A 144,179-nucleotide genomic window follows, 5' to 3' on the forward strand; every position below is an offset into this window, starting at 1 on the left:
ATTTTCAAATTAATCTGCAGTTAGGGAATTTAACTGTCAAGCACATTACCTTCTGTTTTAACCACAGTTTTGGTTTTCCATTAATTTCTTCACCTCTTAAATGCTACTCATCTAAAGGCCTTTTGTGTCATTTTAATGATTCAGAATTTTGGTTGATCTACATTTACTGCATTTCCAAAATGATTGTATGAATTGATTTTAGGTATTTCAGTATGTAAAATGCCACATTTATGCTAGTGTTGTTACTGTGTGGCTGCTACTGGAACAGTGCTGGCATAGATTGTGGAATAAGTGTTGAAGGGAGATTCTACAAAGAGCAAATCAAATTGATTGCTAAAACAAAAGACTGCAGGGCATGCAGGTGCTATTCTGTCCCACTTATGCACTTGATCTGTTGTGATTGCCGGTGGCAAATAGTTAAGAAAATATTTAGTCGTAATGAAATGAAGCTAGAAACCCTGTTTTTTTTCAGCCCAGCTTTTGTTAGTAAAACCAGTATTTTAGCTCTGTATAAATCTAAATCCTGCTCATAACATATTCTGTTGTGCTCCAGTCACTGTAAATGTACAACATGTATTTTTTTAATCTAGGAATGTGTAACCAGAAGATCAGAAGGTAACAAAGACAATTAAAAATAGCTTTAGAATCCAGTAAAATCTTACTGATGAAACCATGTCTGCCTTCAAGGAGAGATTCAAACCAGGATCAAGAACTATTGGAAATGTTTAAAGATCAAACTGGAGTAGAGTAAAAGGTAGCACTTATATACTGCTTTCATATCGGGATATGTCAACATGCTTGTTTATTAATGATTACACTTGAGAAGTTTTTTTAATGTAGTATAGGCAATGTAGCATTCCATTTGAACAAAAAATTCCCCAAGTAATAAGATAAATCATCAGCTAATCAATTTGATTTTGGTTGAGGAATTAATGTTTCCCAGAACACTAACGTGAACTCCCGTGCTTCAGAATGATTCTATGAGATCTCGGTATCCAAGTGAAAGGACAAATGGGGCCTCGTGAAAATGTCTCAGTCATAAAGTGACACCTCTGAGGAGGCAACATTTCCTCAGTACTGCTGTGAAATGGATTGCAAGAATCTTAGAAATGGCAACATGGTGCACTGCATTTGATGAGTGATCTGCACTAAATATTTTATATAGACAAAATTGGTAAATCTGTAAATAATGAACAGCAAACATAACTCCGCCAGTTGTGTGGCATGTATAAGACCATAAGACATTGGAGCAGAAATTAAGCCATTCAGTCCATAGAGTCTGCTATGCCATTCAATCATGGCTGATTCATTTCTCAATCCCATTCTCCTACTTTTTCCCCATAACCCTTGATTCCCTTCACAATTAAGAACCTATCTATCTCGGTCTTAAATAAATGCAATGACCAGGTCTCCACAGCATTTTGTGGCAGTGAATTCCATAGATTCACCTCTCTCTGGCTGAAGAAGTTTCTCCCTATCTCCATTCTAAAAGGTCTTCCCTTTACTCTTAAGGCTGTGCCCTCTGGTCCTCGTCTCTCCTAGTAATTGAAATATCTTCCCAACATCCACTCTGCCCAGGCCATTCAGTATTCTGTAAGTTTCAGTTAGATACCCCTCATCCTTCTAAACTCCATTGAATATAAACCCAGAGTCCTCAAACGTTCCCCATATATTAAGCTTCTCACTCCTGGGATCGTCCTCATGAATATCCTCTGGACCCACTCCAGGGTCAGTAAGTCTTTCCTGAGATCCTGGGGTACTTTGACATGCAGGAGCACTAAAACAGTACTTTTAAGCAATAAAGGAATTAAGGATTATGGTGAGTGGGTGGGTAAGTGGAGCTGTGTCCACAAAAATATCATCCATGATCTTTTTTCATGGTAGAGTAGTCTCCAGGTACCAGATGGCCTACTCCTGCTCCTATTGCTTTATGTTCTTATGTAAAACCTTCTTACTAAGAACCAGAAGAAATTGTGAAGTGCAAGCTAGGTTCTATCATAAGGAAGCTTACCAAGAAGAACAAGGAAGAGACAGAAAAATGCTTGCTAATATATTCATTTACTTTAAAGAATCTTTCATTTACATTTGAGGGCTCATTCTGGGTAGTGATGTACTTTCACGACTTCATGCTTTTATTTTGATTGACGGTATTAACAAGACTGCAGTGCGATGCAACACAAACTCCATTTTTCTTCACTGTTGTTTTGGAAATAGTTATGTATCCACTATGGGGAGGATCTGTGGTGTCAGGCTGGCTGGTTATAGACCTGTGTTACACTATTAATACAAGGAGAAGGGTTGAAAGCCATCAGTGAAAATATTGCATCCTAGAATAGTTCGAAAAGTAAATACAACCTTGAAGCATAATTTGGAAATGTAGACTTAACACTAACAATAGGATGAATTGCAAGCTGAAGTGAGCTGCACATAAAAACTTCTTTGCTAAAAATGTAATCATGTGTAAAATGGGACTAACTATAAATAAGTAACAGACAAAATCTATCATGCTTCTGCACAGTCACATGGATAAATCTGAAACTTTATTGTCACCCGTGGATCCAGACTAGTCTTCAGCATAAATGCAAATTATTTAAGACTGAAAAATGTATCAGTGAGCTAAGAACAAGGGGTGTGAGCTTTCGGAAATATTTTGTAGCACTTTAAAGGAATAAGCAAATACAGAAGCTCTGAAGGAAACAAAGCAGTTCCACAGTGAGTGATTCATGAATTTATCAGTTCAATGCTGGACCTTAGTGGTTTGCATAATGTTCCTAGTCACATTTCATAGTACTCCAGTGTGGACGTAGTTCATATGCTGTGATCTGCCAAAGAAAAATATACAGTTAGCTCTACTCCATATGAATCAACTTGGCACCCATTTTTGTTGTAGCATAAGAAGTCTGGACTCCTGGCCGCAGCCATTCATTGAATTATTTCAAATTCAATCTAAAAATGTTGCTGCTAGGAAGTTAAAATAGTATCAGAGATAATGGGAACTGCAGATGCTGGAGAATTCCAAGATAATAAAATGTGAGGCTGGATGAACACAGCAGGCCAAGCAGCATCTCAGGAGCACAAAAGCTGACATTTCGGGCCTAGACCCTTCTTCAGAGAGGAAGTTGCTTTTTTTTAAAAAGTGGATGTCTACTTTCTGAAGGTCCATGGTTTGTTAAACTAACCTAGAATAAGGGGTTGTTGGCAATACTTGTTCTGTCTTTGTAAAAGCAACATTTTATATCTTTAATTAATGAGTAATACTGAACAAGAAGACCAAAGGGTTAATATTTGTGTTCAGTTAGCTAAACTTAGTTTGAGCACATAATTTTCCTTAATATCCTTGAGCTAGTGGGAATGGGAGGGAAATAATCCAGATTTCAGCTACCGAACTGGTAGCATGTCCGTGTGGTCAAAGCTCAGATTTTCGTCAGTCTTAACTGTGAGTCTCAAATTGATGTGATAGACTAATTGTGTTAGTGTACTGGATATTACAGCATGGTTAGTCTGCTTGTAACCTGTTGCTCAACCAACAGTACAAGTATTGCAAAAAAGAACACTGAGTGAGTACCTAAATCTCTCCCTGCCGTTATAGAGGCTGCACCTTCCCTTAACTCTGACACCCTCACTCTGGAGTTTGTTGACAATCTCACGTACCTTGCATCAACAATCACCAGCATCCTGTTGCTTGGTGTCAAAATCTGCACTAAAATTGCCAAAGTTGATGTTGTGTAGACCAATAGCAGAGTAATTTGAAGTATAAAGTTCCATGTGGACTAGGCTTGTGCCCTCAGAACACATCTTGAAAACAGCAAAATATGAACAACTATAGCAACCAAAGTGACTGAAAAGCTTCCACTTTTCTTGTTTCAGAAGAATATATGGCATCTCCTGGCAAGATGAGGTGCTGAACATTGAAATATTCCATTGTGCTGGGACTCCAGTAGATTTGCCCTTTTGAGTCAGTGACAACTGTCAATTGGGTCCGATGTTACAAATGGATTATGGCCACATCTGTAAAGGTTTGCTCTATTGTGAGCTCAATATTAGCACAAGAACAGCAGCTTGCCTACATTTGCCATGCATGAATGTAATAGAGACCTAATGTTGACTGGGTCTGGAGTCAAGGTATGGGAGCGCCTGGAGACAAACAGCCAGGAAGTCATGGGAAAAACAGAGAGGACAAAAAATCAACTGGATAGGGAATTAAAAAGCACATCAATAAATCTTAGGTCAATGCTGTTCATCTGTCCCAGCTTGAAAGGGATTATCCACTCATGAATTAGTGTCTCTAGACGCAACAGACTGTGCTCAATCCAGAAGTGGCATACGTGACAGGCCAAATCAATCATAGGAGTCAATTTAGCTCAGTAGGCTGGACAGTTAGTTTGTGAAGCAGTGTAATACCAATAGTGTGGGTTCAATCCCCATGCTAGTTGAGGTGACCATGAAGGATTCTCTTTCTCAACTTCTCCATTCACCTAGGTATGATGGCCCTGAGAGCGAGAGACTGGGAATGATTCAACATAATAAGAGAGCAGCCCTGTGATCTGGTAAGACTACAGCAACTTGACTATTGCTCGCTGTGGGCTACAGTAATACCTGAGAATTGATTTTCTTCTTGAGGAAGAAATAATCAAACCATTGCATTGTTGGATACTATCTTTTAGTGAGTGTCAGTATTATTGATGGGAAGGACATGATCCACATTTACTAATTCTACCTGCTGCAGGAAGGCCAATTAAACATCAGTATCTGCACTGCCTTGGGACTTTTCCAGAGATGTAGTTGTTTTCCTCAACCCCACTGCATGATCCTGCAATTTAACTCTGTCCTTCACCTTTTACCCGAAAGGCTATATGCCTAGTCATTATGGCCTAGATATCAGCAGTGTGGAACAGACTTAAATGAGGTGGCATGGTGGCTCAGTGTTTAGCACAGCTGCCTTACAGTGCCAGAGACCCAAATTCAATTCCATCCTTGAGTGACTGTCTGTGTGGAGTTTGCACATTCTCCCTGTGTCCACGGGGGTTTTCTCCGTGCGCTCCAGTTTCCTCCCATGGTCCAAAGATGTGCAGGTTAGGTAGACTGGCCATGCTGAATTGCCCATAGTGTTCAGGGATGTGTAGATTAGGTGGGCTGTAAGGGAATGGGTCTGGGCAGAATGCTCTGAGTGGCAGTGTGGACTTGTTGGCTCAAAGGGCCTGTTTCCACATTGTCAGGATTCTACGATTTTTTAAGGAGTTGGCTGACCTTTCCCATGTTAAAATCACGACGGGTCTACAGTACAGTGGTAGAAATTTCCACATTGTGAAACAAACTTAAATTTTATAATAATGTCTTTTCAGGAAATGATGTTGGCACCATTATCTAATCAAGTCTACCTGTGACTCCAATCCACACTACTTGGCTAACTTCATGTACTCAGTGAAAATATGGTCATGCAGTAGGTACTATCTTGACAGGGTTGTTTACATCAGAAATAAACATCAATCATGATCCCAATCCAGTTTGCTGTTTCTTTAGTGACACATTGGTAACGTGTATGTGGGGGTCAGGTGAGGAATAGATCAGGCTGAGCTCCCGTGGTCAAATAACTCACTCAGACTCTCCATCTAGCAAAAGGCATCTTCAGTAGCAGTAGTACCGTAAAATAGTGAGAATTAACCGTTGCAGAAGCAGAGCAGTGAAAGAAGAGACTTAAGATCATAATCAGTGAACATGAGTTCTCAGGTAAGAAAGAACAACACACCAGTGTACACTACATGAATAGATTTTATTTCTTCGTTGGTAGCTATTTCTAAGACTAAGAGAGGAATATGTACACTGACAGGAGAGGTTATACATTTAACATCCGCTTCTAGAGAGCTGCCTGTGAATCCTGCACTGTGAAGCATGATAGTAAATGTAACTCACGCTGCCTTTAAGCCACCATGGCAAGTTTATAAACTAGAAACAGCAGATAAGACACTTTCTGCAAATATATAATCTCAGTTGAGTCATATATATACACACTGTGCAATAAATAATTATAAAAACATAGGCTTTAAGAATATAAAATCAAAGGGTCAAACATCTAATTTGTACAAAACTTTGGATATAGCAACTTGCAATACAGGTTCAACTTGGAGCTAGTAATTCTGGGCTACAAGGTAGAAAAATACTACGATAAATACTGCAGGCTTTTGATTAATTTTTAGAGCACAGGATGTCAACGCCCTTTGCTTGAACTAACTACTCACTCATTCTGGGAAAGGTGTCCATGGGGCTTAACAATGAATTCCCACCTTGCTTCTTTAACTTATCCCATCTCTTTTTTTTTCTTTCACAGAAAGAAGGCACATTGTATGTAAGTAAAATTACTCTTAAGTGGTGGATCAAGGTCCCAGTAAAGAGGAAGTCATATCCATAACAGCTGCATATTAGCCACCAGATCCACTCAAACCTCAATATTCAATCATTTTGATAAAGTGTGATTGGGAGATGAGAATTGCAGGTAGCATTAATACTAACATCAGGTGTGACGTGTGATATAGTCATCATTCTTAAAAACACAGGAAGTTTTGTTATGAAGATGTGAGGATGGAATAAACATCAGGCTGGAAGACTTAAGCTGTTCTTAATGTTAATATCACAGCTTGTATCTGCAGCCAACTGAAGGCACGAGGGCCATTGTGGTATGAAAAGGATTCTGGGGGTTGTAGTGTTTACTCACATGTTTGAAGGGGTATAATTTCAGAAATGGACAAATTACTTTAGGATTCAATGTAGCAAATCAAACTAATTTGGGACTGACTTAAAGATGCATTATCCTCAGGATTACAAGTTTTGAAACTTATTTCTCAAATACTTGCCATCCTAAAGTAGTTTGTTGTTATTTTAAACAAATATATGAATACATATATCTTTGACAATTAAAAAGGTAAAAGTTCTTTGATTAAATTTGGGAGACTTTTTTAAAAACATTTCTTCAAATGTCATTACTGTAGAAATGTCTAACAATCAGCATCCTTTATGGACCCCACTCTCTAGAGCTTCCAGAAAGTCCTATTGACACTTCTGATGTTAACTCTGTGAAAATTTACATAATGTATATGTCATTTATGAATACTATAGTGGTAGCATCCTTTCTTTCACCTCTGCCCCAGTGGTAAGTCTGAAACCATGGGAAGATCATATTCCAATGGTATTTGTATTTGTTTGTCAGTTCTGGGATGGGATGCCTAAGGCAACCCAGTTGCAACTGGGGATCCAGCAAAATATTGACAGTGCTGGGGAATTCTTCCATTCCATCACTATCTGTTGAGCAGGTTGCCATTTTAATCGACCCCAATAACACTGGCAACAGTAGAAAACAATAAACAAATTGTTGTACCAATGGAAAACTTGGAGGCAACTTTAGGAAATTTTTTGCTTTTTTTTCATCAATTATAAATGAAAATCTGTAATTTTAAATTGAGTGTAAGTCATCCCAACATAGCATTTTTTAGATCAAGTAACGAACTTTGCATGCCTCTTTTACTTTGTGCTTTTTGGTTCGGACTATGATTTTTTATGAAGCTCCAAAGAAACTGAATAGATTGCTGAAAAGACTACATTTCCCAGAATTCATTTCTGCAATGTACATGCACAGTAAAGTGCGCCATTTTTGTTTTGCCCCAGCAATACCTGGAAGATTCCAGATTGTGTGATCTTACTTGTGTTTGTGTATCCTGTTATTTGCACGTATGTACATCGTACACTCGAATGCATTCCTGGCAACTGACGTAGCAGCACCAGTGGAATATGCAATGACATTTTTCCTTGCGTTTCTCCGTCCTGGTGTTATGTCCACGGCCACAGCAGAGCAAATCACAGCCATCAATCCCATGGGAGGTGACATTGCAGATCCTGTCCCTGGTCCCAAAGGATCCTGTCTCTATATTCGGCTCGCAAAAGTTTGGTGAGTTTTCATAGTACACAAGGTCTCGCTCAGTTGGGGGCTTAAAGAGTTCATATTTTGCACGAAGGGTTTCTACCCAACCCCGGGACTCTCTGTGCTTCTCCACCACCATCTCGGAGGCGCTGTCATATTTGTCCTTCAAATAGTCCCCAATGACCCGGAAATCTGGCTGCGCCCACCAACAGGTCTTCACTTCACAGCTCCCAGACAAACCATGACATTTACATTTCAGGTGCATGTGATCCAGTATTGACTGCAACAAGAATTTAAAAAAAGCATACATTGTGAACGCTTGTTAGAACAGTGCTGTATGTTATAACACGGTGTACACAAAAACTTCAATATCAACTTATCTGATATTATCTCTATTAACATTTCCTCCATAGAAGATTTTAGTTTTATCGCAAAATTCTGACCATACTTTTGAATCAACATCTTCAATTATAAATGCATTTATCCACATTTATAATGGCATTACTCCCTATAAAGGTTTTACATTGTAATTGCAACCTCCAACAATGCTTGCACTGTTGTGACTCAGAGCAGGACTCCCAGCAGAGAGACTGCTATCTCCTGATATCACACGCAGTCAAATGGTGCATTGATGGCAAAAGCAGTCACTCTAACGTTGCACCTGGAATCCAACTCTTTTGTCCATGTTTGGACCATATTCTGGAGCTTAGAACCCAAACTGTGCACCAGTGAGCAGGTTATTACTGGGCCCTGTTCGATAGAACTATCGATGATGGGAAGTATCACTTAGCTAATAAGTAGGCTGATGAGATGCTAACTGGTCAGACTAGATCTGTCCTGCTTTGCATGGACAGAATATGCACGGACAATTCTCCACATACTTTAGTCAATACCAGTGTTGTACCTGTACTGGAACAACTCGACGGTGGATGTGGCTAGTTCTAAAGTTAGTGTCTTCAGGTCGACAATCAGAATGTTGTATATTTTATGCTATTTCCAGCATACAATGAATTTATATGGAGTGAATCAAATTGGCTGAAGTCGGGCATCTTGCTTGGCACCTCAGGAGGATACCACAAGATCATAAGACATAGGAGCAGAATTAGCCCATTTGGCCCAAAGTTGGATAAGAACATAGGAGCAGTAGTCACCCATACCACCCTGCCAAGACTGCTCCACAATTCAATATGGTATGGATGGTTGTGGGCTTGACTCCACTTTCCTGCCCGTTCCCCATATCCTTTATTTATGAAAGATCAATGATCTTTGAGCCTTAAATCTATTCAGTGATGGTACATTGACAACTCTCTTTGGTACAGAATTGAAAGATTCACAAACATCTACCTTGCTAAGCCCCTTTTAAAATCTTGTATGTTTCCACATGATCATGTTTTATTTTGAAGTCCAGCGAATATATAATCAATTTACTCTGCTTCTGAGAGATCACTTGAACTGCTCTCTACATTTTACATACATGTTAAAGCTCTGATAATCTATTTTGCACTTCTGGCTAGTTTACTCCCATATTCTAACTTTCCATTTATCCTCTTTATTGGTGGCTCTTTGCTGGTTTCTAGAACATTCCCACCCACCAGGCTTCCTACTATTCTTCATAACGGCCTGCATCTTCCTGGAATCTAATACGATTTTCAATCTTCCCTGAATAAGCTGTGGATGGATCTGAAACACTGACTTCTTGTTTTCTCTGAAATGTATTTTTGTTGAACATTCTGAATTGTTTCTTTAAATGTTTCCCAATGTTTACTTACCATACCCTTTATTACCCTTCTATTTAGCATATAACCTTAGCTATGTAATTATTTGGTTACCTTGTAACCATGCCTCTGTAAGGGCAACTATAAAACATCTGTTTCTATTTATACCACTTGTTTACTTCTATTGATGGTATTGAATGCAATCAGATAAAGTGCCCTCAATTTCACTTTTTAACCACTAGATCCTGCAAAGATCTTACACTGGGATGTACTATTGCTGTTAAACTCTCTGACCCTTCCTTGTCCCTCTTAGCTTATGCTTGCCCCCATTGATAAGACTTTTTAAAACTTTGGATTTTTAGATTTCTGTTCACCTGAATCTCATTCCTCATTTCTCAGTTGATTGCCAATTTTTCCCCACTCTGGCCACACTTGCTATTTCATTCTTATGTTTGTACACTCTGTCCCCCCGCTGTAAGTCTGGTTACTAATGCCCAGATTACTTTCTTGCATTATTACCTAGTACCTCCTCTGGAACTTTCCAAATTTTCCCTCATTACAGATGTCTCCTTGGTCACTCACTGCCAGTGCCTCTTGAATTGCAACTCATTTCACCCAAGCTATTCTCTGAGGAACATACTTAACTCTTTGATCTCATTTACCCATGCCAATTAGTTCATAGTTCTGTTTTGTAATTTGGTCATTAGCTGTTCTCAACAGAACCTCTTACTTACTTTATCTACATTGTTCATACCTACGTGTGCTACATCCCTCTCACAGAGGGGCTGTGAGATCAAGGTGCAGGCTTTGGAGAGAGTCAGGCTTTGGGCAGGGTGAGGAGCATTAAAGTACAGCAAGCTAAGGTCTTTTAATCCAGTGGTTACTAGAGGGGTGATAAAGACAGTTAGTGGAATGGTATGTTCTTCCTGTTCTTCCTCAGTGTTCATTAAGCTGGGCCTGCCTGTTCTTCCTAGTAAATTTACTTAGCCTCTACATTCTCCTCAATCAGTCCACATACTGACCTACTGCTCGAGTTCCCATCCGTCTGCCACACTATTTTTAAACTGTCTTGAGTGGCACTAGCAAACCTTCCTGCCAGAATATTGGTGCCCCTCCAGCTTAGGGGCAACCTAAGTGAGAAGTCCAATCTCCCTGACATATATGTCTGCAGGAAATGTGTCTGGCTGCATGGATCAACTGGAGTGGCAGCTGGCCTCGCTCAGGGTATACAGGAGGCAGAAAGTTTTATCAATAGGAGTTTCAGGGATGTGGTGACACCAAAGCAAGATAGATCGATGACTGTCAGGAGGGGCAGGTAGATAGACAGTGCAGGAATCCCCTGTGGCTATTCCCCTGTCAAACATGTATACTATTTTGGATACTGTTTAGGAATGGCAGAGGAAAGCAACTGCAGCAGCCAGATCAGTGGTTCCACAACTGGCTCTGTTTTGCAGCGGGGAGGGTTGAAATGTAGGTGAGCAGCTGTGATAGGGGACTTTATGGTCAGGAGCACAGATAGGTGTCATTGTGAAGGTGAGTGAGGCTTCAGTACTGCCTCCCTGGTGCCAGGATCAAGGACATTCCTGAGGGGGCACAGGATATTCTGAAGTGGGAGGGTGAGCAACCAGGGGTTACGATCCATACTGATACCAATGACATAGGGAGTAAGAGAGAGATGAGGTCCTACAAAGGGAGTTCAGGAAGTTAAGTCGGAAATTTAAAAGCAGGACCACTAGAGTTGTAGTCTTGGGGTTACTCTCTATGCCATGTGCTAGTGTAACTAGAAACAGGAAGTAAAGCAGTTAAATACATGGCGAAAGAGATAGCGTAGGAGGTAAGGCTTTGGGTATGTGGATCATTGGGATCCGTTCCAAGGTAAGAAGGACCTGTACAAGAAGGATGGGTTGCCCCTAAGCTGGAGGGGCACCAATATTCTGGCAGGAAGGTTTGCTAGTGCCACTCAGACAGTTTGAAAATAGTGTGGCAGAGGGATGGGAACTCGAGCAGTAGGTCAGTATGTGGACTGATTGAAGAGAACGTAGAGGCTAAGTAAATTTACTAGGAAGAACAGGCAGGCCCAGCTTAATGAACACTGAGGGATTAACAGTCTGAATTGTTTTTGATGCAAGGAGTATAACAGGTAAGATCAGAACGCACAACTATGATGTTGTAACCAATACAGAAACTTGGTTCTGAGAAGGGCAGGGCTGGCAGCTCGATATGCCAGGTTTTAAACATTTCAGGTGTGATGGAGATGGATATGAAAGGGATGGGGGGGCAGAATTGCTGATTAAGGAGAAAGCTGAGCTGCACTAAGAAAGGACATCTTGGAGAGTTCATCTAGTGAGGCCATATGGATACAACTCAGGAATAAGAAAGGTGCAATCAATATAATGGGGTTATACTATAGGTTCCCAGTAGCCAGCAGGAGATAGAGGAACAGGTGTGTAAGCAAGTCCGAAATTCCCTGATTGTAGGCAACACAAGTGGATAAGGTGATAAAGGAGGCGTATGACATTCCTACCTTAGTTAGTCAGGGTATGAAGAATATAAGTTGGCAAATCATGTTGCAAATATATGCGACTTTAGTTAGGCCACATTTTGAATGCTGAGTGCAGTTCTGGTCGTGAAAGTATAGGAAGGACTTGGAAACTTTGGAGAGGGTAGTGAAGAGGTTTACCAGGATGTTGCCTGGATTTGAGTGCATTAGCTTGAAGAAGAGGTAGGATATCGCCACAGTTTCAGAGGCCGAGGGGTGACCTGATTGAAGTATATAATACTGAGACAGCATGGATTGAGCGGATAGTCAGAGCCCCTTTCCAGAGTGGAAATGTCAAATACTAGGGGGATACAGGTTTAAGATGAGAGGGGAAAGTTAAAGGAGATGTCTGAGGCAATGTTTTTCCCCGCATAGGGTGACAGGTGCCTGGAATGCACTTTCAGGGGAGGTGATACAAGCAGATATTTGAGGCATTTAGCTACATGAACAGGCAGGGAATAGAAGGAAATGGATCATATGTATGGTCAACACAGTCATGGCAGGCCAAAGGGCCTGTTCCTTTGCTGTATACTCTATGATGTATGTTCTATGACTGCTGCCTGGAACAAAGTGTTCACGTGACCAGGTAATGTTCTGGTTACCATCTCAGTTTAAAAGCTTTGACTCTAGCTCCCTAGCTCTGAGCCAAGTAGTGTGAGCTGCAGGCATTCACTACACCTCTCATCACTATGTATCAGACTAATGTCCATCATCACCCACATACTACAGCTCTAACACATCATCTGCTCCACCATCATTATTTTGTTTCATGTCACAAATTTGGTTTCAAGTTAAGAAATATTACTCAACAATTGTCTGTTATTACATTGATTAGTTTAATGTGTTAAGTCATAAATTTTAAGCAATTTAGAATTTACATTTCTCCCCTTCCAGTTTAAATGACTGCTCATATTCAGAGGGATAAATTCTTAAAATCTCACCAGTTAATGACCTATCTGCTCACCTAATTAATGACTTTCAAAAGTCATCAGCTTCTGGAGGCTGAAAAATATGTATAAAATGTACTATTTCCTTCCACCTCTACATCTGCACCAAATTCTGAAGTTAGCACTTACTCCTTGTCACTTTTGAGCTTCTTGATCTGCAGTCAATACTACTAGTTGACAATTATTGCAAACACATCAATCTTGTCTTTTACTCTCAACTGCTAGTCTCTGCTATTACTGAGGGATGCCTCCTGTTCCTCCAATTTAACTGTTCACCAGCATTCCCAACTGGGTGTCCCACAGCTTTATTCTTTAAATATATCCTTTTGGTAGCATGTCAAAAATGTTCATTGTCAAAAATACATGTCATGCTTAAACGCCTTTTAGCTTTATAAGTACTCCCTTAATGTAGGCATGTACTAATGAATGGGACACTGTATAGTTAAGCATTAGACTAACAACATTGACTGACTAATCTAATCCAAAGTTCACAATCTGAACAGTATTCCTTTATCTCCATTTGATGAATTATCATAGGCAGTCAACAAACAGATTCAGTATTATCCTCTGATCTCGACAGTGCAAGCATTGAATCCCTAGTGTGGAAGCAGGCCATTCGGCCCATTGAGTTAACACTGATACCCTGAATTTCCCTGCATTTCTCATGGCTAACCCACCTAGCCTGCACATCCCTGAACACAATGGGCAATTTAGCACGGCCAATCCACGAAACCTGCACGTCTTTGGACTGTGGAAGGAAACTGGTGCACCTGGAGGAAACCCATAGAGATGTGGGGAGAATGTGCAAACTCCACAGTTGCCTGAGGGCAAAATTGAACTGGGGTCTCTAGCACCGTTTGGCAGCAGTGCTAACCACTGAACCACCATTGTTAAAACCTCTAGTTAAAATATATATTTTATAAGAAAAAGCTTAAAATATACATGACAAATCTTACAAAAATAGCTCCTTAAGCCAAATGTCCTCCCTTGTGGATTCAACATTCGGGCAATCAGACTGTTATCTGAGAGTTAATCACAAATGCTCAATAAATAATTGAAGGATTCCAGGACTATCCATGAGCCCTCAATAGGTTTGAAGACTCAAAGCTCCTGTAGTGTTGGAAAAAAAGCAAGAGGAAGAACATCACGTTCAAGTTCAAATCCAGCCCAGCTGATACTGTAGAACAATGATTCATGGCAGTTAAGATTTGCAGCCATTTTGTTTGATTGTGATAAAATGTATCAGGACACAGACATTTTAACCAACTGACATCCCGAAGTGACATCCCGAAACAGAAATTCCTTTTCGACAAAGGCAATCAAGGGCTTACTGCACTGAAGTAGGCTGTCGGGAGGCAAGAAACAAAGGAGCCTTCACACTCACTCCCAAGACGTGTCCTACTGACCAACTTCCCCATGGAAGCACCAACTAACTATTCAGCCACAGAGACTATTGCAGCAATTCAACCTAAGTTTCAATGCCTTCAGTTCAGAAAGACAACCTTCAAGATCACTGAGGCTACAGTGACATTAGAAACTGATCTTCATATATAACTTGTATCTGAACGTGCTTTAAGTAATTGCATATTTTTTTTTAGGTATTAACTTTAAGATTTATAGCATTTAGTGACTGCATAATAAGCTAACCTATTTATCTTGCAATGGTGTGGTGCTGGCTATTTTTTTAAATGTGAGACACTCAACCTAAAAGGGAGCCTTAAACAAACCTTTACAAATGCTTGGTTCATGGGCCATTCTGAAAACCACCTGATATGTGGTTGCGCCAATAGCTAGACAGCAGGGGGCACAGTACCAAGGAAAGGCAATGTCAGTGATCCCTCCCTAAAGGGGCATTTCGTCATTGTAAAGGCAGTCGAATCAGCAGTCTAACTTTACTCTGCCAATCTTCATTCAATGACACACAATCAATTCAAGAGATCTTACCGCATGCCCTCCTGCTTTAGACTAAAGGCCTTACTCCATGAGACCAACATGCACAAACATTTTCAACTGAACAATTCCTTATATGAACTTTAGAAAAGGGCAACAACGTTTCAGAATGCACCATTATCCAGAAAACCCCACAGAAATGACACCAGAGAAACAAGCCTCTCAGTCCGACAAATCTCTGTTGGAGTTTCTCCTCTAATCTGTGATCCTAGACCAGATTACTGCAAAGAGAAATTACTGATACAGCAAAAATCTCTTTGGCAAATTAAGATTTAATTGGAACTAATTATGTAGATTATAATGTGAAAGCTATAGAAATGTGCCTCTGCATTTCAACAATTCTTCTGTGCAACATGGAAAAGGCACCATTTCCCTCTGTTTCCATATCCGAGATGGGCCAGTGTTATACTTGGGGAAGTGCATGTCCTCCAACATTGACATCAGCCAGGCATTCATCAAAGCAATGTTTTGCGTAGCTGAACTGGAAAGGAAACAATATTTAGAAGTACCAAGACCAAGTATGTTAAATGCTATACGCTTAGGAAACAGACTTTCAAGTGAACTATTTGAGGAGAATGTGGGGGGAGTATCATTAACTAGATAGCCCTCTCAAAGTACCTGCCAGAACCACAGACTCTACCAGCTAGAACGGCAAAATCAGCAGGTAGATAGGAACACCACTACCTGTAAATTCCTCTCAAAGCTACACACCATCCGGCCTTGGAGATATATTATTACTATTTCACTCTGACTAGGTCAAAATTCTGGAAACTCCCTTCCTGAAAAGCATTGTGGATATACGTACTGATCATGGACCAGAGTAACACAAGAAGGCAGCTAGGGATGGGCAAGAAATATTGGCCAAGCCAGCAGTGCCCAAATCTCATGAACCATTTAGAAAAGTGTCAACACAATTCTTTATAGACACCACATCAACCATCATGTCTGTCAGTCACATTGCTCCGAGTAAGCATACTGACTTGAGTCTAACAGAGACTTCTCATAACATTTATTTCATGGGAATATGTAAGTCTGCATGGGAAGGAATGAGTTTGATGAATAAACTGCCTTTCCTCAATTATTTCTTCTTACACACTTATTGCCGTAAGCCACGTGTTTCTGTTCCTAAAGTAATTGACAATATGTCAACATGAAATGTTCCTGGTCATCAGTAGACTATCAATAATGAACAATTGCTGATTGTTGGAAAAACCCATCTGGTTCACTAATGTCCTTTAGGGAAGGCATCTGCCATCCTTCCCCGGTCTGGCCTACATGTGACTCCAGACCCATAGCAATGTAGTTGACTCTTAACTGCCCTCTGGGCAATTACGGATAGGCAATAAATGCTACCTGGCCAGCGATGCCCACATTCTGTGAATGAATAAAGAAAAAAAACAAGATGACTGCAAAAAAAATGAAAAATAGCAAAATTTTAACAGAAACGCATATAGATTGGAAATATTTGATCTTCAGAAAGCTGTAGAAATGAAATTCCTTCCAGACGTAATCATTGAAAATACAATTTTGTAAACATAGTTTGGTGCAAGAATCCTGACTCTTGGTAAATAGAAAATATTGCTTAGAACAAAATTCCCTCATAATGGATGAAGGTTGATATTTGTGATTAGGTATTAGCTGTGCCTCTGTGGTAAATCCCTCATCTCTAAATTATTGAGTTCTAAGTTTAAATCCCAGTCCAGAAGCATATGCCAGAATCTCTCCAGTGGGATTCCCGCTGCGGGAATGTTGCATTTTTGTGGGCCCAGCATTTTGCTGAGATGTTAAACAGAGACCCATCTGCCTTCTCAAGTTCACCAAAGTGATGGCTGACATTTGTACCTCAGAAACATCAGTAAAGTGTAGGCAGTTGCAATCATGTTGCAGTTTATGCAAGTCTGTGTGGGGGTTGTCCATTGTGTTTCCTACATCACCACAGTCAGAAGTACAACACTTTGGAACATCCTGAAGTTGTAAAAAGTGCTATAGTTCTTGTTGCAAAGCATCAGAGGACTTGTAAACAATGTTATTTATTAGATTTTTGACAGTAATGTGTACAAGGCAAGACAATTGTTGTTTAGAGTCATAAGTACGGAAACAGGCCCTTTGGCCCAACCCGTCCATGCTGACCAGGAGTTCTAAACTGGACTAACCCCACTTGCCTGCATTTGGCCCATATCCCTCCAACCTTTCCTATCCATATACCTATCCAAATGTTGTAATTCTACTCAGCTCTACTACTTCCTCTGGCAGCTCCTCCCATATACACATCAACATCTGTGTGAAAAAGTTGCCCCTTAGGTCCCTTTTAAATCTTTGCCTTCTCACCTTAAATATACGCTGTCTAGTTTTCAACTTGCCTACTCTGGGGAAAGACCTTGGCTATTCACTTTACAGGTGTAAGAGTCTGAAAAGATTATTGTTGAGGAGTATCTTAAACACCACCCAACAGCAGAATTGGGCCGAAAGGTGACAAATGGAGTTTAATACGGATAAATGTGAGGTGATTCACTTTGGGAAGAATAATAGGAAGGCAGAATACCGCGTAAATGGAAAGATTCTTGGTAGTGTGGATGTCCAGAGGGATCTTGGTGTCCATGTACATAGATCCATGAAAGTTGCCACCCAGGTTGATAATGCTGTTAAGAAGGCTTACGCTGTTTTAGGTTTTATTGGTAGACGGATTGAGTTCCGGAGCCGTGATTCCATGTTGCAACTGTACAAAACGCTAGTGCAGCCTCATTTGGAATATTGCGTGCAGTTCTGGTTGTCCCATTACAGGAAGGATGTGGAAGCATTGGAAAAGGTGCAGACGAGATTTACCAGGATGTTGCCTGGTTTGGAGCGCAGGCCCTATGAAGAAAGTCTGAGGGACTTGGATCTGTTCTCTTGGAGAGAAGGAGGCCAGGAGGGGATTTAATAGAGACATACAAGATGATCAGAGGATTAGATAGGGTGGACAGTGAGAGTCTTTTCCCAAGGATGATGATGTCAGCTTGTACAAGGGGGCATAGCTACAAATTGAGGGGCGATGGATATAAGACAGATGTCAGAGGCAGGTTCTTTACTCAGAGAATGGTAAGGGCATGGAACACCCTGCCTGCCAATGTAGTTAAATTAGGGGCATTTAAACAGTCCTTGGATAAGCATATGGATAATGATGGGATAGTGTAGGGGGAGGTGCTTAGATTAGTTGACAAGCCGGCGCCACATCGAGGGCCGAAGGGCCTGTTCTGCGCTGTATTGTTCTATGTTCTATGTTCTATCTCAAAAAGTGAGACCCACCATTTGGGTGTTCCTCACAGACTCTGTAACACTGTGTCTTACATTAGTGTAACTTGTAGCCAATTGCTATCATAGCATAAATTATACAGCAAAATGGTTCAGTGGTTAGCACTGCTGCCTCACAGTGCCAGAGATCTGGGTTTGATCCCAGCCTCAGGCAACTGTCTGTGTGGAACTTGCTTATTCCCTCTGTGTTCCATGTGGGTTTCCTCCAGATGCCCTGGTTTCCTCCCACAATCCAAAGATGTGCAGGTGAGGTGCATTGGCCATAGTAAATTGCCCATAGTGTCCAGAGATGCCCAGGGTCTGGGTGCGATGCTCTTCGGCAGGTTGGTGTGGACTGGAAAGGCCGAATGGCCTGCCTCCACACTGTAGGGATTCTATGACAGAGATAATGGGAACTGCAGATGCTGGAGAATTCCAAGATAATAAAATGTGAGGCTGGATGAACACAGCAGGCCAAGCAGCATCTCAGGAGCACAAAAGCTGACGTTTCGGGCCTAGACCCTTCATCAGAGAGGGGGATGGGGAGAGGGAACTCGAATAAATAGGGAGAGAGGGGGAGGCGGACCGAAGATGGAGAGTAAAGAAGATAGGTGGAGAGAGTATAGGTGGGGAGGTAGGGAGGGGATAGGTCAGTCCAGGGAAGACGGACAGGTCAAGGAGGTGGGATGAGGTTAGTAGGTAGATGGGGGTGCGGCTTGGGGTGGGAGGAAGGGATGGGTGAGAGGAAGAACCGGTTAGGGAGGCATTCCGCCTGGGAACCCTGCAGCCATATGGTATCAATGTGGACTTCACCAGTTTCAAAATCTCCCCTTCCCCTACTGCATCCCTAAACCAGCCCAGTTCGTCCCCTCCCCCCACTGCACCACACAACCAGCCCAGCTCTTCCCCCCCCCACCCACTGCATCCCAAAACCAGTCCAACCTGTCTCTGCCTCCCTAACCGGTTCTTCCTCTCACCCATCCCTTCCTCCCACCCCAAGCCGCACCCCCATCTACCTACTAACCTCATCCCACCTCCTTGACCTGTCCGTCTTCCCTGGACTGACCTATCCCCTCCCTACCTCCCCACCTATACTCTCTCCACCTATCTTCTTTACTCTCCATCTTCGATCCGTCTCCCCCTCTCTCCCTATTTATTCCAGTTCCCTCTCCCCATCCCCCTCTCTGATGAAGGGTCTAGGCCCGAAACGTCAGCTTTTGTGCTCCTGAGATGCTGCTTGGCCTGCTGTGTTCATCCAGCCTCACATTTTATTATCTAGGGATTCTATGACATTTTGTTTAAGGCATTAGCATTTTCTCATTAGATCAATGAATTTGGACTACCACGTTACACCGAGCTAGCCTTGAAAATGCCTACCCTGAAAGAGGACTTTGGCAGCAAACCTCCCTCATGGTGAGTAGTAAATTGTACAGAGCTCATAAAACATGGTGAACAGTGTATGGAATGCGAATACAACATGCAGTGCCAATGGCATGGATTTCATTTAGCTATTATGGAGGTCTGAAACTTTCTTCAGACACAGTACTATGAATCTTACTCATTCAGACAGTGGTAGAAAAAGATGAATATTCACAAACCAGTCAGAGGAGAAACTCATAGATAAGAGATAATGGGAACTGCAGATGCTGGAGATTCCAAGATAATAAAATGTGAGGCTGGATGAACACAGCAGGCCAAGCAGCATCTCAGGAGCACAAAAGCTGACGTTTCGGGCCTAGACCCTTCATCAGAGAGGGGGATGGGGGGAGGGAACTCGAATAAATAGGGAGAGAGGGGGAGGCGGACCGAAGATGGAGAGTAAAGAAGATAGGTGGAGAGGGTGTAGGTGGGGAGGTAGGGAGGGGATAGGTCAGTCCAGGGAAGACGGACAGGTCAAGGAGGTGGGATGAGGTTAGTAGGTAGCGGGGGGTGCGGCTTGGGGTGGGAGAAAGGGATGGGTGAGAGGAAGAACCGGTTAGGGAGGCAGAGACAGGTTGGACTGGTTTTGGGATGCAGTGGGTGGGGGGGGAAGAGCTGGGCTGGTTGTGTGGTGCAGTGGGGGGAGGGGACGAACTGGGCTGGTTGAGGGATGCAGTAGGGGAAGGGGATATTTTGAAACTGGTGAAGTCCACATTGATACCATATGGCTGCAGGGTTCCCAGGCGGAATATGAGTTGCTGTTCCTGCATCCTTCGGGTGGTATCATTGTGGCACTGCAGGAGGCCCATGATGGACATGTCATCTAAAGAATGGGAGGGGGAGTGGAAATGGTTTGCGACTGGGAGGTGCAGTTGTTTTTTGCGAACTGAGCGGAGGTGTTCTGCAAAGCGGTCCCTAAGCCTCCGCTTGGTTTCCCCAATGTAGAGGAAGCCGCACCGGGTACAGTGGATGCAGTATACCACATTGGCAGATGTGCAGGTGAACCCATGACAAGTTTCAACAAGGCAGAATCTACAGTCAATGGTAAAAGCATTTCAGATCTGGTAAGGGATGCATTGCAGCAGAGAAGTGTTCAGACCCCTGGAACTGGAGTATTCGTCATTTCAAGGCAATCTCAGATTGCACGGAATACAGGTGATCAGAAGGAGTGGTCCAGAGTCAGCAAGACAATAAACAGACAGCAGGGACATCGCGAATGAATTTAAAGTCCCTGGTGGGCAAGGGAAATTTGTTTTTAAAAACGGTGCAGATTTACTAGCTGGGAAAGAGAAATGTGGGAGAAATTCACGCAATTCAACTTGAGCATCACCACTAGAAGGAGCGGACACCATAAGGCAAGGTTACAGTAAGGGAAATCAATAACTATAGAAACTATTTAAAACAAGATCACAGACCTGACAAAATCACAGAGCCAGACTTAAAGCAATAAGCAAGCCTCTTAGATTCTAACCAAAGTCTAACAGAAAAGGAAGGGAGCAGACTATACAGGCAGCAGAAAAGATGAAGATTGATTAACTAAATTGCAAAGAACACAGGAAATATTTATTCAAACCACAGTCAGTGGAAATCATCTAGAAAAACCCGGTGAAGGAATGGGATCCGTGTTGTAAAGTTTTGAATAGAAGTTGTTTCCTTAAACTGAGCTAAAAGAACAAGGATCATTTATTAAAGGTGCAGGTATACATTCAGTCAAGCCATTTGATGGGCGAGTTTATTCCTGAAGCTGCAAACTCTCCACTTCACTCCCAAAAAGTGGGGATCCTCCATTTTGACTGGAGAGACATGGGAAAACCCTCCAGTATAGCAGGACAAAGCAGCAACATTAAATGTCTTTCAAGCAAAGAAAATAAATGATCACATTAGGAATACACGACATCGGAAATGATATTGCCAGGAAGATTTAATTTCAGTAAATGGCCAAATAGAACATAGCACCAGACACCCTGAAAAATACAGTTGTCAAAATACAGAACTGCTTCTAAATTAGACACTAAGTCAGAAGCTGAACAAATCAATTTGCTTCTATGTATAACTGGGAGCACAGCTGATGTCATTATAGTTCAGTAAGGCATAGAAGAAGTAATGGATACATCTGAAAATGTATTGAAAGCCTGATGATTACTTTTAAGCACAAGACCAATAAACAAGGAGCAAAATTTAAATGCAAAATTCCCAGGGGAATCTATTGATAATGTCATTCATGATTGCTACAGACTAGTGGAAAAATGTGTCTCTGGAGAGATCATTAGACACAGTTGTTGGAATTCCTGATGAGTATCTTTCCAATTTTTTATAGTCAAAAGCAGATTTGACTCCAGAGAAAGCTATTCAGGTGGTGAGTGAAGCAGAAGTCCAGAAGCAAGACAAATCAATCCTCAGGGCAGAAGATGTTCTTATCACAGTGGAATAGTTGAATCCATTCCGTTCTTACGGTACAAAGCCCATAATAACACACGAGATAGTACTGTGTGGAGTACTGCGAGGGGAAGAGACACCAGATACAATCACTGCCAGCACGGTTCAGCAGGGAAACCTCACAGGCACAATCACTACCCAACTATTCAAAAAGAAATTATTCTTCTGTAAAAAAAATTGATCTTCAGAAAATATGCTGAAGTATGTCACAATCACAGAGTACCAAGAAGTCAAGTGGTTACATGCAAAGAAGTTGCTGAGGTAGAATAGGCTACAATAGAAGAAAATGGGAAATAGGTGATCCAGATCTAGCTTTTTGACAAGAGCTTATCTATGCCTATGGGGAACTCACTAATTTTAAGTTTGATACAGGAGCAAGTGTTATTAATTACCATGCTTGAAGAAAGACATTTTACAACTAACAATAATGCAACTACTTAGCAACTAAGATCAATGGCATGCTACAAACAATTCTTCAATATACAGAGCATCAGATATCAAATAACTTATATACACTTTACAATCAAGAATTCTTACTCGTGTCTGAAGGTGTGTCTTGGCCTCAATCTTCTTAAATTTGAACAAGCAATCAAATTTGTTAAACGCAACAAACAACTGTTCCAGGTACAGCCAGTCATAGCACAACAGGGAAAAGGGAAACTAATAGAATATTTCATAAGTCCCCCTTAACTCATGGCAGAACTGGAATAGAAGACAAAATCTGTTGAGGTTATTTATTTTGGCATAAGAAATTTGTTTCATGCTGTAAACCAAGATAGAGACCTGGGACAATAATAGATTAGCAGAATTTCTTTCCATGGCTATCAACAATGGAGTGACTACAGGAATCAGAAAGATTTATGAAGAAACACAAGCAATCACTTAGCCAATGAGCAGCACACAACACTTGAGCTCACTAATGCATTGTTAACTAAGTAAATCTGTGCAATACAGCTTGGTGAACAAATAGTACTGACTGACTTAAATCTCATGTCAGCTGCTGAGTTGATTCAAAAGATGCAATTTCAAATAGAGAACTTGACATTCCCTTATCTTTCCAGAAAGAATCCTCAGTACCAATGGCAGACATCATGCCAAGCAGAAAGCAATCTTCAAATAGTGCACACAAGGAATTCACATATTATTTTCACAATGCTACAATCACCAAGAGTAAATAAAATTGCCGAAGCTAAGCAACAAGTTGACACAACAGCCTACACAGTTCAGTATAGATTTACCCACAGTAAAGATAAAGTCTGCTGACAGGTGCAAACACCTGCATGGAAGCCACCACTAAGAAGCAACCATCCAATGTCCAATGATTCTGAATAAGGTCAAGAGAAATTGCCTGTTCAGAGAATGTGGATACCACAAAGAAAAATTTGCCTGTTTCAACTGGAAAAACATCCTCTGTAAAAGAAATCTGTGATGATAAATGGTCCTTCTGTATAAAGAGTCTTTCAGATCTCACACTGTCAGGAACAGAATCAAATTCAACAGTCTACAAGCCCAAAGAGATTATGTACTGGCAGAATAGTTAAACCTCTAGACCCCTTGAATTGGTGGTATCAGAGCAGGGAGATGAAGTAGGTGGACAAAGTAATTACACATGTACAAATATTCTAATGGAGAAGAAAAAGACTTGTGGAAAAATATTGTATCAAGACGTAAGAGTCTGAAACAGTTATTCAGAATAGAATTAATAATTACAGAAAAATTGTGGGTAATTTAGAAAATCATGTTGAACTCACTTGCTGGAGTTTTTTTGAAGAACTAACAGGGAGAATTGATGACAGCAAAGCTGTCGATGTGATGTTCTTAGACTTCCAAAGGTGTTCAACACTGTACCATATGAAAGTCTTATGAGGAAAGTTATGAGTCATGGAAGAAAAGGGACATTGTCAACATGGATTCTAAATTGACTGATGGATGGGAAACAAAGAGTAATGGTTAATGGGTATATTTTAGGCTGGAATAATGTTTGTAAATGAGTTTCCCAGTGGTTAGTTTTGGAACCCTTGCATTTCCTGATGTATGGAAATGATTTAGATCTTGGTATATAGTGGAAAAATTCAAAGTTGCTGTCAGCACAGAACTAAGATACAAATGCAGAGAGGTTATGATTAACCCAAACGGGCCAGTGGTTAGACCTCAGCTGGAGTATTGTGTACAGTTCTGGGAAACTCACTGGGCAAGGAGAGGTAAAGGTATTGGAGAGAGTGCACAGAAGGTTCAGGAGAGTGGTTCCAGGAATGAGACACTTCAGATATAAGGAAAGACTGAAGAAGTTGGAACATTTTCCTTGGAGACAAGAAGGCTAAGAGGACTTTATCGGAAGTTTTCAACATCATAAGGGATCAGGACAGAATGGATAGGGAAAGACTGTTCTTGTCTGTAAAAGGATCAGCAACAAGAGGACACAGTTTTAAAGAGCATTTCGAAAGAAGCAAATATGAGGTGAGTGAAAAAATCTTTTACACACAATGAGTAGTTAGGATCTGGAATACATTACCCTGGAAATGTGATACAGGCTGTTAAATTGAGGCATTCATGAAGGCATTGGATGATTATTTAAATAAAACCAATATGAAGGGTTACAGGAAAAGGCAAGAGTTTGGTATTCGGTCAAAATGCCCAGATAGCCAGGCCAGGTACAATGGGCTGAATGGCATCCTTATGCATCATAACAGTTCTGGGATTCTAAAAGCCTTAAGCACCACCCATTATGATAATGTCATATGGGTTTAGTGGCAGAACAGCCCAGGATCTCAAAGGGCTGTGACCTAGCATCAGGGTTTTCCTCATAGACCCTGCAACAACATCCATCACATCAGTGTAACATGCACACGTTAGCTGTCATGTAATAAATGACTTGGCTAAAACAACAGCTTTTTCTCATTCAACTATCAAGTGGTTTTCCACCAGACCAAGGGAATGGTACAGTGTTGAACACCTTTGGAAGTCTAAGATACCAGTAATAGATACCAATAAATCCATTCTTGGAAACCTATTGAGGCTACATTAGCAGAAGCCCCAAAATATAATGAAAAACACCCTACAAGCTGTTTAATATTGTTGTATGAACAATCCGTACCACTGTTCAACATGTTGTATCTGCTTTCTGTACTATTTCTTAACCCTGATTGGATCTATTATTGGTATTTATTGGTATCCCTTATCCTGTAGATTTTCAATGACAGACCAGATAATGAAAGTAAAAAGTACAGAGTGCTGTATATTTGCATTTCTCATTTGGAAATTAAAGATGTGGATAGATTTATGGTGTGAACGCTTGAAACTTTCTTTATTGAAAATGAGGGAAACAATTCTATAATCTGTTGGAATGTGAAAGTGAGAACTGAAATGTAGTATTATGTTTACAATAATTGGAGGTTTTATATATCCTTGCAGCCCCACCTCCAATGCATAAACATTGACTTGGGTTGTTGACAGAGGTGCCCCTTCTGTTTCATTGCTCTGCGCAAACATGCTTTGTGAGATCGGAATCAGGAGGGAATTGAAGGGTATAAGTTGGACATAGGCCAAAAGTGAAATTTGGCTGCCTGAACAGGACTTTAAGATGTTCAACGAAAAAAAGTTGTGTGTTTATATGGGATTGAGCTCAAGAAAATCCCTCACAGACAAAGAATAGTATTTTTCAATCGTTACCCACTTTTAAAATGGAGGAAAAGCCCACAAACAGGCAAAACAGAGAGCTGCTTATGGGAGTACACCAGCACACAGGGATGGTATGGTCTCGAATCAGCTGCAACTCTGTTTAGTGGGTCATGTCAAATAGATAATGGCCACATCCCGAGACACGTAGTGAACTCACTATCAGCATGAGATAAAATAGGTCAGGCATTCTGTGACACAAAGATGTTTAAGTGAGGCGAAGTCCTCCATTGCGAGAGGGATTAAGTTTGAAAACAAGGAGGTTATGCTGCAACCTTACAGGGAGCTGGTGAGGCCACACTTAGAGTACTGTGTACAGTTTTGGTCTCCTGACTTGAGAAAGGACATACTGGCATTGGAGGGGGTGCAGAGGAAGTTCACTAAATTGACTACGGAATTGGGAGGGTTGGCTTATGAGGAGATTGAGTAGACTGGGATTATACTCATTGGAATTTAGAATAATGAGGGGTATCTTATAGAAACATTTAAAATTATGAAGTAAAAGGATAATATAGAAGCAGGGAGGTTGGTTCCATAGGTGGGTGAAACTAGAACTAGGGGGCATAGCCTCAAAATAAGGAGGAGCAGATTTGGGATAAATTGAGGACGAACTTCTTCATCCAAAGGATTGTGAATCTGTGGAATTCCCTGCCCAGTGAAGCAGTTGAGGCTAACTCGTTGAATGTCTTTAAGGCAAAGGTAGATGGGTTTTTGAACAGTAAAGGAAATAAGGGTTATTGTGAGTGAGTTGATAAGTGGAGCTGAGTCCACAAGAAGATCAGCCATGATCTTGTTGAGTGGCGCAGCAGGCTTGGTGGGCCAGGTGGCCTACTCCTGCCCTTGTTTCTTATGTTACGTTCACAGAGTCAGACAGCATGGAAACAGACCCTTCGGTCCAACTACTCTACACCAACCATGTTCCCAAACTAAGTTAGTCCCACTTGCCTGCATTTGCCCCATTTACCTCCAAACCTTTCCTATGCATTTAGTTATCCAAATGTCTTTTAAATGTGTAACTGTATCTGCACCCATGTCTTCCTCTGGCAGTTCATTCCACACACAAACTACTCTCTGTGCAAAAAGGTTTCCCTTAGTTTTAAAAAAGAAACACTCTCCTCTCACTTTAAAAATATTCCCCCTAGTTTTGGACACCCCCACCCTAGGGAAAAGACCCTTGCTAGTCACCTGATCTACGCCCAGATGATTTTATAAATCTCTGTAAGGTCACCCCTCAACCTCCCATGTTCCAGTGAAAGAAGTGTTAGCCTGTCCAGGTGATTTTCACAATTCAAACCTTCCATTCCTAGCAACATCTTCTCAGAACTCTCTCTCAATTTAAGAATATCCTTCCAGGAGCAGGGCAACCATTTCCTTAGTTTCATTGATAACAGCTATCATCTGTATTCAAGGCACTCATATTGCTTTTCATAGATTAGCAAAAAAAGGCTAATTTTAAACGTATTTTGTATTGAGTTTGACATCCCTTGCAATCCCTTTCCATACTCGTTTTTTCTTTTGCAGCTGTCATTATCTGCTATGTTACCTTTTGCAGCTCATTATATCAATTTCATTTGCTTGGATCTGTTGCTTTTCTTATGCGTTTTGGTGTATGTTTTTTTTAGTTTTATATTCCCTTCCACTGCTTACTAAGTTAAGCTCTTTCCATTTAGGAGTTTAAACTGGTTCTGTATTACCTTATGTTCTTTTCTAAACACTTCCCAACTGGTTTTCTCTTGTTTTATTCTTGAAGAGATTTGCCCAGTTTCCTATGGACAGTCTCTATCTGATCCACTGATGTCAGCCTTCCCTAAATTGAGAATATTTTTTCATGTTTCTTTCTTTCAAACTCTATGTTGAATGCAATTATATTCTTCTAAATTTGATTCACTTCTCATCAAAGAATCTAATATTCTCTCTTGTTGGCTCATGACATTTGTTGCAAAAAACCATATCTGGTATACTCAAGAAAGTTCATCCCATATGAAAGGTAAAATCCACAAACAAAATAAAAATTGCCTTTCGTACATGCTTGTCTAATCTCTGGTTATATAATCTATCATTTTATGCTACCAAGAGGCATGTACATGACTCCTACTAGAGTCTTAAATTGTTGTTTAGTAGTAGAAAACTTAAGTATTGCTCACAAAGGTCAGAGTATTGGTGATAAAGACACATCTTGCCAAAGCTTTTCATCTTGTACCTATCAGGACAATTCCCAAGAATACCAATTGAAGGGGTCTACCATCATTCTGCTGCATAAAAGGATAGTGCTGATTGGTTGGTATGTGGGCTCTTACTGGTAGTGGCAATGCCATGGAATCATGATAGCCATTTTGTTCTTAAATTGATATTCTTGCAAAATGTCCGAATGAGTACTAGATGAAAAGCTTTGACAAAATGTGTCTTTATTTAGCAATACTGCAGTTTTAAATATTTTCTGTTTCTTGATTATAGCCACAAAGTCTGTACTGCTTCCTAATCTCGTGTTACATTCTTTTAAATCACTTCTTGAAGTGATTTTATCCTTGACTGCCTGATCTGTCTTTTTCCCTCCATTGTTTCTCTACCTTCCTGTAGACCTTATAACCCTCGGATATTTAGTTCCCAGTCAAGACCGTCCTGTAGCCATGTAATAGAGTCATATGGCATGGAAGCAGACCCTTCAGTCCAAATCATCCATGCTGACTGAGTTTCCCACTTGCCTGCATTTGGCCCTTTCCTATTCATCTACCTGTCTGAGTGTCTTTAAATGCTGTAGCTGCACCTGCATCTACCACTTCCTCTAGCAGTTCATTTCACATAAGAACCAATCTCTGTGTGAAAAAGTTGCCCCTCAGGTTGCTTTTAAATCTTTCCCCTCTTAAAAATATGCCTCCCAAGTTTTAAACGCCACCAGCCTAGGGAAAAACCTTTGCTATTCACCTCATTTATGTCCCTCATGATTTGTTACAAAGTAATGTCAATAATGACTACCATATCATACTCTCCAAGTTGAACTTGTACCTGAAATTCATTCAATTTGTTCTTTATAATCTGCACTTGTATAAAGAATCCAGTCTAGTCTAAATATTACTCCATGCCCACAGGAATTTGGTTGACCCTTAAGCATCCTCTGAATTATTCCAATAAATCAGGAAGAACAATGATTCAGTCTCCACTGCTCTCTGTGGTCAAGAATTCCCCACATAAATGACCCTCTGAGAGAGGAAACTACTCCTCATCTCCACCTTAGGTGCACGATCTCTTATTTTGAAATTGTGCCCTTGTTCTAGATTTCTCTGTATGGGAAAACATCGTGTTGGTATTGAGCCTGTCAAGTCTCCTTGAGATCTTGTCTTTGCAGTAATCCATCTTCTAAAAGTCAATAAGTATTGGCGGCAATCTCATCATCCCAGGAATGACACCAGGGAGTATTCTCCAAACTGTTTCCAGCGCAGATATCTTCCTAAAGCAAGGTAACCAAAACTCAAGATGGGTTTTCAACAGTGAGCTGGACAATTGCAGCAAGACTTGTATTCCACTGCAATAAAGGCCAACATTTCATTGGTCTCCCTAATCACTTGCTACAGCTGTATGCTGATATGTTGTAAATCTTGTAGAAGATCACAGTGATTCATCTACTGCAACCTCTCTTCTTTTAAATGGTATTATCTTATATAGCTTTACTGCTAAAATGGATAACCTCACATTTCCTATGTTATACTCCATCTGTTGATTTTATATCCATTCAGTCGACCTACCTACATTCCTTTGCAGATGCGTTATACAATCCTCACAAATTGTCTTCCTACCTATCTTTGTATTGTAAAACATATTGGTGAAAATATATTTCGACCTTTCGTCCAAGTCTTTGATATGGATGGGAAGCAGGCGATGCTCCAGCACTGTTCCTTCAAGACTCCACTAGTTATTATTCAGCACTTTAAAATGACCCAATTATCCCGATTTTCTGTTAGTTAGCTGATCTCCTGTCTCTGCTAATATATCAGCCCCAGCACCAAGAGCTCTTAACTTGTGTGCTAACATTTTATGTGGCACCTTACTGAATGTTTTTTGGAAATCTAAATACATTGTACAGATTAGTTTAATCAAACCACCATGGAAAAGTTAAGTAAGAATAAGAGATTGTAAGAACTGCAGATGCTGGAGTCAGACCTAATACAGTGTTGATCTGAAGGAACACAGCAAGCCACACAGCATCAGAGGAGCTGGAAAGCTGATGTTTCAGGTAGGGACCCTTCTTCAGATCCTCTGATGCTGCCTGGCCTGCTGTACTAAATAAGAATAAAACTGAATGTAGCAGGGTATCACAGAGGATAAAACACCTCCTTTCACCAACTAATGAATCAGTACACCTCCCTGTTGAATGTAACTTGGAAGCAGCACTGACGAAGGCATAATAAAATGTGAGATAATGGGAACTGCAGATGCTGGAGAATTCCAAGATAATAAAATGTGAGGCTGGATGAACACAGCAGGCCCAGCAGCATCTCAGGAGCACAAAAGCTGACGTTTCGGACCTAGACCCCAAGATGAAGGGTCTAGGCCCGAAACGTCAGCTTTTGTGCTCCTGAGATGCTGCTGGGCCTGCTGTGTTCATCCAGCCTCACATTTTATTATCTTGGAATTCTCCAGCATCTGCAGTTCCCATTATCACTGAGGAAGGCATACTCTGGATGGGGGTCATCAATGTCCATCACCAGGAGTAACACAACTCTCCAAATTGGCCAAAGCCTGAGGGACTCTGCATCAAGTGTTGATGGCACCAGAAAGAGAGAAAAACCTGGCCCTTACAAAGGTAGCTGTTGCAGATGCATCTAAGTTAGTACTGGTGTAAGTGACCACTTCAAGATCCTGTGGAGACAACACTCCATCTTCATACTGCAAACACTATCGTGCTGAATAGCACTACCAGCCTGCTAAGTGGAATATGTTCTGAACAAATCTAGCAGCTCAAAACCGGGCATCCATGAGGTGCTGTCAGCCATTAGCTATGTTCAACCACAGTCTGTCACCTCATGATCCAGTATATTCCCTTCTAAACCACTTCCATCAAACCAGGACTGAAGCATAGAAAAGCTGACCAGGAACAGCACCCAGAAAGGAGGATTCATCCTAGTGATGCCACAAGACAGGACTATGTGCATGCTAAACAGCTACAGGAGCCTGCTATCGATGTAGGTAAGCAATCCCACAGTCAATGGATCTAATTAAACTGAAAAGCAGAAATTGTGGATACTATAAATCCGAAATAAATATTGGACATGATGGAAAGATACTTAGCAGGTTCGTCTATGTAGAGAGAGAAATAAAGTTAACTTTTCAGTCTGTGATCTTTCTTCAGACTGGGAAAAATTAGAGATACAATATGTTTTCACTAAGAACGGATGGGACAAAGGAAAGGAAGGTTGTGACACAATGGATTAGCCATGCTAAATCGCCAATAGTGTTCAGGGACGTTTAGGCAAGGTGGGTGGCTGGGGGGAGTGTTGGGTCTGGGTGAAATGCTCTGAGGGTCAGTGAGGACTTATTGGGCTGAACGGCCTATTTCCACACTGCAGGGATTCTATGATTCTCTGGTGAAACACAAGGGAGACTGAATGACAGATATATTAGTCTTCTGACACCAAAAGAAAGGTGATGGGGAAAGACAAGAAATAATGAAATGAAAGTTCTCTGCAGCAGCTGCTGCTGTCTGAAAGAAAAAAAATCTGAAAAAGGCATAAAAAACATTGAGACGATAGGGTGGCACGGTGGCTTAGTGATCAGCACTACTGCCTCACAGCACCAGGGACCCAGGTTCAAATAAGGTCAAAGAGGGGAAAAATGGCAAAAAGGCAAAATTAATTGCTCTTTATTTAAATATTTTAGTATTCTGAACACAGTGAATGAATTAATGACACAAACTGAGGCTAATGAGTTGGATCTTATAGCCACTGTGGAGTCATGATTATAAGGAGAACAAGACTGGAAATTACATATTTAGAGATATGTGTATTCTTAAAAGGACAGGCAGGAAGGAAAGGGTAGAGGAAAAGCTTTGCTAAGATGAGATGGAGTAAGTATGATTGCAAGAAATGATCTTGAATTGGAAGATGTACAATTCATCTGGGTGGAAGCACAAAATAACAAGAGGAAGAAGACACTGCTGGGCAGTCTACGGTCTATTACAGTAACTGTAGCATAGGTCTGAGAATAAATCAAGAGATAATGAGGGCTTTTTTAAAGCAGCAGTACATTAATAATGAGAGATGTAATCATCGTGTGGCTTGGGAAAATCAAGTTGGCAGAGGAAGCAATGACCAAGAATGCATAAAGTCTATTTGGGACTGTTTCCTAGAAGAATATGCGAACAGGAATCAGGCTATTTTGCATTTAGTAACATGTAATGAGACAGGTTTACTAAATGATCTCAGAGTAAAAGATCCTCTAGGAAACAGTGACCACAACTTGGTAGAATTTAGCATTCAGTTGGAAAGTGAGAAACTTGACTCAGAAACAATCATGTTAAACATAAATAATGGCAATTACAAAGCTAGCAATGCAGTTCACCAGATAATATGAAAGACAAATGGAATGTTAGCCTTTTTTCAAGGGAGTTGAATACAAAAATAGGAAAATCTTGTTTTGCTATACAAGGCACTGTAACCATAGTGAGAATAATGGCAATAGCTTTTGTCCCATTATGTAATGAAAAATGTACTGGCATTGGAGGCATTCCAGAGATGATTCATTAAATTTACTCATCCTCAAGGAATGGAGAGATTTTCCTATGAGGGGAGGTTGAGTAAGTTCAGCCCATATTTATTGGGCTTTAGAAGAATAAGAGATTCTTAGGAGGCTTGATAGGGTGGATGATGAGAGATTGTTTCCGTTTTGAGAGACTCTAGAACCATATGACATAGTCTCAGAGTAAGAGATCACTCATTTAAGACAGAGGTGAGCAGGAATATCTTTCCTTGGTCATGAATATCAGGAATTCTTCAGCAAAGAAAATTGCAGAAGCCGTGTATATTATGGGATAAGAGTTTTAATCAGTAAAGGAATCAAGAGTTATGGGGAAAAGATAGGAAAGTGGATTTGAGGTTTATCAGAGCAAACATGATCTCATTGAATAGTGCAGCAGACAAGATTCAACAGATGGCTTACTTCTGCTTCTACATCGTATGGTTAAAGGGAACTCCTATGTAGTGCTGGGACAGAACGGAAGGAAATAAGTGAGAATGGAATAACAGGAAAAGTGGCTGACACAATTGAGCCCTGTCAACCATGATAGGGTGGAATCTTGGTTGAGAAAATAAAAAAAACTCACATACAATGCGGTAAAAGTCTGTATCATCAGCATAGATGCTGGAGGAGCTGTGAGAATTAAGAGAGTTCATATAGGGAGGGGAATGTGAGTAAGTGTAGGTGAGATAACTATGGGATTGAGTGGCCTTGAGGTGGATGTTAGTTCATAGCCTATCACTAGAAATAGTGACAGAATAATCAAGGATTGGAAGAGTCAGAGATGAACAATGTGAAACTGAGAGAAAGGTTGAATTTCAAAGCAAAATTGGTGATGTGTTTCAATTCAGGATAACCAGAGGACATAGATCAATGTAGTAGAGAAAGAGCTGACAGACTTTGGGTAAACTGGGACAAAGAAACATTCAACACATTCCACAAAAAGACAGTCATGGCTAGAACTCATGTGTATAGCCATAACAATACCTTTTTTTAAGGAAATGAGTAGAGTTGAAGGATGATTTGTTCAGAGTTTAGAACAAGTTCCATCAGGTAGTGGATGGGGACAGGTTGGGCTGCTATTTCAGGTAGAAATGGAGATCTTTCAGAACTTCCTGATGGGAGTAGAGATGTAGGGGGTTTGAATGTCTGTGATGAAGAGGAGATGGTTAGGGACAGGAAACTGGAAACTTTTAAAATGATGGAAAGCATCAGCTGAATTATGGCTGTAAACAGGAAGACTTTGCAAGAGGTGAAAAAAAAGTGTCAAGGTGGGAAGAAATCAATTCAGTGGGGCAGGAACAGGTTGAGATCACATGTCTACCATAGGAGTCCTGGTGTTGGATCTGAGAAGGAGGCAGAATCAAATTGTGAGAGTTTGGGGAACTATAAGGTGGAAAGCCATGGTGGGAAGATCATTGAAGAAGGTCAATGGCTGTTCTGAAAATAATGGCTTGGCATTATCTTATTGGGTCATAGTCCAAGGGGAGATTAGAGGAAGAGTTGGAGAGCTGGCACAGGCCATCTGCAAGACAGACGTCAGTTTGTCAGACAACAATTGCAACTCCTTTGTCAACAGGTTCAATCAAAATGTTGGGACCAAACTTCGAACAAAATGCAGCCAAGTTCGGAATGAGACAAATCGGAATGAATGTAATGAGAGTGAAACTAAGACACCTGATGTCACCCTGGCAAATTTCCTTAAAAAGATCAAGAGTGAGTAACATTACAGAGGGTGGGGTCCAGGTGGAGGGAAAATGCTGGAGATGGATTAAAGGGTCTATTGAATAGCTCCACAAATATCCTCATTCTCAATGATGGGGGAGCATAGCACTTCAGAAGAAAATACATTGGTAAAGCATTTATAAAAACCTTCAGTCAAAAATGCTTGATCTATCTCAGCTTCTTCCTGAGATCATGAATATGCCAGATACCGGTCTTCAGCCAATTCGATTCACAACATGTAATTTCAAGAAGGCACTGGATACTCTAAAGGCTATGGGCCCTGATAAAACGCTAACTGTTGTAGTAATAAGGACTTGCACTCTAGCCCAAGCCCTGGACTTAGCCTAGCTCTTCTGGTACAGCTACATCAGCAGCATTCACCCAACAATGTGTAAAATTGCCCAGATATGATCTGTACACAAAAAGCAGGTTAAATCTACTGTGCTCAATTAACACCCATCAATCTAACTTAAATAACCAGCAAAGTGGTGTAAAGGATCAGGGATAGCACTATCGAACACCACCATCTAAGCAATATCCTGCTCACTGACATTCAATTTGGAGTCTACATTGATTCCTGAACTCATCAGAATTTTGACACAAACATGGGCAAAAGAGCTAAGTTCCAGATGAAGCGAGTCATAAATGAGTGCAAGCTTGCAGAAATTAGGTAAATTGGAGAATTAGGTGCAATGTAGGAGGAGGTGCTGGTCTTTTACAAAAATTAGTAATCTGAGAGAGGGAGCCAGAGACCACCAGCAGTATATAACAGCAGAAGCATGGACGTGTTAATTCAGTGAACAGAGATGCGAGTTCCTAGCTTTCTTCTCTTTATAAACAGTTGGAGTAGATTAAATGGTAATGAGAGGTAATATGCGTAGTAATCTCTGGGAATGAAGGTGACACTTGCTCATGTCAAGAACCTGTGCATACAGTCTTTTAACATTGGCTGTTACAACTATCACACATTTCTGGCTAACAAGCAGAGTCTCCTTTCTAGGCATATCAGAAGGATATGACAGATCGATAACCAACCTGCTTGACTGGGCTATGACACATCTTCCATGGGTATCAAGGGCCAAAGTGGGCCTTGAACTGTGAGTTTAAATAGTATCAGAGATAATGGGAACTGCAGATGCTGGAGAATCCAAGATAATGAAATGTGAGGCTGGATGAACACAGCAGGCCAAGCAGCATCTGAGGAGCACAAAAGCTGACATTTCGGGCCTAGACCCTTCATCAGAGAGGGGGATGGGGTGAGGGTTCTGGAATAAATAGGGAGAGAGGTGGAGGCGGACCGAAGATGGAGAGAAAAGAAGATAGGTGGAGACAGTATAGGTGGGGAGGTAGGGAGGGGATAGGTCAGTCCAGGGAAGACGGACAGGTCAAGGAGGTGGGATGAGGTTAGTAGGTAGATGAGGGTGCGGCTTGGGGTGGGAGGAAGGGATGGGTGAGAGGAAGAACAGGTTAGGGAGGCAGAGACAGGTTGGACTGGTTTTGGGATGCAGTGGGTGGAGGGGAAGAGCTGGGCTGGTTGTGTGGTGCAGTGGGGGGAGGGGACGAACTGGGCTGGTTTAGGGATGAGGTGGGGGAAGGGGAGATTTTGAAACTGGTGAAGTCCACATTGATACCATTAGGCTGCAGGGTTCCCTGGCGGAAAATGAGTTGCTGTTCCTGCAACCTTCGGGTGGCATCATTGTGGCACTGCAGGAGGCCCATGATGGACATGTCATCTAAAGAATGGGAGGGGGAGTGGAAATGGTTTGCGACTGGGAGGTGCAGTTGTTTTTTGCGAACTGAGCGGAGGTGTTCTGCAAAGCGGTCCCCGAGCCTCTGCTTGGTTGCCCCGATGTAGAGGAAGCCACACCGGGTACAGTGGATGCAGTATACCACATTGTGCCGGGTGTGGTGGGGTTCGAGCGAACAGTTCATCCACTTCACCAACACCTTCCACCCCAACCTTCAGTTCACCTGGGCCATCTCCAGCACATCCCTCACCTTCCTGGACCTCTCAGTCTCCATCTCGGGCAACCAGCTTGTAACTGATGTCCATTTCAAGCCCACCGACTCCCACTGCTACCTAGAATACACCTCCTCCCACCCACCCTCCTGCAAAAATTCCATCCCCTATTCCCAATTCCTCCGCCTCCGCCGCATCTGCTCCCATGATAAGACATTCCACTCCCGCACATCCCAGATGTCCAAGTTCTTCAAGGACCGCAACTTTCCCCCCACAGTGATCGAGAACGCCCTTGACCGCGTCTCCCGTATTTCCCGCAACACATCCCTCACACCCCGCCCCCGCCACAACCGCCCAAAGAGGATCCCCCTCGTTCTCACACACCACCCCACCAACCTCCGGATACAACGCATCATCCTCCGACACTTCCGCCATCTACAATCCGACCCCACCACCCAAGACATTTTTCCATCCCCACCCCTGTCTGCTTTCCGGAGAGACCACTCTCTCCGTGACTCCCTTGTTCGCTCCACACTGCCCTCCAACCCCACCACACCGGGCACCTTCCCCTGCAACCGCAGGAAATGCTACACTTGTCCCCACACCTCCTCCCTCACCCCTATCCCAGGCCCCAAGATGACATTCCACATTAAGCAGAGGTTCACCTGCACATCTGCCAATGTGGTATACTGCATCCACTGTACCCGGTGTGGCTTCCTCTACATTGGGGAAACCAAGCGGAGGCTCGGGGACCGCTTTGCAGAACACCTCCACTCAGTTCGCAACAAACAACTGCACCTCCCAGTCGCAAACCATTTCCACTCCCCCTCCCATTCTTTAGATGACATGTCCATCATGGGCCTCCTGCAGTGCCACAATGATGCCACCCGAAGGTTGCAGGAACAGCAACTCATTTTCCGCCAGGGAACCCTGCAGCCTAATGGTATCAATGTGGACTTCACCAGTTTCAAAATCTCCCCTTCCCCCACCTCATCCCTAAACCAGCCCAGTTCGTCCCCTCCCCCCACTGCACCACACAACCAGCCCAGCTCTTCCCCTCCACCCACTGCATCCCAAAACCAGTCCAACCTGTCTCTGCCTCCCTAACCTGTTCTTCCTCTCACCCATCCCTTCCTCCCACCCCAAGCCGCACCCCCATCTACCTACTAACCTCATCCCACCTCCTTGACCTGTCCGTCTTCCCTGGACTGACCTATCCCATCCCTACCTCCCCACCTATACTCTCTCCACCTATTTTCTTTTCTCTCCATCTTTGGTCCGCCTCCCCCTCTCTCCCTATTTATTCCAGAACCCTCACCCCATCCCCCTCTCTGATGAAGGGTCTAGGCCCGAAACGTCAGCTTTTGTGCTCCTGAGATGCTGCTTGGCCTGCTGTGTTCATCCAGCCTCAGATTTCTTGAACTGTGAGTTCTAGCCCACAGGTAGGAATGTTGCCTCGAACCCAAGACGTCCTGGGGAAGATAAGTTATATTTTTAGCTTAACTAGTACAGGGTAATGATACGGATAATCCGGTGGAAAAGGAAGGGACGGAGGTAAGAATGGGCTAACAAATAAGGTCAGATTAGGCAAAAAAAATTGTTTAAAAGACAGATTTAAAGTCCTTTAGATTAAATAGTTACAGAATTTGTAACAAGATGGAAACGTTGATAGCATAAATAGAAATAAATGTTTATGATTTGATAGTCACTATAATTTTTAATGCGTGCAGGGTGAGAAAGTTGGAGAAAGGTGGAAAGTTGAATATTTAATAATATGTGTCATTTTGGACATATGCAAAGGAAGAAAAAGCAAAAGGGAAAGCTCTGTTAATGAAAGAGAAGACCAGCACAATAGTGAGAAGTGATCTTTGTTCAGAAGTTCAAGATTTAGAATCAGTTTGGGTGGAGATAAGGAATAGAAAAGGAAAGAAGATTATAATCCCCCTAAAGGTAGCACAAAAGGTACATCAAGAAATTGTGGGGATTTCAAGCAAGGTACTGCAATAATCTTCATATTGATTGGACAAAGCAAAGTGGCAAAGGTAGACTGAGGGGTTAGTTCATTGAGTGTACTCAGGACAGTTTCCCAAAGTAATACATTCTGGAGCCTACCAGGCAGGCTGTTTTGTACCTAGTAATGTGTAATGTGACAAAATTATTTAAATACCTCGTAGTAAAGGATCCAACAGGCAGAAGTGAACATAATGTAATGCAAGTTGACATTCAGTTTGAGAATATGAAATGTGGGTCCAGAATTAGTGCCTTAAAACTAAATAAAGGCAATGACAATTATATGAAGGTGGAACTAACTAATGTGGGACTGGGTAAATAGATTAACAGGTAGAGAAGCAGTGGCAGAAGCAGTGACAAGAAATATTTCATAACAATCCCCTCCATAAAGAAATGTTCCATTCAGGAAGGCAGAGACCACCAGAAGGATTTACCATCAGTGGCTGATTGAACAACTCATGTATGGCATCAAATTGGAAAAGAAACAGTACAATTGGACTAAGCATGGTGGTAACCCAGAAAATTAGTAAAATGTTAGAAACCAGCAAAGGATCATTAGTAAGAAAATGAGAGGGAACGTCAGAGCATAACAGAAACTAAGAAGAAATATAAAACCAGCAAGTTTATAGAAGGGGAACATGATCCTCACAAGATGAGTCTGGAATTATTAACGGAGAATGAGGAAATGGCTAAGGCTTTGTAAAAAGTATTTTGTATGTGTCTGTACAAGCAGTATCCCAAGAACAGTTGACAATCAAGGTGCATAAAGAAGAGGAAGAACTTGGATTAACCCAATTACTAGAGAAAAGATAACGGGAAATCTAATTGAACTTAAGGCTGACATGTTTAATGGACTGCATTTAAATATCTTAGAACTGGCTGTAGAGTTGTTGCATGCATTATTTATAATCCTGCAAAATTGCCCAGATTCTGGAAATGTCCCAGCAGTTTGGAAAACTGTAAATGTGACATTCCTTTTCAAGAAAGCCTGGTGACAGAAAGCAAGAAATTAATTGTCTGTCAGTGGGGAAGTGCTAGAATACACGATTGAGTAGTTAGAGCCAGGACAATCAAAAAATCACACTACAATCAGCAACATTAACTTGGTTCTGTGAAAGGACAACCATTTTTGAGAAATTTATTGGAGGTCTTTGAGGATATAACAAGTAGAACAAATAATGGTAACCAGTAGATGTAGGTTACTTAGGAATCTGAAAGATGCCTTATAACATAACTTTCAATCTTATTTAGCATATGTTAGCATAGATGGAAGATTTATTAACCTACAGCAAAAAGAGAATAAAAAGACAATTTTAAGGATGACCAACTGTAACAAGTAGAATCCCAGAAGGACAAGTGCTGGATTCTCATTGTTTACGATGTATACCAATTGAACTTGGATGAAGTGATCAGAATACATAGAACATTACAGCACAGTACAGGCCCTTCAGCCCTCGATGTTGTGCCGATCTGTCATACTGATCGACTGTGTATTACAGACCAAATTTTCTAATGGTACAAAGGTAGGCAGAAAAGCATGCTCTGAGAAGGATAGAGCGATTCTGTAAAGGGATATTGATACTTTAAGTTTGTCGGAAAATCTTTGGCAGGAGTACAGGTCATCCATTTTCGCTGGTAGGATAGTAAACCAAAACACGATTTAAACGGAGGGAGCCTGCAGGGTGCTGAAGTACACGAATCTCAAAAAGATCATTAGGCAGATACATCAAGTGATTACAAAGGCAAAAGGAATAGTGGATTTCATCTGCAGGGCCAGGAGTATTCAATATAGTCTTTTGTGCAATACGTGATTGAGACCATATATACAGCATTGTGTACAGTTGGTCAACTTACTGAAGCAGAGACATGCTTGTATTGAATGCAAGGTTCACTGGGTTAAATCCTGGGATGATAGGTTTGTTTTACAAGTAATGTTCAAGCAGGTTCAGACTATACCCATTGGAAGAATGAGAGGTGATTCTTACAAAAGTTATAAGATTCTAATGGGGCTCGACAGGTTAGATGCTGAGAGGACTTCTCCCCTCGTCAGGAAAGTAGAATTCAAAGGATACAGTTTCTGAATAAAAAGTAGTTGAGGAAGAGTTTCTGCTCTCAAAGGGTCGATTGGTATTGCAAATCCCTTCCCCAGAGAGCTATGGTAGCTAGGTCATTGAATATTTTCAAGGCTGACTTTCCACAAAGACTCTATTAATGGCCTTGCTGCAATGAAACTTCCTATCAGTTTTGGCGCAGTAGCCAGGATGCAGAAAGCAAGCAAGCTACATGGAAAGTGCAGTCTGTTGCACCCACTCCAAAGCAGTCCTGCATTCCAACACCCTTGAAAGTTAGTGCAGTGCAAAAGTTCACTGGGCCTGCTGTGCAGAAAATCTGGTTCCAAGATATAAGGGTCAAAACTCTGCATAGAAGAATATATAACGTGATGATAAACAGGCTTTCCAAATTTTGAATGTGAAACTTTGGGCTTTCAATGTGGGGCTGAGTATGGGTGTCAAGTCCACTACCATCCCACCCACTCCCAAGCTCACCCCCAGAATACAGAAGGTGGCTCGGTACCAAACTTTGAAGCCCAACCACCATATATAAATAAATGAGTCAACTTAGCTTGTCAAAACCTTGACTTACCAAAACATCACACTGCTCATTCCATAAAACAGATGAGTGGGAGTGGGCACCCTTTTGTAAAAACGTATAAAAACATCATGACAAAGGACATAACTATACAATCTTTACAGGGCACCTTCTACCCCTTGGGGGTACCTGCTGATAAAGTAGTAAACCTCCTCTTTCTTCCCACCCACCTCTATTCCAAATCAACCCCAACTCCATCAGGTCAGCAAACTCTACCTGCACAATACTCCAATGATTTATTTCACTGTGAGAACAATGTCTGCCTATGTCATGAGTCTACTTGCAGTACTGGCAATGACCACACAGATCTGCGGCACTGCTGGGACCATTCAAGGTGCCAATCTAACAGATTGGCCAGCAACTCCAGAGTGGACAGAAATCCCACTGTCATCCTGTTACTGCTGCCCACAGCCCATTACTGTCACCCATGGCCCGTAACTGCTGTCTAAGAACGTTAGTGCTGTCCAATACCGGTTACTGTTGCAGGACAGATCTTTTCTTTGCTGGTTGTTCTCTGACTGCTTAGCCAGGAGTAAGCCTCCTCCGCTACAATGTTGAGTCTATTGTGTGAATAAATTCCAAAAAGTTAGATGGTTTTGCTACAGTGAATGTCATATGCCCAAATACAACAAAGGAGCTAATCCGACCAGTCAGCATTCCAGAGGGTTGGTACCTGAATCATTGGAGGTGCAGCCTGCAATAGGAAAAGTAACTGCATATAAATGTTTGTTTTTATTCATTCACAGAATGAGAGTGTTGCTGACCAGGCAGCATTTATTGCCCAGAGGGCAGCTTAGGGTCAACCAAATTGCTATGGGTTTGGAGTCACATGTAGGCCAGACCAGGTAAGGATTGCAGATTTCCTTCCCAGCAGACATTAGTGAACCAGGTGGGTTTTTCCCCAACAATTGATAGTTCGTTCATGGTCATCATTAGATTCTTAATTCCAGATATTTTGCTGAATTCAAATTCTACCATCTGCTGTAACAGTATTTGAACCTGCATCCCCAGAACATTATCTGGGCCTCTGGATTAACAGTCCAGCAATAATACCACTCAGCCATTGCCTCCCCTTAATGGTCACCCATTCATCACACTGGTACATTGATGATGAAATGCAGCCAAGGCAATTTGGTATGGAAACCACAACGTGGACAAGAATAAACTAGCAACAACAGGACTACCAGCATGTACAGACCTCAACATTGTCACCATTAATAAAATCACTTAAGCTACCAACTGCAGAAGGAAAGGCTAAGAATACTCACAATAAGTCAGTACCAGAGTTACAACAAATATACCTTGTCATAAGAAACTTAAAAGGAGATATCCAGAATCACAACAATTATGTTCAACACACACAGCAAACATTTTCACTGAGTTGCTGACTACCTTTCCAAATTTTCAATTGTTAGATAGTTAAGGGACACTTAAGTGCACGAGTAGCAGCCAAAATTATTGCACCAGTCTGTCTGCTTGGTACACTTAAAGCAATCATACCTGACAATAGACCACAATATATAGGTACCCACTCAGGGACACGTATTAAATGGGGTTAAAAACCATGTGACAGCCTCACCACACAAACCCAGATGCAATGATCTCACCAAATAAATGGTTTGATTAGTTAAACCACTTATCATGAAGCGCAGGGTGACAGAACAGGATCTTCATATTACCATGTTGCATATAAAAGCTACAATTCCATATACTGGCTCAAGTCAGGACAAGTGTGTCAAGCCATCACCTGTCCAAGTTCTCAGGACAAAATTCTCAGAAGTTGATTCATGACTGATATGCAAATGCAGAGCTCTGTATAGGAGAGAAGGTCAGAGTCATACACCTTAACCCAAGTAGATGGTTACCCTGCAGAAGTGTGCAAAGTATGCTGTGAATCTTGATCCTATAAAGTCATTGAATAGAGCAACATTAAAGAGAAACAGAAGCCACTCCAGGAACTGCATAATTCTCCAGCTGTGCACAGAACACACACAAAAATACACCTGGATAAAGAAGGTGTGGTAGATTACCATGACAACAACAAACATAAATTAGAAAAACTCACATACAAGACAAGAACAGCTAATTGTGAAATCTACATGAGATGTGGAAGTATTGTCATTTCAACTCTACGTCATACAGACTCTTGGCGCTGAATCTCCATTTTTTTTTGGATATGTGTCAATTTTGTCAAGTTTCGAGGAGAGAAATTTTCCATGAAGCCTGGTGATACTTCTTGCTGTGTCGCCCCCAACCTCGCCCCACTGACTACCTACACAGGGCCAATGATATTGTTCTTGTTGAATCTTAGCCAGATTCTACCACTCACGTACCCAGATAACAAGGTGTAGAGCTGGATGAAAACCGTTTCTTCCTCACTCACATACCCAGATAACAAGGTGTAGAGCTGGATGAAAACCGTTTCTCCCTCACTCACATACTCAGGTAACAAGGTGTAGAGCTGGATGAAAACTGTTTCTCCCTCACTTATATACCCAGAACAACTTGCCACCTCCAGGATATCCTGCCATCCCCGGCATTGGTTTTACCTTTAAATATAGTTGTGCACCTGGACAAGCACTGTGTCTAGAGGGGGCCCACGGGATGACTGACATTTGCCCCAGACATGGCAGAGAAGGGGAAATTTGAGCTTTGCTTTGTGGGCAGGGACTAGGAAGGCCTGATTGATGGGGTGGCACAAAAGAGGGCTGTCCTCTACCTCCAAGACCAGCAATGGAAGCCATAATGCCAGACCCTGCCATCTTGGGTCAGGGTTCCCCTCCAGGTAAGTGAAATCTCAGCCACCTGCAGGAATGGCCAATATTATACGAAGAAGGACAATGGCCTTCACCACTTTGCCAGGGTAACAGCCATCACCTTCTCTCTGCTTTCTCACACAAAGTCTACTACACAGTCCTCCGATCCGGCCTCATGCTCCAACATGCTCTGTGTAGTCTTCAACATCTTCCCTCACCCACCTCAACATCCAACACTAACCCTGCATGGTCTCTGCATTTTCTACTCACTCAACTGGGATATCTTACACTTATCCTGCATCTGCAGCAGCACAACCAGCTATGCAATCCATTTTCATCCTACTCAATCCCTCTCTTGCTTCTCATTGCAAGAGAAAGGAGCCCATAACAGGGCAAAAAGAACCAAGACAGGTAGTGGACTGCCCAACATTCGGCCCCTGACCTTTTATGAAGAGAGTACTCTAACCCTGAGTATCCAAAGTGGCTAACTAACCATGTCCAAGACCCTGGACTAGTATCAGAGGCTGCCCTTGTCTTATTGTACCAGGGCCCCCTGGGTGGAAGGTATCTCCTTTCATGTGACTGAAGACTGCTGACAACCATGGTAAGCTTCCTAGCTTTGAGTCTGTGCTAAAACACAAGGCAGGTCAGAAGAATGTGAGCCTGTGTCTCTGGATGAGGGGAAAGTGCTGAAAGGCAAGGTGAGGCAAGGACTCTGTGAGCATTCAGTTGGCTCGAAGGAAATGACCACCGAGAGAGAGGGAACAGCCCTGCAGTGCAGCTTGGCCCAGCCATGAGCTTTGTGTCTGTCCCTGCATCCACAGTGTCCCTGCAGCAACATTGCATTGCTAGTTGTAGGAGTGCACTGAGGTTCAGCTTTGAAATGTGGAAGCATCCTACATAGATCAGAGAGGTGCAGTGACAGTCCCGAAGGGCTGCCAGGTGTCAGAGTCTGTGGACAGGGGGTGCATGCAGCTGGTGTTCTAGAGTACACCCTCAGGCTTTGTTCCCAAATGTCCATGATGGTGGTCCTGAGAACAAGCTGCAAGCTGGAGTGGCCAAGTACCCGCTTGAACTTTCATGACAGGAATTCACAGCATCTAGTTCCTCGCTGTGGTGGCAGAACAGAAGCTACATAATATCACTGAATTTCACCTCATTAATGAGGTCATTAACCAGCAATATCCCATGTTAGCAAGCATCTCACTGCTGCCTAGCAAGCATCTCGTCTTGGCAACTGGAACTAATTTGGAAAATGTAGTTGACTGCGCACGATGTCAAGATAGGCCTTGTTTGAATTATTATCTCTGTTTGAACATAGGAACACAATGTAAGTGTGTATAAACCACAGTGAATGTCAGTGAAACTTTAATTTCTGGTATGTTTAATAACCATAGCTGCACCAGAAGATCTAGGAAGCCTTGAAACAAACAAATCCCAGTGGCAATGGCATAAGGAAAGACTAAAGTGAAGGAAAGCGATTCAACCCATTGTAGCTATTCCTTGAGGTCCACTCACTCCCAGTTAACTGGCCTCAACTATTTTGCTTTGAAGAATTCAGGTAAACATTTCTTTACATATTTATATAGCACTTAGGAGTAACCAGAAGGCAAAGTACTGGGCTAATGGTAAGATTCTTAGTAGTGTAGATGAGCAGAGAGATCTCGGTGTCCATGTACACAGATCCGTGAAAGTTGCCACCCAGGTTGACAGGGCTGTTAAGAAGGCATACAGTGTTTTAGCTTTTATTAATAGAGGGATCGAGTTCCGGAACCAAGAGGTTATGGTGAAGCTGTACAAAACTCTGGTGCGGCCGCACTTGGAGTATTGTGTACAGTTCTGGTCACCGCATTATAAGAAGGATGTGGAAGCTTTGGAAAGGGTGCAGAGGAGATTTACTCGGATGTTGCCTGGTATGGAGGGAAGGTCTTACGAGGAAAGGCTGAGGGACTTGAGGCTGTTTTCATTAGAGAGAAGAAGGTTGAGAGGTGACTTAATTGAAACATATAAAATAATCAGAGGGTTAGATAGGCTCTCCATATCCACCCTTTTTCCTAGGATGGTGACGGCAAGCACAAGGGGGCATAGCTTTAAATTGAGGGGTGAAAGATATAGGACAGATGTCAGAGATAGTTTCTTTACTTGGAGAGTAGTAAGGGAATGGAACGCTTTGCCTGCAACGGTAGTAGATTCGCCAACTTTAGGTACATTTAAGTAATCATTGGACAAGCATATGGACGTACATGGAATAGCGTAGGTTAGCTGGGCTTGAGATCGGTATGACAGGTCGGCGCAACATCGAGGGCCGATGGGCCTGTACTGTGCTGTAATGTTCTATGTTCTATGTTCTTTCATTGGAGTCATGGAAGTTAAGGGTGACCTTATAAAGGTTTATAAAATCATGAGGGGCATACATAAGGTGAATAGCAAAGGTCTTTTGCCTTGGATAGGGAATTCAAAACTACGGACATATTTTTAAGGTGAGAGGCCAAAGTTAAAAAAGGACATGAGCGGCAACATTTTTACACAGAAGATGGTTTGTGTATGGAATGAACTGCCAGAGGAAGTGGTGGATGCAGGTACAATTACAACATTTAAAAGATCTTTGGATAAATACATGAATAGGAAAGGTTTGGACAGCTATGGACCAAACACAGGCAAGTGGGACTATTTTAGTTTGGGAACATGTTCGGCATGGATGAGTTGGACAGAAGGATTTGATACTGTGCTATGTGACTCTGTCAGGGCAGAAGTGGGGATGTTTGCCGATGTTCATCACTATTTGCAATTCTTCAGACACCGAAGCAGTCCATGTTAAAATGCAGCAAAGCCTGGCTGATAATGGGTAGCCTGAGACATTGTACTGCGATGATGTCCTATAGACAAAGTGACTGACGCACAATCACAAGCTTCCCTTGTGCTACAAAACACAGGAGAGTCACACCACCAACTCCTCTGTGCCATGCATGAAGGATGTTCTGTCCCCTTGTTCAGTATGGGAGCACTATATGCTAAGGAAAAGGAGAGGCAGTATAAGGTAATTTATTGTTCCTGTTTGATTTGATGCCGGAGTCAAAATTGAGGGTTCACAGGACAACTCCCTCCCAACAGTACTGCTGGCTCTGTCTTGTCAGTGGGACCAGACCTACATAGATTGGTGATGGTGATGGTCTTGTCTTTGACACTGTGTATAAGGTATGATTCCATGAGTGTGACTAATTCAGGCTGCTGTTTGAAAGTCTATGAGGCAGCTCTTCCAGTTTCAGAACTAACCCCAAAGTGTTGGTAAGGAGGGCTTTGCAGGGTCAATGAGGCTTAATTTGCAGTTGTCATTTCTGGTTCCTAGGTCAATGCCAGGTGGTTTGACAGATTTTTTTTTGAGACTTTTTGATAGTTGCTACAACTAAATGGCTTACTCAGCTGCATTAAGAGGACCGTCAGCCACATTGGTAAAAGGGTGATGGAGGCAGGTGTACTCACATTTAAGAAGCGACTGGATGACTATGCTGGGACTATGTCAGCTATGTCTAATTACAAGTAAATGGGATTAGTATAGGTTGGTATTTGTTGATTGGCATAGACATGGTGGGCTGAAGAGCCTGTTTCTATGCTGTGTGACCCAATGACTGGTGTATGTGTGGTGCCTTGCATAGGCCAGACCAGGAAAGTCAATCGTTTTCCTTGCCTGAAGAACAGTTTTTATGACAGGTGACGCAGTGGTTAGTACTACTGGCTCTCAGTGCCAGGGTCCCCAGGTTTGATTCTAGCCCTGGATGACTGTCTGTGTGGTGTTTGCGTGTTCTCCCCATGTCTGTATGGGTTTCTGCCTGGTTTTCTCCCACAATCCAAAGATATTACAGTTGTATAAGACTTTGGTTCAGCCACATTACCAAATGGATGTCGATGCTTTGGAGAGGGTGCAGAGGACCTTGACCAGGATGTTGCCTGGTATGGAGGGCGCTAGCTTTGAAGAGAGGTTGAGTAGATTAGGATTAGTTACATTAGAAAGCTGGAGGTTGAGGGGGGACCTGATTGAGGTCAACAAAATCATGAGGGGTATAAACAAGGTGGATAGCAAGAAGCTTTTTCCCAGAGTTGGGGACTCAGTTACTAGGGGTCATGAGTTCAAAGTGAGAGGAGGAAAGTTTTTATGGGAGATATACGTGGAAAGTTCTTTACGCAGAGGGTGGTGGGTGCCTGGACCGCGTTGCGAGCGGAAGTGGTAGACGCAGACACGATAGCGTCTTTTAAGACATATCTGGGCAGGGAGCAAAGGGATATAGACCCTTAGAAAATAGATGACAGGTTTAGACAGAGGATTGTGATCGGCACAGTCTTGGAGGGCTGAAGGGCCTGTTCCTGTGCTGTAACTTTCTTTGTTCTTTGTTCTTTGTTCTCATAACCAATGAGCGTCTGAAAACATGTACAGCTCATGAAGTCCTCTGTGCTGTCACCGTTGTATTGTTATAAAACTCAGCAGCCATATACATTCAGTGATCTCCCACAAACAGCAATATGATAATCTGATGGTCTGTTTTGTTTTTGTGATGTTGATTGATGAATAAACATTGGCCAGGAAACTGCTCTTCTTAAAAATAACACTAGCGTATCTTTTACACACACAGACAAGTGGGGCCTTGCTTTGACATCTCATCTGAAACATTACTTCAGAAGGTGCAGCACTCCCTCCATTGGGCACTGGAGTGTCAGCTACAGTATGCATGATAGTAAAATGAAGGGTATGCAGGTTAGTTTGATCTTAGAGTAGGACAAAATGTCAGCACAACATCGTGGGCCGAAGGGCCTGATCTGTGCTGTACTGTTCAATGTTCTATATTCTGTGTTCGAGTTCTGGACTGTTATGCAATTAAGAACCTTTTGATTCAAAGCCAAATGCACTACCAACTAAGCCAAGGTTGACACAATCTCCTGGTCTCTTTTTGCCTGGTGTATTAATTTTTTATTTACTCATGGGACATGGGTGTCACTGGCTGGCCAGTATTTATGCCCACTCCTAGCTGCCCTTGAGAAGGTAGTGATGAGCTTCCTTTTTGAGCCACTGCAGTCCACATGCTGGAGGTTGACTCACAGTTCCCTTGAGGGAGGAAATGCCAGGATTTTAACCCAGTGATGGTGAAGGAACGGCAACAGATCTCCAAATCAGGATGGTGAATGGCTTGGAGGGGAACTTGCAGATGGTGGTGTATTGTGAAATTACAATCCAGCATCACAATATTTAAGTAATTATTCGTAAGTGTTGGACACTAGCTCTCAATAACTTGTATAGTTACAGCAGTAGTGTTCTTTATAAAAGTTGAAACAGCACAGACAACATTTTAATTTTCTACAGAAATTGATTTTGGATCATCAGAAACATTTCAGTGTTTAAATCATAAATGTCAACTTGCATTGTCTATGTTTAGATTCCAAATGTTCTGGTTAATTTGTACAGGATAAAAAAATCAAAAACACATGTCCTGAAATATAGGGACAATAGATTGTGTAGCTCTTGGCTGAAATGTGTCTATAACCAACACACGAATGCTTTGTACGATACCTGAAATAGACCCATTAAACCCATTAATGACTTGTATGTTACAAGTAAGGTACTGACACACAATAATCAAGAAAGAAAATAGTGAGCCTGCATTCATAGATCACTTTCTATGAAACCAGATTGCCCAAAATGCCTTACAGCCAATTAAATACTTTTTAAGTCTAGTTATTTTTTTAATGTAGGAAATACAACAGCCAATTTGCACGTAACAAGTCCGACAACTAGCAACAATGACAATATAATCTGTGTTGATTTGACACTTTATTCAAAGGCTTGCACCTCCAGTATTTCAGCTCAGCACCATAGTATCAACCTGCATTACATGCTCAGGGTCCTGAAGTATGGTCTGAGCTCACAATCTTCTGACCAAGGTGAAAGAAGCAAGCAAAAGCTGAGACCTTCAAGCAAACACTGACAGCCTGCTCACAAGTGCTATATATCCTGTGTTGGTCCAATGGGGGTTGAGGCATGTAATGAGGCCAATGACACCATCTTCCAAGAATATTAAGTCAGCAACTCCTTCCATTGAATAGATACTTACGATATGATACTACATGCAAGGAACCTCTCAACATTGGCACATGGAAAGCAGGTAGAATTGTATTTGGAAGGGGTTAGAGGTGACCCTAATCTTGATGAAGGAGACAGAATTTCAAACGAGGACATAGCAATGATGATAGGATTTCCAGGCAGTAGGACACAAACAAGAGAAAACCTACCAGCAATTATGAGCAAAAGGGACAGAGATCAGGGCTGTACTAAGTGCTACAAAAATGGAATATGCATTTCTATCATGTCTTTGATACGTTTTACAATATCAACAACAAAATGTTGATCAAACAACATCTGATGCTGAATCCTATAAAATATTAGGGAAGGTGACCAAAAGCATGGCCAAAGAAGTAAGTTATGAGGAGGAAACAGAGAGAAGTGGAGAAGTTTAAGGAGGGATTCAGGCACAACCAGCAATGTAAGGGTTTCAGAGATAGTAGGAACTGCAGATGCTGGAGAATCAGAGATAATAAGGTGTGGAGCTGAATGATCACAGCAGGCCAAGCAGCATCAGAGGAGCAGGAAAGCTGATGTTTCGGGCCTAGACCCTTCTTCAGGAATGGGGAAAGGGAAGGGGGATCTGAAATAAATAGGGAGAGAGGGGGAGGTGGATAGAAGATGGATAGGGGAGAAAATAGGTGGAGAGGAGACAGACAGTTCAAAGAGGCGGGGATGGAGCCAGTAAAGGTGAGTGTAGATGGAGAGGTAGGGAGGAGATAGGTCAGTCCGGGGAGGACAGACAGGTCAAGGGGGCGGGATGAGGTTAATTGGTAGGAGATAGGGGTGGGGCTTGAGGTGGGAGGAGGGGATAGGTGGGAGGAAGGACAGATTAGGGAAGCAGGGATGAGCTGAGCTGGTTTTGGGATGCAGTAAGGAGAGGAGAAATTTTCAAACGTGTGAAGAACCCTGCAGCCCAATGGTATCAATGTGGACTTCACAAGCTTCAAAATCTCCCATCCCACTACCGCATCCCAAAACCAGCCCAGCTCGTACCCGCCTCCCTAACCTGTCTTTCCTCCCACCTGTCCCCTCCTCCTGCCTCAAGCCCCATCTCCATCTCCTACCTACTAACCTCATCCCACCCCCTTGACCTGTCTGTCCTCCCTGGACTGACCTATCTCCTCCCTAACTCACCACCTACACTCACCTTTACTGGCTCCATCCCCGCCTCTTTGACCGGTCTGTCTCCTCTCCACCTATCGTCTCCCCTATCTATCTTCTAACCGCCTCGCCCTCTCTCCCTATTTATTTCAGATCCCCCATTTCTGAAGAAGGGTCCAGGCCTGAAACGTCAGCATTCCTGCTCCTCTCATGCTGCTTGGCCTGCTGTGTTCAACCAGCTCTACACCTTGTTATCTCAGCAATGTAAGGGTGTTGGATATTGAGGAAACATAACAATTCCGAATTTGAGGAATGCAGTTTTGTCAAAGTTGCATTTACAGCACAGTTAGAAATAAAGTTGATTTCATTTACAGTGCTGTTAACAGCTGGAGTACTACAGACAGGGTGAAAAGGGCCATGCGTGTGGATTTGAACAGTTGAAGCAGGTCTGCTGATATTCTTTCTTGCAGCTGAAGACTAATATGGATTATGCTTCTGTTTTAAAGATTCCTTAATGAAGGATGACTGACACATACCTGCAGGGTGCCTAATTGTCAGTGCGTGCCAGAAAGACACACTGGCTTCTCACCATCTATCTGTTTATACACAGCAAACACCTGGATGGATGTTTTTCATGCCAGAATAGCTAATCTTTCATTTACAGCACCAAGCTTGTTCTGAAGTGTAAACTACTGTCTGACATGTCCAGCATTAGGAAGCTATCACAATAAATGGAGTTTAATTTAAATATAATTAAGGCTGAGACAGATAAATCTTTGATTTCCAAGGGGATGAAAGATTATCAGGAATGTGCAGGAATACAGAGTTGAGCTTAAAATCAAATCAGCCATGATCTTATTGAATCGTGGGGCAGGATCAAAGGGCTGAGCGGCCTGCTTTTGTTCAATGTTTGTATGCAATCCCTCCTTCAACTACACTCTCAAGCATTACACTAGCTACCTTCCCCCAATCAGTCCCCAAATATGTTCCATTTTAGGCCTACGCTGACCTCTTTCAAAACCTCCTAGTTATCGCTTCATCCTTCGTCCAATGCGATTATCTAAAGCACTATTCTCTTTGTTGTGAAGATTTCTAATACATTGTTGTTAATTGGGAACTTGTGTTCTAAAGTAGAATTAAATGGACTCCGTGAGTTCTGAAGAAAGGTCATTGTGCGTTCTCTCCACAGATGCTGCCACACCCATTGAGTAGCTCCAGCAATTGTTGTTTTTTTTTGTTTTTAGTTTTGTGAAGGTGACTTTTTTTTGAAAGGGTCAGAAACCTTTTTCATCATCAGGTTTTCCAAGAAATCATGTGATTTAAGCTAAATGTCCAAACAAGCCAGCTACTGGGACAATTGCTGATGTGTTTACTAATTTAAGATTTACAATCCAGAGAAAGGCTGTTGGACAGTGGCTGCAAATTGGTCCGATTCACAGAAAAAATATCCACGCCAGCACATAAGCAGTTTTGTTTCAGCAGTCTCCAGGCTGACAGACCCGGAAAGATCTCAAAACCTGTTTTAACCTTTCAAACAGACAGCGTTGATAAAGCCCAGGACTCTTCATTGAATCAAAACAGACAGAAGAGGACCTTTGGCCCATTGAGTTTAGGTCAGCCACTTGATGAATTCTCACTTCTGGATGTGTGACCAGTTCAATGAGACTTTCAAAAGGGCTTTGGACTATTGTTTCCATTTAAATAATGTGCAACATTACTGGGGAGAATGCAGGAGATTTGCACTGAGATAATACGTTCAAGCAGCCAGACACAGTTAACTGAATGGCCTCCTTCTGAAACTCAACAATTCTGTGATTTTGGCTACTGGCCCAGCAATGAAGGACAGTCAATTAGTGGCAGGTCACCTTGGGTCAGATGGGCGGTGTTGCCAAGACCTTATCAATGGGAAACGAGCATGTCTTCCTACATTTGTTCCCTCTCACTCCCTCAAGCTAATCTTGCCACAGCAGTGACTGCAGGCCGTCTTGTGGAACAATTTCTCCTCCAGAATAGTCACCTGGCAGCTGTGACTACCAGTAAACTTGAGTAGTTTTGTGTATGTTTTCAGGACTCTGCCATCTTGAGGTGCTTTTGTGTGCTTGTTCTTGTGGTCTCTGGTTAGGAATACCAGAGAGGCACTAACAGGTATTGCATCAGACCAACCAGTTCCTGTTCCACCCACCATCCTTGTCCAAAAGGAAAAATCAGTAAAACTTGTGAATTACACATACTGGCCTGACTTGTTTTGTATACCTCAGAACAGTGCATCAGAGCGATCAGTGTATTCATTTCAAGCATTATTATTTATTTTTGGTTTTTCCCTCCACATTATTGCATGGTGATGCCTGAGGTAGCCAATCTGCTGCGCATGTTTGCTTTCTGACTTGAGTAAGAAGCAAATAATCAATTTTCCAAATGTTTGATTTTCTGCTTGATTCTTTGGGAAATCTCAACAGAAAGAGGCTGAGATTTACACCGATGCTAACGCTGTTCAGCCATGACTGCATTGCAATAGTGACTGCAAGGTAATGCACACCCACCTCACTTCCTCAGCCCCCTTCACTTCATCTAATTCAGTCTCTTTAGTTAAAGACGTTAACTGTATTTACAGTTCAGCTCAGTTAGTGGTCAGTCAGACAAGTGTGTACTCAGTATCCATCCAATATGGTAGTCCCTGATCTACTTACTCTTTCAGTGAAATATTGAGGGAGTGCTGCTATGTCAACTGTGTCAACTTTCAGATGCGATCTTAAACTGAAACCTCCCTCCCACTGCCCCGTACCTCTCCCTTGCCTTTGATGATTTACATTGTCCTTAACGTGCTTTGCACACATTATTCGATTGGATATATGCTGGTGGTTAACAGATGGAAAAGAAAAATCACAGCTGATTCGGGTGATGGGAAAAAAAAGCCTCTAGTTGTGTGTTGGAGCACTTCTGGATATTAAAAAAAAACTGGAACCTCAAATAACACCTGAAATAATTTGAACATCCCATTCAAAGTGTCACTGTGAATATCCTTCTCTCACAATAGACAAAAATCCCTATTTGTACAAAAAGGCCATGATTCTTTGTCAAAATATTCAAACTAAATTTCAATTCAAAATGTTAATAATTAAAAACATCACAGTTTTTCAAGTTAACTTCTTTCTAGCTGAACACAATCCAGTCTATGACAGATGGTGGTCCCATTCTTTCTACATATCCTAATCCAAAGCCGACCCACTCCTTACCGTTCGTCCAGCTTCATTGTTGTGCCTGTTCATTGCAGACCTAGCATCTGGCCTATTTTCTCGGGCATCAGCAAACTCTCTGGACACCAGTACGCCAAACTCAGCATCCTCGCTGCAGCCTCCCCATTTCCAGCCTTCGCCTGGTGGGCCCTTGTGATGTGAGTCACAGCCGCAGATAGTGTTGGAACCCTCAGCACAGGAACGTGTCACGGCGAATGCCACTCCAGCTGAGGCAATGGCATGGACAAAAGCAGATTCCCGGGTGGCTGGAAGACAAAAAGCAAATGGGCAGAGGAGATCAGAACATGGACAGATTTCAACACGTCACACAGGAAAAAAGTCAACGAGGCATGCTTTTTAAATACACACTAATGGTTATGATTTATCTGAAAACTATTGTAAAGATGCTTATTGCCAACATTTATATTTCTTTCACACTTTGAAACTTAATTAATATATATTAAACACCACACATGGTATTGTGGGATCAGAGAGTTCTTCTGACAGCCAATTTCTGAAATGAAAATGAATCCAAAAAATGCTTTAATTTTACTTTGGTTTTATTTTATTTACAACACCAAGGTTTATAACATCAACAGTTTTAGAAAACTGACCCAGGTATGTCACTAAATCCAAAAATGCAAAGTAATCAAATGATTTACAACTTGCAAATATCTTCATTAATGTATTTACTGTTGTTAATTCAGAAAGAAAATTCAGTATTGAAACTGAATAGAAAGTTTTGTCTTACATTTAAACTTATTGATCAGCTTGCAATTGTGTCATTTTGTTTTCCAGAAGAATATTGCTATTCTTACTTCTCTCTTGAAGTACTTCTCACTCATGCCAAGAAACAGGTTCACAGGTACAGACAGCCTTCCATGACCCTATGGCTTCATTCTTCACCTGTATGGGTATCACAATCAAACCAGGTCCTGTGCAAAGGCATTTTTTTTCCCTTTATTCATCAGCAGGATGAGGACATCACTACTAGGCAGCATTTATTGCCTATCCCTATTTACTCAGAGAATTCCTAATCGCCCAGAAGGCAGTTCAAAGTCAACCACATTGCTGTGGGTCAGGATATACATGTAGGCCAGACCAGGTAAGGATGGCAATTTCCTTCCCCAAAGGGCGTTAGCAAAATAGATGGGTTTTTCCTGACAATCAACAATGGATTCATGGTCATCATTAAATTCTTAATTCCAGATATTTTGTTGAATTTATGTTCCACCATCTGCCATGGCGGGATTCAAACCTGTCTCCCCAGAACATTATCTGGGTCTCTGGATTAACAGTCCAGTGATAATACCACCAGGCGATCACCTCCTCGATGTACAATTTTCCGTGCAGGCTGCTCAGGAGAGGGACCTTGACTTTGTTTTTTGCCTTTCTTACTCTGTTGGTGGCACTTCTGTTAAAAGAGTTCCTGTTGGTGAGGTTCATCTCATTAAATGAGTCATAGGTGGTAAACCCCACTTCATTAACAGGACTGTCAGTAGTAATAGTTAAGCTTTCAACTGAATCTCAGAGGTTTGCTTATAATCTTGAGTTCCCTTTTTATGATTTCAAATGCCCCAGCCATTGAGTTGAATACTGTGGACTCCATTCAAAGTATGTATTATCTTTATCTGTGAGTTGTGTTGGAGCCATGTAGGAATCAGATCAAATTAGGTGGAATCACATTTGATTACTATATCAATTCATTAAATAACAAATGCTGTTATGCAATGACTTCTGCATTTTAATGGTTTTATATAATATTTCCCCACATATTATTTAAATTATTCCACTTAGTTTAAATTGTTAACCCCAGCTTTACATTCATAAAGAAAACAAATCAGATCTCCAGATGTTTTTATATTGTAATTACAGAAAAGGATGATTTTTGCTTCACAAATCTATTACCTTTGAAGGAATGGGATTCTAGTATGTTTGACATGGGCTGTTCAGCTTTGATAAATGGGTTCAAATGCATTGTGGACTAATAGGGTGAAAGCATTCTTTACTGGCTGTGTCCAAAGCAGGGACCTGCACTTTGGCAGTACTTCATTGATTGTAAAGTGCTTTGGGATTTCTTGAAGTTGTGAAAGGTACGAACAAATGCAGAGATAGTGAGAACTGCCGTTGCTGGAGAATCTGAGATAACAAGGTGTAAAGCTGGGTGAACACAGCAGGCCAAGCAGCATCAAAAGGAGCTGAAACGTCAGCTTTCTTGCTCTTCTGATCTGCTTGCTGTGTTCATCCAGTTCTACACCTTGTTATCTATGAATAAGTACATTTCTTTCTTCCTCTCCTTCCCTGTTTCTTTGTCTTGTATGTTCTCAAACTGCTCAGAATGGCACAGGAGCAATTTTATTACGTATCCTCTTCTCTCTTGTTATCCTTCCTTTGTGATGGTATCAGCCCTATGCTTGGCCTGTCTTCCCCAAGATCACATTGGGGCTTCACTTTGTATTGATTAACTATCAAAACTGTACATCCTACCTACTGAGCAGTAACACATAGGCACGTCATCATCTGATTCCCAAAGCACCACTTGGCAGAAATAGTGTGAAGGCACACTACACCAAATTGTGAAATATACTACTCCATGTCCAATTGCCTTCTGACCTCCACCTAAGAAACTACTGTCCCAGCTAATATCATTCCTTAACTGATGCTATTGCCTTGCTATCCATGAAGCCTTGCTGTGACAAACTGACTGTCATATTTCCTGCATTACAACAGGGACTACACTTGAAAAACTACTTCCTTGGCTGTAGAGCAGTTTGGTAAGCCCAGTTATTGTGAACGATCCTATATAAATGCATGCATTGCATATATAGTGGGGCATGGTTCCCTGTGTTCAAGCCCGGTCCTGCACACTGGCAACCATTAGCTCTTCTGCAACCGTGGGCCTCCTTCACAAGAACTATTGGTCAGCCACAGTAAGAATCAAAGTATAGTTCAGTCTCGCCATAACTTGATGGCCCTGTCCATTGAGCAATGGTCATAGACTGGGAATGTTGACTATTTTTCCTCCTTGGCCCAGGGTCTCTCTTATAATAGACCATTCAGTCCTCTGAGGCTGTTCCACCCATCATCAGATCATGGGTGATGGGTACCTGAACTACACTTACCACTTTGGCTCCATAATTCTTAATAGCATTGTATGACTAGGATCCCTGCACCCAGTTACCATTAGCTACTCACCACATCTCAGATACTCATCCAGTGAACAGTCAAACTGGGTTCTGTAATGCAGGTATGCAATGCCTGATCTCTATTTATTCACATTTTTCCATCTAACACAGATAATGCTTCCAATCATCCCCAGCAGTCTGCTCTAGTATTATGTCAGTGTACTGCAGTTTGTGATTGAATTTAGAAAGCTGTAGTATACAAAGATGAGGAAGGAAATAAAGAAATAGGGAAGACCAAAAGAGTCGAGCATACACTACTTTCCCTTTACTTTCTCAACCTCAGGCCCTCTCAAAGCACTGCGCAGCAAATGAAGTATTTATGAAATGGACTCTCTGCTGTAACATAGAAAACACAAGTCAAATCAAATGCAGCAAACACCCACAAAATTAGATAACTAACCAGATAATCTGTTCTAATCATTAGTCGAGGAAGAGGGTTGTTTCGGACAGTAGGCAAAGCCCCCTGCTTTTTTTCCAGGTATTGTCATAGGGATTTTACCATCCATCAAATATTGATTCAGTACACAGTTTAACCCACAATGAAAAATAGTGTACCTCTAAAACTGTAGATGTCCCTCAGTATTCCACTGGAGTGTCAGCCTGGGTTATGTACTCATATTATTGTCCAGTTCACAGAATTCCTGTTTACCCACAGTAATGTTCATTATCAAGTTTGCTTCATGTATGTTGATGCACAGGCTCATGAAGAGAAGGTCCAATGTACCAAACAGCCTACTCCTGCTACTATTTCTGGTGTCGCTTTTTCTCCGGAGAATTAAGCCAATTTGACAGCGTAACCCAAGATAAATATTTATCCTCTGAACAGTTGCATAAAAATGTGTCAGCTTGAAAATAAACAAGAGAAACTTTGGACTGTTACAAAAACCCAACTGGTTTTCCAGGAAATGAACTTCCCTGCCCTGACTGCCTCAAACACAGCAATGTGATTCTCCATGCTCTCTGGATAACTAATGGTTGGCAACAAATGTTACCTAGCCAACACCACCCACATCCCAAAGAGCGGAGGGGAGGCAACGGCATGTCATTAACATCACTAGTCATCCAGCAGTCCCAGGCTAATTTTCTGAGGACACAAACTGATATCACATCACAGCAGATGGTGAAATTTGAATTCAGCAGAAGTCTGACATGAAAGGTAATCAAATGGCAGTCATGTATTAAAACAAAGAACGGTAGATGCTAGAAATCAGAAACATAACTTGCTGGAAAAACTCAGCATCTGTGGAGCGAAAGCAGATGTTAATATTTTGGGCCCAGAGACCCTCCTTCAGACCTGCTGAGTCTTTCCCACTGTCAGTTGTTGTTTCAAAAAAAAACTAGTTCAATCCTTTAGAAAAAGAAATCAGCCATCTTTAACTGGTGTAGCCTACATGTGACTCCAGGTCCACTATAGTTTTGTTCACTCTTAATTGCTCTTTAGGCAATCAGGGATGGACAATACCTGCCAGCAACACCCAGATCCCACAACGAAGTGGAAGATATATGTGTATATATAAACGATTACATTTATGTCTGAAAGGGAACACTGGCTGTTAGATAATGAGATACAGAAGTTGAAGACACGGAAATGTCCTGATGCCAGAATAGACTCATGTTATGAGAAGACAGTAAATGAGCGAGCTGCCAAAAGATAGAAGAGCAATGGATAATGACCCCCGGGACACAATCGTTTCGATAGAGGAGAGATGTCCTGGGATTATATGAGAGAGTAAATCTGAGACAGTGATGCCAGAGGTGTGGGAATGTCCTGTGACAGCTCAGGACAGAGACTGACTCTCATGGCTCGAAAATGAGCTCCATTACCTGCTGGGTGTCTGAATCTGGCTTTGTTAGCTCGGTGTCACACTGTATTATTAATACAATGGAGAGAGTTACTTCAGGCAACGTTACCCACTGCCGAGTTCTGGCATTCCCTGACAAATCGTAGCAACAGCCAACTATTCTTAATTCTAGTGTGTCCCCAATCGGGTGGGATAGACTAGGAAATCCCTATTGAAACACTTTCATCAAAATGACTAAAGGGCGTGTGAATGGCGCAGCTACGGCCGTAATCACTAGTTCGCGCTGATATAGTTTGCCCTCTCTCGCAGTGGGGTAGAAGCTTAACTCTTTTTCTCAGTATAAGCTTATTTTGCTCTTTTTAATCCCTTTAGCTCATGAAGCATCAACACTGATCCTGAGCGTTTCGAGCTCAGAGGCCAATAATGATTTTTTTATATGTATATATATTTAAAAGGAGATATGCTTTAAAAATGTAATTTAAATGGCAGTAATGAGGCAAGGCCTGTCTGTAACATCTTGTCGGCTCCGGTGACCCGGGTTAGATTGAGGGGCGGCGCTGAGCAGGCTGAAGCAATGTCCAGGGCCGCGACACGTACACGATCCCCACTCCTCGCAGATACTCGGTCTCCCACAGGCCTGGAGCCCTGTCAGGAGACAGAAGCAGAAACAATAATCTCCAAACAAGAGGGGACCAGGGAAAACTAATAAATCCCCAGAGGGAGGAGAGGGCACCTGGGAGAACTACATAAAATGTATGAGAGGGGGACAAAATACCGAAAGAACTGCAGGGTGCTGGATATCAGAAACGAAGTAAAATTGCTGGAAAAACTCAGCAGGTCTGGCAGCATCTATGGAGAGAAATCACAGTTTACGCTTCGGGTCTAAGTGACAGAACAAATTGTACATCACCTTAGATACCCCTTTCCCCAAATGAAGTAATTCATACAATTTTTAGAAAAAGACCTTGACTCACTCGAGCATCAAATTGCCGACGATGAGTCGATGAGCACAATCACTTCCCCACCTGGAGCAAAAAAAACCCGCCAAAATCTCGCCACCCCCGCCCCACCCCAAGCACAGCGATCCAATACAAAATGCATTATACACCAGTCAACTGCTAAACCCTCTCCTTCATTCCTTCAGTCCTGAGCTGCGTTCCCCAAACCACAAAAGCTCCACATCCTTGTGACTGCACTGGTACATCAGTAATCTGTCAGCAATGTGTCGGAATATATCTTCAGGTAGAGATCACCGGTAATAACATTCCCATCATTATCGCTGCCGGAACAGGCCGATGCAACGGTGAGAAGCAGTTATGGTCTGTGTCACCGTTAACGTGCCTTGTTGCTGACCCTTCCCCGACTACAATACTTTTAGAGAAATTAGAACTAGTTTTGTCAATCCTGCAGGGTTCTTCTCGAGTTTCGAAGAATCAAGGGCTAATTTCCTGGACGACCCAGGTGAAAATTATTAAAAAGTTTGTTTACGTTTTTGTCGATGTTCCTCTGTTAGGAAAAGGATTTGAAAGGAATGGATGTTTTATTAATGGTATATTGCCATGAAATTGCATGCTCTACTGAAATCTAACTGGGTTAAATGCAAATATAAAGTACAGGTGAAACTCAGCAGGTCTGGTACCATGTGTGGAGAGAGAAACCGATAATGTTTGAAGTCCAAGATGATTTTTTTCAGAACTTTAGGTTTGTTTTCCCATTGGGCTTTGTCTCTCACTGGGGATGATCTCCCACTAGGAATTGTCTCCCACTGATGATCATCTCTCGCTCTCTCTCTCTCTGGACTGGGATCTGTGTCTCACCGGGGATTGTCTCCCACTGATGATCATCTCTCGCTCTCTCACTCTGGACTGGGGTTTGTGACTTATTGGGGATTGTCTCTAGCTGATGATTATCTCTCTCTCTCTCTCTCTCTGGACTGGGATCTGTGTCTCACCGGGCATTGTCTCTAGCTGATGATTATCTCCCTCTCTCTCTGGACTGGGATCTGTGTCTCACCGGGGATTGTCTCTAGCTGATGATCATCTTTCTCTCTCTCTCTGGTCTTTCTCTGGGAATTGTCTTTCATAGGGGTCATCCACAGGGGAATGATCTCCCACTAGGGATTGTCTGTATGTGGGAATTGTCTCTCATTAATTATCATCTCTCTCTCTTGACGAGTGTCTGTTTCTCACTGGGGTCTGTCTGTCACTGGGGCCTGTCTGTCACTGGGGTTTCTCTCCATCTGAGATCTCCTATTGTGGACTATCACCCACTGGGTTTTGATTTTGAACTGAGAATCATCATTTGCTGGGATTAGTCCCGAAGCAATATATAGTTAATTATTTTATGTGATACATTATTATTAGTGCAAAACCCAAAGATTCAGCTCTGCAGTTAAGAAAGCCGATATTTAAATGCAAGTAATTTATTTTCATTTCCTTTAACTGACAATGATGAATGATTATATTAATTTTACCAGTAAATGATTGCGACAGAGTGGGATGGAGAACCATGTTTGACTCCCCCCCCCCCCCCCCCCCCCATTCCTAACCCAAAGTGCTGGGACCAAATTCTTATATTTAACCAAACTGAGATTGAACATGGAACTCACTGCAGTGCAAAACAAATTGACAACTTGCAGTTTATTGACTATGGCTGAGCAGTGTTCTCATGGAAAAACTAAAGCCCACCATCTGCACTGGTCTCCACCCTGCATTGGCACTTAGAGGTAACAATTGACAACACTGTTTTGTTGCCGATCTGATCCATACCTCGGCGGTTTCTTCACAACATCAGTTTCAAGACTATTGATCTTCACTGGTCATGTATTTAGGTCAAGCCAATATAACATTACATAATCAACACACACATTAGTGAGGTTCAACATTCACATCAACAGCTACTAAGTTTGGAATTATACAGAGATTCTGCAATGAAACGTTTCTCAAATGTAACATATAATCATGTAACATTAGTCCTGTTCCTTCACTCATCATCTACCTTTTCTATTTTTCTCATATTTATGCAAGTAAGGATTGATGGCAGACAGAAGTTGAACACTTTCCTCTTTCAAGCTTCTAATATCAGCATTAAGGCCTCCCATGTACAGGTTAGCTGCAGGGTAAATATCCCATTACTCAAACTCAAAAGTATGACAACAGTCTCACATTAACACTGGAATCCACATCAATTGCAGTTTTTTTTAACAAGTAGTCCTATTGGCGGTTTTGAATGAGATCACTGACTTAGTGCCAATCAGGACATGTTAGGTATCTGCAGAAACTAAGCTGTTGGAACTCATTCATGTATGATCCTCAATTTTATCGATTGTCTTCTCCAATTCTACTCTTAATCACCCTCATTAAACTCCAGATTGCCAGACATTTCAATGGAAGAAAGACAGTTTTAAACATAAGCAACTGAGAATTCAAATATACTGAGCTGCTTTATCACTGAGCTCCAGATGTGAAAACTCTTGAAATAGCTGCAAATGGTTTGTTGGAAAGTCAACTAGATTTATAGCTACCCAAACTGTATTATATCTATAGTGTCTTGACATATATAATGACTCAGAATCATAGAGTCTGAGAGATATACAGCACAGAAACAGGCCCTTCGGTCCAATTCATCAATGCTGACCAGATATCCTAAATAAATCTAATCCCATTTGCCAGTATTTGGCCTATATCACTCTAAACACTTCCTATTCATACACCAATTCAGAAGCCTTTTAAATGTTGTAATTGTACCAGCCTCCACTACTTCCTCTGGCAGCTCATTTCCATACACACACCACCCTCTGCATGAAAAAGTTGCCCCTTAGGCCCCTTTTAAATCTTTCGTCATCACCTTTAACATATTCCCTCTAGTTTTAGACTTCCCTACCCCACAGAAAAGACCTTGTCTTTTACCCTATCCATGCCCCTCATGATTTTATAAACCTCTACAGGGTCACCCCTCAGCCTCCAATGCTCCAGGGAAAATAGCCCCAATCTATTGAGCCTGTCCCTATTGATCAAACCCACCCCGACCCTGGCAACATTCTTGTACATCGTTTCTGAACCCTTACAAGCTTCACAACATCCTTCCTACAGCAGGGAGACCAGAGTTGTGTACAGTATTCCAGTAGTGGCCTAAACAATGTCCTGTGCAGCTGCAACATGATCCCCAACTCCTATACTCAGTGAGCTGACCAGTAAAGGCAAGCATACCAAACACCTTCTTCACTATCCTATCTTCCTACGACTCCACTTTCAAGGAACTATGAACCTGCACTCCAAAGTCTCTTTGTTCAGCAACACTCCCCAGGACCTTACCATTAAGTGTATAAGTCCTGCTTTGACTTACCTTTCCAAAATGCAGCACTTCACATTTATCTAAACTAAACTCAATCAGCCACTCCTCGGCCCATGGTCCATCTGATCAAGATCCTGTTTTACTCTGAGGTAACCTTCTTCGCTGTCCACTACACCTCCAATTTTGGTGTCACCTGCAAACTTACTAACCATACCTCCTATGTTCACACCCAAGTCATTAATATAAATGACAAAAAGCATTGGACCCAGCACTGATCCTTGAGGCACACTGCTGTCACTGGCCTCCAGTCTGAAAAGCAATCCTCCACCACGACCCTCTGTCTTCTACCTTAGAGCCAATTCTGTATCAAAATAGCTAGTTCCCCCTCTATTCCGTGTGATCCAATCTTGCTAACCAGTCTATCGTGAGGAACCTTGTCGAATGCCTTACTGAAGTCCATGTTGATCACATCCACCACTCTACCCTCACCAATCCTCATTGTTACTTCTTCAAAAAACTCAAGTGAAGTTTGTGAGACATGATTTCCCACACACAAAGCCATGCTGACTATCCCTAATCAGTCCTTGTCTTTCCAAATGCGTGTAAATCCTGTCTGTCAGGATTCCTTCCAACAACTTGCCCACCACTGACATCAGGCTCACCAGTCTATAGTTCTCTGGCTTTTCCTTACCACCTTTCTTAAATAGAGTCACCATGTTAGCCAACCTTCAGTCTTCTGGCACGTTACCTGTGGCTATTGATGATACAAATATCTCAGTAAGGCTCCCAGCAATCACTTCCCTTGCTTTCCTGATCAGGTCCCGGGGATTTATCCACCTTTATGCATTTTAAGATGTCCAGCACCTCCTCCGCTGTAATATAGATAATTTTCAAGATGTTGCTCTTTATTTTCCCACATTCTGTACCTTCCATTTCCTTTGCCCCGTAAACACTGATGCAAAATATTCATTTAGTATCTTTGCCATCTTCTGCAGTTCTACACATAGGTGGCCTTACTGATCTTTAAGGGGCCCTGTTCTCTCCCCAGTTACCCTTTTTCCCTTAATATATCCATAGAATCCCTTTGGATTCTCCTTAACCTTATGTACCAAAGCTATCTCATGTCTCCTTTTTGCCCTCCTGATTTCCCTGTTACATATACTCTACTGCCTTCCATATTCTTCTAGGGAATCACTTGATTCGTACTGTCTACATCTTCTTATTCTTGACCAAAACCTCAGTTTCAAAGATATAGGAGACAGAAGGAAACCATCTTCTTTAGAATTACAATATTGCCAATGGTTTTGATAATACTTTAACATTTAGTTAGTTAGCAGCAACATAAATGTCATATCTACATGTAGCTAAGACAGGTAGATCCTGCACAACCACAATTCATGAAAAAATAAAAAAAAAAGACTCAGCACAGCACAGAGCAGCATGGGATCTGGTGTGATACAGACTGGAACTGACAAATGATAATTCATTCAAAACAGCTGAGTTCACGGGTTTGAATTGGCAGCGAAACATTGATTGCGCCTGGAGGACCATCGACTCAGTGAAAGATGCTCTGAGGTCTGCCCAGAACTTGGTCTTCCAGAGAAAAGAGTTGACCCCAATCGAGTTTTGCAAACTCACACATTGCAAGTTCCAGAACCACATGCTGAGGAATGTATTAAAGCTTGGGGAAGCTGCTGTTAAGACACAGTGGAGAAAGACCACTGTCTAAGGTTGTCATGCCAAAGTTTAACGTGGGTCTGTTCTGTCATTGAAACCTCCCAGCGCCTCAAATGCATGTAAGTATAGTCTTGTACAAGTAAGAGATGCCTTTGATTTGTTTGTTGGATACAGTCAAACTCCAGTGTTTGCGAATTTCCTCACATGCCACTGTACAGAACTGATCAGCATTTGTGATTGTGTGTGTGTGTGTGCGTGCGTGTGTGTGTGTCTGTCTGTGTGTGTGTGTATGTGTGTGAAAAGATATTTCTATGAATAAAGTATATTTTTGAAATAAAAATTATGAATGAGCTATGAAGTGTTTTCACACAACTGTGATCTATATCTCAAATTTGTGGTCGTTTATGGCGTTTTATGGATATGCGACTTCTTGACCCATTGTACCTACATTTCCCTCCAGGTTTTAGCCTCAAGTATAGTTATACAGAAACTGGGAATGTTTTCAAACAAGGGTCAGTTTCAAACTGAGAAAGGTGAAAGCAGAAGCTGGAATCCTAACAGCCACAGAGTGGCTTTGAAGGTGGAAAGGCGAGGATGTTTGGCAAGTTGCAAGCTGGGTTACCCAGCCAACAGCTTTACAGCTCTGACCGATCTTGCCAGAGGAGAAGTCAGACTTGCATCAGCTACCTGCCAGATAGCATGGGTAATAAATTAAAAGAGTTTTGACCCATCTGTAGGCAAAGTGGTGGTGTCATTGAGATCATTCTGTTGGCAGACAGGATTCTTACTAAGATTGAAGCCTGGTGCCTTGAGGTGGTATCCTGGTGGCCAGCTGGGGGTTGTTGGTCCCTCCACTGTGGCCACACTTCCTTACACCATTCATTTAAGCTTTCAGAGTGCAGCTCCATCCCAAACTACACTGGTGGTGACCACGCAGCTGCTGGCTTCCCACAGGTTTGGGCACTCCAATAGCTTAGTCACTTGTACAGAGCATCCAATGTCCCAATTGAATGAGGTTCCTGAAAACACCTTGTTAATTTTTCCAATCTGGGAAGATTGTGCAAGTAGGCAGGACCCAGAAATCACAAGAGCTCAGGACCTACATGTGATCCTAATGTTTCAGTATCTTCCAAATTAAGAAGGTCATGCCTGTTGAGCCTAATTGCACACTTGGTCAACAGTTTAGAGCTTTCAGCACCACAAATTTCTTTTCTCAGAAGAAGAAAGATTTCTTACACTGAGAAACAGTTGAAGAGCTAACAATAGGAATGTCCATCACAAGACTAAAGAGTAAAAGAGAGAAGATGGAGAAAAATGTCAAGAATCTGTGTTGTAAAAACTCTATGACCATAAGACAAGAAGTTGTTAGGTGACAACAAGCAGGGGATTTTTGAGAAGCTGAAACAGTAGCGGAACAAAGAATGAAAGAGAAGATGAAATAAAGGAGCAGAGCGGAAGAAATTCTCCATTTAGCTCTGAATACACATACTGTGTATTTAAAACATGGAATGTATAATTTAAATACTTACATTATTTAGTACACATGAGTTTAATAACTAGCATCCCTTATCCAATCTCCTATAAAACAGTGTTTGTATCAGTATAATAATTAGAATAAGAACGTGCAGGGCCTATTTTTGTAATATTTGCAGCCAACATGGAGCATCATTCACTGGGGTTAGCTACAACAATATTGTGGATATGATGCTATTCTTTTCTGTTTATTAATTATAATGGAAAAAGCAATCATAAATATTATGCATGAAGCTGCCTGATCGACATTGCTATCAGGTATAGGTCCCTGCTGGGTGCATTTATTGAGAAAGATTATCCTTGTACAACATAGCATGATACAACCAGAGCAAGCTGTACATTCCCACAGTGCAACACAAAAATCATTTGTGGTGTTATCAAATCAAAAGACTGCTACAGAAACCAAAATGATGTATGAATCAAACCCGGGGTACAGTAGCAAAGTTCACACAGAAGAACACTGTGTTAATTCATACTAAATTGCCAATGCCAGAATGGCAAATTACAGTAATGTTTTTGATTAAAAATTGAAATAACACATAGATATGGTTGAGGTTGTTCATTCGAGTTTGGGTTTAAAGTGTAGTGTCATCAAGAAATATAAAATTATAAAATGAACAAGGTGTCATACCTTCTTAAAATTACGATATGGAATTTAGGAAGTGTGTATTAGATTTCTGTCTCGCCCGTTTTAGTCGACTTGTTAACGTGTTTAAAATAAATGGATAAACACTTGTGTTAGAATAAACAAAGGAATGAACATCATATAAATATTTTAAGTATTCGTAATTAGTTTCCCATGGCATACCGTCAAAGGCAACATGTTTATACAACCCACTAAGCTAAATAATTGATAGAATTACAACTGCATGTGAACACCACAATCGTTTTAGACACCTCTCCATTATAAGGTTACACAAAAAGTCCACAATTTGTAAAACCTATATCAGCTTCAGACTGCACTGGACAATAATCTGCTTGTCCATTTAGAGACTTAGTGTATATCTCAATCTGTGTAAAGTTAAAGCCAATTATTTTGTTTAAATTCCATTGGTTTTAATGGCAATTTCACAAAATACTTTTTCCCCACCATCAAATTAAAATGTTACTGCCAATTATATGACTGGATAGACTCTAGATTGTCCACATAGATAGGCAAGGCTAATCACCATAATTAAATAGTTACACATTCTGAATTTTGTTTTACTCTCGGCTGAATTTTTGTGGCTGCATCGCTTGTGTCTAACTCTAGCCCCATTCTTACCATGCACCATTCCTAGAATAACTTGCCATTGCCAGGATTTTGCAGATTTGACTAGCATCTGTGGGGCTGTGGTGTACCTGGTCAAGCACTATCAATCCGGAGTTGTCCTGCATGTGATCAATGCCCATGGAGTGTGCCTGAGAGGTTGGTGCCCAGTAACCAACATGTAGGTGGTTTGGAGCAAGCAGCAATATGCATTTGCCAGGTACCTGATCTGATTTCCATGTCGGGTTTTCTTGACATTACTTTATTTGTTGCTTTTGATAAGATAGAATGCTGAGTATTAATATGGAGACTTGCAGTGTTAATCAGACATTTAATAAGTTTAAACCATGTAGGTTGGCAACTCAGTCCTCAGCAGATGCAAAACAGATGCAGTTGAGATGTTGATGTACAACTTGCTGAACTCCATGCATATTGCTGCATTAAACACACAATGGCTCACTTCACTCACACTCTCAAGATTCTGCCCTCTTTCTTCTGTGGCTCTGACAGCGCTACTTCTAACTAGAATCCAATTTCCCATGAATCTTATCTAGCATGCATTCTTTATTTGAGAGCCAAGGCACAATCCATTGGATCTTTCCTGATAGGCAGAATTCCTAATGGACTGTCTGGGAATCATCCTTGGACAACACTCAGTCTGTGAAACCTTGGAAGATTTTATTCACTCCCTTGACACGTGTTAGGAGAGTCAATTAACACAGCCTAGACTATAATTGATGCTGGCACTCTTGTTGTCCACACAACTGGTTTTCCCACTGAGCTATACATTTATAGTTTCAGGGAAATTATCTTAATGTGAGACGGAAGGAAGAAAGTCTTACATTTATATAGTGCCTTTCTCAATCTCAGAACTTTCCAAAATGTTGTTTCAGCCAATAAGGTGTTTAAAGTTTTGTCACTGCTGTAATAAAGGAAACATGATCCCTAATTTATGCATTGTAAGCTCTCATAAACAGCAATGTGGCAATGGCCAGATATTTTGTTTAACATTTTCTCTCCACAGATGCTGTCAGACCTGCTGAGCTTTTCTAGCAATTTCTACTTTTGTCTCCCATTTACAACATCCGCAGTTCTTTCAGTTATCGGTTAATGTTTCTGGTTGAAGGATGAGCTAGGACATGAGGGGGAGATCCCAAAGATGTCTTCAAAATAGCACCATGGGAATTAAGCAACCAGCTTGTTCAATGTTTCCCCTGGGGCACCCACAACAGATTGCTGCCACTGATCTAACATCTCTAAAACAAGTTAAAGACTGTAATGTTTCCTGTAAGCCTCCTGTATCTGCTCTAAGGCAGCAATTCCTCTATTATTCTCTGTCTGTGGAAAGCAGCAATCATGTCCTCAGATATTTGTTGATATGGAGGCAATGGTGAAGCCACAGAAATGAGATGCTAAGCTGATTTCACGTGCACCCACTTATTCAGAAGGTGAGCCAAGGAAGCAAAGGATGTGGTGACAAGTGATGAAGTTCAACTAGGCACTGTCAGCTATAAAGACACTGTAGTACCTTCAACACCAAAATTGGAAGGGATCAAATGTATTGTTAAGGATTTTCATGGTCTTTCAGTTTATGTGTACATTATTTTGCTCCAAGTTATCTTCCCAGTTTTGGTTTCTCCTCACTATTCTGGAGGTATAAGTTGTTGTCAGGTCTCTGTCCAAACTGTTTCTTTTCTCTTGCACGTTAAGGCAAATAAACTTGTAGGGAATTTCCAGTGTTTTCATTTTTTTTTCAACTCTCGACAGTTAAGATTCTTTGCTTTGATTGGAATGCTATTCGCAGAGATGAAGTCTTGCACTTATTTATATCAAATTCCCCCCATGCTGTTTTATAATGTTCCTTTCACACTGTTTTGTTGAAACTGACAGTGTGCAAGAGATAAACACCACCGCACACATCTTTGTATCGGAACCTACCTGGTGTAACTCTGCAAGTTTACATGGTGTTTTATCTACAAAATTACCCTTCCTTTTTTATGTACCTACAGGGTTTTTACTATACTGTAAAACCTCAATCCTCCCTTTTAATTATTCAAACTGCACTGGTTGAATATAGCATTCTTTTGCACAGTGTGCCATGAATGAGAAAATTCTATTTCTACTTTGAAAGAAAGAGTGCATTTATATGATAAGTTTCACAACATTCCAAAAAGTTTAACAGTCATTTAACACTTTTGAAGTGTAGTTGGTGTGCAGTCAATTTGAACACAAAAGCCATGTATTAATGACCAGGTTAGTGATGATGGTTGAGGGATATTGATTGGTGAGTCTACTAGGGAAAGCTCTCCGGCTCATCTTCAAAATGATACCATGGAATCTTTTGCATCCACTTGAGTGAGTGACAGATCTTCAGATTAGCATCTCGACTGAAAAACAACATCTCAAACTGTTGCGCCAGAATATTGAATTCTAATTTTGTTGTAGATTATACATTTTAAAAGGTTAAACATGATAAGGGTAATTAGCCATATTCCTTAAAAGACCCCTCTCCATTAAAGAGAGAGAGACAGACAATTAGTTGTATATTGCAAAACTGTACGTGAACTTGTATCTAAGAGGAAGCTAGATTATTATGTGAGAAAGAAGGGAATAAAAGAGAGCAGGAGAAATTCCATTTGGAGCATAGATACTGGTGTGGGGTAGTAAGGCTAGGAGCTCTAGTACTCTAAACCCATAGTAATTTAAATGTAATTTAATTTATAAACCCACAGCTGTTAAACAGTCAATTTTCAATATAACAGAAAATGCTGCAAATCACAGCGGGTCAGGCAGCATCTGTAGGGATAGATCAAGCTAATGTTTTGTGTGTAGATGACCCTTCATTAGCACTCTGACCCGCTGTGATTTCTAGCATTTTTTTGTTTTCACTACAGATTCCAGCAATGCAGTAATAAACTGCTTTAGCTTTGGGCAGAGTGAGGGACACAGAAAGCACAGCTGTCATAGCTTGTAACAGAAGACCTCTCTGCCCATGTGTACACAGACGATAAATGAGTATTTTATCCTGTATTTTACACAAACCTACGAGAGAATTTCATATCAAACCAAGCACGGTCTTATAAAAGCCTACACATTATCTAACAAAAACATATGCCATACTTACACAAGTTAGACAATGGAACAGACACCTTCTTAAAAATATAACCACTGCTGATATAAAGGTTAGCAGAGTTTACAAAGTTGACTCTCTTTTTTTCTTTCAAAACTACATTTTATCCTTCAATAGCTCAGACAAGAGTCATATGCCATCCAGCAGATGGACACTTGATGCACACCTTCTGAAATATATACCATCTCACTAGCACTTTGTTGTACTTACATTTCAATTCCTGACACTCTAACGCATCCATTTTCAAAATCCCAAACTGATTCTTCTTAACTCCCTTCCTGCTGGTATTTCACTCTAGAAAATGTCATCCTGGTGTCACTGAACATGACTTTTTTTGATTTTAGCTTGCTTTCTCTTCTACTTTTAGCAACTATGGTAATGTTCAACACTGTGGAACTTGACCTTTCATCTGCGTTGTTCAACATTCCACAAAAAAGGACTTACAGAAATATAAAATCTTATCAAAAACTGCACTTATTTAGCAGATCGTCAAAGTTGTCGTCATAAACTTAAATGTTATCATTTTAATCACTGTCCATGCTGATACCTTGATAAAAATACAATTGTATCTTATGAAAACTTAATTGCTACGGACTGTTTCAGAGATAATAGGAACTGCAGATGCTGGACAATCTAAGATAACAATGTGCAGAGTTTGATGAACACAACAGGTCAAGCAGCATCATAGGAGCAGGAAGGCTAACGTTTCGGGCCTAGACCGTTCTTCAGAAATTTTCTGAAGAACGGTCTAGGCCCAAAACGTCAGCTTTCCTGCCCCTATGATGCTGCTTGGCCTGCTGTGTTCATCCAGCTCTGCACCTTGTAATCTCCGCTATGGATTGTGTTTACTGCTTCAAAAACATCCAAAAGAAAATTGAATAGAAAATCTGAATAGAAATTGACTTTTAAAATTAACAAACAATATTTCATTTGAGTCTTTAAAAAAATCAGTTATCTACACTAACTCTTAATTAATGTCTATCCTGTTTCTGACTACATCTTGGCCAGAAAACATGTGACCCCTTTATTAATTCTCACCAGACTGAATTTGCAACTGATACAGTGTAATTCTAATCCAGTTTGAAGTTGCATTTAAAAAGCATTTGCAATACCAATTGAACCAAATGAAATTTCATAAGTATGCTCTATGCTCTATTTTTCATTTTATTAATACATGAATGTTTGAATTATGCTAGCATTAAAAAATAATTGCTGGAGCGAATGTAGCTACCAAATAAGGGGAGGTGATCCCTTAGTGATATTATCATTGGACTGTTAATCCAGAGCCTCAAGCAGTACTCAAGGGACCCAGATTTGAATCCTGCCGTGGCAGATTGTGGAATTTATGTTCAGTTAAAGGATAAAGTGGAATTAAGAGTCTAATGATGACGATGAATCCATTGTTGATTCTCAGGAAAACACCATCTGGTTCACTGATGTCCTTTAGGGAAGGTATCTGCCATCCTTACCTGGTCTGGCCTACATATGACACCAGACCAACAGAAATATAGAATCCCTACAGCATGGAAGCAGGCCATTGAGCCCACACCAACCCTCTGGAGAGCACCCCATCCAGACCCTTCTCCCTACACTAACCCTGTAATTCCCATGGCCAATCCACCTAACCTTCATCTCCTTTGCAACAATGGGAAATTTAGCATGGCAAGTCCATCTAACCTACACATATTTGGACTGTGGGAGGAAACCCATAGAGTCACATGGAGAATATGCAAACTCGACACAGACCGTCACTTGAGGTTGAAATCGAACCTGAGTCGCTGGCACTCTGAGGCAGCAGTGCTAACCACTGGTTTGTGGGTGATTCTTACCTGCCCTCTGTGCTATTAGGGATAGGCAATAAATGCTGCCTGGCCAGTGACACTCTCATCCCATGAATGAAAGAAAAGAAAACAAGGTTTCACAGATAGGAATGTGTCAGTGACCAGATTATCTGTTTAAATGATCGTTTTGAGAATACAAAATGGCTAAGACACTCAGGAGAGCTGCTTTTTTTAAAAAGTACCATGGGATCTTTTATTTCCACTTGAGAAGGAAAATATTTCAGTCTCATCTGAAAGACAGCATTTCCAAAAGTACTAGTTTCCCACTAGTACCAGACTAATGGGTCAGTCTAAATACGTTGAGGATTGGGAGGCTGCAATTAAAGTTGCATTACTGAATGAGTCAATAAAAAAAGCTGTTTGTGTTCCTGTCAACTATAATCCAGACATTAAAACATAGTTTTAATCTCTGATAACCTTAAACTTGTAATGAAAGGTTGGTTTCTATTTATCAAAACCACACTATAATTCAGTTAATCCGAGAGGAAGGTTGAGCACTGTAATAATTTGTACTTGTGCATTCAAATGAAAGGTCATCAGCCTGAAACATTAGCTCACTTTCTCTCTCCACAGATGCTGTCTGATCAGTTGAGTGCTTTCACCATTTACTCAGTATGGTGTTTTTTATTTCAGATTTCCAGTATCTGTATTATTTTGCTTTTGCTCTTCCATTTCTGATATATGATATTCACAGGAGCCTAATCAAACAAAAGAGCCAAAGAAGGAGAGAAGGGAGGGGTGTTTAATACCTTGGTTAGAAGTAGGTTTTATTCTGGAGAAGGGGTTTTAAAGGAAGATGGAGAGGGATGATTAATTTGAGCGAGGGAATTTCAAAGCTTAGAGCCATAATGAGGTTAACGGAATGAAGAATGAGGAACAGGCCGGGGCTGAAGGAAGATAAAGATGTTGAAAAGTTGTAGGGATTGAGTTGACTATGGAGAGAAAAAGGGGCTAGACCATGAAGGGCTTTGAACACAAGGCTGAGACTGTTAAATTGGAGGCATTAGGAATCAGGCTTAATCCCTAAACAATTCCCCTATCCAGATAACCCTTAATTCTAACATTGCTGCAATAATGTTATCCTTACCAATGCTATAATTATTTCAGTGAGCAAGTGGCTAATCTACGAAACATCATCCCCAGGGATAAGGAGACAGTGAACAGAAATAAAGTTGATACATTCAAGTGAAAGTTAGATTTTTTTTGTCAGAAGTTAATATTTGTGATGATGTAAACTAGTAATTTGAGAATGTAGCAATGTAACATGCTCTGCTAGAAGAGATGAATTTGGGTCTGTGTTTCCCACCATTGAGAGCATTCCTTGTCTCATGAGTGGGTCTGGCTCAGACTTATTAATAGAGATAAATTATTGTGAGTAGTCAATATGTCCATGAGAATTATACCAAGCTGGTAGAATCTACCAAAATGGTGGAATGCTAACGAGATGGACCTTGGTCTTCCTTCATCTAACAATTCCTAGTTTAATACCTCAAAACATGGCAACAGTTTTCCTTAAACCCTCCCAATTCCCAGAAACATTTTTCCCACCCAAGTGAGAAAGCTGCCAGTAAGAAGGAAATCAGTATTTACTTGGAAGGAACATAGATGCCAACACATATTTAAAGGAACTTAAAATGATTTGGGAAACTAGACACATCTTTTATTCAGGATTCAATTGGGCTACAATTTAATAGCAATGCCATTGGAAAGTGCATACTCAGGCCAGAGATGACAAGGTGTAGAGCTGGATGAACATAGCAGGCCTAGCATCATCAGAGGAGCAGGAAGGCTGATGTTTCGGACCTAGAGCCCAAAATGTCAGCCCTCCTGCTCCTCCAATGCTGCTTGGCCTGCTGTCTTCATTCAGCTCTACACCTTGTTAACTCAGATTCTCCAGCATCTGCAGTTCCTACTATTTCTTGCATACTCAGGCCATATTATTTTAAATCAGCTCTGTATCGGTTCTGATCTCCTCCAACTGCCAGGTCACCCCTGCACATCTTCTGATTTCAACAAACACTCCCAAGAGAGTCACAATCACAAAACCATGAGCCAGAATTTGCTGGCACAGGCATCTTATGTTATTCTGATAACATGATGCTAAGGGAGAAGGAAACAGGTGAACTGTAGTCAAAACAGGTTGAGAGAAAAAAGTAAAGCGAGAGAAAGCTTGGAAGGAATAGTCTATGACATGCAGGGCTGAATCTTCAGCTATAAAGTGTTTCCTTCCTTGAGTCTATTGAATGGATTGCCAGAAAATAAATCTCATTTTAAAAAGAGCCTTAGGTAGTTAAATGCTGGACCTAACTTGCTGCAGCTAATTTAATTCATTTTAAATTTGTCCTAACACTTGCTGGAAGTTTGATGGGCGCCAGGTCACATTTTCATGAGGCTGACATCCAAGTGGGGCAAATTATCCAGCTATTTGTGGTAATTCACAAAAACTCCACTTCACTACAGTTGCTGCTTTTTCTCTGTGTAACAACGAGGAGCACTTTAAATTTAACTTTGTTCCCACAACTTCTAAAGCAGATGGAAAGACACGGACAAATGAAGGCTTTTAAATGGTAAATGAGTGGGTTGTTATATTACAGACAACAAAGTGCGGAGCCGGATGAACACAGCAGGCCAAGCAGCATCCCAGGAGCACAAAAGCCAATGCCTCGGACCTAGACCTCTCTGATGAAGGGTCTAGGCCTGAGGCGTCGGCTTTTGTGCTCCTGGGATGCTGCTTGGCCTGCTGTGTTCATCTGGCTCCGCACTTTGTTTTCTTGAATTCTCCAGCATCTGCAGTTCCCATTATCTCTGGGTTGTTATATTAGATTGTTCTACATTAATCTCTATAATTAATGCCAGCATTTCTAAGTTAAATTTTGTAAGCTAGTGGATTTCCAATTAATTATTAATTCCCCATTTCAAGGTATACTTACATGATAATTTTCAAACTGTCTTTTAGATGCGTTAGGACTACTGTTTTAGGACATTGGGTTAGCTCAATGATCTGCTTGCTCGTTTACAATGCAGGATGATGCCCACAACATGGGTTCAGTTCCAACTAATGTAACTGTGAAGGTCCCACCTTCTCAACCTTGCCTGTCACATGAGGCAAGTTAGCCCTCAGATTAAACCACCACTAATCATCTCTCTCTAATGGGAGACTGGCACTATGGTGACTTTACCAAACAATATTTTAAACACAGGGACCATTGGATGAATCCTGTTAAGAAAGTGACAGTGAGGGACAGCTGTTAAGTGGTTACAAATTTACTTTGGTCACAGATGCATCCAATGAACAGGATTCATTCACCTGCCTACCTCAGTTCAGCAACAAGCTAACTTTGGATTCAATGAATGAATGTATAGTGATAGATTAATACAATGAAAGAGGAGTGGGTGAGGCAAAGACCCTGTGAAAGGCAGCCAGCATGATTGAGTGAAGCAGGCATGGTGAGAATCTTCGTAGAGAAGCAGATAGATTGGCAGCAGACCTAATACTCAGGACATGAACAGTCTGTCTGAAACTTGTTGATTTTGACCAAGTGTTGCAGGCTGGCACATTACAATGTCCAGGACTATGTGCTACAATAAAGCTTGGGGCAACTACTGCCAAGGTGCAGTGGGGAAAGACCACTGTCTGGGGTTTTCCTGCTGAAGGTAAATGGGGCTCCATTCAGTTAACAGACCCTCCTAGTGCTTCAAATGCATGGAAATACAGTCTTGTATATGTAAGACGTGTCCTTGGTTTGTTTGGATACAGTCAAACTCCAGTGTGAGTTTACATGATATGCTACCATATAGAACCCAAACTGCATTTGTGCCAATGCGTATATACAGAGATACTTATTATGAATATAGTATATTTTTGAAATTTAAAAATAAACAGGAGTCCATATTCTCTTAAGTTAAAGTATACTTGGGGAGCTCTAGCCCTTGATATTGCACTATCTAGGAAATCCTTGACACTCCTGGCTGTGTGGACAACTATGTGTGCAGGAGATGCCAATTTTGGACCTTGAACAGTAGTTGGGGCTCAGAACAGTGCATTCAGAAGGATGAGAGGTGCAATATAGCATATCTCAGGATCTGCAGCTTATGGAGGTGCACACAGAGAGGGAATGTGTGGCCACCAGTCAGAAGAAGGGAACCAGATAGATAGAGATGGAACCCGCAGAATACATATCACATGCAAAGTGAATTTTAGGCTTGGGAAATGATAAGAGTGAGGCCAGCTGTGGACAAAGCCATGGCACTGTGTGTAGTCCAGCTGCTCAGCGGAGGCAGAGAAGTGTGGAAGAGTATTCATTTCTGATGGGAGTAGATAGACACTTCTGCAACTGTCAGCGTGACTCCAGGATATCAAGTTGATTCCCATGTGCTAGAGTCAAGGATGTCACAGAAGCTGCGTGGCTTTCAGAAGTGGGAGGGTGAATAGATGAAGGTTGTAGTCAATGTTGGCACCAATGACATAAAAAGAAACAGAAATAAGATGCTGCAAGCAGACTTTAGGCACTTAGGTAGGAAATTGAAAAGCAGGACTTCAAAGGTGGTAATCACCAGATTACTCCCAGTGCTCTCCAGCCATGAACATTGTAATAGAAGGATAGAGCAGATGGTTGTGTAGCTAGACAAATGGTACAGGACCTTGAGGCATCGGAATGGTTTCTTTGGGGTTGAGAACAGTACAAGTTGGGGAGGTTATATCTGAACTGAAACATGATCAATATCCTTGTGGGGAGTTTTCCTAATGCTCTTGGGGTGGACTTAAACCAGGCTGGCAAGGGAGTTGGGATTCTGACAAGTAGTTCAAATGGAAGAGAAGCTGTTACAGGATTAGAAGTTAAAATGTGAGGAAGTGAGTCCAGAAGGCGGAGGTAACATTGTCTAGCTCAGAAAGAAGTAAGTGTCTCAGGTCAAATGGAATATATATTTAATGCAAGGCATCTGAAGAACACTACATGTAGTCACGTGAGAATATCATATCGTAACCATAACCAAGACCTGGTGGAAAGACTGGCTGGATTGACAGCTCAACTTACCTGGTTATAGGGCATTCAGGCAAGATAGAGAGCAGGACAGAATGGGAGCAGTTGCGGGGGTGGGGGACATTACAGTATTGATCAAAGAATCAAGAATAGCAGTGAGGAAGGATGACACCTTGAAAAGATCACCATGTGAGGCCACATAGGTAAAAATAAACATATAAAAAGGACAAGCATACCATTGGGTTTGTATTATTGGCACCCAAACAGTCAGGAAGAAATAGAGGATCAAATATGAAAACAAATTTGGGAAGTATAGAAATAATAAGGCAATAATAGGGATTTTAAGTGCCCAATGTTAACTGGGATAGTTTTAGTGGGCAAGGCAGAGAGGGAAGCAAATTATTAAATTGTGTCCAGGAGAACATTTTTAGTGAATATGAATAAGGACCAATAAGGAAAGCAGCAATTCTGGACTTAATATTTGGAAATGGGCCCAGGAAGGTGAAAGACATATCAGTAGGCAAGCATTTTGGAAATAGTGACCATAACTGCTGGACATGCACATGGACAGCAGTGAATTGAGGGGAATGTAGGTTAGGTTATTTTACTTTATTTTTGGATTAGGATTATTCCATGGCACAACATCGTGGGCCGAAGGGCCTGTACTGTGCTATACTTTTCTATGTTCTATGTTCTAATATCCCTTCAGTTATAACTCAGTTAGATTGTGAATAGAATAAAAGTTTAAAACTGGGAGAAGGCTCATTTTGCTAAGGTAAGATATGATTTGAGACAACTGGATCAAGAGCAGATAAAACTGTGTCAGAGCAGTGGGAGGTACGCAAGGAGAAATAGCAAGAGTAGGTTCCCATAATGCCAAAGGGTGAGACCAAGACTGGAGAACCCTAAATGCCAAGGGACATAAAGGTCAGGATTAAGAAAGAAAAGAGAAGTTTATGGCAGATACTGAGGGATCAATACATCAGAATCCCTAAAGCAATATTAAAAGTGTGGGGTGTTATTAATAAAGGAAATTAGAAAGCAAGAAGAGTGCTTGAGAAATCATTGGCAGTTACAATAAAGGAAAACCCGAAGTGTCTCGTTTTTATTTACATAAAGATGAAGAGAATAAGTAGCAAAAGAGTAAAACCATAGTTAGTGGACCTGGAAGACATAGGTACATTCCTCAATGAATACTTTGCATTGGTCTTGACAATGGAAAAAGGACAAAGCACGTGTGAACATCAGAGTGGAGGACTTGCAAATATAATAATAAATTGACAAAGAGAGAAAGGAAAGGGAAATAGCAGATGACTTAGCAGCCATAAAATTGGATTAATCTGCAGGGCTGGATAAGATAAGGCTGTTGAGCGAAGCCAGAGAGGAAATATCAGAGGTGCTGGCGGGAATTTTCAAAACGCTTCTGGCACAGGTGAGGTCCCTATTATTAAAAATAAGAGGAATCTGTGGATCAGGAATAAAGAGGCCTGTCAGTCTAATCTCAGTGGCGAGGAAGTTATTAGAAAAAGAATTCTGTGGGAAAGAATGTATCTGAGTTGGACAGACATGGAATAATCAGGGATCAGGGGTAATCAGGAATTGTCAGCATGGATTGGTAAAAGGGAGGTCATGTTTGAGGAGGTAGCCAAAAGTATTGATGAGGGTGATACATTTGATATGGTCTACGTGGACTTTAGAAAGGCGTATGATAAAGTGCCACATGGCAGACTGGTCAAGTAATAACCCTTGGGATTCAATTAAAAGTGGCATGTTGGATCCAAAATTGGCTGAGATGTTGGGAGCAGAGGGTGATTTTAGAGTGATGTTTCTGTGACTGGCGGGCCGTTTCCACTGGGCTTCAGCAGGGTTTGGTGCAGGGCCCTTGCTCCTTGTGGTATACATTAATGATTTGGATTAAAGTCTAGGGGATATGATTAACAAGCTCATGGATGAGATGAAAATTAGTGAGGTGGTAAATAATGAGGAAAATAGCCATAAGCTGCTGGAACATATCAAAAGGATATCAGTGCACCTGTCAGCTGGGCAGAGCAATGGCAAATGTATTTCTCCTCTGAGAAGACTGAGAAAATGCTCTTGGGATGGGCTAACATGCCACGAGTTTAAACAATGAATGGTAGGACCTTGCAAAATATTGAAGATCAGAGGGACCTTCGTGTACATATGGTGAGATTGCTCAAGGTAGTGGGGAAGATAGATGAGGTTAAGAAGGCGTATGGCATACTTGCTTTTATTAGCTCAGGCAAAGAATACAAAAGCAAGAGATTATACTGCAACTGTGTAAAACACTGATTGGGCCTCAACTTGAGAATGTTGCACAGTGCTGGCCATCACATTAAAGGAAAGATGTTATTCCACTAGAAAGGGTGCAGAGGAGATTAACCAGGATGCTGCCTGGGCTGAAGAGTTTGAGATATGAGGTCAGATTGGATAGGCTAGGGTTAGTGGTTCAAGAAAACAGCTCATCACCACCTACTCGTGGGAAATTTAGGAAACAGAATAAATTTTGGAGTTTCCCATGAGCAATTTTTTAAAAAAGAACTGAGCGAAGGAAAACACACGGTGAAATTTCTAAGAATGGGAGCTGGATTTGCAAATTGCTTTTTTGTTAAATCAACCAAACTGGGGACATAAATCCCACAACTAGACAAAGAAACACAGTGGAAACACAGAGATGGCGGAGCGTGGAGCTGGATAAGCACGGCAGGCCAAGAAGCATCATAGGAGCAGGAAAGCTGATGTTTCAGGCCTAGACTTTGTTAGGGACGGCATGCTGTCTCAGTGGTTAGCACTGCAGCCTCACAGCACCAGGGACCCGAGTTCGATTTCAATCTCGGGCGACTGTCTGTGTGGAGTTTGCACATTCTCCCTGTATCTGCGTGGGTTTCCTCTGGGTGCTCCAGTTTCCTTCCACAGTCCAAAGATGTGCAGGCTGGGTGGATTGGCCATACTAAATTGCCTGTAGTGTTCAGTGGTGTGTGGGTTATGGGGGATGGGTCTGGGTGGGATGCTTCGAGGGGTGGTGTGGACTTGTGGGGCCGAAGGGCCTGTTTCCACACTGCAGGGAATCTAATCCTATGTATTTCCCTTGGAGCAAAGAAAGTTGAGAGGGGACCTGGTAGAGATCTATAAAATATGAGGTGCATGGATAGGGTAGGTAGGAAGACACTTCTTCCAAAAGCAGAGGGGTCAATAACTAGGGGGCATAGATTTAAGGTAACAGGGAGAAGGCCAAGGAGAAATGTTTAATTTAAGGAGAAATGTTTTCAGTCAAGTATTAGGAGTCTGAAACCCATTGCCTTAAAGAGTTAGAAATTCTTGTCACGTTGAAGCAGCCATAGCCTTCAGCACTATATACCAAAAGCTGAAAAATGAGGTTAGTGTAGTCAGATCTTTGTTGGCTGGCACAGACATGAAGGGCCAAATGGCCTCTTGCTGTGCTGTACACATCTATAAGTCTGTGATGCAATATTCTGGCAGAGATATCAAATACTTCTCATAGCTTTGTATTAAAATATATCTTATTTATCCCAACATCAACTATCCTTCAAGAGTTAAGATTGCAGTCAAGTACCTATCACACTTGTTAACAAAGAATTAACTAAATAGATTGATTATTTATTGTTTGGAGAACAAAATTATGCACATTCATGATCTGCTCAGTAAATGCATTTGTCAACTGTTTTAATTCACTTCTTTATTTCAATTTCCTTCCTGTCTTCTCCAGAACCCCTCAGGGTACTTCTACATACCTGTCCCCGACCTTGCCCAGCACAATGTCACCACTGAATTACCTTTATCTAGTACTGGTCCAAAGATAGCCAGATTGTCATTGACCGTGGTGCAGTTCCATCTCCTACCCCTGAACTGATGCTGACACTCCTGGATTCCGATCTTGACCCCCTCAGCTACGCTGGGCATGATCTCAATGTAGTTCCTGCAGAAGCGAAGTTGCTTCGGAACAAGGCCAGGGATACTACCGCACAGGATGGGCTGCGAGCCAAGAGACGAGTACTGGTGTCCCAGTGCCAGAGACCTGGATAAGACAAGAACTGGTTAACACAGTCCATTCCACTTTAAGGAGTTGTTAATCTTGAAAACAAACACTAAATATTAAAAAAATCTTGGCCTTCATTCTTACATCATACTCATTAAAGTTTTGGCCCTTCCATTGCGTTCTTTGGACCTTATTACCTGTATAATGGATTGAATGGCTTCTTGTATTGTACTGCATTTCATTGTGCCTCCTAATTGTTTTACAGCTAAAATATATTATCTTGTGGTAAGAAATCTCTCTCCTTGCATCACAAGATTAACTTTTATAAATTATTTTTATACGATGTCAAGTATCTGCAGATTAAGTGAATCCCCATGCGCAAATTAGCTAATAAATAGCACACCAAGGTGAAATTGCATTTCTCTTTTTCTACTGTGATGACTAACCCGGCCAGAGATGTTTCTATAGGACTCATTGCTTGGTTGATCTGCTGGTAGTTTTTTTTTAGTTGGTAAACTTCTTCGTATTAGCCTTGTTCCTGTGCTGTGAAATACTTTTTCAGATTTTTTTAATTGGAGTGAGCATCATCATATTTATGTTGAGTTTAAAACAATAATACAAACATTCTCACACTGACAGTCAAGTCACAGAATACTACAGGATGTACCGATAAGAGGAATTTATAGTTTTAATCAAAAAGGCACAAACTGCGGCAGTATCTTGATTAGCAACTTCAATCAAACCAGTTTTTGTGACTAATACAAAAGTAAAACTCTGCACCATCAAAATGTCACAGCATCATAGAGTAGGTGCAGGACAAAAGAAAGTTATTCAGCCTAATGTATCAATGCTGGCTCTCTGAAGGACCAAGTTACATTTGCTTGGTTCGTTCAACCCTGCACATTCTTCCTTTTCATAGAGAAATCCAATTCTTTCTCGAATGCCTCGACTGAACTTGCTTCTACTGCTCTCTCAAGCAGAGCATTTCATATCCTAACTGCTCCCTTGTGAAAATGTTTCTTCTCTTATTGACATGGCTTCTTTGGCCTGTTACCTCAAATCTATTTGAATCCTTTCATCAAGGAAAAAGTTTCTCCCTACGTACCCTGTCCACCCCTCACAATTTTGAACTTCTCAATCACATCTCCTCTTAAACATTTCTTTTCCCAGGAACAGAGTCCCAGCTGCTAGCTAGTGCTTAGTTGTGTAGTGTCCCTTTCTCTGAGTCAGAAGCTCAGAATTTCTATCCTATTCCACAACTTGATTGTTAAGGAACATGCTTTTGTAATATGGACAAACATGTTGCATGTCAACTTGGAATTCCTTCCAACATTCCAACATACCCCAATGGTCTATTTAAAGCAAGGGGAAGGAGGTTTGGAGGAGATGTGAGGAGAAACATTTTCACCCAGAGGTTGGTTGTGAATCTGGAATCCACTGCCTGTAAGTGTGGAAGTGGCAGAAAACTTCATAACATTTAAGAAGTATTTGAATGTGCATTTGAAATGTCAAAGTATATAAGGTGATGGGGCCAAGTGCTGGAAAATGGGATCAGGTGGTTATTTTTGACTGATGAGGACATGATGGGCCGAGGGGCCTTTTTCTATGCTGTAAATCTCTACAAAACTAATGGTGGATGGAAAGAGTGAGGGATATTCCAAATCACCCATTTCTGTCTATAGCTCTGAATTGCAACATATGCGTAAATGTGCATGTTGCCACAGTAGCTCAAATACATTGGAGTGGGAGTTTTATAGGTTGGCTCAATGACTAGAGCTCTGTTGTGGGTTAATTTGGCACCAATAGTGCATGGTACAGTCCCTGCTCTGACTGTGATGGATTTCCAACCTTCCTCCTTGCCCAGACCTGTAATGGAGATCATGATACTCTGGGTCAGACCTGCCTTTGGACAGTGATCTCAAAGATGCCTGAAGTTCCTCATTCCTGGGACCATTTTTGTGAATTTTAGTTTGATCTCGCTTTAATGGCCTTGACATCTGACCTAAAGTGTGCCAACCAGAACTGGATACAGTGTTTGAATAATATAGCCTTTATTGTCACATGCACATGAAGGAATGCAGTGTAAAGTTTATAATGTTGCCGTTTCGTGTCATCTTAGAAACAGGGGACTGAGGTATAGATATTTTTAAGTGTAGTTACAGAGTAAAAATGTAGATTAACATGAGAACAGCTGAAAAAGTCAGAATGATCATAAGTGACAATGTACTTAAGTTCTAGTCTGTGCCTACCAGGCCCGGACCATATGACCATGCTGCCTCCATATGCCAGCCTCCATATAGACCTTGCTCCACTACCATGCTGGGAATTGGCCCGTTTGCTCTGGTCAGTGGCAGGACTTTGCCCATGCTCATTCTGCTTGGGATTTGGCCTGTGCTTGCTCCGCTGCGGGTCTTGCCCCATTCACTGTGCCATGGGACTCGGCCCATGCTCGCTGTGATGCCGGAGTCGGCCCACGCTACCTCTGTCGTGCGATTAGCACAAGATTTGCATAACCTTGCTCTTGTACTCCATGCCCCTACTAACAAACCTAGGATATTGCATTTTTATTAAGCACAGGCTCAATTTGTCATGCTACCTTCAGTGCTTTATTCACATATAAACCCAGGTCCCTCTGCACCTGCACCCGCTTTAGCATTGCTTTTTTAATAATACTTTCTCTCCGTGTTCTTCTCAGTAAAAATAATCACTTAACACTTCTGTGGATTGAATTTCTTCTGCCACTTGCCCATCCATTCCACTAATCTGTCTACATTATTTCAAGTTTCATGTGATGTGCCAGCTTTGTAATTATGCCCTCGCTGCAATCCTGGATCTGACTGCCAGATTTATGTTGCAATGTGGCTAGGGACTAATAGTCTTGTCTTTAGAATAGACAAAAGTGTGAGATCTGCAAACAAAGCCACAAAGTTCCATGGTTTTAAGCAAGCAGTTTAGAACTCTGATACATAGAATTCACTTATAAAACACACAATTAACATTGGTAAGTTTGGATCATGCGTAGTGAAGAACCTTTCCACACTCCCTTGTCCTCCTTGTATCAACTGCCCATGAATTTCATGAGGCATTGCTTGTGTGCTTCTTTCATCCTTGCTCACAGCTGCACTGAAGTATTAGTGGTACATCGCTTCTTCTGGATCCACACAACTCCCAGGACTTTTCCTGAACTGTCACTCCTAAACTTAGCTGCCTTCTAATTGCTAGTTTTTAATTCTAACCACAGAGAATCATTGCGCCGCTCTTGACTTCTCATTGAGTCAAAACCCATTTTGTTCAGTTGTGGTACACCGTTAAAAGGAGAACTGTATACATGACGAGGTCCACATCTCTTTGTCTCTTATACTCATTTAAATGCAGCCTGAAACCTTTGATTTGCTCTTCAGTGACCCTAAACTGCCTGAATGACCTATTAAAAACCTTGTAATGAGGCCCAGCCCTATTGCTGGCCATTATTGCATGGAGCCATTGAGCAACTCCTGGGACTAAGTGTGCTCTAAACATTACAATTTACAGATTGCTGGCTTCCCAAGTACAAGGATACAACAGGACATTTGAGCACATCCTGTGCATTTCAGCGAAAGCAAGTGTCTCAACACTGACCCCTAGGGAGATCCACGATGAACCATGGCGTCCAGGGATGTGCAGATTAGGTGGATTATCCATGGAAAATGCAGGGTTACGGGGATAGGGTGGGTCTGGATGGAATGCTTTTTGCAAGATTGGTGTAAACTTGATGGGCTGAATGGCCTGTTTCCACACTATAGGGATTCAATGAACTGACCATTCTAGCAAAAAAGAAAAATTATCTTTAAATAACCTAAATATTTATTGAAAAGCTAGACCTAGCTCTGAATGATTAAGTAATTCGATGTAATTGCTGTATCAATGTTGTATTTTACTGATGGTCCTTTTGCATGATAATGGCATTAATCCAGACCTTGAATCCCAATCCTGACTTTGTTTAGCCACAGTCTTCAGATTATAATTATATTATTAGATGTAAAGTTAGTTTGGAAAATAAAACAGAAACTGAAAACAGGTGAAATTTGTAATATGGAATCAATTACATGTCTCATTGCCATTCATCCACAAACAGCTCTGTCTCTGTTCTTATACCTGTTGACAACTCCAGCAGGAGCTAATTCACAGAATCAAGCTGTTTTAATATCAATTGATGAAAGCTTAATGTTCTATAAATCCAAACAAAAACATTGATAATTAGCTTGTTTTTCATGTGCCGGAGAGTGTCCAACAAGACATACACAAACTGTTTGTTAATTCGTTATCCATGTCAAAAAGGTTGAAGGATTCATGTCTTCATTCATACTTATCAACAATGCTTTAATACTGTATAATGTTAATTAAATCTAATTACTAATAAATTTAGTCAACAAGATCAGATTTAAAGGTGTGTTTTTACCATAAATACAGCTGACAATTTTCTGTGAACAAAACAAATGCGTTCAGGAATATCTAAAACATGTGATAAATATTCATCAGTAGTAACACGTATAACAACATTTTCACAGGTGGACAGTTCTTTATGTAAATGTGTCATATTGATTAACTATTTATCAGGATTGTCAACAAGTGGTACCATTTCATGGAATGACATTGAATAGTATATGTTTTATTTTGCGCTTTGCAAGTGTGGGCTTGTTGAGTAAGATCTGTTCTTTGCTATTGCGCACAACTGAATAAACAATCCGGAGTGCACTAATCACAAGACGAACAACGAATTTAAGATAAGTACATGATCTTATAGTGTGAACCATTAATGTTTGTTAGCAATATTGCAAATTCATACACTGAGACCCATTCTCAGTAAACAAAAGAGATATTTTTAAACTTTGCATCTTTTTGAATTACCCCGGAGCTTGGGAAGCCTATAGTCCCCGTTTATTTTCCATAGCAACATCTCAACCAATCAAACTCAACTTGTCAACCAAACAGCAACATTTTCTCCAGTAGAATAAATCCTTTAGTTGTTTGAAATTTTGCACTCTTGCATTTGTCCTGATGAGTGCAAGGCAAAAGGTTTCAGCAACATGCTGTCTTTTCAGCAGTATTCAGGTTCCGTACTATGGAGCAACAATGTGTGTTTTATTTACTTCTGCTTCAAATGGGAAAATTGTGTGTAAATGAGGCAGTGACAATGACAGTACTCAGATTATACTTTGTGAAACATTTTGACTGTACTTTAGAAAATGTATTAAGCTGACAGATGGAAAACGAATATTTCATTTTTCTAAACTGCAGGTCCATTTTTCTAAAGCATTGTGATGTTAATAGCACCCCCCTACCTGATTTTACTGGCAGTTAGAAACACAAATATTACAATTATTGACATCTCTCAGAGGGGAGAGAAAGGAAGACAGAGCGACAGAATATCATTTCATTGTTTTTCAAGTTCAAGTCAAAACATTTTGATGAAAATGGACAGCAGGTTTTAAATAGTGGTGAGCAGGATCAGAGCTAGGTTCAATATTCTCTGATTCTTTATTTTAGGCATACTAGGGTAGAGTGGGCTGAAATATTGGGGAACTGGGTGAAAATGAATTAAGAGTGAGCTAATTTAAGAGAGGATAGATTGGAATTTTTTGGAATTTGGTTCAAAGGCCTAGAAGCAGTGGTAGCATTGTTCAGTGATAATGTGTTGTTCAGTGATTGTAAGGGAATGGGGATAGTCACAGTACAAGATGATAGGTCACACAAGGCAATGGGGAAGTGCAACTTGGTAGGAAAGGTGCTTGAGAAGACAGCTGCAGAATAACCACATTTTCTCACCAGTGTCCACCAGAAATTTTGGGCTGCTGCAATCAGTGAGCTATTTGCATTAGGCTCCTCTGTGCTTTCCACTATCTTCCATCTGAAAGGAACAAGAAGGAAGACAAAAGACAGAAGGAAACACAGAAACACAATTAAGAATTAAAATGAGAAGGAGGGAGGGAAGTTGTAATAGATTAGAGGAAGAGAGATACAATAGAGGATTGATATAGAAAAAACTGTTAATACATAAGCAACAGAAAAAGGTGTAAGAAACCACATTCTCTGACCTTAGTATATACTGTATATCACCATACAGGTACAATAGATATATCGAAACAGACATGCATGGATATAATGCATGGATTTAACACACACATTTCTGTACATGTGGATTTAGATACATGTTTACATAGACACATCAATAACATATCCACAAAAACATGGGTATCTCTGCCTCTTTGATACCTGTGTATTTAGAGATAGATACACAGATACCAGCATACAAGTGGATAAGGGATAGATACAGAGCCACACGTATCTACATCTGACCAATCATAAGTGTGCATATGCTTCCTGTGTACAAGTGCTTTCTTTCCTATATTTTGTGGGTTACACTTTTGCATCCATTGTTAAAATAATAAAATTGAATTTCCACTGATGGTCTCATTTTGAAATTAGATTTGTAATTGCTGTACACTGCATTATTATTTCCCTATGAGGCACTCAATGCACTTTTAAGAAATCATCATTTAAATCATTTAAAATCAGTGAAGCTTAAAATTCTGCATTTTTCTACACTGATTAAGAATCCCAGATATTCTATTCACACATAATCGAGATGAAAAGAGATACTGGGAAGTAGCAGATAGCATAACTTTCCATATCATTTATTGATTTATTTGATACAAAATAAGTGCATTGAATGGTGAAACCAAACAAAAGATGTATTTAAAGAAAGTAGATAAGCGGGAACAGAAACAGAGCCAATATGTCTTATCTGGACATGTAGACTCCTGTAGCTTTCCTCGGGGCAAGCAAGTAAGAGTAAGGGGAAATGGATGGAAGGTTAAAAGTGAAATGACTAACAACAGAGAATGGAGAGATGAGGATATACTGGAAAGTTCAAACCAGCAGGCGTGGGCTAGTAATGGGTGGGATTAGATGAGTAGGGTAACAACACCAGTAGCAATATATTAAAGGGTTGGAAGATGAGGAAGTATGAAGAAAATAATTTGAAGACTACCTGAAGTTAAGTGAAGTGTAAAGTCTAGAACAAGTATTGCTGAATGCCAAATTATGTCCAAAACTTCTAACAGAAAATATGCCCTGCAGTTCTTGCTTGCCTTTCCTCTGTCATTCAACATCAACTAACATGTGGTATATGTATACTTATCCCTCATATTTAACTGATATATATCTCTGGACACTGATAAAATTGATAAAAATCATTGATATATATGCTCACTCTCTTAAACATAAGATTGTGCAAAAATGTTAGGCAGGGAAGACCAGATATTTCATTAAACCTGCCCCTTTCAGAATAAGTAGGCTTTTATGTTATTCCCAATATCATCAGTTAGAATTCCGTACTCCAACTCCCCAAATCACCAAAACCCCTGCCACTAGCCATGCTTGGGAGGGGGAAAACTCGGGGTTAACAGCGAATAAACTAATCTGAGGAATTCCTTTTCAGTCTAATCAGGGTTCACATGAAATAATTTGTGATGTGTTCATTGTCTGTAACTCCATAAACAACAACAAATATCTCGCTCGCACACACCCGTGTAGTAGATACTTGGATCCCCGACACCACATACGTACCCACACGCAAACATCTAATAGTTACGCGTAAACGTCCCGAATGTATCATTTCATTTAGTCTGTGTCTCTCTCAAACATACAGAGACACCCATTTTGTTTAAATTTTTAACGAGGTAAATCAGTATAAATCCTACTTCAGTCCTGAAATCTTTTACCAGCCCATGTATTACTCAGTAAACATTTGCAATACTGAAGAACAGCCCAGACCGGAGGCCAGAAAGGTTTACAAAACAGTTGGAGACTTTTGTTGGAACAATATGGGCTCCGTTTTATTATGAGACAGTGAGAACTCTAATTGGTTGGCCTTCAATCATTAAGATATTGGATTTTAGAACAAATTCCCAACTATTGTAGAGGGAAGCAGCACACCAGGGAATTAAAGATGGGATCCTAAGGACAAAGTGAACATTTTTCGACTGCTCATAGAAACAGCAAGGGTAAATACCATCTAATGTACAATGGACACCTTAACCAATCTTCTGGTTGAATGACTAATGTTAAATATGATGATGCCAGTGCAATTGGTTTAGGAAATGAAGCTCTGGCTAATAAAACTAAATCGAGGAGGTTATAAAATATGGTGCAACGTGACCCAGGGTAATCTCTCCCACTTAGAGAGGCGTGCCAGCGGGATATCTTTCCTGGGCGTATCGTTTCAAGAATGAATGCTCAATCAGCACTTCTGCTTAGGAATTAGATTGTGGCTATGTCTTGACCATTTCGCATTACTGACTGCGAAAGCGAGCTTCCGTCACTGCTTTCTCAAAATTGTGCATTTGCCCCATTATAAAAAATGCTTTTCAGATAGATAATTCCGGGCATTAAAGACACAACCGTTTTGATAACACCTCAGTAGCTGCTGGAAACAGCAGTTTTGAAACAATCAGAATTTACAACGGGGCCAGGCTGATACTAATCACGCACTGGTTAGATCGGACTGAGGCCACTGGTGGGAATGTTGACCGACGCTGTCATGTTGTAAGGGTATCTCCCTCGCTCTGACGAGTGCTACTGTAGTAATTCTGCAGTGAACAAACCCGTTTCCAGAGGCAGTGATAGCAGCGAGATGCTGAGAAACGATCTGCACTAAAAATGGTGAACCTTGTGTTTTTCTGGAGTTTGAAAGCTGGATAGAGAGGCAAGAGAGTTAAATGATCAAACCGTGTTTTGGCCATCGCCGTAATTACTTAAAAAGTTTTACTCAATCCAATACCAACAGCGAGCTTTGTGGTAATTTTTTGAATCCTGTAGCTGAATATATACATTATCAACATGTGTAATAATTTAGTATTTTCAAAAGTTCGTCCAGGTTGTATGTTGTACAGATAGCACTGTTCTGAATGTTCAGATCCCTCTCAAAGTTGACTAAGCCTCAGTGGGAACCCAGACACCTGAGAGAAATTGGACTAAAGTTTCAATAAGTGGTTCCCAAATTAAACAGGGGTCCTCCCTGACCATTTAGTTGAACATGGAAGATCCCATAACACCACGTTCTCCTAGTCCTCTGACCAACCTTACTTTTATTTAAAAATATACTTTATGCATAAAAATAATAACCAACAACATAATGTCTGTTTTTTTAACTGCAGTTGCTGGAATCTTTAAATGCATAACGTTGTAGCACCTTCCCCATTATGATCACAGTTGACTGCGTTTGAAAAAGTTCATCAGTCAGATAGATCACGGGTAGAAATGAAAGATTTGTTTTGCTTTAAATAGCTGCGCTATCCAGAATATTAGAGCGAGCTGATCCTCCTTGTGTTTTGCACAAAAAGATGAGCCGGTAAGAGTTGGAAATACAGTCTCTTTGTTTTAACATTGACACACGTTACCCGCATCGCAAGTTAGTCTGAAGAAGGGTCTAGGCCCGAAATGTCAGCCTTCCTGCCCCTCTGATGCTGCTTGGCCTGCTGTGTTCATCCGGCTCTACACCTTGTTATCTTGGATGAGAAGCGCTTGTTTTCTGCAGGAAATTGAGCACCTCATATTCAACCAGACAAGAATGGACACCCTGTGAAAATGATTGATAAACCTTGTACACAGGATTAAAATATAACTGTCAAAAAACAACAGACATTAGGGTAAGTGGGTCCAAAAGGGGCGAAAGGAGGGCTGTAAAATTAAACTTTAACTTCCAAGCGCGGGAGGACTGGCAGATCAACTTTTTTTAAAAAAGCTGTTCAAATTGGATCGCTTTGGAGTTTCTCATCTCTTTCAGCCGTAAAAATGTGAATTATAACTCCGCCGTTATTACTTTGCTATGATTTTTTTCAAAATGCTTTTTGAAATAATTGTAAACTCTGAACACCAGGCTGGATGTTGACGGGAAGTGACCTGTCCAGGAGGGTTATGTGTGCAGGGGACGGCGTCCACACTCAGCTCAGCTTCACCCCAGCTTCGTTTCCTTGATCTCAATCCTTGTCCACGCCTTCCTCATTTACCGCACTGAACGGGGACCCTTGACCATTCACCTTGATCTTGACGTTTATTTTAAAGGTATTTGATCAATACCCTGAGCTTTGAAATCGCCACAAACACTGGTGGGGAGCGAATTTACTGAAACCTAAGGCGTGTTTGTTCGGTTTCTATACAGACAAGCATCTTATCAGAAATGTTATTTTATGGGATGTAAACAATATTGTCTTTCAGCAGAGTTTGTGTAAACAATTTTTTCCCCATTGGTCAACAAAAGCTGTTCTTACAGCAGTATCGTGGCTTCCCCAGTCACAATGTATTACCCCAATGAGTGTTCACACTTCAGTTTTAACAAAATCCCGCTTTCTGATCTGAGCGGCACTGGTCAGAATTTATTTTCCATTTCTAACACAGTAAAGAAGGTGCTGGTGAGTCATTTTGTAAATATAACTGAGTGGTTTATTAGGGGTGGGGGAAGGGGGCTCAGTTGGGAGTTAATCAATTTTTGCTCAATCTTGTAAGGGAATGGTATGTCAGATACCCTCTTTCAACAACTAGGTGGGGGGTAGTCTCCAGGTAAATTTGATGGCCTTCTGTCGCTTTCATTTACACCAAACTTTAAATCTCAAATGTATTCAGTCGGGTCTTGTGGTGCAGTTGGGTAGGGGTCTCTGTGTCTGAGCTTGTGGCTCTTGGTTCAAGATCCACTCCAGAGGAAGTTAAAGTGTTCAGAAACATGGACGAACAGGTTAGATGTTGACTGGCAAATCTTTGCAGAGCACGCCAATGGCAGGCGGTAAGAGTGGGAGGGATTCCTGGGTAGCCGTGTTATAGAAATATATTAGAACAGGTAGATCCTGGGGCATTTGGCTGGGCCGGGGTCGCAGATTTCGGAATTACCAACTGCAATATATTCCCCATTGTACCGACAGGGCGGGTTCAATTCTTTCACCAGTTGAGGTTATGATGAAGGATTCTCTTTCTCCATTTCTCTCTTTATCTGAGGCGTGGTGATCCTCAGGTTAGCAACAGCCGGTCATATCCCTCTCTAACGAGAAAGCAGCCACATGGTCTGGTAGGACGATGATAATTTTGTTTTTACCTTTTTATCCGCACTACAACCCCACATTCTGATCAATATGTGAACACGCAGAAAGTATGTGTCACCTTTAGCACTTTGGATATTTTGTGTTTAACTGCAATTTCAAGTCCACCTTTTTTTACTATATTTAGCAACTATTTTGCATAAGACTCGAGTTATTTCAGAGGCCTTGCTTTAATCAAAGCATCTGTCGTAATGATGTTTTTGATTCTAATCCGTCTGAAAATTCGTTCTACATGTTCGAGAGAGGTTAACTCCACTGTTCTGAGCCCACTCTCTGATACAGTTAAGTATAGATGTCCCTCCAGGCGGTAGACCAGGCTCTTGGCTGACTTGTCTCTTCCCCTTTCCCTCCACCCCCTTGTAATACAACAACGCGGTTCAAGTCTTTGCTTGATTTAAATTGCTGCACGTCGGCTGATCGTTTACGACTGAATAGATTCCATTATACAGCCAGAGAACGGTGCGCACAAACACACACACACGTGCACACACACACTGATGCATAGAGAGAGAGAGCTGCATACGGGTGTTTTGTATAAAATTGCGGGAATGCCGCTTTAAATGTTAAAAATATTAATGTATGCATTTCCAAGTGTACTTGTATGTATATATAGGTGCATACTATCTCTCCCTCCGTATATATGCGTATCAGAATGATCAACAGTTACAAAACACATTAGCAGCGAGATTGATCAATGCAAAGATAAATTATTGCGACAATTAAACAAATCTCTGAGTAGATACAGAAAGACAAACAACGAGGGATGTGGATGTATTTCAATTATGATATTGCATATGGTACAGATAGTGGTGAGATTAATTTTTATTCATTTGTGGCCAGCATTTATTGCCCATCCCTAATTGCCTAATTGACTAGTTAAGAGTTAACCACATTGCCGTGGGTCTGGAGTCACAAAAGGCCGGACAGGTAGGGATGGCAGTTTTCTTCTCTAAAGGGCATTAGTGAACCAGTTCGTTGGTGTAAAAAACGGCCATTTCATCCTCCGCAAGATCCCTCAGCCACTGGGCAGAGGGCTAACGGACCGAAGCTGTCGTTAACGCGAGTGACGACACGTTTACATTTAAATGTCCAGAAGCTGGTGCGACCTCTTCAGCTGAGAGAGCCCACCTGATGTCAGCGCCTTACACATTCTCTTAGTGTCTTGCTCCAATGAACAGTAACTGCTGCAATGAACAAGATTTGCATCCCTGGCTCGCTTTCCTACTGACACCTTCCCTGACATGAGTTCACAAAATCCTCAATGGGGAAAACAGCAGCACTGCAGCGACCTGTCTGAGAGAGCTCCCGGATGACAGCTCCAGTACCTCTCCGAGATGATTTACGTTACACTGAACAATGTTTTACAGCCTGTAACCGCAAAGAGCTGGCATGTTTGCTGTGTTGACGGAGCTCTGTCCCTTCTAGGCTTTCTCGCTCGTTCTCTCTCTTTTGCTGTTTGTGCGTTTCTCGTCCAGATTTCCCCTCTCCGTGCCCGAATCAAACAGAACTTGCGCCGGTCTCCTTCCAGTGCCCCGCAGCATTGGACAATGGTGACATGGAATTCCATTCCATTCCATCGTGAACATGTGTTTGGATGCAGCCTTCTCCAGGTGGCTTGAGTGTGGACTTTGTGCGTGTGTGTGCATGTGTGTGTGTGTGTGTGTGTGTGTGTGTGTGAGAGAGAGAGAGAGAGAGAGAGAGAGAGAACAAGGAGGAACCTACAGAACCGGAGACTGGCTCTAAAATACATCCAACATTATACTAAAAAGTGCCCGGGCATCAATAACACAACTGACCCATACACTGTAGGGAGCTTTGGGATACAGGGCTGCTGATAGCGGATTTGAATGCCTGGTGACACTGTGATAAATGGCATTTGTTTTGTCCGAAATGTGTCACTGCAATTGCTATCCATCTGTATCGATTACAGTTCAGCCCATTTCACTGGAGTTAATGATTCAACCCCATAGCAATGCCCAGACCACCTGAGTGTATATTGTAAAGCACGGTAAATTAACTGGAGCAAAGTAAGAAAAAATGGGGTTTGGGTGTGACGAGATGGGAGTGGGTGTGGACACCATTCATTTCCATCCAGTTAATAAATCAACCTGTATTACTTCCAAACCGGGATTTTTATACTCCTCGGGCGGTAGAATGACTCACTGTGCTGGGGAAATGCACGGCTTGTATTGCTTTCCGGGCCAGTGCTTCCCTCTCAACTTTAAGCAGCTCACTTATTGGGTGTGTGTGGGCTTGCTTCACTGTTTGTGCGAGCTTGCTGTACCCAGTTTGGAGATCACTTTTTCTGGCCTTGTATTCGAGAATATAGCTTTGTGCAAGGTAAACGTTTGCAGAAAATGCCTTTTATAGTCATAGAGTCATGGAACATGGGAACAGACCCTTCGCCCCAACCAGTCTATGCCAACCATAATTCCAAACTAAACTAGTTCCACTTGTCTGTGTTTGGCCCATATTCCCCCAAACCTTTCCTATTCATGTACTCATCCAAATGTCTTTTAAATGTTGTAACTGTCCCCCTGCATCCACCATTACCTCTGGCAGTTCATTTCACTGTTACCTGATGATCAGATGATTAAATAGGGCGGACAGTGAGAGCCTTTTAGCTTGGATGGTGATGGCTAGCATGAGGGGACATAGCTTTAAATTGAGGGGTGATAGATATGGGACAGATGTCAGAGGTAGGCCCTTTAGTTAGAGAGTAGTAAGGGTGTGGAATGCCCTGCCTGCAACAGTAGTAGACTCACCAACTTTAAGGGCATTTAAATGGTTATTGGATAAACATATGGATGATAATGGAATAGTGTAGGTTAGATGGGCTTCAGATTGGTTTCCCAGGTTGGCGCAACATCGAGGACCAAAGGGCCTGTACTGTGTTGTAATGTTCTATGCTCTACCTGCAAGCAGGCAAAGTGTTGTTCTGATAAACTAGTTAAAATTGTTGTTAGCTTCCCCATTTAGATGCTGGCTGCTTTGACTTATACAGTTGCCGAGTTCTGTTTTTATAGTGTTATCTATGCTCCATCTGATAATGATTTAAGGATAAATTATTGCAGATGGTGCATGTGGGATTCATTCTCTGTAAGATTGAACAGCTGCAGGCACTTGTGGATTGGATTCAGTACTAGATTGGCAATGCTTTGACAGAATGTGAAATTGTTATGCCACCTCTTCCATTTGCTTGATACCACCAAACAATGAATTCTAACAAATTGCTTTCAATCCTCTTCTTATAGACGTTGTAGTGAACATATTGCTAGGGTACCTATTTGTAATAATCCTTTATTGTTACTGTCAGTGTCAGATCAATAAAATAGATTTTAAATATGCGCAAAGATATAACTCGCATACTCCGGCATTCTCACACAGTTCAAAGTAATAAGTAGGCCTATGCGACAAAGAATGAAATTAATTTCCAAAACCTTACAGTCACGAATAGAAACATGAATGTTATTTAACAAATGACATGTTTGAAGTGTTTAACTGTTTAGACTCACGTATCATTTTGTTGTGTACACTTAAACATTGGTGTGTGTATACCATGCAGATTATCAAACTGGAGACATGTTTTACTGGGCTTAACTTACCACAATTTACTCTTATTTTCAAGTAGCTTGAATCAAGTTATCTTACAATGACATATTTGCCTGGAATTACCATTTACCTGTATTATCTATGCCATTTAATCCAATTTATTGGATAATTAATTTTGAAACAAGACCTTAAATGCAGGTGTATACAACTGTCTCCAAATGTACTTGCACACAGAATATGTGACCTTCACCTTCACAAAACTGGTGTGAAAAGCATTGTGGTAGAAGGGGGCAAATAAGTGCAGTTTGAGTTTTTGCTTATAGGTTTGAGCTCAGGCTTATTGGAAAGCACTGAGCAGAGGTCAGAAGTTTCCCAATCTTTTGTTTTTGACAAGGAAGGTCCCAGGTTTTCACTTCCTTTTGTGTGAAGAAGTGGTCCTTAGCATCATCCCTAAACAACCTTACTCTCACTCTAAGATTATGCTCCCTTGTTATGGGGCCTAATGCTGGATGACATAGTTTCTCTCTATCTATCTGGCAACTCCTTTATCATCTTAAGTACGTAAGTCAGATCGCCCCTTAATCTCCTTTACTGAAGGGAAAATGAGACTTTCCTATATTGTTCTCATATTTTAACCCTTGATGGGGCTCAGTTACTAATGATACCAGTACATTGTCCATAAAGCCTCTCCTCCAGTTTGGCTCTGTTCTTTTACTCAAACTTGGTGGCTTTGACTGCTAACATTAACATTAACATTAGAGCCACAAGGCTTTTTTTAAAAAAAAAGTCACTTTAGAGCCATCTGTAGATATATGAAGCCTTTGAAACTTTCAAAGGAAAAATGAAGATGGAATGTTCCTTTTGGTACAGAACTTATAACGTTTTAAGAAAATACAGGGCTATATTGGTTGATGCAATACTAGCATTGTCCGTCAACTATCATTTTTAAATTTTAAATCTTAATTACTATTTCTACTTTAAAATCTACCAATGATACAAACTGACTCTGTCAAAGTGTCTAGCAAGGGGATATCAGCACTTGGAATCATAGAATTCCTACAATGTGGATGTAGGCCATTCAGCCCATTGAGTCCACACTGACCCTCCATTAACCATGCCACCCAGACACACCCTCTAGCCATTCCCTGGGATGCTGCATTTCCCATGGCCAATCCAACTAGCCTGCCTGTCTTTGGACTGTGGGAGGAAGCTGGAGCAAACTCACATAGACTCAGGGTGAATGTGCAAACTCCACACAGGCAGTCACCTGAGGGTGGACTCAAACCCGGGTCACTGGGTAAAAATGAAAAATGAATAGTAACTATGTCTGACATGTGTCAGATAATTTGCACAATCCACTCCATAAAATAAGTTAAATTTCGTATACAGGATGTATATAATAAGAGGCATCAATACTTGCATGTAGATCATATCTAATTGGCTCAAAAGCTTCAAATTAAATTCTATAGGTGATGCAGTGATTTATAAGCCAAATTATATGTCTAGTTTCCATATTACAAAATCTAAACTGACAGTTTCTGGCCATTACATGCAGCACTCACAGGAATTCAATCACATTCATTCGCATTCTGTTATTTAATTAGATCAGGGTTGTTCTGCAGTTGAACTCTAGGTGTCCTGCTTATAATACTTTATATTTTGGTTCGTGACTTTATCTTTCAGATATCCTTGTAATGCATGCTGTATTCTACCCAATAGATGCCTTACACCAACTGCTATTGATATGTGATGATACACTGATGCAGATATTTTCTTATTTAGTGCAATTCCAATGCTGCTTCACAAACCCTTATGCTCCTTCTCCCCAAATGCTGATGAACTGTTCACAGTTAGTCTATTTTCAAATAAATTACATAATAAATAAATAAATTGCTTAATCATAGGAGAGTTGCCTCTTAAACATTTTGTTTGCTCTTTGCTTGATCTTGTAAGTGCTTTTGTATAACTCTATGTAAAGTTACAAATATGTGCGAGTATACACATTTTGATATGTATTGATGCACATGCATGCACACATGCAATAGATGTACCCAGGCATTGACATGTATATACATGAATGAACAAATATTTATAAAGCCAAATGTATAGAACTACTGAAGCATGAACATAGAACTATGTGCACAACTAATTTCCCAACAAGTACACAAATGTTTACATCTATGCATGTGTAGATACATATTGCTCACCACACAAACAGGTCTGCAAATATGTTGGCACATGTAGTCTCAGAGACACATTCACAGATACACATTAGCTAGATGCCTACACCTTGAATATTACTCCATACAAGGGATAGTAAAAACAATGTGCATGCAACTGAAACAGGACATAAAAATTATAACTGAAACATAACTTGAATATTTAAGGAGTATAAATGGTAAATGTATGTTTCAGTGAGCTCAAAGCACACTTCAGCGACTTGGTTCACCGCTGACAGGGAGATCTACAGCTGACGGTAAAGGGTGCGCATTAATTTTTGTAGTTTTCTAGATCTGGGCCGTGCTGTTGATGCTCATATTGCTGTTTTAATATTACAATAATGTTGTAACGTGGGAGTCGGTTAGGAGGAGAAGCAATGTTATCTACGCAGTAAACGTGATTATCACCTTCAGCTTAAATGAGACGCACGGTTGCTGGTGGACAAGCCAGTTCCTTACCCCCAACACGTGCTAATATCATTGTGTCGTCGCTTCGTTCGAAAATATCCGAAAGTTTCGCAAATATTTACAGCTTGTAAATCATTTTAGGGGCCCTGTTTTATGATCTGTGCTTTTTTCTGAAGCCCCCACCCCGCCCCAAAATCCCGATTTTTTTTAGCAAACACCTTTGCTTTGGAAAGATTCAGTCTCCCAAAGGGTGTGTGTGTGCGTGTGTGCCAGTCTGTCTCTGTTTGTCTGTACTTTCACCGCACCCCTGATATGCTCCAAAGGCTGATTCGGGTAGGCACTGCCCCCAAGAACAATACTTCCCCAGGTACAAAATGCAACTTGGCTCTGGCTTGCTGAATACAACTTTATAGAGGCACTAACGACGCCTTAAGGTTTGTTCGAAACCCCGAAAAACAATCATGAATGTTCACATTGTTTCAGATGCGACACATACAAAGGTATTCATTTGCACTAAGACCTGTACTCATTAATGCACAGATTCTCTGCATGTATCTCCGTCCCTGTGCCAGTCATGGGCTGCAAGCTTGGAAAACATTTCGGCAGACTTAAAAGCAAAAATCCAGTTTGAGAATTCAGTGCAGTGCTGAGCCTAAGTTCGGCGAGGTCCAGGAATTGCCTTTCCGATGGGAGATTTAACCGAGGCCTCGTCTGAGGCACGTGGAGAGGAGTTCACGACGCTATTTTGATGCAGCTCAGGGAGATTTCCAACCCCATATCCTGGTCAATGTCCTCAATCTAGCATCACAATACAGGTGGCCTAGTTGTTATCCTATTCCTCTTTGTGGGAACTTGCTGTGCACAACTAAATTTTCCTGCATTATTGGGACTACATTTCAAAGGTATTCGAAAACAAAACAATTGCTGGAAATCACAGCGGGTCGGATAGCATCCAATGGAGTGATGCTGACACCAATGGATACTGCCTAACCCTCTGATTTCCAGGATTTTTGTTTTGTTTTCAGTACTGATTCTAGTATCTGCAGTAATTTGCTCCTTTAAAGATATTTCATTGGCTGTACGGCGCTTTGGAACATCGTGAGGTGGTGAAAAGATGGCTGTCTAAATGAAATTTGCTATCGCTTTGTGCATCTATTTTTGTTCGTCTGTCCCCGCTTCCTGAATTTCCCTGTCTGGATGACTTGGTTACTCATTGCAACACTGTCTCCCCATCTATCTCCACGAATTTATCTTATCTCCTTATGTAGATGTGTCTTGGGCTATGAGCCTGTTAGACATTAGAATGTATTAAGAATCTGGTTCATGTGTCTACACACCCACTTATTCCCCAGCATCACATCCCTCAGGTCGCCTTCCAAAACCACTGAAAGCTGCTTCAAAACTGAGAGACAGACCACTCAGCAACTGCAAGATTCCCCCCACCCCACCCCCATAATTTCGAAAATAAAGAAATCCTAATTATATTTTGGAAACAAAAGCGACTCTGCAAATAACTGAAAGAACTGCGGATGCTGTAAATCAGAAACAGGAACAGAAATTATCCAGTTCTGGGGTTCTCCAGAAACTCCAGATCTGGGAGTATGGTCACTCGACCCGGAAGCGTTAACTCCGACTTCACAGATGCTGCCAGACCTGCTGAGCTTTTCCAACAATTTCTGTTTCTGTCCGCTCTTATTCGAGTTTATTTATCCAGTAATCAATTGAATAAGTTGTAGCACCGTGATTAAGGGAATCAGCCAATTGCAAGCACGAAATCTCTTCATTACTTACTGAAAAAAAGCAGCTGATAAATTACGTAACGATTTGTTTAATATTTGAAGCTTAAAGTACAGAAGATCATTCGGCCCGCGTTAGCCCATTAGCACCACTGGGCTGTTCTTTCCCCCAAAACGTGTTAGTTTCCCCTTTGAGCAAGACCTGACTCCTTCAGGACAGTTACTGCTGGATATCTGCCCATCCTCTGTTTGGGACTAAATTCCAAATCATCATAACTCTCTGCTTTAAACAAAACTATATCTCACCCATGGGACTCCAGCAATATGTGTCCCCTGTTTCCTGATGTTTCTGCCACTGGGATCAAATTTTCTCTCTCAACCCTGAGCAAAACCCATCATGAATCCCTCAGCAAACTGCCCCTTTACTACAACAAAAGTCAAACGTAACACTTAAAGAATAGAGAAAAAGAAATCACAAAATCTCTGCCCACCAGGAATCTGTTACTCAATCATTTATTAGGTAGGACAGGGCTTGAGAATTTCTGGAAAAAGGTTTTGTTGAAACTTCTTTGTCTTGCACTTCAGGATAATTTTCAAGAATACCAGTTTAAGATGGAAACCGACGTTTATACCATACACGTATCTTTTAGCAGTCGTCCTGATGAATGCAAAACAAAGCATCTCCAAAATGTGTTACAGCAATACTCAAATTGTTACTCTGTTAATCTCTGAAAGGGTGAAATTAAAAGAGGGGTCGTGGGTAAAATTGGCGGAACGGGGGAATGGATGTTGCGAATGTTGAAATATTTCCTCCCTCGGAGGCCAGCTGGGAGAGGGCCTGGCGCACGCTGCATTGTGGTGAAGACATATTCCATCACTGTCCGTGTGCGGATCACTGAGTGACTGGCCGCTTCCTCCATTCATCATATATTGCTGGGCGCTGAGTCACAGAGAATAACACGCTGTTTGACTGAGACGCGAAGAATGCAGCATCGTCGCGTCTTCTGCGGGTGGGGAGGGGGTTGAATTAGGTCAGAGATTTTGGGGGAGATGCTGGAGGCATGTGTCATGGTGTTAATAAACAAGCCGAGACTAAACAAGGCTGAAATACGAACCGCAAAAGTTTACATATTTGAAATGTAAAGCGTTCTAAAGAGGCTAATATAAACTGGGCGGGGTAACAGAACTCCATCCACATCGGCAGGACATTATGTATGAGCTCGATTTGTAAAACATTCTCCAAGTGGGGACATCTCTGGGTCAATTTGGAATGTCCCCTGGAAAATCCCAATGAAGGTTAGGGTAGGGGAGATTGCGAAATAGGGCGGATATTGGGAGACCAAGAATTCGTTCCAAATTGTACGTTAACCGACCAGTTAAGGAGAACGGGAACTGGTGGAATTCTGTAGTTTTCGTGGTGAATGAATTTGACCTAGTTTCCAGCGAAATCTCCTCTAGTTCCTGCCAGAGTCAGGGGCCCGGGAGACCCGCTGCTCTGCTCTGCACTGTCTTGTGGTCACCTCCAGGTGAGAGAGTTCATTGACCTGGCAGGTCGGCAGGCAAACCCGCAGATCCAGAGGGAAGGCAGGAACCGCATTATGTGTGTGGTGGGCTCATTAGGGTATCAATTTCTGATAGCAGTGCACTCCAAGTACGAAATCCCTCTCTGAAATATAGAGCACCGCATCAACAGGAAACGAAATGATGAGCAATGATGCGCAGGGAGATCTCAGTTGTGGGTAGGCGTCTCTCAATGTGTCACCTAAGATACTCAAAGTAACCGCCGCCTGTACTCCTACAAGACCCCCATCCTCTTAAAGAGAGGACACATTCTGATTCTTGGGCAGTCTGATATCGATCATCAATGGAACACATATGTAGCACCACTAACTCAGTGTCCCAATATTGAAAAAACAATATAAAGCGAGCGGCCATTCGGTCTCCGTGCACGTACTGCCTCAATGAAAGAACGAACCAAAGAACCAAACCAATATCCTTGTTCTTTTCTCATGCCCTTGCATGTTTCACCCTGCCGCCCGCCCATTTTTGTTAAAGAGAACACGCAGATCCAATTCCAGTTCGAAGTTGGCAATTATATCTGGACATTATATTCCAGCAACAAACACAGAGAATGCTGAAAAAACTCAGCAGGTCTGGTGGTGGAGAGAGAAACCGAATTAATGTTTTGAGTCCAAATACATGACTCGATTTGACTCTTCTTCAGGATGGAATGAAGCAAAATCATATTGGACTCGAAACATTCTGCTGAATTTCTCCAGTATTCTCTGTGTTTGTTTCAGATTTCCAGCATCCGCCGGATTTTTCATTCATGATGAGTGTAGTTCGGGCCCTGTCTGCCCCATTTCTTGAAGGACTTTACTAAAACGATGCGCAACTGCGTTGTTCCCGTTTCTGTCACTGTGAAAGGTGTAAAGGCCCGTTTTTTTAAGTTCTGCCTGCTACCACAATTGATTGCTCCCAGCTCCTGCAGTGATGGATTCCATTCGTAAAATGTGAAATTTTACGAAAAGCATATCTCGAGCAGAGCGGCTTAATGCGCTGGGACATGGTCCTTCCATTGGGTTTATATTTTCAGTTATTAGACGAGGAGTCAGTGCTGACTGGAAAGTCATTCCTGGCGGATAAAATTGGCAAAAGCGGGAACGATAAATTATCGATCAAGGGATAAGTGGGAGAGACTGAATGTATTCAGGTATGGCGCAGGGGCTGAATCTACCCATTTTCTGGGCAAACCCCAGCATGAACCCTGCCATTGTCACTACCACCCCCCCCCCACCCCCCACCCCCGTTCTCAGAGCTGGTTGTTCAATAGAATGGAGCTAGAAATTACTTTTCAATCGGATTTTTGTATACACGCCTGTTTTCATTGCGTAGATACTTTTGGAATATGAGCAACATTTTTGTTTCGAATTTTCACCGTATTTACCTTTTGTAGAAATATGTTTTATCTGCTGTTTGACCCTGCACCTTTCGGCCGTTTGATTTCCGCCTTTCTCACTCCTTCCGATCATGGCCCTATATTGCCGCTGATTGAGATTCGCTACATGCGCTTTAAAAACTTGCATTCATAAATGATATATTGCATACAAATTTGTCATATTGAGAGAAGGTCTAGGCACATTGCAATGAATAGGGAGTAGAATCCACGTTGTTGTTTATTTTAATTCAGAGTGCTTTCTTTTGAAACGCTTTAGTAAAAGTAACTTTTTTCGGAAAGAGAGCTGCACGTGAATGTCGGTGTTAATTCCCTGGATGTCATTAATGTCGTTAAGTGGGAGTAAATATATACACTATTGTGTGAGTAAAAAGACTCAAGTTTTACTTGATGGAATAACCTGGAAATAAACAAATAATAACGGCTTTGGTTAAACATTGTCAAGGGTTTAACTGCCAAGGGTGTGATGGGCGGGGTCCCACCGTGAGTGCCCGGTATCCCGGGGTGAGAGGGGATGCTGAGAGTGCCCGGTATCCCGGGGGGAGAGGGGATGCAGAGAGTGCCCGGTATCCCGAGGATTGTGACTGCCTGGGGAGGTGGCGGGGGAGGGGGGGGGGGCGGTGCGTGGGCGCTGTGAGTTCCCGGTATCCCGGGGGGAGGGGAGATGGCTGTGAGTGCCCGGTATCCCGGGGGGAGAATGTCTCGGGCGGGGGGGTTGCTGTGAGTGCCCCCGGGGGAGGAGGGACTGTGTGTGCCCGGTACCCGGGGGGTAAAAAAAACATAGTGCCCGGGGCAATGGGTACACGATGCCCGGGGACAAGTAATGAACGGATCACGGGGACAATTGTTGCACGGAACCCGGGGATAAAAAAAAGTACACAGTGCCCGGGAGAAATGAGTGCACGGTGCCCCGGGGCAATAATATCATTTTACCAGAGGGGATGATGCTCGGCGCCCAGGGACAGCGAACGCTCGGTGCTTACTGCACCGCTCTGCCCACGGTGTTCCTCCTGTTCTTGGCAGCTTTTTCTGTCATCCCCATGTCAAAGCAAAACAAGGCTGGTAGGGGCAAAGGGTGAGGGGCAGAATAGGAACTTTCTGAACCCAGGGGTCTGGGCTGGAAGGCCAACCGGCGCAAGGTTTCTGGCGAGCAGAACACAGAAGATAGATTACAAACTAAACTAGTCAAATTTGACCCGTTTCTGCCGGAAATTCTTTTTTAAATACTTTTTTTCTTCCTCGGGGTGTGTTGTGAAATATTTTCAAGCTGTTTTGGAGTAGTTAGAGTCAGGATGTGGGCAATGAAAGCAATTTTAACATCAAGTGATTCCCAACCAAGGTTCAAAACACATTAAACATTTTTTTTGGATCAGTTTTCTTAACAAAAAAATCGCCCTGCGGTTATCGGGACCAACTTAGCTCAAAGCTCTTTCTGACCTCACTCTATCGCTGAGGGGCAGATTCTAATGACCACTGGCACGGTTTACTGGAAAGAAAAAAAATCAATTTTTAAACCGTCTTCAATGATGTCGTTCGAAGCGAGAATGACATACCCGACGGCGAAGGGAGAGAGAAAGAGATCAGTGGTTCGAAGCTGCAGCGCTCTCTGAACACTGCTCTAAACTCGTTTCAAAGTCTCTCCCGGATTCCTCCAACAAAGTCAGTATTGGCTCAACTCCTCTCCAATACTTCAGAAAGACACTCAGGTGGACGGCCTTCACAGTGATACATCTTTTGTTTCGCTTTTCTAAAAAAAAGGCTCAGAAACGCCCTTACCCCGGTGTTGCACACAGATGAGTCAGTTTACCTGCCTTGCTCCCTCTCTCTCTCAACGTTCCTTTCTCGCCAGTCCTTCTCTCTCTCTTCAGTTTAATCCTGTTTTATCATTCTCTCTTTCTTTCCACCTCCTCTATCCGCTTCTTTTATTTCCACGTCCCCTCTCTTTCATTCTGAACCCACTTCTCTGATTCTCTCCACCCTTCCGTTTATTCAACACTCCATTCCTCGGCAGCTCTATGTCTCTTTTTTTTCAAAAAGAAAATCGGCCAGATTGCTAGTTTTGTGTTGGCACCCCGTCCCTCCCTCTCTTTCAGGTCACAAGCCTGGCAGTCGCATCAAGCGGACGGCGGCGGGGTACGCCGGCTTATCAGGCATTTCCCTCAGTGAACACGATCACTTCTCCCAGAACGCCGTTCCGAAATAGCATTGAATCGGAATAAAAGCAAACACACGCACAGGGTGCCTCAAACCAGAAGCGCATTTCACTTACCACCAGATCGGATAGCCTGCTAGCCCGTGGCTTGGATTCAATAGGAACGACAGCACAAATCCAAACGGGTACAAATCCATGAGTGTGGCAGAGTGAAAGTGAGAAAGTAGATAGAGAGAGGGGAAGAAAAGTTTCTTAACAAAAATAAACTTGGAAGGCAGTAAAGCTCGGGGTCAACACTTCACCATACGGGCGAGAGCTTCCTGCATTATACAGATGCTAATACAAAAGTAAAGGGGTTCGAATGCACGCTGGGACCCAATCAGATCTCATCGCCTTAGGACACACATGATTATATAGTTCAGCGCTGTCAATCATGTCTTACCACCCCAATATCCAGCTAATTGCACAAGGTAGTGTTTTGATGCGCGTTAGTTCGTCGGCTCTGTAATGATAAAATTGTTCCGAGGAGGGCACTTTGAATGGGAAGGATGGGAGAATGAGCTCCTGCCGGGATGGTCGCCATGGTAACACTTGGAGAGTTATAACCAGGCTTGGCCTTTTCACTGCCTCCTAAAGAAAGAGGGGAATGTAAGAATGATAATGGACGACATGTGTTAACCTTCTCTTCAACACAAAACAGCGTGATGAATATGAGCACAGCAAGAGGGACGGCAAATAAATTCAGGATTATATGTGTCTCTTTGGGGTGTTTTAAAGAGACAGTAGCCCTTTGACAGTCTGACATAGTTTATATTTAATAATTCTCAAGTATCGCTTCGACAGAAAATCTTTTCACATTTGCCCAACTTTTTAATTACCAAAAATGTCCACAAGTGACAACGCAATAAACGAAACAGTCACGCCAATTTTTTTTATATAAATACGTTTTGTGGGGAAATTTGACCTGTTGTGTTTTGTATGGGAGAACTGCAATGATTTGTAAACCGTGTTTTAAAAGGCGTGGGGTGGGGTGGGGGGGGGGGGGGTGGCAAGACCAACAGGGGGACGAGCATTGTGAATGAGCTTGTTCCAAGATCAATTCTGTCATTTCTGCTGTGCTACTGTTCGCCCAAGGCCTATTTAATGTACATGTACACAAACACATTTACAGGCTCACAAATCTTATTGGACTCAACATGAACGAACCAACAGCGAATAAACGAGTGAATACACACATGCAAATAGTTTGGGACCCACTCTGGGAGGGAAGAGGTGGAGTGAATGCTGATAATTTCCCTGGGTTAGCGTTATTAACAACAGATTGCCTGAGCATTCCGCTCGTACATCAGTGTAAATAGAGATATATTTAGACTCGCATGTTTGCAGCGGGATTGACCACTGGGCAATTTAATGCAGGGGATATTTATTATTCAAGCATTAGCAATCCAAGACACGCACCTGCTGTTTTCAAAACAACAGTTACATTTGCAGCTCATAAATAATTTGTTTTTTTTTGTTTTACGAATGTAATTTTGCTTTTCGCATGTGCGCGTTCTCCAGCCCGTTCTGCATCGCGGAGGAGCGGAATCTGGATTTTCCTAAGGAAAATGAAATGACTGGAGACAGCGAGAACTGGCAAAGGGTCACAAACAGAGAAGTAGAAACTATGCAGAGCTCCCGCCGAGTTCAGAGGAGCCCGACCGTCTGAAGATTCACCCTCACCTTTCTTCGTCCTCACAGAATCTTTTCGAGGGTCTGTTGACACTGTTTAAGAACAAAAACGTTTGCGGAGTCAGGAGAGATGGGCACAATAGGAAGATGTTTGCTTCCAATTCACGTGTTCTCACTGCATCGAATACCTGTCTGGTGTCAATATCCATCCACTTCACTAGAAAATTAGCAAAAATAAAAAGTACAAGGCGCTTACAAAGCAAATATAACACTCCAGGAAAAATAATTCGTTCTCATTTGTTTTATTATCCCATACAAATGTTGCTCGATACCCGCCATCCCAAATTGCAACTTTGAAATTTTGCCAATCGTTTTCTTTAACGAGTAAACTAAGATTGGGGAGGAGGCAGCATTTGGTGAAGCTAGGTCGAGGGTCTAAATCAGGAGAATAAACAGGAGATTGTCTAATATTTGAGCCTGAGGGTGAATACTGTTGCTGTGAACACACACAGACAAAATAAAAAGAATCCGCAATACGAACACGCCTCAACATGCACCAACAAACAAAACAAAAATCCGAAAAAAATAAACAAACGCATTTTCAACAATTTATTTATTTTTTCCCAGAGTCTGTGTAAAGTCCTTTGATCTGGGCCGATTGCATGCAATACTGTAATTTTCACAACATACTGAGAGTTTAGGTGCTCATTAGAGCCATAGAAAATGCAGTCATTGGCTGAGACCTGACATTTTCGTCAGTCACCTCAGCAATGAGACTGAGAACAATTAGGAATCCCACGGGTTTAGGGTTATTGCAGTTAACACAATAATCTCACTCCCCCCCCCCCTTTCTAGAGCTTCTGTAAAATCCCTCATTAGGAGAAAAATAAGCCTATTCGAATAATCTTTAATTGCACCGATTGTTCACGCGAGTTTTGCTTGCGATCTCTACGTCTTTCGAAGCCAGTTTTCACTGATCCCATCAACACAAACATTTTCCTCTTTTTCAAACAAAAATCGTTCCTATGTTGATTTTCCTGGTTGGAGATTTATTCGGAGCAGGATTGTTCCCTGGTTTCATTTTTGTTTTTATCGATTATTTCTAAGGTGTACAACAGTGATTACAATCACTCCTTTTGTAACACAGGATAAAAAGTGAAACAAAAACAAAATACTGTAGATGCTGGAAGCTTTAGTTACAACCAGAAAATTGCTGGAGAAACTCAGCAGCTACAGCAGGATGTGTGGACAGAGAAACAGAGTTAACGTTTAAAGTCCAAAGACTCTTTTTCGGATTTGGCATTAAATAATGTTTTTCAACTGAGCAGCACCTCTGCGGTGATCTCACTGCACTGTTTAAATATGCTGCTAACCACAAATGAAATAATATCTCTTAAAATGGTCTTCCTACCTATTAAATAAATAAACGTGTCTGGCTGATCACACGTACGACATTAAAAAGGCGTGAAATAAACGCAAGGTTCAGTTAATTGGTTATTTCGATGTGATCAGAGAACGAATAAACGAATGAAATAAAATCTTTTTTGGTAATTAGAATGTCATTGGCCCGTTAAGATAATTTTCGAATGGTCACAGTCATTTCACCGTTAACAAGGGACGAGAACAGGAGCTAAACATTATTCGGAAGAAATGAGGCAAGGTGCTGGTGGGCGGTCAGTCAATGATCTTCTCCCGGGAACTGTGACGGCCTCGAACCCTCTGCATTTCTTTTGTAACCCACTGACAACAGCACCATCTCGTGGACAGATTGCTCACCAACAGCTGTCGCCTCGGCTTTACAATATGACTGTTTTTATGGGACAGAACGAAATGAATTTACCATTCGGGGCACAACAGGCTTTCCAGAGACATTTCTGACAGCAATCATACCGCACCACAATTTTACAGAATGCAACATCAAATACATCAACAATAATCCTCACTTTTAATAAGACCTGTAACGTAGACAACACATCCTGAAATACTTAACAGAAATAGAATGAGAAAATGGGCATCAAGCCAAAAGGTGTTTTGTAAACATTGTGGGCTTCAAGTAGTTTCTTTAATGGGGAGATGGAGATAGATACAGTCAGTTATTCAGGGTATTTCAAACTGTGGGGCCTCGGCAGGTGCAGAAATGGATACCAATGGTGAAGCAAAGGCGGGGGTTGCACAATCTGCTATCTTCGGAGAAGGCTGAAAGATAGTAAAAGAAAAAGCCCTGAAGACCTGTACATAGGAACATGGGAACAGGAGAAGGCCATTCAGCCCCTTGAATCTGTCCTGCCATTCAACGAGACCATGAGATCTGTGGTCTAACTCCATATACCTGCCTTTGGTCCAGATCCTTTAATACATTTGCTTAACAAAGAAAACTCTCAGATTTAAAACTAACAACTGATCCAGCATCCATTGCCATGTGTGGAGGAGAGTTTCAAACATCCATCATCCTTTGTGTATAGATGTGCTCCTTAACATCTCTCTTGAATGGCCTGACCTTAACTTTCAGACTATGCCCCCTGATTCCAGAATGTCTGTCCAATGGAAATGATTCATTTCTATTTACCTTGTTTTAAATGTAAGGATGGAAGTTTTGAGCTATTGAGAGTTTGCAAGCCAAAGAAGGTGTGTGAGAATGGGGTATTGGGTAAGGGAAATTTCATGCAGGGCTGGAGAGATGCAGTAAACATGACAGCATCAAACCAAAGAAAGAGGAGCCAATCTGCGGCCCTGCACCATCACCCAAACCTTAGGTTCAGGATACTTTCTGCTCATTCTTCACCTACTGCCACAGCAAACTTGAGTAGGTCCATTTTCCTTTCTGAATATTTTAGCTCACTCAATATTTACCTCCCTCTCATTCATTCTTGGAATGTGACCTTTGCTTGCGAACTACCATAACATGCAGGCTAGAGCTGGTAAGGATGGCAAATTTTTTTTCTTGAAGGACAGTATTGAACCAGATTGCTTTTTGTAATTATGGAATCATTTAATACTTAAATTCAAATAACATACTATTTCAGATTTAGTAATACTCAGTAACTGTGGGGAGATTTGAATCAATATCTTCAGAGTATTAGTTCACCCCTCTCAAATACCAGTCTAGGAAAATCACCATTATGCTACCACCCATGTTAACTAAGGATACACTTTAAAATCATCGAATGCGAAAGCAGACTATTTAGCCCTCAAACCCACACCAATCCCTTTGAAGAACATCCCACCCAAACACAACTCCACCACTTCCCACAGCTAATCCACCTTCCCTGCACATCTTTGAACTGCGGGAAGAAACTGGAGCATTGGGCAGAAAACCACACAGACACGGGGAGAATGCACAAACTCCACACAGACAGTTGCCTGAGGGTGGGATTGAACCTAGGTTCCTGGCACTGTGAGGCAACAATGCTAATGACTGAGCCAGTTAGCCATGATGTGGAGGTGCTGGTGTTGGACTGGGAGGAAAAGGTCAGAAATTGAACGACGGCAGGTTATAGTTCAACAGGTTTATTTGGAAACACAGATAAACCTGTTGCACTACGACCTGGTGTCGTCTATTCTATCCAAACACATAGCACAGGGCAGAGTGCTACAGACAGCCTTGAGCTAAAGTGCTGGCTCATCCATAGTTTAAAAAGCACAGCAGCATGAGTTAACCTGCTTGAAGTGATCTCAAGCTCCTTAGGAGTAACAGAATGTCTCCATATTTGGATTTGCTCCCGATATTATGTTACGCTGATGCAGAGAAACCGGTTGTATGAACAGGTATGTGCAGTATAACTCTCTCATAAACACAAGTCTAGGGGAGGTTGGATGTTGCTGGAGACAAATTGTCGGCCTCAACAGCTAGTTTTCAATCTAACTCAAACTGATTTTATGAAAATCTGTCTGCTTGCACTAGGACCCCACAAAATATCCTTAAATTGATAATCTTACATAGGCACACCAGGTGGCTGGTGTGGGAGTTGGGGAAAAATGTCACACTGATGCAAAGACAGGATGTAACGGTAAGACAATGTGAATATGAGCTAAGGGATGGTGCAGTAAGAGTGGAATAAGAGACAATGTTACCATTGATCAATTTCCTCTGCATTTAACCCCACCATACCTGATCTTGAGTGGTGCACTGGCTCTGATTCTAGGGACGATGATTGAAAGGACAAAATGCTCTTTTCGCTCATATGAACAGCCTTTATCTTAAGAAGCACTGAAAAGCAATTGTGTATTGTTGTATTGTGACTCCTTTGTATACTTTTATGCCAACATCAGATTTGTGATGCAGAGTGACGCCAACGGCGTGGTCCTGCTCCTACATCAGCTGAGGTTACTACGAAGGAGTCTCTTTCTGACCTTGTCCCTTCACATAGTGACCCTCAGGTGAAATCACCACTAGTTGTCTCTCTGAAATGATAAAGCAGCCCTTTTTGTGGTTCAATCTTGGCTCCATGCCTCTGTGCACCCAACTATTTGAAAAAAATTCATTTCATACCATAGTTTTAGCCCCTGATATACAACATAATGTCATGCTATCTAATGTCCCCTCTCCAGCTCTTATTGTGAAATTTTATCCTGGAAGTGCATGGCAAGATTTTGTTATGGTAAAGACATTATTACAAATGAAATGTTGCTATTGTTACGATCACAGGACCACTACATAGTTCTCTTGACTCCAGAATACATAAAAGACAAAGTTATGTTATCTGTGACTATTTACATAATGGGCATTAATCATATGAATTCATGTGCATACATGCATAGAAAAATGCATATTAAATGCATTTGACTTTGTGGTATATGTAGGAAGTATTTTTAGATGAGTAGGAGGAAACTGGATAGTATAGTTGGCAACAATAATATTCCATTAACTTTCTCTGAAGATAGAACTATAGAAAAGTTAATTCACAGAAAGAGCCCATTATATCTTCACTTGCCAAGAAAAAAGAAGCCACCCATTCTAATCCTATCTCCCAGTACCTGGTCTGTAGCCCTACAGGTTACAACACTTCAGGTGCAGATTCAGGCACATTTTATATGAGTTGAGGGTTTCTGCCTTCACCTTGAAACCTGGCAGTAAATCTCAGACACCCACTACTCTCTGGGTGTAAAAACTTTTCCTCATGTCCCCTCCCACCATAAGACCATAATTCCATCATTTACCTTGAATTTGTTAGTTGGAAGACAGAGCTGATGGAAGAGTTAAAAGTTTATTGCTTCCTCTCAGTCTCCATGCCAATCTCTAGGTGTGAAAACTGAGCAATTTCTATTTTACAGGCCAGACATTCTCATTACCTCTCAGAGTAAAATACCTCCTTAACATCATTCACTAGAATCTGATAGCTTTCTTTTAGCATAGTATTTTTATAGCTCTTTTTTGATGTATTATTCCATATGAATTCTGATTTGATTGTTCCAAATTGATTTTTGTTACATTTTGTGCTGTTGAGGTAAAGAAGGGCATTTATTCATTGCCCTGAGTGTCAAACTGTATCTCTAACAAAAGGAGAAATGCCGCAACAGACCACTCATGTAAAACAATACATTTTTAATAAGAGTGGTCTAGTTATCAGTCTCTGTGTGTATGCCAATTTAAAAATGTCAAAAATTAGTTTTATTAAACATAAACTCAATTATTTACTACTTTTATTGGTGTAAAATCGAAAGAACTGTGGATGCTGTAAATTAGAAACAAAACAGGAATTGCTGGAAAAACTCACCATGTCTGGCAGCGTCTGTGGAGAGAAATCAGAGTTAATGTTTTGGATTGAGCAACTCTTCCTCAGAACTCAGATGAGCTTTTCTAGCAATTTCTGATTTTGTTTCTTGCTCAGCAAAGTTGTTTTTGATACAGCCTTGTTGAACGATTATTTAAATGTACATTTAAGAAAGTTCACCTTTAAGGACTCCATGTGCATCATGTACACAATGCTGAGCCTCTGCCTGACAGTTAGCTTGCTGTGGGTATGCAAGTTGCATATACACAGAAATACATCGGTTGCTTAACGGAGTAAAGCTCAATGTGGTCCAGGTATAATGAAGTGAAATAATTGGGAGACTTGAGAGTTAATTCAACAGTCAGCTGTGTTTTAAATGGAATCTAAATGTTGCAGAGCCTGGCTCTTTAAATTTATTCAAGACTGAGCCAGGTAGGTTTTTGACAGACAATGGAGTGAAGGAATAAATGGTGCAGAGATCACAACCATGATCTTATTGAATGTTGGAGCCAACTTGAAGGACTACCTTTGATCGAGAACAGTAGTTTTCCGAATGTTCTAGCACAAAGGGAGTGCCATATAAATGAGTTACACCAACATAGCCACATAAAAGACTTGCATTTATATAGCACCTTTCATGCTCTCAATTATGCCACAAAGCATTCACAGCTAATGAAGCACGCTCAAGATTTCGTCACTGTTACAATTTAGGAAGGGCATCAGCCAATTTTTGCACAGCAACAAGGTGGTGATAACAAGATCTATTTCAATGATTTTATTTGCAAAAGAAATATTGGCCCAACAGCAAGAATCTGTTTCAAAATCCTGCCTGGGGACCTCTGCGTCCACTGAAGGGCATATGTAGGACCTTGGTTTGATATTTCATCTTCATGACAGTATCCTATGGCAGTGCAATGCTACCACAATTATTGTCAAAATTATCAACTTTTTTTTGTTCTTAACCAAAATATCTGCCCCATGATCCTCCTGGACATAGCACCCACCAACTGCAGAATTTTTTTTGGCTTGGTGATAATGCCTTGACAATCATTCAATAGGATGTTGTGAAACTTGAAAGGGTTCTGATTGATTTACAAAGATGTTGCAGGGTTTGGAGGGTTTGAGCTACAGGGAGAGGCTGGATACACTGGGACTATTTTCCCTGGAGCATTGGAGGCTGAGGGATGACCTGATACAGGTTTATAAAATCATAAGGGGCATGGATAAGATGAAAAGCTAAGGTCTTTTTCTTGGGGTAGTGAAGTCCAAAACTAGAGGGGCATGGATTTAGGGTGAGAGGGGGAAGTTTTACAAAGGACCTAAGGAGTAGTTTTTTCACACAGAGGGTGGTGCGTGTATGGAATGAGCTGCCAGAGGAACTGGTGGAGTTGGATACAATTATAACATTTAAAAGGAATCTGGGAGGAAGGGTTAAGAGGGATATGGGCCAAATGCTGGAAAATGGGACCAGATTAATTTAAAATATCTGGTAACTATGGATGAGTTGGATCAAAGGTCTGTTTCCGTGCTGTACATCTCTATGATTCCATGGCTCTGATGCTGTGATGAACAAAGACATCAAAGTCTGTCTCAAAGACATTAGGACAATTTATGACTGGTGATTACGTGTTATACCTATAGATTAAGTTACTTTCTGACCAGCCAGGCATTCTGGCCGAGGAACAACGTTGTGTATATGCAACACATGGAGTCCTGAAAGGTGAACTCTTTAAAAACATTGTAATCACACAACAATTTCAGATCAAAAACAAAATTTCTAAGGAAGCAACTGACAACAGTACACCAATAAAAACACTAAACAATTCAGCCTAGTCTTCCTTAGAAGACATCTTCAACAATTTTGAATTGGCAGACACAAATAGAGGAATGATTAGTATTAAAAACTCTGCTTTTTTGTGATAAACCCACCATAAAACGACAACAGATTCCCACTCTAAAATAGCTCATTGATTTTTTTTGTGTTTAAAGTAGGTTTAAACACATAATTCTATTCTACTACACTGTCCAATTTCCTGTTCAAGGAAGAATTTATGTTCGTGATTATGCAATTGACTTTGTTAGCAACAAAACTCTTACCTAATCAGCACAACTGTGAACATATTTCACATTCAATTTTCAAATTATGTGCCACCTGAAGTGGAATTTCCACTCTTCTTATTCCCTTTCCTCAGACCTCAACATTGTGAAAATGCTTGATCACTCACTCCTCTTACTCTTGCAAATACCCAAGAATGGCATCACTTGACCATTACCTCTTGATCTGTCTCATCATCTCTCCTGATCTTTCCAGTCATGTCCTGCTGGCACATTGGACTAGATTAATTTAGGATATCTGGTCAGCATGGACAAGTTGGACTAAAGGGTCTGTTTCCATGCTGTACAGCTCTATGATTCTGTAAGTCTTTATCATTGAGCATTTTTCACAGATGTCGCCAACGCCCTTGGGCTACTGTTCAGAGTTGAGCACAAGTTCATTCATCTTCATCATAATTGACCAAGAGTGACAAATGCATTTCTGACTATTTTTATTCAGTGGGACCTAACTTGTCTCATTAAATGAGAATGAAGTTATGATGTTATTCTTGGATAGCTAGATGCTATAGGACATGACTGGAAAGATCAGGAGAGATGATGAGACAGATCAAGAGGTAATGGTCAAGTGATGCCATTCTTGGGTATTTGCAAGAGTAAGAGGAGTGAGTGATCAAGCATTTTCACAATGTTGAGGTCTGAGGAAAGGGAATAAGAAGAGTGGAAATTCCACTTCAGGTGGCACATAATTTGAAAATTGAATGTGAAATATGTTCACAGTTGTGCTGATTAGGTAAGAGTTTTGTTGCTAACAAAGTCAATTGCATAATCACGAACATAAATTCTTCCTTGAACAGGAAATTGGACAGTGTAGTAGAATAGAATTATGTGTTTAAACCTACTTTAAACACAAAAAAAAAATCAATGAGCTATTTTAGAGTGGGAATCTGTTGTCGTTTTATGGTGGGTTTATCACAAAAAAGCAGAGTTTTTAATACTAATCATCCCTCTATTTGTGTCTGCCAATTCAAAATTGTTGAAGATGTCTTCTAAGGAAGACTAGGCTGAATTGTTTAGTGTTTTTATTGGTGTACTGTTGTCAGTTGCTTCCTTAGAAATTTTGTTTTTGATCTGAAATTGTTGTGTGATTACAATGTTTTTAAAGAGTTCACCTTTCAGGACTCCATGTGTTGCATATACACAACGTTGTTCCTCGGCCAGAATGCCCGGCTGGTCAGAAAGTAACTTAATCTATAGGTATAACACGTAATCACCAGTCATAAATTGTCCTAATGTCTTTGAGACAGACTTTGATGTCTTTGTTCATCACAGCATCAGAGCCATGGAATCATAGAGATGTACAGCACGGAAACAGACCTTTGATCCAACTCATCCATAGTTACCAGATATTTTAAATTAATCTGGTCCCATTTTCCAGCATTTGGCCCATATCCCTCTTAACCCTTCTCATTCATATACCCATCCAGATACCTTTTAAATGTTGTAATTGTACTAGACTCCACCACCTCCTCTGGAGCTCATTCCATGCACGCACTACCCTCTGTGTGAAAAAAGTTGCTCCAGGTCCCTTTTAAATGTTTCCCGTCTCACCTTAAACCAATACCCTCTGGATTTGGACTCCCCTACCCTGGGGAAAAGACTTTGACTATTTACCCTATCCATGCATCTCATGATTTTGTGTTGTAACCACAGCTAAAAACAAATTTTACAGATTTTGGAGATCTGAAATACAAACAGAAAATGTTGGAAAAGCTCAGTGGGTGTGGTAGCATCTATGGAGAGAGACAGATTGAATATTTTGAAAGAACAGTTCCAAAGAAGAACCATAATGGACACAAAATATTAACTCTATTTCTCTCCCCACAGATGCTGTCAGACCTGTTAAGTTTTTCCACCACTTATATTCGAAAACCCCGCTTGCCAGTAAGCAGACAAATTCATATTAATAGAGTTTCATTCACTTGAGAAAGGCAAGATTACTAGGGTGCTCTGTATCAATAACAAGCAAGAGATGGGTCAAGGGCATATTGTCTATAAATCCACAAATTCCCTGATTTAAATTAGGACACAGCTGATCTCCCAATAGAATTTAAAATATTCAAACATCTTTGGCTTCTGAACTCAGACATGACCGATGCAGATAAGGAAGCCATTATGACTTGCTTAGCAATTTTGAACGAAGATACACACATTTAACACATCAGGATTAACAGCTGAAGAGATAAAAGGAAAACCCTAAAATATGTACTGTATTAGAAGAGTAGTTCAAAATCACATTAACTTCCTCATTCATTAACTAGATTTCAAATCATTTAGACAGAAGCCTATATACCACCTTGCAAGTAGATGCAGAGGAAGGGGTTCATTATTGAGGATTTTTAAAAAATGGTGAACTAGCAAACTGAATTGTTGAGTTGATCCACTCCATGGAAGCTTTCCAGAAAGTTAAACTAAAGACTTATAGTGTCAAATATCCTCTGAAAAATGGTTGTAAATACAAAGCTTACAGGTCCTAAGTAAAACTTGACAAATGAAACTAGAGCACCTGAACATGGCAAGGTGAGATTGCTATAGCTCAAGAGGATCATTCTCTCATTAGAAAGAAATGTTTGGTGGTGAGTTTAACCCGAGGGTCAAAGACATGTTGTCACTAAGTTCACAAAAATTCACTAGTTTAAATGGGGACACAGCAAATCTAAGGGATGACTCAGGTAAGGGCTAAGGTTGAGAAGAGAGGATCCTCTGGTGTTGGAGTTGAAACTCTGTTGATGTTACCTTGCATTGCCAACCAGCCATTTAGCTAACTGAGCCAACCAATTTGTGAAAGGTGTAACTTGCTGCATATGACAGGAATTGCTCAATTTTTAATGCAGGTGGCAGAAAAAAGCAGTGAATGAGAACAAAGGCAGATGCAATTGCGAAGAGCTGAGCACCAACCCAAACAGACCTCGTAAAGAAAACATTTTAAAGACACTTTGTGACTGTGCTTGAAGCAGGGTAGCATTGTCATTGACAAATGGGAGGGCCTTGTTACCAAGTATTCAGAACGGCAGCAAATTGATCGTCAAACTGCATCCCACTTGGAGTCCAAATACCTTGAGGATGTGGCAGAGCGTTAGTAGTGAAGGAAAGAAAAGGAAATAAATCCCTGACAGCAGATCCCACTATGTCATGGGATGGCTTGCCTCATCTGTCCAAAGATATGGTGCTAATCTCCTCCTTATTTCCCATACCCTTGCACATTATTTTTCTCTCCTGAATGCTTCAGTTGAACTTATCTCCAATAAATTTCCAGACAGTCCATTCCATACCCTGGCCACTTGCTGAATGAAAATGCTTTTCCTCGTTTCACCCTTGTTCCTTTCGCACATCACTTTAAATTTATGCCTGCTTGTTCTTGTTCTTTTTATCAGTGTGAAAGCTTTCTCCTTATCTACTGTACCTAGTCTGCTCCTGATCTTGAAAACCTTTATCAGATCTTCTCTTCGCCTTCTTCTTTCTAAGGAAAACTGTCCTATTTTCTTCAATCTGTCCTCATTACTGAAGTTCTCATCCCTGGAACCATTCTTGGAAACCATGACTGAACTCTCTCCAGTACATTTACACCCTTCCTGTAATGTGGCACCTCACAAATGTCAACAATTTGTCAGCTGAGGTCCAAAAGGTGTTTTATACAAGTTCAACATCACCTCCTTGATCTTGTTCTCCATCCTATTATTAATAAATTCCAGCGTACTGTGTGATTTACTTACTGCTCTCTCTACCTGTCCTGCAAGTTTCAATGATGTATGCATACATATACACCCAGGTCCCCCGATTATCTGCACTCGCCTTAGAATTGTACTCTCCATTTAAATCATATTTCTTTGATCTTTCTATCAAACAGTATTGTTTCACATTAATTCTCTGCATTAATTTCTTATGCCACTAAACTTCCCACTTCACCAACTTGTCTATGCCCTTCTAGAATTCTATACTTACCACCTCAGAGTTTACAATGCTTCCAAGTTTTGTGACATTTGCAAACGATTAATTTGCCCCCTGTACACCATATCTAAATCCTTACTGTTTAGGAAAAGCAAGGGTCCCAATATCGACCCCTGGGGATCTCCACAATAAACGTTCTTCCAGCCTGAAAAATATCCATTGACCATTACTTCCTGTTTCATATTATCAGGCAATTTTATATTCACATTGCTACTGGCCCTTTCATTCTATGACCTACAAGTTTCCTTGCAAATCTGTTCTGTGGCAGTGTATCACACTCCTTCTGAAAGCCCAGGTACACCACAACTACGACGTTATCCTCACCGAGCCATTCTGTTACTTTTTCAAAAAAATCACAGCAAGTTAGTTAAACATAATTTCCTCATTATAAATCCACACTGACTCTTCTAAATCAAACTCAACCTGTTTCCATTTAATTACTAATTCTATCTTGAATAACCACATCTTGAATCTTCCTCACCACTGATGTTAGATTGACTGGTCTATAATTGTTGGGCTTATCCTTACAATCTTTCTTGAACAAAGCTGAAATGTTTGCAATTTTCCAAATTTCTGGCACTTGCCCTGAGTTGTGGAAAGATTGCAGGAGGATGGCTAGTGCCCCTGCAATTTCCACTCTCTCTTCCTTCAAAATCCTTGGATGTTGCTCATACAGCCAAAGAGTCACACAGCACAGAAACAGGCCCTTCGATCTAACCAGCCCATGCCAACCATAATCCTAAAATAAACTAATCCCACCTGCCTGCGCTTGGCCCATATCCCTCCAAACATTTATTATTCATGAAGTTATCTAAATGCCTTTTAGATGTTGTAATTGTACATGCATTAATCGTGCCCTCTGGAAGTTCATTCCACACATGAACCACACGCTGTGTAAAAAAAAAGCCCCCATGTCTATTTTAATCTTTCTCCTCCTAACTTAAAAATATGCCTGCTGGTCTTGAAACCCCCCACCCTAGGGAAACGACACCAGTCATTCACCTTATCTATACCCTTCATCTTTTTACACAGCTCTGTAAGGCCAAACCTCAACCTCCCTTGCTCCAATGAAAAAGACCCAGGCTATCCAGCCTCTCCTTATAACGTAACCCTTCCATTCCCGGCAAAATCCTGGTAGATCTCGTCTGAACCCGCTCCAGCTTGATAATATCTTTCCCATAACAGGGTGACCAGAAGTGGACACAGTACTCCAGAAGAGGCCTCACCAAAATTCTGTACAACCTCAGCATAAGCTCCCAATTCCTCTACCCAAAAGTCTGAGCAATGAAGGCAAACAGTCCTGGTGCCTTGTCAACTTTAATTACTAACAGTCTATCCCTATCAATATAATGCCTGCCCTATCAATTTTGATCCCTCTAGAGACCCAGATCCCTCCCCTGTTGTCATAGCCTAGGCAGCATCTGACTCTTCACCAAAGACAGATGTAAGGTGTTTATTTAACACCTCAGCCATGCATCCTGCCTCCTGGTGTAAATCTCATTTTTGTCTCTATCAATCTTACTCATCCTTTTAATGTGCTTTTGCTATTAAATGGCTATAGCGGGCTTTATTAAGGGTTTATTAAGAATAGTGGTGAAGACAGAAGATGGCACATGGCACAGTAGTAATTTCCACAAATGGTCAAAGCATATAAATGGAGCATAGAAATGTTGCACTTTGAGATTGTAAGAAAATTACAGCTCATGAAGAAAAGAGACAGTACCAATATGAAATCAGCGTCGGAGTGACAGAAAACAAATGCTTGGATGTCCTGGTGAAAGGATCATTTTTACACCTGTGTACATAGAGGTTGTGCATCAGGATCATGAAATTCCTATACTGCTGACACCCTGGGAGTTACCTTCGAAGTTGAAATTTTAAATGGAAAATTACCTGGGCATCTGGAACATGCTGAAAATGTCTCCATCTCTATGCCAGAGTTGGAGACTTGGATGAATTGCATCTTACTTACCTTGATATTTAGCCAGGAAAAATTAAAGCCTGCTCCAAACAAGGGAAGTGACACTTCTCCAACTTTCCATTGATCACCCTCCAACTCCTTTGGAGAAATCCAAATTGCATCCACCAAGACCTGGTGCTCTCCCCTGACCATCTATATATTGCCCTCCCCAACCCTGGACTCAACTCCTGACTCACACCAAGAAACCCTGTGGTTCTGAATCCACTCACCAGGCAGCAGTACTCCCCATCCACATGACACCCTTCCTCTCATTGACATTGCATGCATACCTTCTACTGGTAGCTATTGCAGTGCTTCAGAATCCTTCAGTCTTGAAACCAGCAGCTAGCGTTGAGCGAAAGGGACCATTTCAACCTTGTTCTACTTCACCGTTGGTAGCAAGAATTCATGTTTGGAACAAGGCTGCTTTGTCTGGGAAGTCTCCTAACCCAGACATTCAGACCCAGTCCTCCTGCAAAAATAAAAATCTATCTTTTCGTGTGATCCAGGTTGGAAATAGGGTTTTGACTCTGATCAGAAGGCTGGTGCCAAATAGTCATGATTAACAGTTGTTTCTCAGATGGTTGGAAGGTTTCTGCTGTGCATGAATATTGTGAACTATTAGCAGGATGGTGTAGAATTCCAAAAGGATGTAGACAGCTTAGTGGAATGTGCAGACAATTGGCAGAGAAGTGTGAAGTGATTCACTTTAGTGGGAGGAACACCGACAGAAATTCTGAAGAGGATATCAGCATGAGCTGTCCCTTGATTTGAGAATGATATCCTCTCAGGATTAGGAGTTTCTGCCATGAATTTTCATGTGGCTCAACAGGATGATTCACATACCTTGGACACATATATAAATGTTATATAAATAATTTGGATGAGAATTTGGAGGCATGGTGAGTAAGTTTATAGATAACACCAAGATTGGTTGTATTGTGGACAGTGAAGAAGATTATTTAAAACTACAAAGAGATCTTGATCAATTGGGCCAATGGGCTGAGGAGTGGCAGATGGAGTTTAATTTGGATAAATGTGAAATATTGCATTTTGATAATACAAACAAGGGCAGGACTTACACAATTAATGGTAGGGCCCTGGGTAGAGTTGTAGAACAGAGACACTTGCCCTTCAGGTGTATCATGCTTTGAAATTTGAATCACAGGTAGACAGGGTGCTGAAGAATGCATTTAGCACACTTGCCTTCATTGCTCAGGCCTTTGAGTATAGAAGTTGGGGTGTCAGGTTGATGTTGTGCAGAACATTGGTGACGACTCTTCGGGAAGACGGTGTGTAGTTCCAGATGCTGTAAGAATAAACTCAATGTCTCCAATCTTCTATTAAAATCGTATTAAAATCCTTTATTCTTGATATCATTGAGGAGGTGATGGGCTATGGTATTGTCACTGGACTGTTAATCCAGAGTTGGAACCCAGGGATTCTAGGTATCCACCCAGATCTATTGCCCTCCTCTGACCATCCATATATTACCCTCCCTACCCCTGAACTCAACTCGTGACTCACACCAGGAGCCCTGAAAGATGGTGGAAATTGAATTAAACAAAAATCTGGAAGACTAATGTTGACCATGATTCCATCGTCAATTGTCGGAAAAATCCATCTGGTTTAGTAATGACCCTGAGGGAAGTAAACTGCCATCCTTACCTGGTCTGACCTAAATGTGACTCCAGACCCACAGTATTGTGGTTGATTCTTATCTGCCCTCTCGGCAACTAGGGATGGGCAATAAATGCTGGCCTAGCCAGCGACATCCTCATCCCATAAATGAACACAAACAAATTGTAGTCAATCTCCTTTGCACTCTTTCCAGGGCTTTAAAATCCTTGCTTAAATAAGGTACCCAGCACTGAACACAATATTCCAAATGTAGTCTGACCAATTATTTGTAGAGGTGCAACATTACTTCCTTGCTAGCGAGTTTTGAGAAGATTTGTAGCTCAGGTTGAGGTTCTGGATGTGAGTTTGCTCGCTGAGCTGGAAGGATAGTTTTCAGACGTTTCATCACCATTCTAGGTAACATCATCAGTGAGCTTCCGATGAAGCGCTGGTGTTATGTCCCGCTTTCTATTTATCTGGTTAGGTTTCCTTGGGTTGGTACTGTCATTTCCTGCATTGGTGATGTCATTTCCTGTTCTTTTTCTCAGAGGATGGTAGATTGGCTCCAAATCAATGTGTGTGTTGATGGAGTTCCGGCTGGAATGCCATGCTTCTAGGAATTCTCATGCGTGTCTCTGTTTGGCTTGTCCTAGGATGGATGTGTGGTCCCAATCAAAGTGGTGTCCTTCCTCATCTGTATGTAAGGATACAAGTGATAGTGGGTCATGTCGTTTTGTGGCTAGTTGATGTTCATGTATCCTGGTGACTAGCTTTCTGCCTGTTTGTCCAATGTAGTGTTTGTCACAGTTCTTGCAAGGTATTTTGTAGATGACGTTCGTTTTGTTTGTTGTCTGTATAGGGTCTTTTAAGTTCATTAGCTGCTGTTTTAGTGTGTTGGTGGGTTTGTGGGCTACCCTGATGCCAAGTGGTCCGAGTAGTCTGGCAGTCATTTTGGAAATGTCTTTGATGTAGGGGAGAGTGGTTATGGTTTCTGAGTCCATTTTGTCTGTTTGTTTGGGTTTGTTGCTGAGGAATCGGCGGACTGTGTTCATTGGGTACCCATTCTTTTTGAATACACTGCAGAGGTGATTTTTCTCTGCTCTGCGTAGTTCCTCTGTGCTGCAGTGTGTGGTGGCTCGTTGGAATAATGTTCTAATGCAGCTTCGTTTGTGGGTGTTGGGATGGTTGCTCCTGTAGTTCAGTATTTGGTCCGTATGTGCTGTTTTTCTGTAGATGCTGGTTTGAAGTTCCCCATTGGCTGTTCGCTCTACTGTGACATCTAGGAATGGCAGTTTATTGTTGTTTTCCTCCTCTTTTGTGAATGTTATGCCAGTAAAGGGTATTATCGATGGTCTTGAAGGTTTCGTCTAATTTGTTTTGTTTAGTGATGACAAAGGTGTCATCCACATAGCGGACCCAAAGTTTGGGTTGGATGATTGGCAGAGCTGTTTGTTCGAGTCTCTGCATTACTGCCTCTGCTAAGAACCCTGATATCGGAGATCCCATGGGTGTACCGTTGGTTTGTCTGTAGGTTTTGTTATTGACAGTGAAGTGGGTGGTGAGGCATAGGTCCACTAGCTTGATGATGTTGTCCTTGCTGATGAGGTTGGTGGTGTCTGGTGTATGTGTCTTCGGTTCTTCTAATAGTGTAGTCAGTGTTTCTTTGGTCAGGTTGATGTTGATGGATGTGAACAGGGCTGTTACATCAAAGGAGACCGTTATTTCATCCTCTTCTATCTTGTCGATGGTGTTCAGGAATTCTTGGGTGGAGCGAATGTAGTGGTGGGAGTCTTCTACTAGGTGTTTTAGTCTTTGGTGTAGTTCCTTGGCTAATCTGTAGGTTGGTGTTCCAGGTAGCGACACTATGGGTCTGAGGGGGGCTCCTGGTTTGTGAATTTTTGGTAGTCCGTAGAAGCGTGGTGTGTTGGATGGATGGATCCAACACACCAGACACCGTACACCAGACACCACCAACCTCATCAGCAAGGACAACATCCTCAAGCTAGTGAACCTATGCCTCACCACCCACTTCACTTTCAATAACAAAACCTACAGACAAACCAACGGTACACCCATGGGATCTCCGATATCAGGGTTCTTAGCAGAGGCAGTAATGCAGAGACTCGAACAAACAGCTCTGCCAATCATCCAACCCAAACTTTGGGTCCACTATGTGGATGACACCTTTGTCATCACTAAACAAAACAAATTAGGGGAAACCTTCAAGACCATCGATAATACCCTTACTGGCATAACATTCACAAAAGAGGAGGAAAACAACAATAAACTGCCATTCCTAGATGTCACAGTAGAGCAAACAGCCAATGGGGAACTTCAAACCAGCGTCTACAGGAAAACAACACATACGGACCAAATACTGAACTACAGGAGCAACCATCCCAACACCCACAAACGAAGCTGCATTAGAACATTATTCCAACGAGCCACCAAACACTGCAGCACAGAGGAACTATGAAGAGCAGAGGAAAATCACCTATACAGCGTATTCAAAAAGAATGGGTACCCTATGAACACAGTCCGCCGATTTCTCAGCAACAAACCCAAACAAACAGACAAAACGGGCCCAGAAACCATAACCACTCTCCCCTACATCAAAGACATTTCCAAAATGACTGCCAGACTACTCGGACCTCTTGGCATCAGGGTAGCCCACAAACTCACCAACACACTAAAACAGCAGCTAATGAACTTAAAAGACCCTATACAGACAACAAACAAAACGAACGTCATCTACAAAATACCTTGCAAGAACTGTGACAAACACTACATTGGACAAACTGGCAGAAAGCTAGCCACCAGGATACATGAACATCAACTAGCCACAAAACGACATGACCCACTATCACTCGTATGCTTACATACAGATGAGGAAGGACACCACTTTGATTGGGACAACACATCCATCCTAGGACAAGCCAAACAGAGACACGCACGAGAATTCCTAGAAGCATGGCATTCCAACCAGAACTCCATCAACAAACACATTCATTTGGAGCCAATCTACCATCTCCTGAGAAAAAGAACAGGAAATGACATCTCCAACGCAAGATCACCCACCCAAGGAAACCTAACCAGATAAATAGAAAGCGGGACATAACACCAGCGCTTCATCGGAGGCTCACTGATGATGTCACCTAGAATGGTGACGAAACGTCTGAAAACTAACCTTCCAGCTCAGCGAGCAAACTCACATCCATTACTTCCTTGCTTTTATACTATATGCCTCTATTTATAAATCCAAGGATCCTATAAGCCTTTTTAACAAGTGCCTGGCCAATTTCACAGAAATTATGCACATGAACCCTGAGGTCCCTCTGCTCTTGTGCTTCCCTCATGGTTGTGCTGTTTTATTGTCTCTCCACGTTTCTTCCGCCAAAATACATTACCATATGAGCAATATTACCAAAGTAATTTACGTGGCTTCTAGATAATCCAAGATGGAGGATGGGAAGAAATTGCGGTTGAAGACCAGTTCATTTTTTGAGATAACAAGGTGTGGAGCTGGATGAGCACAGCAGGCCAAGCAGCATATTAGGAGCACACCTAAGATGCTGCTTGGCCTGCTGTGTTCATCCAGCTCCACACTTTGTTATCTTGGATTCTCCAGCATCTGCAGTTCTCATTATCTCTGCTCATTTTTTGAAGTATTTTCACTTTTGGAGCTGATTTATTTGAATTCTAGGAGCAATAATTACTGTTTTTTTAAGCTGTTGCATTGTTATGGCACTTTGGGAATGACCAAAACAGTAGCACTTTCAAAAAGGAGGAAGTGAGACAAAGGTGACCACATGGTGGGAAGCGAATCAACAGAGAAAGAAACCTACACTGTTATCTGACCCAGCAGTGAGCCTTTACAGCCAAAAGCCTCTGCTGTTTGATTCCAAGTAACTCTGGGCATTGGAGTTCATCGAAGAAAAATAAACAAACTGCAAAATTTGCAGCTGACCTGAGAAATTTAACAGGGGAGATCTCAGCAAGGGAGCAGCTGGTGGTGAGTTTCTTTTGTAAATCTACAAGAGTGAATAGAGTGGGTTCTTTTTGATTATATGTTTTATTGAGGTCTGCCTCTTGATAAACTTTAAAAATATAAAACATAGGCACTAAGCCTGGAGCAGTTCTTTTAGAGCAGTAAGACTAGCAAGTTCTGGGTCTGGTTAAGGTGCAAAGATGGCCTTTAGTAGAGTGGTGTGCTCTTCCTGTCAGATGTGCGAGATTAGGGAGAGTTTCCATGTTACTGATAATTATGTCTGCAGGAAGTCTGTTTGGTTGCAAATCCTATTGGATCACATAGATCAGGTGAAGTGGCAGTTACAGGCAATGAGGAGCCAGAGGGTGTGATGGATGGCAGTTTCAGGGAGGGAGATAAACTGAAGATAAAGTCAGGTGGATGGGTTACCTCCAGGAAAGGTGGGAGATGGAGGCAGGCAGTGCATAATCTCCAGTGGCTATCCCCATCTCAAACAAGTACACTGTTTTAGAAAATGTAGGGCGTGACAGACTCTGAGGGGAATGTAGCACTGACAGCCAGGTTTCTGGTGCTGAGACTGGTTCTATTATGGTGACGTGTATACCAGGTTCCATGCAATTGATTGTGATAGGGGATGCTCTAGTCAGCGGCACAGAGAGGTGTTTCTGTGGCCTACGGTGAAGGATCAGATTGGTGTGTTGCCTCTCTACTGCCAGGATCAAGGATATCTCAGAGAGGGTGCAGAATATTCTCAAAGGGGAGAGGGCCCAGCAGAAGGTTGTCGTATACATTGTAACTAATGACAAAGGAAGAGATAAAGACAAGGTTCTGAGGATATAATTTAAGAAGTTAGGCAGGAATTTAGAAAGGAGATCCTCGAGGGTAGTATTATCTGGATTACTCCTGATGCCAAGGGCTGGTAAGGGAAGGAATAGGAGGATAGAGCGAATGATTGTGTGGCTGAGGATCTGGTGCAGGGACAAGGATTCTCATTTTTGGAATTATTGGAATGCCTTCTAGGATAGAAGTGACCTGTATAAGAAGGAAAAATTGCAACTGAATTGGAAGTGGACAATTATACTGGCAGGGAGGTATGCTAGAGTTGCTTGGGAGGATTTCAACAAGTAAGGTGGGAGTGCACTGGGGATGGTGGGACCCAGGGAGATAGTGAGGAAAGAGAGCAGTCTGAGACTGGTACAGTTGGGAAAAGGAGTAAGTCAAACAGTCAGGGCAGGCAGGTAGAAAGCAGGGATCGAGGTAGGACTGATAAATTAAACTGTATTCATATCAGCAAGATTTGAGAAGATTTGTAGCTCAGGTTGAGGTTCTGGATGTGAGTTTGCTCGCTGAGCTGGAAGGTTAGTTTTCAGACGTTTCGTCACCATTCTAGGTAACATCATCCGTGAGCCTCCGATGAAGCGCTGGTGTTATGTCCCGCTTTCTATTTATATGTTTAGGTTTCCTTGGGTTGGTGATGTCATTTCCTACATTGGTGATGTCATTTCCTGCATTGGTGACGTCATTTCCTTGGGTTGGTAATGTCATTTCCTGCATAGAACATACACCAGACACCACCAACCTCATCAGCAAGGACAACATCATCAAGCTAGTGGACCTATGCCTCGCCACCCACTTCACTGTCAATAACAAAACCTACAGACAAACCAACGGTACACCCATGGGATCTCCGATATCAGGGTTCTTAGCAGAGGCAGTAGTGCAGAGACTCGAACAAACAGCTCTGCCAATCATCCAACCCAAACTTTGGGTCCACTATGTGGATGACACCTTTGTCATCACTAAACAAAATAAATTAGAGGAAACCTTCAAGACCATCAATCATACCCTTTACTGGCATAACATTCACAAAAGAGGAGGAAAACAACAATAAACTGCCATTCCTAGATGTCACAGTAGAGCGAACAGTCAATGGGGAACTTCAAACCAGCGTCTACAGGAAAACAACACACACGGACCAAATACTGAACTACAGGAGCAACCATCCCAACACCCACAAACAAAGCTGCATTAGAACATTATTCCAACGAGCCACCACACACTGCAGCACAGAGGAGCTACGCAGAGCAGAAGAAAATCACCTATACAGCGTATTCAAAAAGAATGGGTACCCAATGAGCACAGTCCGCCGATTCCTCAGCAACAAACCCAAACAAACAGACAAAACGGGCTCAGAAACCATAACCACTCTCCCCTACATCAAAGACATTTCCAAAATGACTGCCAGACTACTCGGACCACTTGGCATCAGGGTAGCCCACAAACCCACCAACACACTAAAACAGCAGCTAATGAACTTAAAAGACCCTATACAGACAACAAACAAAACGAATGTCATCTACAAAATACCTTGCAAGAACTGTGACAAACACTACATTGGACAAACTGGCAGAAAGCTAGCCACCAGGATACATGAACATCAACTAGCCACAAAACAACATGACCCACTATCACTCGTATCCTTACATACAGATGAGGAAGGACACCACTTTGACTGGGACAACACATCCATCCTAGGACAAGCCAAACAGAGACTCGCACGAGAATTCCTAGAAGCATGGCATTCCAACCAGAACTCCATCAACACACACATTGATTTGGAGCCAATCTACCATCCTCTGAGAAAAAGAACAGGAAATGACATCACCAGTGCAGGAAATGACAGTACCAACCCAAAGAAACCTAAACATATCAATAGAAAGCGGGACTTAACACCAGTGCTTCGTCGGAGGCTCGTTGATGATGTTACCTAGAATGGTGATGAAACATCTGGGAACAAACCTTCAAGCTCAGTGAACCAGCTTACATCTGGAACAAAATAAAGACCCACTCTCTTAGGGACCGAGAGGAGGAGAGCGCTGTGCTGGGCGTGAAAGGAAGACGTCGGGTTGGCTGTGCACCCTTTCAAACAGTGGATCTTAATGCTGGCTTTGGCCTAATGCTAGTTCAGGGGAGCAGCCAACCTGCAACGATGGCTGCGGCAAGTGCTCGTGCCCCAGGTCAGGGGGTCCGGAGCACCATCCGTGTTTCCATAAAGAAGTTGGATGAAGCTGCACCTGTGGACCGCACCTTCTTCGTGAAGAGGGTCCTGTTGGACTGTTGCGGGTTGGCTGCTGCGGACATTTACTGCCTGCAGGATTTCCCCGGAGGAGGTTTTCATGATGTAACCTTCAGGAGTGCCAAGCTTTGTGAGCGCTTCCTGGAGGTTTTCAAGGAGAAAGGAGGTGAGGGCCCCCTCTCTGTATTGACCGCTGTCCTGCTGTTTGTGATGCCAGCGCAGAGGAGCCGTATGGTGACTGTACACATGTACAACCCGCATGTGCCAGCAGTTGATGGCCTGACCTTCCTTGGAAGGTATGTGAAGGTGGAAGGGGACCTAGCTGACATCATGGACCCCTTCGGCATCTGGACCAGTAAGAGGCAGGTCAAGGTGATGCTGAAGATGGGCGCGGATGGGAACGTCGTACACCCACCATCCAGCTTCGCGATCGGCGGGAGCACGGGCTACCTGACCTATGCAGGGCAACCTAAAGTCTGCCATGCCTGTGGTAGGTCAGGTCACATGGTGGCCGACTGCAAAGCCACCATCTGCAGGAACTGCAGGGAAGAAGGACACCTTGCAAAGGATTGCCCACAAGAGAAAAGCTGCAACCTTTGCGGGGAAGCGGGCCACCTCTATAGGGCATGCCCACAGCGAGGGACCACCTACGCCCAGGTCGCCGGCAGGGACAATGCGAGGCCAGCCGCCCCGGAGGAGAGGAAGGCACCAGGGCCCAGCAAGGACCCCACTAATGTGCAGGAGGGCCAGGCCGTGCAGGAGGGCCCAGCCCTGCAGGATGGGCCCGAGGCCTGCAAAGCGCCCCTGCAGGCTCCGCTCCCCCCCGACAACCCAGAGTCGTTGGAGGCGGTGACAGGCGACCCAGGGGAGTGGATGATGGTCCGGAAAGCAAGGAGGAAGGTGCGCCGACGGGCCCAGGAACCGCAACCATCAGGCAGGAAGAGGCAGCTACAGGGGGGCTATAAGATCTCCACTAACGAGGGGTTTTTCGGAGAGGACCCGCCCGAAGCAGGAGTTAAAGGTCTCGAGGGAGAAGGAAAGCAGCACCACGCTTCCAGGTGACGGGAGGCATCCTGAGGCTCCCTCCGACACTCAGTCACGTGCCGCTGGGGCACTGGAGGGCCCCCCGGAACTTCCAGGCAGGAAGGAGGAAACAGCGCGTCCCCAGCCTGACCCAGAGCCGGACCCTCCTGCCTCTGTACCCCCGATGGGGGAATGCCACCCGGAAGGCAGCACGGACGGTTTCCTCAGCCCGGGGAGCGTCCAGCAGTTAGCCCGGGCAATGGGCAAGGAGGGACAGATGGAGGGGCTGGACCTTGGACTTGGGGAGGGTACTGTGGTCACTGCCCACAATGGGGGTATGAGTTGCGAGCATTAATGTGCGCAGCGTCAAGTCCACCGCAAGATGTGTGTCCACGTTGGCCTACCTGACCACCATCAACGCGGACCTCCTGTTTCTGCAGGAGTGCGGGATACCGCACCTCAGCAGGTACGGGAAATGGTCCGGCGCCTGGACCTGTGGGCCTTTGATCTGGTCGGGGGGGTAACAACTGTCGCTCCTTGGGTCTGGCTATTCTGCTGCGGGGCCGCGACTTCACCATCTCTCAAGTTCAGGAGGTGGTGGGGGGGCGCCTCCTATTGGCTGACATCACCTACAGGAACGCTCCCCTGAGGCTGATCAACGTGTACGCCCCAGCGGTACGGAGTGAAACCCCTCGTCCAGAATAGAAAAAAGGGCCCTATCTGGTAACTGGGCCCAGCTGGCGCCTTCCCCAACTGGTCAGGGGGCCAACTGGGACTGTGCGGGGTGACGACTGCCGGAGTATCTTTTTTGCTTTGTTTTTTTTTCTTCTTTGTTTGTTTTTTTCCTTTAGTTGATGTATGTACCCCCTGGGTAACCCGGAGCGGCTAGCATGGCTGGGTAGGTGTATAAATATGTTTTATTTTTTGTACATCTTATGAATAAAGTATATTTTTTCAAATAAAAAAAGGTGATGAAACATCTGTATTTATATCAATGTAGGAGGCCTGACAGGTAAAAAGGGAGATGAACTCAGGGCATGGTTAGGAACATGGTCCTGGGATATGATGCCAATTACAGAAATGTGGCTTGGGTGGGCAGGACTGGCAGCTTAATGTTCCAGGGTATGGATGCTACAGGAAGGATAGAAAAGAGAGCAAGAAATGCTCCCTTACAGGAAAGATGTGGAAGCATTGGAATTGGATGCAGAGAAGATTTACCAGGATGTTGCCTGGAATGGAGGGAAGGTCTTATGAGGAACGGTTGGGAGAGCTTGGGCTTTCCTCTTTAGAACGATGGACGATGCGAGGTGACTTGATAGAGGCATACAAAATGATCAGAGGAATAGGTAGAGTGGATAGACAGAGATTTTTTCTTAGGGTGGAGGTAGCTATTAGGAGGGGGCATAGTTTTAAAGTGAGTGGAGGTAGGTACAGGGGTGACGTCAGAGGTAGGTTCTTTACTCAAGATTGGTTAGGGGCGTGGAATGCATTGCTGGACAGGGTCGTGGAGTCAACCTCATTAGGGGCATTTAAGTGGCTATTAGATAGGCACATAGATGATAGTATAAGGTAGGGGTGGAGATAGACTTTAGGATTAGGGTAAAAGCTCAGCACAACATTGTGGGCTGAAGGGCCTGTACTGTGCTGTACTGTACTGTCCTATGTTGTAACAGAAGAGGAAGAGTGGTGTTTTAGATTCAGGATAACATTGCTGCTGTACTTAGGGAGAATATTCCTGGGAGTACATCCAGGGAAGTTATTTGTGTGGAACTGAGAAATAAGGAAGGGATGATCACCTTATTGGGATTGTATTACGGACAACCCCAACAGTCAGTGGGAATTTGAGAAACGAATTTGTAAGTAGATCCCAGTTACCTGTAAGAATAATAGGGTAGTTATGGTAGGGGATTTTAATTTTCCAAACATAGACTGGGACTACCATAGTGTTAAGGGCTTGGATGGAGAGGAATTTGTTAAGTGTATACAAGAAAATTTTTTCTTACAGTATGTGGATGTACCTACTAGAGAAGGTGCAAAACGTGACCTACCCTTGAAAAATAAGGTAGGGCAGGTCACTGAGTTGTCAGTGGGGGAGAACCTTGGGGCCAGTGACCATCATTCAATTAGTTTTATAATCATGATGTAAAATGATAGACTGGATCTTAAAGTTAAAGTGTTAAGTTGGTGGAAGGCCAATTTTGATGGTATTAGGCATGAACTTTCAAAAGCTGACTCGGGACGGGTGTTCGCAGCTAAGGGTGTGACTGGAAAATGGTAAAGGTTCAAAAATGAGATAACTAGAGTCCAGAGACAGCAAGTTCCTGACAGGATGAAGGGCAAGGCTGTGCTGGATGACAAGAGATATTGATATTTTGGTCAACAAAAAGAAGGAAGTGTATGTCAGGTATAGACAGCAGGGATCGAGTGAATCCTTAGAAGAGTATAAAGGCAGTAGAAGTATACTTAAAAGGGAAATCAGGAGGGCAAAAAGGGAATATAAAAAAGTTTTGGCAAATAGGGTTAAGGAGAATCCAAAGAGATTCTACAAATACATTTACGACAAAAGGGTAACTAGGGAGAAAATAGGCCTTCTTGAAGTTCAGCAAGGCCTATATGTGGAACCACAGAAGATGGAGGAGATAGTCAATGAGTATTTTGCATCAGTGTTTATTGGGGAAAAGGATATGCAACATAGGGACGTGGTGAAATAAATGCAACAGCTTGAAAAATGTCCATATTACAGAGTAGGAGGTGTTGAACATTTTAAAACATATAAAGTTGGATAAATCCCCGGGACCTGATCAGGTGTACCCTAGAATTCTTTGGAAGAGAGGGAAATGATTGCTGGGCCCCTTGCTAAGATATTTGTATCATTGATAGGCACTGGTGAGGTGCTGGGAGACTGGAGGAGGCTAACGTTGTGCAACTATTTAAGAAAGGTGTTAAGGAAAAGTCAGGAAACCATAGACCAGTGAGCCTGACATCAGTGGTGGGTAAGTTGTTGGAGGAAATGCTGAGAAATAGGATTTACATGTATTTGGAAAGACTGGGACCGATAGCGATAATCAATGTGGCTTTTTGCACGGGAATTACTGTCTCACTAAATTGATTGAGTTTTTTAAAGAAGTAACAAAGAGGATTGATGAGGGCAGAGCAGTGGATGTGATCCATACAGACTTCGGTAAGGCGTTTGACAAGGTTCCTCATGGTAGACTGGTTAGCAAGGCTAGATCACACCGAATGTAGGTATCTGTAATTATATGGATACAGAACTGGCTCAAAGATAGAAGACAGAGGGTGGTGATGGGGAGTTGGTTTTTAGACTGGAGGCCTGTGTGCCACAAGCATCATTGCTGTGTCCACTGCTTTTCGTAATTTAAATAAATGATTTTGATGTGAACGTAAGAAATATGGTTAGTAAGTTTGCAGATGACACTAATACTGGAGGTGTAGTGGACAGTGAAGGAGGTTTCCACAGTGTACAATGGAACCTTGATCAGATGGGCCAATGGATCGAGGAGTGGCAGATGGAGTTGCATTTAGATAAATGTGAAGTGCTATGTTTTGGAAAGACAAATCAGGGCAGGCCTTATATACCTAATGGTAAGTTCCTGGGGAGTGTTGCTGAACAAAGAGACCTTAAGCGCAGGTTCATAGTTCCTTGAAAGTGGAGTCGCAGGTAGACAGCATAGTGAAGGAGATGTTTGTTATGCTTGTCTTTATTGGTTGGTGAATTGAATGCAGGTTTTAGGAGGCCATGTTGCACCTGTACAGGACATTTATACTGCCACTTTTGGAATACTGCGGGCAATTCTGGTCTCCCCCTTATAGAAATGATGTTGTGAAACCAGAAAGGGTTCAGAAAAGATTTACAAGGCTGTTGCCAGGGTTGGAGGGCTTGAGCTGTAGTGAGAGGCTGTACAGGCCTGTGCCACTTTCCATGGAGCAACAGAAGCTGAGGGCTGACCTTATAGAAGTTTATAAAATCATGAGGGGAGTGGATAGGGTGAATAGCCTGGCCTCCTCCCTGGGGTGGTGCAGTCCTAAGCTGGAGGGTGTAAGTATCGCGTGGGAGGGAAAAGATATAAAAGGGACTGAAGGGGCAGCTATTTCACACAGCGGGTGGTGCGTGTATGGAATGAGCTGCCAGAGGATATGGTAGAATCAGGTACAATTGCAACATTTAAAAGGCATATGGATGGGTATATGACGAGGAAGTGTTTGGAGGGATATCGGCCAAATACTGGCAAACGGGACTAGATTTATTGAGGATATCTGGTCAGCATGCAGAAGTTGGACCAAATGATCCGTTTCCATGCTGTATATCCCTATGACTCTTTGTGGAATGAATTATTTTTCCTTAAAGCAGCATTCATTAGGACAAATGCCAGGTTTCAAATGATCACAACAAGTCATGTTACAGGAGTACAGTGTGACAATTGGTTGGCAAATTGTCTAAATTGGCTAAGTTGTTGTCATGGGAAAAGTAAAGGGGCACCTATTATTTCCTAAAGCTCCTGGATAATTCAACAAAGATGCCCCCAAGGCTTAATAAACAACGTTCATTTGTATGACTGTGTGCTGTGTGAATGTATGCTGCTTCCAGCAAGTGAAATGAGTCACATTATGAACTTGAGTGATTGGTTATTAGTGTATCTATTAATATACTCAGAATTGTTCATTTCATTTTGTTTGAAAAAGCCAGAGCATACTATTCTGGAGCAGAGCCCCCTCAAAATATTTCAGAAAGGTAGTCTAAACACAAACTTTATCTTATTTTAAAGGCACATGTAAATTGTTATGTTTCAGATGCAATGTTGAGCTACCTTGACACTAAGCAAAACACAGTTTGTTCAAACACTATAGTTAAAATACATCAAAAGAAAGAACTTAGAATAACATAACGCTACTGGAAAACTTAATTTACAAATAGAACCAGTAAGTATTACTAATTAATTGTTCCAATATAATAACATCTCATAAACACACCCATTGGGAAAAAGAAAAATTCAGAAAATAGATTTTCTCAAATGAAACAGCTACAGCAGAAAGAGAAATCCCAGCTTCCAACTGTAACCAAGAGAGGGGAAAACATAGCTTTTACTCCTACAAGACTCCAGCAGCTTCTGCTGAATTTAAAAGCTATAAAAACCCTAGAAATCATCAATAATAGGAACTGCAGATGCTGGAGAATCCAAGACAACAAGGCTTAGAGCTGGATGAACACAGCAGGCCAAGCAGCATCTTAGGAGCAGGAAAGCTGATGTTTCAGTTCTAGACCCTTCCAGAAATGTCAGCTTTCCTGCTCCTAAGATGCTGCTTGGCCTGCTGTGTTCATTTAGCTCTACACCATGTTATCCTAGAAATCATAGTCTGTGACAGCTGGCCACACCCACCCAGGCTGCTTCTATTGTTCCAATTTGTAAAAAAGTCCCAAAGCCTCACTATTAGTTTACGTTAGCACAGAGTTCTCGACACTTCTCATTCAATCTCTCTCTTAAAAGAAACTGGACAAAATGTACCTCTTAAAGCCTCAGCATCATCACAGTGGACATCAATTGCAACATCTAAAACTAAATATCTGCTATTAGATATGGTTCCATGATTGAGTGGTCTCTGTGGCATAATTATGCTCATATCATGCATATATTTTGAATTACCAGGATATGGGGATCCTAAATTTACCCTTTGCTCTATCAGTGGTTAAAACTTGGCCAATCAGTCTCGACCAATGAATACCTTCTTTTCTCTTGTTGCAAGATTTGCAAATATTTGCCACTCCAATGCTTGTCCTGATGAATGCAGGATAATAACACATCTCTCTTTTCAGCAATATTACCAAGTGACTACCACTGTAAAAAGATCTTAAAAGCACTGCTGACTACATACTATCTTTGTCAGCATCCTATACTTTAAAATGCAAAGCATAAACTACTTCCTTTTATTCTTAAAGCAACCGAAAACCCTACCTCATGGCTATTGTTGCGGTGACATACTTATTTCAAATCTTGATTTTTAATTCATCGAGTGGAGGCAGGAATTGGACTTTTAAAATGATAGATATTTCTTGAAATAGGCTGAAGTGATATTAACCTACGTTACGATGTGGCACTTATTTACAATTATCCTACGCATTCCACAATCCAAAACTATGAAGAAGAGAAGGCAAGTCTGCAAACCTCAACAAAGACAGTGATCCCTGCCCAGAGACTGTGAACGACCATACTTCCTGCCCAAGTGAGAAAACGTCTGTGGGAACTCATAAATAGCATTCAACAGCTGAAGATGACCTAACAAAAGGTTAATTGCTTAGATAAGAAGACAACCTTTAAGCTTCGTCTCCGGAGTTAAAACTGGAACACACAATTAAAAGAAGGTAAGTTTTCCATAGCCCCAGGGGACCATAGGGATGCTCTCTCATTAGAGAGAGATGACTGGCAGTGGTTTAACTTAAGAGTCACCATGCCTCAGGTGAAGGGTGAGGGTGAGAAAGTGAGACCTTTCATAGTCACCTCAGCTGGAACAATTATCATACAGTTAAGTTTGTACCAAAAACCTCACTAAGGACTTGGCCAGTCATGTGATTTCTCTCCAAGTGCAAAACACAGCAGTTGGTCATCAATAACTGGTGCAATACCTGCATGGCAACACTTCCACTAATCATAGTCTACTGACCAACCAATCAGCACTCTCCTCTCATACAGTACAAATATTGTTTAACCATTACATTGGTATTTCTGGCAAATTGTCCTAATGAATTCGAGATGAAAAGCTTTGAGAAAATATGTCTTTTTTTTCAGGAAGACTTAAGCTGTGTACTGCAAGCCATGATTTATAAATCATGAACAAAAACAAAGTTGCTGGAAAAGCTCAGCAGGTCGGGCAGCATCTGTGGAGTTAGTGTTTCGGGTCGGTGACCATTCCTCGTTCTGATGTCTGGCAGATGCTGCCAGACCTGCGGAGATTTTCCAGCAACATTGGTTTTACAGCATCTGCACTTCTTTTGGTTTAGATTTACAAATCATGTTCTATTAACCATTAGAAACTCTTCGAGTGAGAGGAGAAAATAGTTTTTCTCTACTGTTCTTGACCAGTCAGACCTATGGTGTTCAGCACTTAAAGATAATAATGGTCATAACTTTCAGCATGAGCAGCTACTCAGAGAACACAATGAGCTGGCATAACCTTACCACATGTGGCAGTGGCGCAGATTTGATTGGACTGCTTATATAACATGGTGAGCAGCGGTGAGAGATCTCAGTTTTATGTCAGCAACGGGGATGAGCTAAAGACTTATGAGCCCAACAAAAGAGCCCCTCCTGGTAATCCTCTAAAAGGAAGACTATTACAGTGGAAGGCAAAAGCATTTCCAACTTGGTAAAACAAACACACACCTACAACGGCAGAATTAGCTACTGTCTGGAGAAAGTTGAATTAACAGCTTTAGATGAGATGCAGGGTGCATTCTGAGGTTGTGTCCTGAACCATCCTGAGTTCAAATTCAGCAGTCAATGAACAGATAGCAAAAGCTTTGTGAGTAAAGCTTACAGTTCCTGGTGGATCAGGGGAAACTTTAAAATGGAACAGGAATCCGGCCTGGAAAGACACCTATTTACAGCTTAAATGTTTAACATCACTGACCAAACAGGCATCACATGGCATAGCTATAGAAGCTGGAGTAAAGGGCCACATGAGAAATATTAATCCCGTCCACAGAGCTGGGGACATTGCCAAGACAGTAATTAAAATGATTGTGTTGAAAGAAATTTTGGATCCTTTATTCAGATCATGGAAGAAATGGGAGTCCTTCAAAAGAGTCTTGATTAAGGCAGAAACCATTTATTTAAACTGTGAGGGAAGGAGCCGTATATCAAAAGCACAGCCAGCATGATTCATACAATGAAACCAGGATAAAGATGGGAATTCTCCAACATACAATGAAACCAGGATAGAGGTGGGAATTCTCCATTCTACACCTCACAGGTGGAATCCTCCATGTTGGTTACAAAATGTATGAGAACCCTCCTGCACCAAAGCAATGAGCAGCATTGAAATGGGATGGATCTATTATTTAGTCCACTTAGAAGTTGATATTCTTTTTCAAGAACACCTTAACTGCCCGGACCTCACTGTCAGCTTTCCCCTTTCATTCTGGTTACCTTGGCCAGCTTGTGACATGTTCCAATTCAGAACGGCTGACAAATCGGCTGAAATGCTCCTTTGCGAGTTGCCTAGAACAACCACATCAGAAACAGCATAAATTACAAATCGCTCAGTAAGACCTGGATAATCACTTCTCTGGTCATGAGATACAACTGTATAATGACTATCCATGTCGGAAATCAATTAATGACAACAAGGGAAAAGTTCCATGAAAAAATAAGTAAATTTGTACACTCACATCCCAAAATCTGGTGGAAATATAATGGATATCAATGAAAAATAGAGCCTGAAAATCTCTAGCAAGCACATGTAACTTAGAGATCTTCCTTCTCAAACACAACATATCATGAGTCTGAAAATATTCAGGATGTATAATGAGGCATTTTGTGGCACTCACCTAGTTGGTCCTGGAAGAGGACTGCTCCTAAGCTTGTAGCTGAAGGTTGAGTGGCTATGAAGTTAGAAACGATGGATTGTGATGCACTAAGCCATCTATAGGCATCACCATGTCCTCAATCTTCTGCAAAGCTTTCTGCTGATGTAGGTTCCAACATTGTCATAGTATTTTGCTGAGGAGCTGACTTAAGGGCCTGTGGCAGTTGCCAAGAGAGGCAAATGTTTCATCAACTGCTTTACATCCCAAAGAATCTTTGGAGATCCTGAAGTGACTTTGGAGTGGGGAACTTTCATCAACTCTGGCATAGGAAAGATGTTGTTACCTGTGAAAGGGTGCAGAAATATTTACACGGATGTTGCTGGGGTTGCAGGGTTTGAGCTATAGGGAGAGGCTGAATAGTCTGGAGCTATTTTCCCTGGAGTGTCAGAGGCTGAGGGGTGACCTTATAGAGGTTTATAAAATCATGAGGGGCAAGGATAGGGTGAATAGCCAAGGTCTTTTTCCCACAGTAGTGGGGTCCTAAACAAATGGCATAGGTTTTAAGTGAGACAGGCAAGATTTAAAAGAGACCCAAGGGAGCACGTTTTTCACACAGAGAGTAGTGCGCGTGTGGAATGAGCTGCCAAAGGAAGTGGTAAAATTCTGACATTTAAAAGGCATCTGGATGGGTACATGAGTAGGAAAGGTTTAGAAGGATATGAACTGTCGATTAAATTCAGATATCTAGTCAGTTTAGATAAGTTGGATCAAAGGGTCTGTTTCTGTGCTGTACAGCTCTGCGGCTCTATAACTGCTTTACCATCCCAAAGATTCTTTGGAGATCTTTGGAGTGAGGAACTATAATAGTTTTTAGTTTTCCATGGTTCTGTTATTATACATCTTTCTGCCTGCATTTAAGACAACATGCATTCTTTGATCTGCTGTTCACCTGTTTCCCTGTATGTCAATATATGTCATACACATGACACATAATTCCATGAAGACCTTATAAAATATTGGATGTAGTCCATAGGAAGTCCCCTGTGGTCAAGGTAACCCCCAAATGCTAACTGCTTGAAGCAAAATCTCCCAACAGGAGTTATGAATGTAGTGAGCCACCTTGGTTACTTGCCCTTTGAAATGTGCAAAATCTATTATTGGCAGATGGTTTCATGAAAACTCTACTTCTGAATAATTTATCTGAACTCTTGCCAACCACGGACAATTTCTGTTGCCACCATCTTGTTGAGCTATATGAGATCAATGTAAATTTGAGTGAATCATCAAATCCCTACAGTGTTGAAGAGGGGGAAGGTGATGGCCTAGTGGTATTATCACTGGACTGTTAATTCGGAAACCCAGATAATGTTCTGGGGACCTGGGTTTGAATTCTGCCATGGCAAGTAGTGGAAGTTGAATTCAATAAATATCTGGAATTAAAGAGTCTAATGATGCCTTATTGGGGAAAAACCCATCTGGTTCACTAATGTCCTTTAGGAAAGGAAACTGCTATCATTACCTGGTTTGGCCTCCATGTGACTCCAGACCCACAGTGATGTGATTAACTCTTAACTGCTGTCTGGGCAATAAAGGCTGCCTGGTCAGTGACACCTTCATCCTGTGAATGAATAAAAAAAATGGCCATTTGGCCCATTGAGTCCAAACTGACCCTCCAAAGAGCCATCCCATCCCTGCAATTTCTACCTTAGACACTATGACAATTTAGCATGGCCAATCCACATAACCTGCACAGCTTTGGGAGGAAACCCACACAGACATGTGGAGAAAGTGTAAACTCCACACAGATAGTCGCCTGAGGCTGGAATCAAATCCAGGTCCCCGGTGCTGTAAGGTAGCGGTGTAAGCCACGGAACCACCATGCCATATACTATTAGGTTTGGGCACTGGGGAACTGAAGCCGAGCAGCATAAAGTGGTTTCATAACAGGCAAAACAATGCCTGTCCATGCCATTTCTATAAATTGCTTCTCAACTTTCTCCATTAGGAGATCCACAGTCTTCTTGATTGTATCGAGACATAAGAATTTAAATTCTTTACTTTCAGTGTAATACTGTATTCAGTATTCAGCTTCTTTAACCCTTTAAATAATTTAGGGTATTCCTAGTTTCTGCTGTTCAACTACTCCCTCCTTTCAGTATGATTGAGACATTAAGATTTGTCTTCCCACTCGAATGTGAAATCTTGATTGTGTAATACATGTAAGCTTTTAAACTATTTGGCATTTCCTTTCTTTGAGAGTTCTTCTTAATTAATTTAATCTTAAGTAATATGTCTCCTGGATGATGTCAATGCTCTCTTGTTGGCTGCAGAGAGTGTATCCTTAACCATAGCCAACCGATAATGTTGTGACACTCTAACTTGAAATTTTTTGAGATGACAATTGATATAAAGGGCAGTGAGCTGATTTGCCAATCCAACATTCAGCTATCCTTTTTGGAAATGTTTACACAAGATTTTCACATGCACCTGAAAAAGTATATGAAGCTTCAGTCTAATATCTCATCCAAAAGACTGCAATTCTAACACTGCAGCACTCTCTTAATATTGTCCTGAAGCAGTAGCTGTACATTTTGATGCACAAATTCTGGAGTCCATAACCTTCAGCCTCAGAGATAAGACTGTTACCAGCTGAGTCTTAGAGTCGCTGAACTTCCCAGAATGCTCCTTTGTCCTTCGAGATGGAAATGATCATGGGTTTGGAAGGTGCTGTCTCAGGATCTTTGGTGAATTTCTGTAGCACATCTTGCAGGTAGTACACACTGCTGCTACTGAGCATTGCTGGTGGAGGAAGTGGATGATTGTGGATGTGGGCTGCTTTGTCCTGGATGGTGTCAACCTTTCTGAGTGTTGTCGGAGGTGCACTCATGCAGGCAAGTGGGGAGCATTCCATCACACTCCTGACTTGTGTCAGTCAGAGGATAGACAGGATTTGGTGAGTCAGGAGGTGAGTATTCATGGCTTCTAACCTGATCTTATAGACTCTGTGTTTATATGCAAAGTCCAGTTGAGTTTCTGGTCACTGGTAACCCCAGGATGTTGATAGTGGGTAAAAGCAGTGATTGTAACACCATTGAATGTCTAGGGACTGTGGTTAGATTGTGTTCTTTTGGGAATGGTCGTAGCCTGGCATTTATGGGTTGAAGATGTTACTTGCTACTTGTTTGTCCAAGCTTTAATATCGTCTGGATCTTTTTACATTTGAACATGGGCTGCTTCAGTATTTGAAGAGTTCCAAATGATGCTGAACATTGTGCAATCATTGGCGAACATCCCAACTTCTGACCTACTGAGGGAGGGAAGGAGGGAAAGTCATTTAAAAAGCAACTGAAGATATTTGTGCCTGATGAACTCCTGCAGAGATGTCCTGGGGCTGAGATGACTGACCTCCAGTTACGAAGACCATCTTCCTGTGTGCCATGTATGACTCCAACCAGAGGAGAGTTTGCCTCCTGATATCCATTGATTCCGCTTTTGCTAGGGTTCCCTGATGTCACACTCGATCAAATGCAGCCTTGATATCAAGGGCTGTCACTCTCACCTCACCTCTGGAATTCAGCTCTTTTGTCCAAGTTTGAACTAAGGCTGTAATGAGGTCAGGAGCTGAATGGCCCTGGTGGAGCCCAAATGGGGAATCTTTGAGCAGGTTATCGCTCAGCAGTTACTCTTTGATTGCATTGTCGCTGACACTGTCCATCGCGTTATTTGATTTCATGTGATTTATTGCTGTCAAATATACCCAGATACAGTGAAAACTATTGCTTTGTTTGGTAGCCAGACAAAACAGACCCTACAGTACTACATCAGGGTAATGGGGCGGCATGGTGGCTCAGTGGTTAGCACTGCAGCCTCACAGCGCCAGGGACCCAAGTTTGATTCCAGCCTCAGGCAACTGTCTGTGTGGAGTTTGCACATTCTCTGTGTCTGTGTGGGTTTCCTCCGGGTGCTCTGGTTTCCTCCCACAGTCCAGGCTAGGTGGATCGGCCATGCTAAATTGCCCGTAGTGTTCGGGGGTGTGTGGGTTATAGCGGGGTGGGTCTGGGTGGGATGCTTCAAGGGGCAGTGTGGACTTGTTGGGCCAAAGGGCCTGTTTCCACACTGTAGGGAATCTAATCTAATAGAACAGAATGCAGAATATAGTGTTACATGTACAGAGAAAGATCAACTCTAATAAATGAAAAGTCTGCTCATAAACCTGATAACAGTGAGGAAGAAGCTGTTCTTAAATCTGTTGGTATGTATTTTCAAACTTTTGTACCTTCTGCCCAATGGAAGAGGGTGGAAGAGAGAATGATGGGGGTGAGAGTGGTCTTTGATTGTGTTAGCTGCTGTCCCAAGGCAGTGGGAGTAGTCTGATGGGGTGGTAATTGGTCAGATTAGATATGGCCTGCATTTTTGTGTACAGGACATACCTGGCAAATTTTCTACATTGTCAGGTCAATGCTAGTGTTGTAACTGTACAGCAAGAGCTTGGCAAGGGGAGCAGCAAGTTCTGGAGTACAAGGGCTGTTTTCATACTGACAGA

General features: G+C 41.8%; 1 protein-coding gene across 1 annotated transcript; it reads right to left on the minus strand.

Annotated features, from left to right (window-relative positions):
* Positions 1–5,785: 5,785 nt before the first annotated feature.
* LOC125466125 (proto-oncogene Wnt-3) lies at positions 5,786–106,462 on the minus strand. Its single transcript, XM_048560306.2, has 4 exons — positions 106,106–106,462; positions 81,634–81,875; positions 54,130–54,395; positions 5,786–8,189 (listed from the first exon to the last, which is right to left on the minus strand). The coding sequence occupies exons 1-4, from the start codon at positions 106,183–106,185 to the stop codon at positions 7,710–7,712; spliced, it is 1,068 nt and encodes a 355-aa protein (XP_048416263.1). The 5' UTR covers positions 106,186–106,462; the 3' UTR covers positions 5,786–7,709.
* Between the last annotated feature and the right edge of the window lie 37,717 nt (positions 106,463–144,179).

This window comes from Stegostoma tigrinum, chromosome 31 (assembly GCF_030684315.1).
Source record: "Stegostoma tigrinum isolate sSteTig4 chromosome 31, sSteTig4.hap1, whole genome shotgun sequence".
NCBI classification, from domain to species: domain Eukaryota; kingdom Metazoa; phylum Chordata; class Chondrichthyes; order Orectolobiformes; family Stegostomatidae; genus Stegostoma; species Stegostoma tigrinum.

Excerpts from the sequence above, each read along its gene's own strand:
- LOC125466125 (XM_048560306.2), bottom strand. The coding sequence starts at position 106,185 with ATGGATTTGTACCCGTTTGGATTTGTGCTGTCGTTCCTATTGAATCCA. Across the intron at positions 81,876-106,105 it reads GCAGGCTATCCGATCTGGTG|GTCTCTGGCACTGGGACACC; the intron begins GTAAGTGAAATG and ends TGTCTTATCCAG. Across the intron at positions 8,190-54,129 it reads ACAATGAAGCTGGACGAACG|TCAATACTGGATCACATGCA; the intron begins GTAAGGAGTGGG and ends TTCTTGTTGCAG.